The sequence below is a fragment of the Maniola jurtina genome, chromosome 14, assembly GCF_905333055.1.
Source record: "Maniola jurtina chromosome 14, ilManJurt1.1, whole genome shotgun sequence".
NCBI classification, from domain to species: domain Eukaryota; kingdom Metazoa; phylum Arthropoda; class Insecta; order Lepidoptera; family Nymphalidae; genus Maniola; species Maniola jurtina.
The window spans coordinates 215,646-359,824 of NC_060042.1; the positions used below are offsets into that span (position 1 = coordinate 215,646).

At 38.2% G+C, this 144,179-nt stretch overlaps 1 protein-coding gene and 2 long non-coding RNA genes across 3 annotated transcripts; 1 reads left to right on the forward strand and 2 right to left on the reverse strand.

The window, feature by feature from the left end:
- The first annotated feature begins 6,415 nt into the window (after positions 1 to 6,415).
- Positions 6,416 to 113,673, forward strand: LOC123871556 (allatostatin-A receptor). The gene is made up of 4 exons (XM_045915424.1): positions 6,416 to 7,026; positions 103,949 to 104,867; positions 108,558 to 108,713; positions 113,015 to 113,673. Exons 2-4 carry the CDS (start codon positions 104,046 to 104,048, stop codon positions 113,117 to 113,119), a joined length of 1,083 nt encoding a protein of 360 aa, XP_045771380.1. The 5' UTR covers positions 6,416 to 7,026; positions 103,949 to 104,045; the 3' UTR covers positions 113,120 to 113,673.
- LOC123871572 lies at positions 11,373 to 38,760 on the reverse strand. Its single transcript, XR_006797283.1, has 5 exons — positions 38,750 to 38,760; positions 33,558 to 33,564; positions 28,444 to 28,558; positions 27,946 to 27,950; positions 11,373 to 11,383 (listed from the first exon to the last, which is right to left on the reverse strand). It is a non-coding gene; the product is annotated as an uncharacterized LOC123871572 (long non-coding RNA).
- On the reverse strand, positions 67,380 to 71,306 carry LOC123871571. Its single transcript, XR_006797282.1, has 3 exons — positions 71,296 to 71,306; positions 68,153 to 68,158; positions 67,380 to 67,444 (listed from the first exon to the last, which is right to left on the reverse strand). It is a non-coding gene; the product is annotated as an uncharacterized LOC123871571 (long non-coding RNA).
- Positions 113,674 to 144,179: the final 30,506 nt, after the last annotated feature.

A 144,179-nucleotide genomic window follows, 5' to 3' on the forward strand; every position in this document is an offset into this window, starting at 1 on the left:
CTATTTTTTATATATAAAAAATAGCTAATGCCCGCGACTTCGTTTGCGTTGATTTAGGTTTTTAAAAATCCGTGGGAACTCTCTGATTTTCCGCACAAACCAACAAACAAACACACTTTGGCATTCATAATGGGTACCTAATTAATTGCTTTGAGTTTGATTTTATTAAAGAAGGATGGTTTATCTATAGATTTAATAATAAAATAGTCAACGAGTCATTTCAGTGGACGCCCGTCTTTAGCGTCGACATAAAAATCACACACACTTTAATATTGCATTGAAGGTGCTCGGGAAACTGTGAAAGGCATCCATAGTCTTTTTGTAGCAGGTATCGTGTGCGGTTGGAACTTGGAAGGCTGCTCCCATTTGTCACAGAATAATTAATTGTACCTAACAGGTACAGAAGGCTCACTCTGCAAAGGTTTTTTAATAAATATCACCTCTTGTTACGACACAATAATGTGCTATTCTGCTGCCTGAAATTTGATATCTCTGTCTATCTCTTATCGCTTTCTCATGTAAGAGATAAGAATTATAGAGGATTCTGGAGCATACTTCAAAGCCGAGTTTACATTACGAATTCAGTGGCATGAAATTACTTCCATGACATTAAAGTCATAAGCAGTTTCACGTGTAAACGTCTATACTCTATTGCATAAAGTTTCATATCAAGATTCTATCGCGTAAACCCTTATTTTTTTAATAAAAATAGTGAGCAAACGACTAGACAGGTTACCATGTTAAGTGATTACCGCCGCCCATAAGCATTAACAGCACCAGTGGAACTGCTAATGCATTGCCGGCCTTTCAGGAACTTGTTAATCTACCTGAATAGCCCCATGTTGTTTAGTAAAAACACCGCCGAATGGAGTTGGTTCTGTGGTTTGCATGTGCGTGGAAATAAGATGTGGCACAACGGATGGTCAATGTGCACCAGACACCCAGGTTAATGGTCAGGGTGAAATTTCTTATTTCATAATTCCCTCTCTAATATCACACTTCACACTAATATTATAAAAGGTGAAAGTTTGTGTGTGTGTGTATGTTTGTTAATTCCGCTTTTGTAATGTAAATTCCGCTTAACTTTGCTCAGACTTTACTAACAGTTAAAGCGAGATTAACTATTAAACTTTCACGGTTATTAGATACCTATTTCTTTTACGATAAGTTAGATAAAGTGCTAAGGTAATTAAATAAGGCTAGCTTAAAGTTTTATTGTAACACTAGCTGATGCCGCATCTTCGTTCGCGTAGCTATAGGTTTTTTGAAATCTCGTGTGAACTCTTTGATTTTCCGGAATAAGCTTATATGATTATCTATCCCCATCCTAAATTTCAGCCAAATCAGTAGTTTTTGCGTGAAAGAGTAACAAACATACACACATACATAAGACAAACTAAACAAAATAATCTTTCGCCTTTTTAGTGTGATGTCGTTTTACAGTGGCAATAGGAAATATGTACACACAATCTGTAAAAATTTCAAGTCTCTACCCATTACGGTTCATAAGGTACGGCCCACTGACAGACCGACAGACGGATAGACGGACAGCGCAGGCTAACTTAGGGAGGCGAATAGGGTTCCGTTGGTAGGCACCCTTTGAGTACGGAGCCCTGAAATACGAAGCTAATAATAACGCTTGTGTAAAAATCTGCGAGTACATAGATATTGTTGAAAAAAACAGGATATTCATATCTGCCGTATTTTCCCCCTCAGATATTGAAAATGTAATAATATTTTTTCATTTCCTGCCCGCAGTTTATTATTATGATTGTAAATGAAGTAATGAAGTCAACTGTGATTTGTCAGCTTGTGTCGCTTAATTTCCCGTTTTGGGTAATTTGGGGTTTTATTGGAGTTGGGAAAATTACAAAATGTTTTAACAGCAGTCGCGCGATTTTGTCCCTACCGTAAGCACTAGTATAACTAGGATATATCTGTATTCCATCTATATGTATAGATATGTTAACAAAACGGCCAAGTACGAGACTCCCACAAATTCAAATTCAATGATTTACACACACGAAGGATTCCGTACCCTAATGAAAGGCGTAACTAACACTTTTATGAAAAACACTACCAGTTAATAACGGACTGCGCCATCTAGTGATTTAGTAAATTCGTTCGTGAGCTCGTGACTAAATTTTTTTTTAAATGTGATATACTTAACCACATTTTTACCCTGGAAAATTAAAAAAAATCCCACAGGAATCTTAAAAACCTATCGGTTTATAATATTTAGCACAGAACTTGCATCCTGGAAGATGACAATGCTTCTTTTATTCCGGAAAATTAGAGTTCCTACGGGATTTTTACAAAACTTATATCCACGCAAACGAAGTCGCGGGCATCAGCTAGTTACGTATAAGAGGCAGTAGTAATTAAATAAGTCGGTAAGTAAGTAAAGTGAGAAGGATCCCGTAAAAGCAATCGTTAGTTATTCACATCGTACCTCCCAAACCCCCTCGTTAGCGCGAAAGCCCATTAAATCTATGGCTCCCAATAAAACTAAAAGAATGAAGGTTTTTCCAGTTAACGTTATTATTTAGGTGCAGATGCTTAAGTAATTAAAGAAATTGAGGTTTATTTAAGTATTTTTTTTTAAGTACCGGTCTTGTGCATGGCGGCTTGATTCTTGATAGCCTAGTGGTTAGGATGTTCACCTCCTTCCTATTCGGGAGGTCGAGGATTCGGGGCTTTGGGGTTTCGGGGGTTCATATGGATCATCATTATCATGATCAACCCTTCGCTGGCTCACCAACGAACACGGGTCTCCTCTCAGAATGAGAAGGGTTCGGCCATAGTCCACCAAGTTGGCCCAGTGCGGAATCGGCAGACTTCACACATCTTTGACAATATTATAAAGAACTCTTAGGCATGCAGTCACAAACTATTCATTATGCACTTAAAATATGTTATGTAAGTTTCACGAACATTAAAAAGCCAAGCCATACTTTTTTTTACCACGATGTATAGTTTGTAGAATCAGAGCTTGTAAGTAGAGTTATTTGTTATTTATTGTTATATAAATGTGATACAGGCAAGAGCACTTAAGAGCTACATACTTTGAACATGAGATAGGTTCCATGGGCAGCGCAAATCTAAGCTCAGCTAGGGGCTTGGCTCTACTAGAGATCTCATAAGTTTTTAACACCATTATGAATTTGTGAGTCTTGGCAACCAAATTTACATTTTTGGTGGGATCATAATATAATATATTCGTACACAATAGGTATATCAGGGTAGAAATTTGATGTCTTCCATAAACAAATACTATTTTGTAGCGCATACTTAATATTGTGAGTTGCGTGGCAGCAAGGCACTGTTTATCGATTGCAGATATTTGCGGTGAGTGTGGGTAGCCGGCATCATTGATTGCATTAACAATTCCACCCCGCGCACAGCGTATGTCCACCAATGTCTCCACTCTCCAGTGCATGAAACCTATATTTTTTGTGCGTCTTGCCAGTAACAACATCCCCTCCAATCATATCCAATGCCGAAAAGAAAGTCATATCACGAAGAACCGTGATAGTTTAGTGGATAAGACGCCGCCTCCTAACCATGCACTTCTGTTTCATTCACCACACAAGAATATTTTAATTGATTCTCAAGAAAAAGACGGGAAGTGCCTTCTTCTTGAGAATCATTTAAATTTACTTCACACAAAATAAATGAATTAAGATATGTAAGGTATTTATTATTAATAAAACTTATGTAGGTAAATAAGTCAACATCAACAACGGATAGACGTCCACGGCTGGACATAGGTCTCTCGTAGAGACTTGCACACGCCACGGTCTCCCGCCGCCGCCATCCAGCGGCTTCCTGCGGCTCGCCGATTTCCTTCGAGTTTCTTCTTTCCAGATAAAAAACGGGACTAAAACGTGGACATGATTAAAAAACAAAACAGAAAACACTCATTGAGCAATGGAGAGAACCACGCTCAGAATGTCTTTATTTGATCAAATTAGAAATGATGAGTCGTCGCTATAGTTAACAAATTATGAAGTTAAAATGGCAACCGGCGGAACATTTATTACCTCATGGAAACCATGGAAGTTGGGACCTAAAGATTTAAAATGGTGACCTCTCGCTATAATACGCAGAATCCTTGCCGAATTTTACACATAAATGTCATGTCTATATTCTAGATAGTGCACACGACTTCATCCGTGTGGATTAGATTTTTTAAAAGTACCTTGAGAACTCTTTGATTTTCCGGGATAAAAAGTAGTCTGTGTCCGTCCCCAGGATGCAAGCTATCTCTATGCCAAGCGTCAAAATCGGTTAAAGAGATGGGCCGAAAAAACTAGCACACAGACAGGCAGACACAGCCACACTTTCGCATTAATATTGGTATGGTTCTGGACTTTAGGCGTACACAAAATAAATGAATTTGAGGTATGTAAGGGAACCAATAAAACCTATGCATATAAGTCGTATAATATACAATTAAAGTTAATCAATGCTTAAGTTATTAGAAGCTTGCAGTTAAATAGCACGCACAAAGGCACTTACGTGCTAAATTAGCTTAAGCTTAGCTATACATGAGTCCAATTGATTCCATTTACGAGTGAAAACATGAGCTATTTCTTTATGTAGAAAAGTAAATTATACTTAACTATATTATGCTATATACGCATTGCACTAAAATTATGTAATAACATTGCTATAAATAATAATAATAAAATAAATAAATAACTTATACTTATTACTTACCTTAAACTTTTTATTTTTTTGCTTATTAATATAATTGTTATGGAATATTTTGAAATTTATAACCAGATTTAAGAAAAGCAATAAGTTCACTTTTCAGAATTTACAATCTTAATTGTTATATATTTTAATTGGGGCTGTGAAAGGGTGCTTGACTATTTATTTTATATTGCAACTGGACACTAAATATTAAAGGTAAATGAATCTACTAGTATAATCATCGTACCATGTCATCATCATCATAGTCAACCCATTGCTGGCCCACTAATGAGCACTGGTCTCCTCCCAGAATGAGGAGCGTTTAAGTCATAGTCCGCCACGCTGGCCCAGTGCGAATTGGCAGACTTCACACACCTTTGAGCATATTATGGAGAACTCTTAAACACGCAGGTTTTCTCAAGATGTTTTCCTTCACCATTGAAGCAAGTACCAGTGAACCATAATGTCTACCAATCCACACTTGGCCAGCGTGGTATGCTACGAAAACCCTTCTCACCCATTCTCTGTAGTGAGGTGAGGCGGCGATAGGTTGATCAAATTATTATGTAAGTACTAAAAAAATTTAAAGTATAGAACGCATATACTTAACTCTGAAAATTAAGATTTGCTTTTCCGGGATAGAACTCTCGAACTTCTGAAAGAAATTCGAACGCTTTAACCACTCGGCTACCGTACCTATGTACACACGAACGATGTATGTACGAGTAACAGACGAAACTAAGGATACAATATTTAGAAGAAGGCTAAAGAAATGGCTAGTACAAAAATGTTTCTACAGCGTGAAAGAATTTTTGAACGAATAGACCTCAATAACACGATATAGTTATAAAAAAATTATTGATACTTTTTTTTAAGATTGACTAATAATATAATTAATAGGACATAATTAGTTAGGAATTTCCATAACATTTTTTAATTTTTATTTTTATAAACGTGACATTTTATTTATATGTAATTACTTTGCAGCGCCCTGACGGGGCTACATGTTGTAATATTATAATTGTTTTTTTCTATTATGATGTAAAACATGAATGCAAACAAGTGTAAATTAAAAATTTTCAACACCCCCGACGAATCATTTTCAAATAAATAATTATGTATATCTAGGCAACGTCCATCTTGACAGCTTGACATTTGTCAATTGACACTTGAATATTATGAACCTAACGGTTATCTAACCTTCTTTTATACAAGAAAACTAGAAAAGAGCTGATAACTCTTAAACGGCTGAACCAATTTTTTTGGATTATAGCTAAGAACACTCCCGATCAAGCCACCTTTCAAACAAAAAAAACTAAATTAAAATCGGTTCATTCGTTTAGGCGCTACGATGCCACAGACAGATACACAGATACACAGATACACAGACACACAGATACACAGATACACAGACACACAGATACACAGATACACACGTCAAACTTATAACACCCCTCTTTTTGGGTCGGGGGTTAATAAATAAAGAATAAAGAATATGTAAGTATTACGCAAAATTTATTTTTATTCTTATTCCATAGAGTCTGATATCTACTAAAAGTACTAGACATTACTCTACATTTCTTTCTAATATTAGTGAAATTAGCCAGTTTCTTTCAAGTTTGTTTATGTTTATGTTCGCTTATCTCACATGTAGAGCATCACAGACCTCCATTAGTACATTATGGTAATCGTTCCGAGTTAGTAGCTTATCACTGCGATAGGTATGGACTACGCCAGATGGGAATGTATAGGACAGCCGGGCTCAGTCAATGCTCTGGTCCGGAATGGGATGGTCGCTTTTCCCTCCAACTTTATCCCGATTTGGCCGTACGGACGCGTGCCTCCGAAATCTGTACAGTAAATAAATCATAAAATAAATTAATTTATATTATTATTTTTACATAAACTTTTACAACTAAGTTTTTAACTTTCCGAATAAATTTTCTTTATTATTTATTATTTTATTTTACGAGTGTACTATTTTCTGTGTGTTATTGTGACTGCTAACCATTAATAAATTATGAGATAGATAGTAAATTAATTTTTTTGAAGATTAAAATAACAAAAAAAAAACAATTTTTTTTTAAATTTATTTGTTAGTTAAAAATAACAAAAAAATAACTTTGAAGTGATTAAGAACTTTATTCATTGGAACTAGTAGGTAAACTTAAAAAGTGACTTAAATACTGGATTTTTAAATATTTTCGTGCATTTTTTTTAAAATGACACTAACATGACGTGAATGTGAAAGAAAATTATTTGATATTCTTCGATATTGACTGATTAATATCTTTGTTGTAATGAAGATTCACTTTCAACGGATGTAATGTAAGTTCCTTTTTACTAATCGTTTTTTATTTATTAGTATATAATAAAAATTTATTAATTGAGCGTTTCGCCCTTGAACTTACCATAAATACTAAATAAACAAAGTTATAATTACAAAAGTTTGAAAAATACTTTTCACAACCTTTTATATTTTTTCCTTTGATGACAAACTTCTCAAGTGAGCGAGGTAACTGTAGCCACGGCCGACGCCTGCCTCAAGATTAGACCAGAGCCAATTTAGGAAATATATTGCCTCTGCAAATATCGAACTTGGAACTTTTGCGTGTGAACTCTTGACCAATTACTGTCGGAGACTCAAATGCTCTATAAAAATCCAAGCAAACAAAAACATATTTAAAAAAATCGAGATTGATATAAATAGGTACATTAGGTGTCTCTATCTCGACTTTTTGGAAAATTTCTTTCAGAAGCTTTGAGGAATCCATAATAATTCAATGTTCAGAAGAGTCAATTTTCGAAAAATGTTTTGAACAGCAAAGTTTGCTTGGAATTTCACTCTCTAACTAAAAATACCCGAGTACGGAACCCTGGGTGTGTGAGTCTGATTAGCACTTGGCCGGGTTTTTTTCCTTTGTTGCCTGTTATTTGCCAAAGGCACCATAATACTATAAACTTCATACTAGTCATTGATCGTTCCTCCCTGTGTTGGGGACTATGCGCAGATAAACTTTCAGCTTTTATAAAATAACTAAGGTCTGGCTTTTACAGGCTCCAAGTCTATAATATTATACATAAGTATACCAACCTGCTCTGGATGTAGAACATGTGGGATTGAAACTGCAACTGTCTGTGGAAATTCCTGCAAAGTTAAACCAATTTATTTGATTAACCAAGTTTGAATCTAATTGTTTGTATGAGTTGTGTCTGTTTCGTGTACAGTTTCCAAACATCACAAACTCTGGGTTGCTTATAAGCACAGACTAATGATATAAATAGACTGAGCCTTCACAAACAAACGGTTTATTTGTAATCGTTTATATGGTTCATGAAAATGATGCATGGAAGTTACCTGGTTTGTATTCAGCTACCCACAAGGTTTTGATGAAAGTAAGTGATAAAAGTGAGAGCCTCACAACAAAGTGAAATGAAAAAAAAGGCACTTAATTTTTTTATTTTAAATCAGGAACACTTGGCTCAATTTTTCACTCACGTTAATGTGTTTCTATGCTTCAATTCTATTCATATAACTCAGGTGTAAAATCTCTTAATAAAACATCGGTCGCGTTGCTATTGAATTTGCATCCGTCATGATGATGTCTTCTTCTTCTAGTCTAGTGTCATTTCCTCTCGGAGGTTGGCAATCATTAAGGATAACTGGATTTTGTTCACCGCTGCCCTAAACAGTGATCTTGTACTCATGTTGAGCCACTGACCAAGGTTCTTAAGCCAGGATGTTCGTCTACGGCCAGATCTGAGTTTACAGGCGTGACGATGTAAGTTTTCAAATTAATGAAATTACATTAAAGTAGCATTTTATACTTGTGACATCACGACCTGTCATAAAATGATACATATACGCTAACTCCAGTGGAAGTTTGTTTTCTTTCAAAGTAGCACAGAGTTTAGTTTCACTGGCTTTATCTATATATTATTTAAAACAGTCTATTCGTTTTCTCTAATCTGAGCGTCTGAGATACATTATGCAGGCCTTTCTATGGCGGTTATCTCGGCTGAGGGTGCCGTGAATTATTAATTGTAATTAATTAAAAGCTTTTGGAACTCGGCGTTCGGTGGAGCCTTAAGCGCCTTCGTTAGTTTGTTGAGGCTTGAACAAGCTATTAATCGTGACCTATAGTGGCACCAACAAAATAATAACGTCTGAGCGAAGTTAAAGTACCTACGTACGCTTAGTACCTAGGTCTTAAGACTAACGTCGTGTCTTATTAGCATCAGCTGAGACCGCAGTCAAGGGCTAACTTGTCGTCAAATAAAAGAAAATGGCTCAAAGTCAGAGGCAATGTGGCCATAAAATCGAATTCCGGCCATGATGATAGACGATTGACAGGCAGACATTGGCAGTTGACTGAGAGCGACAGTTTTTACGAGTCGGAGAGGCGAATATTGCCTATTCAGACGTAAAAATGTCGTTATTCAGGATCAGTGCATATAGAATTTGTTTTTAAAGAGTACTAACTTTATCCACAGCTCTGTTTGTACAAAAATCGTATTAAGGTTCCAACGTGATTCTCCATACCAATAAATTCGATTATTCTATTACTAGCTGATGCCCGCGACTTCGTTCGCGTGGATGTAGTTTTTTAAAAATCCCGTGGGAACTCTTCGATTTTCCGGGATAAAAAGTAGCCTATGTGCTAATCCAGAGCCATCTCCATTCTAAATTTCAGCCCAATCCGTCCAGTAGTTTTAGCGTGAAGGAGTAACAAACATACACACACACACACACACACACACACACACACACACACACACACACACACACACACACACACACACACACATACAAACTTTCGCCTTTATAATATTAGTGTGATTTGATGGTCTAGATCTAAAACTAAAGCAATTTTTATCTACAATAATTTATCTGTTCATTAACTGTGACGACATGTGGAATAATAATAGTGGTGAATAATAAATGATAGACTTACTTAGTAAAATTGTATTTATTTTGAAAGCATAGACAGATCGTTACGGCTATCTATACTCATATCACGTATTTAGTCTGACTAGTTTTGAACCCATTCTATACGTGCCTAAACACGTGAGTACAGCCGTAACAATTTATACTTACCTATAATGAAAATCACTCACAACAATAAATAATTTTGAAAGTTCTGACGGTTCTGACTCTTGAAATATCTCTATTATAGGCCAAATTCGAGGCGACTTCGTGCGCATATATCTTGTAAAAAAGTTGCAAAACTAACAGCTCTTAGGCTGAGATGTACTTTGCTAAGACACTGTTAAAACGAGACAGTGTTATACCGCAGCCATAAAGTCTCGATTTAACTGAAACATAAGTGTAAGCAAAGTCAAAGTGCGGTCTATAGATTTCAACCGCAGATCTTTCCATCGGCTTCTGGTAAAACACTCACTTTCTATCAGATCAGAAGACGCCAATAACAAATACCTTACTTTGCGCATGGATACAGTTTCAAACTATCAACGACCTGCTGTAATCATAAGTAAAGCTGACCTTTGAAAACTTTCTCAGTCATTTATTTAGTTTCAATCATTTTTCATACATTTGCCGGTCGTGATTGTTTTATAATGACTTTCTTATCGCACGGCATGGAGAATGAGAAATGGCCTGAAAGCCCCTGAAAGTGATTGAGTACGTTGTGATTTTATGAAACTGAGGCGGCGGAACATAGCGGAAATAGTATTTAGCGTCAATAGCCACACTAGCGAAATGTCGCTGGACACAGAGGCGCTACATTCCAAGAATTAGTGAGAAAACATTTTGTTGCGGCTTCTTATCGCAAAAGCGTTGCAAAAATAAAATGACAGATTTAGGCACAATCGTTTCGATATGACATATCCATACAAAACACCGTCACAAACGCCAAATAAACTTGATAAGTATATAAATTATACTTACAATAAATTTGATATATTTGCAATACTTGTATTGTAAATGTGTCAAAATGTCTTTATTCATCAAGCAAAATTGACGGTTAATAATTCGGGCATCTGTAACATTTAGGGCAGTGCCCGTCTTTGTGTGTACTTACTAATCTTCATGAATAGATAATTTCATACTTTTGTTTATTAAAGCTCGAATGTTAAGTATTAGTAACTTGTCAACATTTTACTGCAGGGTTAAAACTTATGGCTTTTAAGGTTTTAAGGTATCCTTATTTAAGGAACACAGTTGCTTTAAAGAATAGCACGAATCACGTAGAATCTAAGTAAAATTACGAGTATATTTTAAGGTACCAATCTCTGATCCAGTCTGTCGGACTGCCGTCTCATCTCCTATGAGAGTGAGGGAATGGAGACTGCTGCTGTTCGTAACGGCAATCAGTATGGGGGCGATCACAATAGATCGGCAGCGGTCAACGTGATATATTGTTTGGAAAAGCCCTGCACAGCTGCCAATCATCAAGAAGAAGAAGAAAAAGAAGAGGGAATAGAAAAGGCACTGTGTTAAAATATAGAGTGCGTAAAATTTGTCGAGTCTCCGTACCAAATAGAAAACTTTTTACTAAAATTTTAGAAACAAAAAGTCGCTCATGTGTGTTAAAACTTACAAGATAGTCGCTTGATTGCTTCTTCAGCCTTGATAGTTGATAGCATAATCAAATGAAGATCTATAAAGTATGAGAGCGCTGATTTACGGCCGCTTTGCCGTAAGTGTTCTACATAAAGTCAATTTCTGGAAAATTTTTGCAAGAAAGTAATTTATTCGTGCAATCATTTTACGTCTATACTCTATGGTTTCAATCGTACCTAGGTAAGTGACCACGACTCATGCAACTGAATCGAAATATCGACAACTTAAAATCATCGCATTAATCGTGGTAGGTATCCGTTATCAACAATCTCTCTCTATAGCCATTAGGTATTCGTCATTACTGAGGGTCGTGACCTCTTTCCATTAATGATGTAATGGTAGGCGTTCTCTTGGGATAATTATAATGCGGTGGGTTCCCAGATCCTTCCGCATACAACTCTCTAAGAGAACGAGATTTCGACTCTTAGGTTAATTGACAGTTATTCCTAGATGTTAGTGGTAGGTAATAACCGGAACCGACGGCTTAACGTGCTCTCCGAGGCACGGAGAAATCGAACAGGCTAAATTCGGACCTCTAAAATCGGTCCCCCATCCAGTTATCGACTTGGGTCGACGACAATCACAATCGATTGATATGTGATAAAATTAAAATCATTACTATCTTTGGTCTATTACGCCAAAGCTTTTACCAAAGAGTATGGCTTACGATACATGTCTTATGCGTGTTCTCACAATTGTCCAGTTTTATTTTTTTACCTATTTTTAGTAGGCATATAAGTTAGTTATAACTCAAAAGGAAATACTTTCCAGAGGGTTGCAGATTTACTCAAGAGTATAATACCTACTAAACATTAAGAGAAGGGTTGACTAAGCCACTTATCGCCCCCCCCCCCCCCTCCCCTTTTTAACCCCCAACATGAGTAATTTTCTGCCTCATATCCAATTCAATTGTTCGTGACTTGATATATTACATATTAAGGCATTCCGACACTCATCCAATCAGATTAGACCGAAGATATCCAACGCTCTTTTATCAGTGACAGATAGGTTATAGCGACAAAATCATAAATCATTAAATAGACGCTTTGGCTACTCTTTTTCGGATTCAGTAGTAAAACAAGGAACGTTGATTGTTTCATCAAGTTCGTCTGCTGTCTGTGAGTCACAGCCATTTTAAAAATAAACTATAACAGCTAAAAAGTCGAAAATCACAGTTATAGAAACTATTAACGCTCCACAAAGACATACAATTTTAGAAAACAAGTACCTAATGTAACAAGTGTAAATTAAAATTTATAACACTCCCGGCAAGTGAAGGTTACAGTAACGAGAAAAGAGCTGATAACTTTCAAACGGCTGAACCGATTTTCTTGGATTATAGCTAAGCACACTCTCGATTAAGCCACCTTTCAAATAAAACAAAACTAAATTAAAATCGGTTCATTAGTTTAGGAGCTACGATGCCACAGATTGATACACAGATAGGTACACATGTCAAACTTATAATACCCCTCTTTTTGGGTCGGGGGTTAAAAAGTTTCCAAAAATCCCCTGTTTGCACTGAATCTTTTTTAGCCCGCACATAAAACGCATAAAATCCGCAATCTGGTTTTTTTTTAATCTTAGTGTACATTGTGTTTTACACTCCCGCCATTGAAACAAATCTAATGACGTAGGCATTATAATTTATCAAAATCGGTTGACCCGTTGAATAGTTTTGAGTGGACATAGGAATGGGCATACATACATACATACCTACATACGAACAGGTCAACCACATAACCCTCGTTTTGGGCTCGCTGTAGTCGGGTAAAAAAAAGACTTTTAGGGCACCTCCTTATCATGAAAATACAATTTTTTTGACCTTTACATATTTGCAAAATTATTATTACCAATGCCCGCTCGATCTTTTGAGGAACATCTCTTTGGACTGAACACTTGATGCCTCAAAGTTGAAGATTAAAAGGGTTAAGTATCTGAGAAGGTTCAAAGGAAGTGTCAGCCTTTATTTACACTGTATTTATGAACTCCTCAAATAAAATGAATTTAACATAAGTTTGCAGCTAAAAGGAATATTCTACTCCAAACCAAAAATGGCTCACAAAACTTAAGCTTGGCAATTTATTCTGGTATTAAATTTCTTTAATACCAAAAAAACTAGAGTACTGCTGAGGTGTAAGACCACCAGATTTCAACATAAGGTTATTCAAGGGACGGATATCAATTAATTCCTGAAAAGCCGGTAATGTATGAGGTTCCTCTGGTGCTGCATATGTTTAGGTATGGGCAGTGGTTATCACATAATACAATATGTTACTCGCCTATTCGTTTGCTCGCTATTTGTAACATAAATAGGTATATTTCAACTGTCACCTTATTTAAAATTCCGAGACTCTCCGAGGCTCTGGGCCTAAGCCCAGAGCTTTTTTAACGGACGTTAAAAAACTCTCGTGTAAATGATGCCTTACCGTTGATAAATTCGCAGTCAAGCGTTAATTGCCATTGAATTTAAAAAATAGTCGTCATTTAAGGCAAAATGTATTTTTTGTCTCCCCGTCACTCTGAATTACTGAAGGACGAAAAATACCAAGAAGGGCCTAAAATAATGCTTAATACTAATGGTGCGGAAAAAGGAACTTTGCTGTTTTGACTACCGCTGTCTGAAATAATTTCGTTTTTCTAAGGGCTCCTTCATATTAAAAAAATGTGTACTTTACTTAATAAGTCTTATTCTCAACTCCTTATCAAATGTCAAAACTTGCTTTAAGAGCCTGTATGAAATATACATTTGACGTGTTTTTATGAACGGTATTTACAATATTATGGTACGATACCCCGACCGAAGTAAGCCCGCTTTCATTTTAGACATCATAATGAAATAACTTCATCTGCGTGGGTTTCGTTTTTTTCGAAACTTGTAGAAATCTTCTATTTTCCTGGGATACACATAATAGAAAATATTTTGTATTTGTTCCCATTGAAAATCCTTTATTTTCGAGGATAAAATGTATCCTTTATTTTCCAGGGATAGAAAAGGATAGTCCTTGGTCCTTCTGCTGTGTTAGTTTTGTACCTTTTGTTGAAATCCATTGAGCAAAATAACAAACAAACAGAAAACTTTACAATATTAAGCTTTTAATGTTAGCAGAAAGATGGAACTCTGAGAAGTAACATTGTTATGAATAAGCCCTAAGTTAGCGCAGATGGTCGGACAAGTCTTTTTCACGAAAGTTCAGTGTTTACGCGTATTTTCACTTAGAACAAAAAACCGCTCAGTGCGAGTCGGAATTGCACACGAAAGGTTCCGTACCATCATCGTACAAGATATAACACTATGTACTTTTTGAATTCGCATGACTACCATTTTTTATATTCGCCACTTGTTTTTTTACTATTTGTTGATATAGCGATGATAGAATTACATACCTACTTTGTAAAATTTTCAACTCTCTACCTATTAGGTAGGTACGGTTCATGAGATAGGTACAGGCTACAGCCCGCTGATGGATAGACAGACAGACCTGTGCACAGACAGCGGACGGAACGGGCGTACGGGACCCTAAAAATATGTTAACCAATGAAAAGCTGTTCTTGGAAACATGTATTATTGAGGGATATAATGTCGATGGTCGGTATAAATAGCCCAATGGCGTAGGCAGACTCTGTGTGAAGTGGAGCATACTAAAAGAAGCCTACGCAGTTATTAAAATTTAATCTTTAGTAAATATCTTTTGAAATTATTGTATAATTTCTCACCTACACGGATTCCTCCGGGTAGGTGGGGATTTTCTCTTCATTTAAATAAGCTCGCTGAAGACATATTGGAGACTAGCTGATGCCCGCAGCTTCGCCCGCGTGGATTTAGGGTCTGAAATCCCGTGGAAAAGTTGTCACAAAGTTCCTCTATCGATTAAAAAAAAAATTACGCAAATCGGTTCAGAAATCTCGGAGATTTCGGTGTACATAGGAAGAAAGACACAACTCCCTTTTTGAAAGTCGGTTAAAAAAGTAGCCTATGTTACTCCCTGATCAATCCTCTGTGAAAACCCCGTCAAAATCGGTCCAGCCGTTCCAAAGATTAGCCTTTTTTCCAGACAGACAGACAGACAAAATTTTAAAAACGTGTGATTCAGTGTTGGTATCGTTCAAATAACCATATGAGCTTAATATGAGGTAGTTATTTCGAAATTACAGACAGACACTCCAATTTTATTTATTAGTATAGATGTCTCTTAACAAGTTAGTTAAGTTGAAAGTTTTCATAGAATAGAATAGAATAGATTTTTATTCAAATAAACTTTTACAAGTGCTTTTGAATCGTCAAATAATTTACCACTGGTTCAGAATGCCGTTTAATAAAACGGAAACCTATTGAAAAATTTTCAAAGTAAGATAACTATACCAAGTGGGATATAGTGAAAGGGCTTTACCTGTACATTCTAAAAAAGATTTTTATTTATTTTTATGCATAACAGTTTTTGATTCGTCGTGCAATATGTCGAAAAGGTGCCCGAGTACGGAACCCTCGGTGACTCGCACTTGGCCGGTTTTTATCACATCGTCATTATTATAGTCGGCCAGTTTTTTGATGAAGCTTTTGGATAAAGATATGAAATATTACCAATAAAGTGATAAGTCCTACTTAATCACACTAATATTATAAAGGAGAAAGTTTGTATGTGTGTGTGTGCGTGTGTGTGTGTGTGTATGTTTGTTACTCTTTCACGCAAAAACTACTGGACGGATTGGGCTGAAATTTAGAATGGAGATAGATTATACCCTAGATTAGCACATAGGCTACTTTTTATCCCGGAAAATCAAACAGTTCCCACGGGAATTTAAAAAAACCTACATCCACGCGAACGAAGTCGCGGGTATCAGCTAGTATTATATAAACGCAATAGTTAGTAGGTATGTATGGGAGTTTGTTACTCTTTCACGCAAAAACTACTGGACGGGTTTGGCTGAAATTTGGAATGGACATAGATTATACCCTGGATTAACACATAGGCTACTTTCTATCCTGGAAAACCAATGAGTTCCCACGGGATTTTTAAAAACCTATACATATATCCACGGGAACGAAGTCGCGAGCATCAGCTAGTAGGTAATAATATGCATAATATTATGTTACTGTCATAAAAGCGAGTAATAACTATGTCGTTATCATTATGGACTCTGAGAATTGAGAAGTTAACGATAAAGATTTTTATGACGGAAATTCAAATGGAGCTTTGTCTTTTATTAATATGTAGAATTCGACTCTCTTACAAGAAACGGTTTTCCGGAATCTTATACCTAGTATTATTATTATAAATTCCGTAACAAGATCAAAAATCATGCAATCCAAAGGCAATCCATTGCTCTGTTGCAACGTGATTAGAGGAAAAACCTATAAAGCAATATACCACCCAACAAACACACTTTCGCATTTATATAAAAAAATTTCAAAAGAAAAATAAAACCGACTTCAAAAACCACAAACACTAAAAAGTAAAAAATAACTTTTATTTAGCTACACATGTAATGTACCTAGGTATGAAGTCGAGCGAGCATATTAAAACAAAATTAGAAATCCAAGAGTGAAGCTCGCCCGACTTCATACCTAGGTACATTACATGTGTAGCTAAATAAAAGTTATTTTTTACTTTTTAGTGTTTGTGGTTTTTGAAGTCGGTTTTATTTTTCTTTTGAAAATTTTTTATTTCACAATTTTTAGTGGCCCCACTGTACGATAATATGCTATGCCCAGTTAAAACCCTACTGTTTACTAAGCTATTGCACTGATCGCGAGCAATTTGCTCCTATCTATTGAGGAGTTCTGTTCTCCATCTCCGAAGATATTCATCAGATCTTCACCAAATTTATATGGGACCACCTGTACAGTATACCCTTTCAAACAAAAAAAAAATTTTCCAAATCGGTCCAGGGGTCTTTGAGTAATCGGGGAACATACATAAAAAATATAAAAAAAAATAAAAAAAAAAAAAAAAAGATTCCGACGAATTGAGAACCTCCTCCTTTTTTGGAAGTCGGTTAAAAATGGACAGGGATGTGCACGAAAAATATCTAAATAAGATGATTTTCAAATAAATTCAAAATATTTTTTATTTAATTAAACTTTTCCAAGCAATTTTGAATCGTCAAATGCGTCTACAATTGGTCGAAATGCCTTTCCTACGTTCAAGAAGCCAATAAAACCCCATGAAATCCTCATGATTGATGACGATTAGAATAGAATGGCATATTCCGCCTTCAAATACAGATTACAGCCAATATTTGAAGGCGATAATACTCTTTATGATAATAAGGCCTTCAGCGGCTGTAATAGGAAATCTTTAGGAAATAATATGTACTTAATAGACATATAGACGAGACTTTCAATGGCAGATGATGTTGCAAGGAATAACTTAGGCTATTCTTATTGCATTGGGTATACCTATAATGCTCTTAATAACTCGACAATAAGTTAAAATGGTATTTAATAAATTCGTTTGCTTCATTTCACGAAAAACTAACTTTCGAAAAAAAATCACATTCCGTGAAAAGCAACCTCCCGAATATCAGCGCTATTGATCTTGCTTATGATTCCTAAATGATTGTAAGTGCGAAAATTGAAATATATTATCACTTTCCGTGAAAAATCACCTGTGAAATCATTTTAAGACAAGTGTAAATTAAACATTTATAACACCCCCGACAAGTAAAGGTTACAGTAACTAGAAAAGAGTTGATAACTTTCAAACGGGTGAACCGATTTTCTTGGATTATAGCTAAAAATACTTTCGATCAAGCCATCTTTCAAACAAAAAAAACTAAATTAAAATCGGTTCATTAGTTTAGGAGCTACGATGCCACAGACAGATACACAGATACACACGTCAAACTTAGAACACCCCTCTTTTTGGGTCGAGGGTTAAAAAATAATAATTTTCCCGAAAGAGAATGATTTGAAAATTAGCAATCAATGCTAGAAACACCAACCTAAAAGTCGAAACTGTGTTCGTAATAGTCGAATTACGTTAATTGTGAAAATTATTGGACTACAAACTTTCGAATAAGCGAAAACCTTTTACAAAAATCAGTTCTGTTGTTAACAGGGCTCTCTCCGTCACTCGTTTCATACAATCGTAGTTCCAATTTCATTTGAATATTAAGCAACCAAAGTCCATGAAATTTTGCAGACATATTCTAGAAACTAATATCTATGTCTGTGGTTTTCCAGATTTCTGTTAAAATATTCGGTTTCAAAGTAACGCGGTCTTAAACATACAAATCTTTGAGCCCCTGTAATTTTAAAACTACATATTTTTAGAAAAATCTAAAACACCACAGACACAGATATTAGTTTCTTGAATATGTCTGCAAAATTTCATGGACTTTGGTTGCTAAATATTAAAATGAAATTGGAACTACGATTGTATGAAACGAGTGACGGAGGAGCCCTCTTAAATCCACTGAAGCGACGAGTAAATCACAGCCGCGGTGGAGTTGGGGGTTTTTCATCCCCACTGATTTGCTGCTGGGGCACAATCAAACTGTTACCCGAATAAAATATTCATAATATTCTGATGCGAAAGTTCGAAAAACATGTTAGTGCAGAATAAGGCCGGATTCAAACGGGCAGCTTGTATCAACGACTAGGTATATTCTATCCCCGGAAAGAAATTAGTATAACGCTCTCTCTGTTACGTAATTCCATACTAATGATAGAGACAAAAAATTCAGTGATGGTTAACCATTTTGAAACACCAACCAATCACAAACGAAATTATGTTTTGTACTTAATTGGATTTCGAATGCTTTTTGAAAACGTTTTATGACTCAAAATAGTTAAGGCCCATTGAGATTTTTGTCTTTATCATTGGTATGGGATTACGCAATAGAGAGAGCTATATTAACTTCTTTACGCGGATAGAGTATAGACCTCGTTATCTTATCGCAACCAGACGTCAAAACAGAAAAAAGGATGAGTGAGGAACAAGATGGCACCCTTATATTAAAAAAAAATTATGATGATGTAAAAATATGAAAATCAACTTATCATACTAGCTGATACCCGCGACTTCATTTAGGTGGTTTTTAAAAAACCTTGAGAACTCTTTGATTTTCCGGGATAAAAAATAGCCGTTTAATATTCACTGTTTGAAGCACATGAGTGCACATGATCTTTCTCTGTGGTTTTAGCAAGTGATCATGTAAGTCCAAATCGTAATAGGTGCATGCCCGGGATGGAATGGAACCTCTGATATCCCTATTAGGAGGCGGACGTCTCAATCTCTAGACTATCAGGGCTATTTATATATTATTATACTTAGTATGGATTATGGTTGGAATGGGTAAGAATAATAATGTAAAGATTTTACTTTGATTACTTTATTTATTTTGAAAACAATCACTTTAGGGAGCTTCCCAGCCGCCCACTCTTGAGATTAGTCCGGGATTTAGAAAGAAAAACAAGGAACCTCAGGAAAACAACTGTAATCCGAAGTAGCATAATATTATACAAATTGTTTTTCAAATTGTTTCATAATAATAAAATATTAACTCGAAGGGATTTTATGAACATCTTTTCTTACCTTAAAAATACTTGAACAACTGGATTAAGGAGATCGCATACGACCGGAATATAATATAAACTGCACGCAATTGAACAACGGACGGAAACAAGTTTCGGACGCGGCTGACGGACGCGGTTGACGGACGCGGCTGACGGACGCTACTGAAAGTAGTGACTTATTAGCAGCAAACTATCGGACGTAACCTTGAGTCATAACGGCCGAGAGAATATCATGCAAGCTGCATCCCAAACTGTGCAGCTACGCCTTACGGACGCGTCCCATAGTTAGTTTCACGGTTAAAGTCATTAAAATTTCTACGACACGCGTGATGTTTTTATTTAAAGACAAGCGCTTGGCTGCAATGAGACTTGCTGGCCAGTGATGATGCAGCCTAAGATGGGGCGCGCTTGCCTGATGCCTATTCACTCTTGACATGAAGATTTAATACCTTAAAACCTATATTTAAAAGTGAAGAGGATGGTTGATTTGACTTGGAACCTAGCGATTTGAATCAGAAACGCGGAAGCAAATCGCTTCGTACGTGTCCGTAGAATTTTGACCACGTACGGGTGCAGACCTTGACGATAAGTTGCGGTGCGGTAGAAGAAAAGTTTTTGGGCACACTCTCCGAAATATATTACATAGAATACCGATAAACAAGCAATTTTACGCCTGACTTTTTCTTGTTTGTTTTCTTTGACGTGATCTTGCTGATGGAATTAAAAAAATGTTGTTCACTTTTTTGCGCTCATAATGACCGTTGCTCTTCAGTCTAGTGGTATGCGATCACCATTATGAGAAAAATTGAAGCCAGTTTCAGGCTGAGGAAGTATTCAATTTGTGTTTAAACTTTAAATGCTAAAGGCTTGAGAATTAAATGGGATAATTTCATCAAAAGCTTTGGCTTAAGCTTTTTCTTTCGTTCGTGTATAAGCCGAGACTAAGCGAGCGCTATGCAGAATAATACGGGGATTAAACCTCCTTTTGCGGTACTCTGTAAAAGAATTTAAAAACTACGCGTCGAATTGAGAGCTTCCTCCTTTTTGGGTTCCGCGCTTCCGGCCGAGTGGAAAAACTGGACCATTCTCTATATTGTTTACTTATGCCTGTATCTCTCTAGCTAGTCTAGTCTAATCTAATGGACTAGGTACATACCTCATTAATTGTCATATTACTTTTATATGATTTATTAATTACGCTGTATACTACCTACTATAGATATCGAATAAGTATAATTATTTTAATTTTTGATTAAACACATTGGAGATAATACCTACCTAAGTATGTCAAAAATAAATTATTTCTTAGTAATTATTAAATCGAGGGTCTTCCAAAATTCGTAAAATCCACATTCGCTGTTTGCTAATCATTTTAAATTATCCACAATTAAACAAAAAAAAAAAGACGTTAAAAATCTCAAAATACGTTAATATTTATGACGTCACATGTATTTCATACAAGCTCCCATTTTGACGTTTGATAAAAATTTGCTGATTTTACTTGTAAACATCATCCCTATTTATAAATTTGTAAATAAAAAAAAACTATTACATTTTTCTGGTGTAAGTTTTTATTTCTGTCGGCATTTCCTTTTTTTTGGCTGCCAATTTTTTATTTATTTAGTATTAATGTTGGTACCAATACGTTCATAATTCATCAAGTCACCCATACCTACTCGGCAAAGCACTCAGCACGTGAACAGATGTCGATACGGATTACGTGCTCGATTGACACGCTAAGCACCCGCAATAATGGATTTTTCCATACTAATGGCATTGACTTCCCCCGATTTGCCCCCAACTTGCCCCCGACTTGCCGTCGACCGGGGCAAGCGGGCCGAGGAGGAAATTGCAATCAAAATGTCAGAGCGCGACATTTTTAGAGCTTTCATTGACACCTTATAACTTTTTAGAACAAGGCTAGGTAAGATGAGGCCTTTTATTTTTATATTACGTGTATAATAAAAGAGTTATAAATGTTGACCATTTTACCCAGAATAGGTGTAATATAGCTAAAAGTAATTTATGGTGCTGAAACGTGGACACTGACAAATGGCCTTGTTCACAAATTCAAAGTTGCTCAGCGAGCTATGGAGAGGGCTATGTTAGGAGTTTCCCTGAGGGATAAGATCCGAAATGAGGAGATCCGCAGGAGAACCAAGGTCACTGACATAGCCCAAACTATTAGCAAGCTGAAGTGGCAGTGGGCAGGCCATGCCTGTCGTAGAGGCGATGGCCGTTGGAGCCGGAAAGTCCTTGAGTGGAGACCGCGTTTAAGCAAACGTAGTGTGGGACGCCCTCCAGCACGATGGACCGACGATATAAAGCGGCTGGCGGGAAGTGGCTGGATGAGGAAGGCTGAGGACCGGGTGTGGTGGCGCTCTATAGGGAAGGCCTATGTCCAGCAGTGGACGTCCACAGGCTGATGATGATGATGATGATGATGATGAATTTATGGGAATGATGATAGCCTAGACAGTACCCACAGGTCTAGTGCCTAAGTAGGTAGTTGAGAAGTCCGCCTACTAGTCGAGGAATACGTGGTTCGATCCTGGGCACGCATCTCTGACTTTTCAGAGCTATGTGCATTTATGCAATCAAATATCCCTCACTAGCTTTAACTGTGAAGAAAAACATCGTGAGGAAACCTGCATGTTCCTAAAAATGTTCTCAAAGCCGCACTTGTCCAGCGTGGTGGAATATAGCCCACATTCACCAACCTATTGCAGCACCTCAGTGCCTCATCAGTGAGGTTGGTCATGATGAAGTAGGTACCTAATCGATGGACGTGCATCGACAACCAATTTTTCACCAGCAAAATCAGTTTACAGAATTATGCAAAAGTGTAATTGATAGCGCACAGTAAAAATTGCAGTTAGGTATAGCCGCGCTGCGGTGAACGAGTAGTTTTTTAAAATAAAAACATGTTTTGCAAACACGATTAGGCTATGTTTCATAATTCGAGCAATAATTTTATTATGCCTATGCACGCGTTCCGCCATCGATTAGGGTTTTAACCACGTCCTGTGTTCTGGGTCGTATGTGTATCAAGTGAATTCTATATGTCGTCAATCGAGATACTCGAGAGACGTCTACTGCTGGACATAAGTAGGTCTCCAATAGGAACCTCCACACGCCATGGTCTTGCACCATCGCCAGCCAGAGGCCCCTGCGACTCGTTTGATGTCTTCTGTCCAGCTAGAGAAGAATGGATAAGTAAGGTCTAACAAAGAAGAAGAAGCCACATCTTCACTCCGCTCCGCTTCAGTGAACATGCACCCGACCCGGGTTTTTTCAGCAAGAACATAATACTAAGTCGTATGAGTTACAATGAAACATACAATAGTAGGTACTTACCTACATACATAATCCTCTAATAAACATCTCTGAAATAAATCGATTGATAAGAGCTTATCAGTAATTTAGAAATAAGCCTGCGTAAATGACACATTTTAACACAAGGATTAAACGTAATAAAATAACGGCTTATCATAATGTCCATTAACGTTAACTTAATGACAAGGGTCAACGCGAATCTGTCGTGTGCGGCGGCCGGACTGACGCGTTAATTTTAGTTACTTAGGCTTATTAATTCAGTTAAAATGTGTTTAAAAGCAAGTGCTCACCATTATTATCTTAACACATACTCATCCCACACGCCCTCCCCTTCTCCTACCTCTCTATTCTTATTCAGCCACTTTAGGTACCTATATTTTATTGCGCACACATAATATTACAGAAAAACAATACATAGAAACTTAAAAAGCTATACAAAGGGTGCAAGGGCGGCCTTATTGCTAAATCAAACTCTTACAGGCAACCTTTGGTGAAAGGTTTTATTTAACTGACCAGATGGTGCAAGAACTGAGAAGTAAAATTAATAAGCTATAGTACTTAAATAAAAAATTGTATACCTTTCCAAAGGTAGTTCCCCAATACTCATTATCCGGTCAATTTCCCCGCATCGTATAATATTCCGCGCAGGCAGCGCCGCGTGAAATTGCTAGTGTCTAAAGTATCCCCACTGATCCCGAAACCGATGATCCATTATGGAGGCTATTTGCTGAACGACCTCGTTTTATATAGATCGGCTTTTTATGGAACTTTCGATCTGTTCAACTGTTACTCCATGACGGCAAGGAGGCACTGCCTATGCTGATATTCGGTGACATTTTGTATGAGATAGTTTTTTAGCACTTTCAATTTTCATTATTAGTACAGTCAGCAACAAATCTAGGTTTGCACCCGTCCATAGTCGCTTGTACTGGCGGGTGCAAACCTAGCTTTGTTGCTGACTGTACCTACCACTATGTTGGCAAGAAAGCATTTTTTATTAGGGTTCCATATTAAAACGAGCAATACTTATAGTTTCGCCATGTCCATCTGTCCGTCCGTCTGTGAGCCAGAGCCATTTTAAAATTAAACTAGGTACAGGATAATTGATAGAAACCACGGTTTCAGGAAATAATGATTATTATCAAAGTTTTTGTCAAATAGTATGGCTGTGAGGAAAAACATTGTGAGGGAATCTGCATGCCTGAGGGTTCTCCATAATGTTGTCAAAGGTTTGTGAAGTCTGCCAATCCGCATTTAGGCAGCGTGGTAGACTATGGCCAAACCCTCGTTATTCTGAGAGGAGAGCCGCGCTCACTAGGGCCAGCCTCAAAATATATCATAAATATCCACTTTCACGTGGATTATATCAGAGGAACCACTCATTTATTACTTAAGAGGGTTTTAGAGGGAAAGGCGAGTAAGGAGGGTCGAGGATGCTCTAACATGTAAGTAATAAAAATTTATTACCTACTTTTGATAAATATTATTTTTGTTTATTTTGTAATGGAAGTAAGATAAAATATGAATGTAATTCTAATGTATATTTCAGTAGTATTGTATGTAAGTAAATGACACCAGTTATTACGTAACTGGCGTTGGCACCTTGAAGGGTTTTGGGACTAAGAGCCAGCGCGTGCCAGACCTTCGTTATTTTATAAAAGCTAAAAATTTATCTGCGTATTGTCCCCAACACAGGGAGGAACGATCACTGACTACGAAAGATTCATGGTAGCTTTGGGAGATAACATGTAATGCCACGATACTAAGTGTCTGGCAATGACGAATGATGGCAATGAATGACGTGATTTCTAATAAGTACTATCCTAAAGAAAATATAAAAAAATCAACATAAGATTTGTTTACATCTTTAAACCTGTTTTAGTAGATAATATTTTGTGCTTGTACGTTAATGTCGCTTTTTCGTTTCGTCGAGTTTCAAATCACAACGGAACTAAAGAAACACTTCAAAAATATCATGTATTGTGACCCAAAAAGTTTTAAAATAATAATAACTCTGATCACAACCCTTAAGAAAGTTTGTGCACTGCCTCCAAATCAAATCCAATAAAATATGGCCCGAAAAAATATTGACCGCAATCGCATACAAGTCGAAAGGTCCAAACCGAATCCGATTTAAAGCTCTTCATCCGATTACAACATTTTTGTATATTTTTCCGTATATTTCGGACGTTTTATTGGATTTGAATGCGGAGAAGCATACATGTGATACGCGACGCATGGTTGGGTAATGAATACCTATTTATTTAAAAGAAAATTTTATAAAATTGAAGATGTAAAGCTCTAGCCTTTTCTTTTACTGTATAAACCATGCCTGCGTGGAATGGTTCCAAGAATACTGGCTGCATTTCTATTTCTCAAGTATACTTTTACAAGTTATTAGGGTTTTTAAATTTCTCTGGGAAGCGTTGACACATTGGCCCCGTGTCATATCAGGAACGGCTTAAAACGGCAAGCGTCGCAAGTATGCCTCTCTTATTATCAAGACTCACATTTTTGTTCCGTTTGCCGTGAAAGCTTTAGTGCAAAAAAAATTTACGAGACATTTCACCGCGATACCTCATCGGATGACAGAACTCATACTTTCATACAAGTACATTTCTAAAGGGGCAGTTTCACAGACCATAGAAATCAGAAATAAGGTCAACTCTCAAAAGTTGACACGCCTGCAAAACTAATGGTGGTCTCAATGAAACTGCAATCAAAAGAGAACTCTGCAACCACAAATTTAGAGTTCACTTTACCATTAGGTTCAGTTTTCCGTTAGTTTCAGTGGTGTATTCAGAGAGTTATAAATTTCATAAATAGGTAAAATCTGGTCGCTCTGAAAATCTAGATGATATTTTTGGAAACTTTTTTAGGGTTCTGTCAGCGATCCGAATCCGAAGGATGCCAACGGGACAATTACCTACTAAGCCTCCGTTCTCCGACTATCCGTCCGTCTGTCACCTGAGGCCATAGTAGAGAGAAATAAAAGCTTCCAAAAATATTGATATTATAATAACACAAATAAAGTTCGCACGATACGTCACTTAGTTTTCCGCACAGCTGGACCTGAGCTATTCTGCAAATTTATTGCGCGTTGAATAAGGCACTAAAACCAACGACATATCAAAATTATTACACAATTTTGTACTCTAATATCAAAGTGTTAGAGTTCAATTCGGTTTACGATTGGGTATTTCGCTAAATACCCTGGGCTATTAGTTTTATGGTCACGTTAACACTTTTGAAGCTTGACCCCTGGCTGAATGGCAAATTGCACTAAAAGTCAGAATGTTGAGGTAAACAGGGGATTTAGTTTGATATCTGTTTTAAACATAACGCTTTTATTATTTTACTGAATTTCGCTGGCGTGAATTTAGGTTTTAAAACAAGTAATTAATTAAAAGTTTTCAATAAAAAAATGCCCGACTGCGGTTTGCATTGCATCTTTTTCAGCCGCAGAATGGATAATTTTTATGATTGGTCACTCCAAGCTGTTTTCAAACATATGTATCTATAGATTGTGTACCTATACTTTTGTATTGCCTTTAAAGGCTCTTCATAGGAGAACCACAGTTTTACGATGTACTAGTAAAACTGTGATAGAACTAAGTCTCTGAGTTAAGCTGCCGACTTTGGAAACCTAAAAAGAGAAAGCTGATGGAAATTAAAAAAAAAGAAAAATATTTATTTCTGAAATTTAGAAAAAGCTAGTAGTCTACTAATAGGTATATGTACCTACATATTATACCTATTAGTAGACTACTACTTAATAGTCTTGCATCCCGAAAATGTCTCGTTTATTTACATTTCGGTAACGCGATGAACGTCGAACGAAAACTAATTCTATCAATCAAAGCCAGATTACTGAGTGACTCACTCCAAATTGCGTTACCGCGAGTTTCCATTATCAAATTATCGGACGCGGACTTTTTAAAATCGTTTAGCCAAAAGTACACGTCTCTACGTCTACATTAGCTTATATCCCGGAGACGGACATAGGCTATTTTTATTTCGGAAAATCAAAGAGTTCCCACGGGATTTCCAAATAGGTACCTATTCCAAATACCTCTTAACCGATTTGTATGTTTGGTACCGAAGTAGCTGGCGTCCCTGTAATTGATATAGGCAACTTTTTATCCCGGAAAATCAAACAGTTCCCACGGGATCTTTAAAAACCCAAATCCACGCGGACGAAGTCGCGGGCATTCTTTAGTTTGTTATAATTCTAAAGCAAAAAAATATGTGTAGCTAAGTACCAAATAAACCCGACGAAGTTAAGATTTCCATAAAGTTAACAGTAATCAACTTGTGTGATAAATGGAATATTTTGAGGCCGTCGTCGTTTTACGAGTTCTTTATAAACTTATGCTGCTTATAACGTAAATGCTGAAAAGTTTTATACCAGACCAAATGAGGCCCTTTCATTACATCTTATTTATCACTTTTTATTTAGCGAATGAAAATATAAACAAGTATATAATGAGATTACGTAAGAAGAGAATAAGTAGTAAAAAGTTTATATTCTGTATTAAAAACGAAGTGGGTACCTATTGAAGTGAGTATTTTTACCAGCACATAGAAACTTTTCTAGAAAAGTGTAAAATATAATACCTATACTACATCATAAAAAATACAATAATATCACAACATGAAGCCCCGTCAGGGCGTTGCAAACGCTTTACAACGGCATTGTCCAATACATTGGGTCAATGTGAACAGGAGTCTTTATATTTGACACCACGACTGCTCTTTATGCGCCGTCCGTAAAAAGGCCAATTTCCCTATTGAAATCGCGGCGGACATTGCCTTTTATGATTCTCAGCCAAGTCATTGAGATTTCTGAAGAAGCTGATCAGCTCTTGACCTATTTTGAGCCGCATTGGCCAAGTTATTTCTATTCATCTTTAGTTATCATGAGGTTTTATATTCGTAAAAATGATGAAGTGTTTGATGTTCATGGAAAATAGATTCTCAATATAGCCATTGATAGTTTTTAGGGCTCCGTAATCGAATTGGAACTGGGCGCCTTTGGAATCTTCGTAGCTTTAGTTTTAAGTGTGCGTAATTAATTATCACCAGTATATCCTCTTACAAAAGTTTGGGTGTCCAATGGGATCCTATTACTAAGCCTGCGCTGTCCGTTCGTCCATTTTATCACTTCAAAGTCAAAGTCAAAGTCAAAATCATTTATTCTAAGTAGGTACAATTATTGTACTCCTTTTGATGGTCGAAATTGTTAAACTTGTACGATATAGTGGTGATAATTAATTACGTTACTTAAAACTAAAGCTACGAGCACTCAAACTCGAAATCCTTAAATTTTGAATTAAGTCTCTATAATTCTAAAGGTGCGATTTATCAAGTAGCAGAGACAACGAAAGAATCTATCGCACAAACTATTTGGTACTACATACCTCATGTTTTGACACGTTATACAAATTAAAAATTTATAACACCCCCGACAAGTGAAGGTTACAGTAAATAGAAAAGAGCTGATAACTTTCAAACGGCTGAATTGATTTTTTTTGATTATAGCCAAGAACACTCTCGATCAAGCCTCTCAAACAAAAAAAGGTAAATTAAAATCGGTTCATTAGTTTAGGAGCTACGATGCCACAGATAGATACACCGATACACAGATACACAGACACACAGATACACACGTCAAACTTATAACACCCCTCTTTTTGGGTCGGGGGTTAACCTTTCAAACAAAAAAACTAAATTAAAATCGGATTATTAGTTTAGGAGCTACGATGCCACAGACAGATACACAGATACACACATCAAACTTATAACACCCCTCTTTTTGGTTCGGGGGTTAAGATTTATCAAACATGCTATATTAAATCCTGACTCGCGATTGTTCATTGAGTAGGTACGATAAAGCTATTCATCCAGCAAATGCGATACGATTGACTCGTTCAATGACGTGTGGAAGATTCATATTCTTACTGCTAGAGAACTTGGGATAATGTAGTGCCCGTCTATTCTTTTGTATGCGACATAATAGATTTACTTACATAGACATAATCTGCAGATATATTTTATGCAGACCGTCTGTTATATTGGGCTATATTTTTATTGATTGGAGCATTATTTATGTTGTAAAGTAGGTACCTACTTAGTAGGTACTAGAGTACCATATATGATGCCCGCGACTTCGTCCGCGTGTATTTAGGGTTTTTAAACATCCTGGGGGAACTCTTTCATTTGGATTATAATATCAACGCCCAGGTTAAAATCCCTAGCGGAGCTAATCAGAAATTCCAAGCGTGATTTCAAACTAACTCGTTTAAAATCATCACTACAAGATCTGAGCAGAGTCAGGAATTGACACAGCCGATCATCAAACCCACATCAAGATCTTACTGAGCTAAATGAACTTGTCTCGTCTCTAAACTTCCATTGTTCAGATTAGACTTCCTGTAAAACATCCCCCTGTATATTCTACTTATTTCATTTTCCTCCGTAACTAAAAATAACATAAAATTGTTCAACAAAAATTATACACGTGTAAGCAGAGAGTTGTTATGTATCTAGAGCGGCAATGTTCCGCAAAACAGACTCGCATTTTGTAGTTATTGTTATTGGCGTTTTGCCGTTCTTTTGTAAAAAGTGGCTTAACCCAAAAAGTTGTTATTGAGTTAGCCAAAAAACGGGGAATTCTCAAAATCGTAATAAAAATCTGAAATATTTTCAAAGAAATATACGATGTAAAGACCAAGGTTCTATTTATCTAATTTATTAATTCCACTACAGTTTCGTTATTTAATTAAACAGTGGTGCTATTTTGACGTAAAGGCAGGTCCAAACTTGCGCACATGCACGAACCGTGCATAGAACGCGTATCTTAACCAATATTATTATAACAGAGCGGTTCGCTAGCATGTTGGACAAGTCACGGCACCATGTTCGTGAGTGTTTGGGAGTGAGTAAAAACATGATATAATATGCTGTGTCGCGACATGCACGTGCGCACAGAGATAGATGCTCGATACGAGTTCTGTGCAAAGTTCGTAGTACCTACGCATGTGCAGGTGTGAATCCACTACAATGTGTAACCAGAACGCCAGCAAAAACGAAGACAGGCGATAGTACCTACCTACTGATGATTATTATTGATAAGGTATACAAAAAAAAGTAAATTTATTGTTTTAAATAATCCTGTATTTTTCAAAAGTTCACAATATGTTATCTATGCTAATATTATAAAGAGGAAACCTTTGTATTTTTGTATGTTTGTATTGAATAGGCTCAAAAACTACTGGACCGATTTCAAAATTTCTTTTACCATTACTTAGAGGGATTCTTCCAAATCCGTATAGGCTATATTTTATCCCGGAAAATAGAAAAAATAAATGTCCACCCGTGCGAACCCGGGGCGGGTCGCTAGTTGCAAATAAAACATCCAGCTAAAGGTCAACGAACGTTACGTAAATAGGTCACTCGGAGTCAATGCCATGTCATTGGTGGAGCATTGACCCGAGTTTTGCACGGGTTTTGCGGGTTCGAAAAATACTAAATCACTAAAGCTACTAGATAAGGCAAATGGTTATTGGCATTGGATTGTGTTGAGGTAGTAGGTTTTACAATATCTAACCCTAAGTTTTTTCTAGCGTTACACCTTGTATTATGGCGCTTGTTACTCCACGGTCTAACTCAATGAGTCTACGTAATAAAATGATTGCGTAAATATTTCGTATTTATGTAAATACACAATAGGATGAACACGAAGTTCAGAATAAGTACTCGGAAATTCACCAGTCTGAAATGTCGACGACGCTCTATAGTATAGAGTTAGAGTTATATTATAGTTATAGGAGAGAGTCTATACGGTTCTTTAGTCTCGTTTCCAAGTCGTCTTAACAAATGATAAAATTATTATCTTGAACAATGGCTACCTGTCTAGCAATTAAAAGAAAAATCGGCCAAGTGCGAGTCAGACTCGCGCACCGAGGAGGGTTCGTCTACACTCTACAGTCGTGTTTTTTGATAAATCAAAAACTATTATGCATAGAAATAAACAAAAATCTATTTAAGAATGTACAGGTTCATAATATTATGATACCCCAAATTGGTATGTTAATCTTACTTTGAAAATTCAAAAAACATTTTATTTTATTTTTGAAAACCTTATTGCACGCAACATATTATATACAGAAAAAATACATACAGAAACTATACTAGATGGTGCATAGGCGGCCTTATTACTATAGCAATCACTTACAGGTAACCTTTAGTGTATGGTTTGTTGTATCATTATTATATTTTGTTCAGGAACACATTTTTTTTGTTATGTTACCACAAATTCACAGTTTTCGGATTTTTCCTCTTACGTGTGCCATAAGATCTACCTACTTGTCAACTCAGAATACAGTGGAACCCTAAAAATATTCAAAAAATACGAATGTAGGAGTTACGAAGCATTAAATGAACATTCAAACAAACACTGCTTAAAATCATACACATTGTGTTCGGTAAAAGATAGTGCATATTCCATAGCATGCACCAATATTTGAACAGCTACACAATGTTTGAACAACTCTTTTATAACTCTGCCGTGCGAAAGACAGGCCAAATAAAACAGCGAAAATTCCCCGGAAAAATGTGAAGTTGCAAGAGTGCACCCAGTCCGTGTGCTTCCTCATTAACACGGCAATGTGTTCTCGCCTTTATGTTGTGTCAAAGCTCAAAGGTTATTAGGATGGGTCTACATCTGACATTTTCACCGATCAAATTACCTACGGCAGCAAATCAAAAAGTGTGAATACTGAATGAATGTGAATGTGGGTGAAAGTGTGAAGTGTGCGCGACAGTTTGAGATGGCAACCGGGGTGGGGACGCCCCGCACAGCTCCCGCGCTTGCCCGCTGCGGGTGAGCGCCACCAGACCAGGCCAGTGATTTAGAAATTATATAATTTCAAACCCTGCCGGGAATCGAACCCGTGACCTCCCACTAATAAGACCACAGTGCTTACCACTGCCCCAGGTCGTCAAAATTGTTTAACAACCCGAATCGCCGCGCCTGTTCCTTTTAAACATACTTCGGGAACCACTTTTTACACCGGAACTCCGGCACAGCAAAACATACAACAAACTTAGTTTATTTACCAACCAACCAATTAGCTTCTTCTGCTTGAGGTAGGATAAACTAACCCGTAGGCACTAGGCAGGTATAACTGATTATGTGCGACACAGCTTTCAACAAGTGTAAATTAAAAATTTATAACACCCCCGACAAGTGAAGGTTACAGTAACTAGAAAAGAGCTGATAACTTTCAAACGGCTGAACCGATTTTCTTGGATTATAGCTAAGAACACTCTCGATCAAGCCACCTTTCAAATAAAAAAAAAACTTAATTAAAATCGGTTCATTAGTTTAGGAGCTACGATGCCACAGACAGATACACAGATACACACCTCAAACATATAACACCCCTCTTTTTGGGTCGGGGGTTAAAAATAAAAGTTTTTCTTTCTTTCTTTCTATAAAACCTTTCTAGGTATAATATTACCGGCACTGCACTTTCTCGGACGAGAATACTGGATTATTATCTTATATGTTCTTGCACTTCCTTTTATGCATCTTAGCGTGTTATGAATTTATGTTCTAAAAAGCCTTGCGTTGTAAACCGGCGCTTAACAGCTGCTTAATGGATTTTTAACAGCTTATGGTGATAGATGAGCAGGAGCTTACGGCTCACTCGATTGTAAGTGGTAATCTTCGCTGAAAGCTCACAAAGTAATTACTTTGAAAGAAAGTTGGCAGAAGTTTTATATGATCTACAACAATGTACAACATTAATTTTACACTATCATAAAAAATCTGCTAAAATTTAAAAAAATTGAAAATCCTAAAATATCTATTAAAAATAGCAATAATTACGACCACTACTAAACTAAACCAGAAGCAATTTACAAATTATAAATTTCAAATTTGCTCCTGCCAGGAATTGAGTCCGGGACCTCCCACAGCGATCACCAATGCATCAGAGAGGTAAACAAATAAAATCATTATTTCTAATCTATTCTCCAGTCTTTTCTCTTTAAAATATTAGTAAGAGAGGAATTGTGCATTTTATTTTTATTCTTCTGTGGTATGGAAACTCAGCAATTGAATAGAAAAAATAGAAATATAAACAGAAAAAATATTTTTATTATGATATATTCCGCACAAACAAGTCCTTTACAAAGGACAGTGAAAGAATAACATTCCGCAAACATGCAAAAAATATACGCATTGTAAAGAGCTTCCTTTTATAAACTGTTGGTTTTATTTTTTACTTTACAAAAAACCAGCCAAGTTTGATTCAGATTGGTGCACCGAGGGTTCCGTAGGTACTTGAAAGGATACTTTGTTTGCTTTAGTTAGTTTATCGCCTCGATAACCAAATTCCTTTTGTTTGCAACAAGGTATCTACTGTTTTATGACATAAATGAACGTTTTTGTTTGTGCGTGCGTTTGTTGCTTAACACCTACCAAACACACGGCAAATATTACCTATCACCTTAGAATAACCACCCGAATTATCCCTTGCTTTAATGGTGAAGGAAAACATCGTTGGGAAGCGTGCTCAGAGCTCTGCATAATATTCTCAAAGGTGTGTGAAGTCCACTAATCCGTACTTGGTCAGCGTACTGGATTATAGCCTAAGCCCTTCACATGCTGAGAGGAGACCCGTTCTCAGTATAAGCTGGTGATGATAACTGCGCTCCCAAAAACGAACTAAAAAGTAAAAAAATCAAAGATAATAGTGTCCATACAACCGCCATATTGAAATTAAAACATAAATGTATACCTAACTAGTGTCAGTCGGGATGATTTTTTGTCCGCAATTACACCTGTAAGTTTTTCTCACGTAACTTACGTAATTAATTGACGGCTTTATAAGAGTGCTTGTATTAGTTTTGTCGTAAGTTAGATCATGCAAGCTACTTGTGAAAAAAAAAAACTTACAGGTTTATCCGAGGTCCAACGATACCCCATAATATATCAAAAATTCACAACGTCAAAGTACGTACTTTATAACCAATTACAATGTAAAGGATTATTAAAATGGTAAGAAAGCTTGGGAACAGCTTTGCTTTTTGTGAAGAGTAATAATAAAAAAGAATACACAGCTGAGTTTGTTGTGGGCTCTTGTCAGACCTGGCTCGTAGCTTAGTTTTAAGTTAACGTAATAAATTATCACCATTACATCATTATCTTCAAATCCAACAATTTAACAATCAAAAAGTATAGCTGCAATGATACCTACTTTGAGTAAGTTATTTGACTTTGAAAGACAATTTTAGTACACAACACACGGAACCATAAAACAAGGTGTAGGTAGAAAATATGTCGCCACATCCAACGGTTTCAAAGAGGAACATTTTCATATTTTCTGCGTTAATTCAATGAAAACGCCTCTCATGTCTTTTGAGTTCGCACGTGAAAATGCTAATGGGTGCGACGAATATTTTATAATCATAACGAGAAAAGGGCAGCCGGGTTATTCGATGTTACGTAGGTAAATTATCAGCTATAAACATTTGCACTACTAGTGACTAGAGGAACCCAATCGCTGGCGACTGTCCAGGAGTTTTTCCATCCCTTGAATATCCTTCATCATTATTCCATTGTAGCGACCCACAAAAAGCCAAAAAATTAAGCAAATAGCGCACTGTACAATTATGATATTTTAACTAATAGGTAGGTACCTAGTTTCTTTACACGCATAACCTAATTTTTATTTATTTTTTATTTATATTTATTAAACTTATAGAATATACCTACAGGGCATTTTTGTTACATTCAGTGCCACAAAAACAATAGTCGGTTTTACATACTAGGGAAAGAAAAAAAAAATTCTGCTCCTTTTTGGGAATACATATTCCCATATACGAAAAAGTCCCCTGAAAAATAAAATTAAATTGAATTTCTAATTCAATATTTGGTTTTGGGTCAACGGTCTACCTGCACCAAATGCCAAAATTTCAGGTTTGTAACTCATTTAGTCTACGAGCTTGAGACCTGTGACACGCGGACATACAGACAGACAGCAGAGTGACATTAATAAGGCTCCGTTTTTACTCATCGGGTACGAACTTTAAAAAAGGAGTTGCGACGTCCAGGTTGAGAAACGATGGTAAGTATACGGTATCAATAGCGCGTTCGCACTTTACAACTTTCTCCGTCCGATGTCGGTTTTGTTGACTGCGACAAAGGAACTGTCCCCTACATGAGACATCCACACTATTGTTTTGTAACGATCGCGAGCTGTCATGGACTATACGAGAAAGTTACGAAAATATCACTGGTAACTAACTACTAGAGCTACAGCTGAGTATATGCTCTGGCCCGCACAGGGTTTGAAGTCAGGGTAGGCATAAAATTAGACAGGCATATATTATTATCAGGCAGCGCATAACGAAAACTGAGCATTGAGCTATTTCAACTAGAGCAAGCAGTGCTTTTGTGCCTGTATGACCTGCACGCCACTAGACATGTGGTCTGTGGAGGTCCGCCTCTTATCCTGGGGAGCGGGGTTTCGCTCCTCCAAATTTCGGAATTATATGTGTTTTAAGCAAATTAATATCACTTGCTTTATTACGGCGAAGGAAAAAAATCGTGAGGATATCTGCATACTTGAGAGTTCTCCACAGTGTTTTCAAAAGTTTGTGAAACTGCCAATCCGCACCGGGCCAGTATGGCAGACTATGGCCTAAGCCCTTTTTTATTCTGATAGAAGACCCGTGATCAGTAGTGGGCCGTGTAGTGAACATGATGATGATGATATTATGCTCAAATATGCACTACTAGCTGATGTCCACGACTTCATTCGCTTGGATATAGGATTTTTAAAAATCCCGTGGGAACTCTTTGATTTTCCGGGATAAAAAATATTTTTTGTGTTAATCCAGTATGAATAAATGAATGAATATACTTACTTACGCCACAAAATTAGTACAGAAAAGTAGCACAACAAAACACAAATACAAAGCACAACAAAATATAGGCAGGTAGGTCGTACAATTTGGCGGCCTTGTCAACCAGTATATAAAATCTATCTCCATTCCAAATTTCAGCCGAATGCGCTTAGTAATTTTTGCGTGAAAGAGTAACAAACATACATACACACACACAAACTTTCGCCTTTAGAATATTAGTGTAATATGATGAAAGCTTTTAAATAATTTTACCTCGAACAAAAGCATTATCTTCTTTACCTTCGGAAAGAAATCTAATTAGCTTTGCAAACTTTGCCTTTGTTGTGTAAGCCCTCCGCGTAATATCACGCTACAAAGAGATTCTTCTAGAGGACTTTAAAGAATTAACAGGGCTCTCTCCGTCACTCGTTTCCACTCGTTTCATACAATCGTAGTTCCAATTTCATTTGAATGTTAAGCAACCAAAGTCCATGAAATTTTGCAGACATATTCTAGAAACTAATATCTGTGTCTGTGGTGTTTTAGATTTTTCTAAAAATATGTAGTTTTAAAATTACAGGGGCTCAAAGATTTGTATGAAAATTTTAAGACTGCGTAACTTTGAAACCGAATATTTTAACAGAAATCTGGAAAACCACAGACATAGATATTAGTTTCTAGAATATATGTGCAAAATTTCATGGACTTTGGTTGCTTAATATTCAAATGAAATTGGAACTACGATTGTATGAAACGAGTGGAAACGAGTGACGGAGAGAGCCCTCTTAAGATCACCTTCAAACAATTTAATGCCATTAAACTCATTAATTTCAATATAGTTAAAGCAATAAGCGATGTGATTAGAAGAAGAAATACGCAAGCAAAGTATCGGACCAATTGGTCCTTAAAATAATGATAATATTATGAAGTTTCCAATGAGTTGTAATCTCATCTTGGACGAATATTCTATGTACATTTTTAGGGTTCCATACCCGAATTGAAGCGTGAAATTTTCCTCTAGCGCCATTCTTCTAAAATAATATATTACTATTTGGCTTGATAACAAAATAATATAAACTGAAATATGTTTTATGTCACACTGAAACATGAGTATTCCCTAGAAGCGATGCCATTATGGTATTATATTACGGTTTTGTGTGATACAGTCAACAACAAAACTAGGTTTGCACCCGTCCATAGTTGCTTGTACTGGCGGGTGCAAACCAAGTTTTGTCGCTGACTGTACGATAGTATTACCACAATATACTTGTATTGAGTAGGTTCATGAAGAAGAATTATTTATTACTTATACTTATTCTTTGATGTACAATATGTATTCGGTACTTATTGTGCTCGGTGTTATATCAAAATAAAAATATAGGTATAGGACTTTTGGAATAACATTCTTTTAGAAACTTCTCTTCTTTTCTGATTATAATATAGGCACTAACTCTACATCAAAGATTACTTATTTAAACATCAATTTTGGAGACTTTGGAGAAATTAAATTAGCTAAAATCATTGATATGGAGTTAGTAGGCAGGTAAAATATTTTTAGGGTTCCGTACCTCAAAAGGAAAAACGGAACTCTTCACTTTGTTGTCTGTCTGTCTGTCTCTCCGTCCGTCCGTCGTGTCTGTCAAGAAACCTATAGGGTACTACCTGTTGACCTAGAATCATGTTTGGCAGGTAGGTAGGTCTTATAGCACAAGTACAAGAATAAATCTGAAAACAGTGAATTTATGGTCACATCGTTAAAAAAATTTAAAATATGTTTCAATTTTCAAAGTAAGACAAGTAAGATAACTATACCAAGTGGGGTATCATATGAAAGGGCTTTACCTGTACATTCTAAAACAGATTTTTATTTATTTTTATGCACAACAGTTTTTGGTTTATCGTGCAAAATGTTGGAAAAAATACCCGAGTACGGAACTCTCAGAGTAGAGAACTGACTCGTTTTGAAAAATCATATTTTTAATCAAATTATTTTGTTATTTTGGGCAAAAAGTATGCAAATGAAAGCCTTTTCATTTCCTATTCACACAAAAAATTCAAATGAGTAAGCACAGTAGTAAAATATGACGTGGGCTGTTCCCTGTATTTTCATTTTTACGATTATTTTTCATTTTGTACCGCCCCCAATTTGTCACCACTGATTTATGCAAACCAATTCCCGTTCCCACCTTCGCTGCCATAATCCTTATTTAAAGCAATTTTTTTGTTTTTTTTAGAGTTCCTTAAAGTAACATCCACACACCTTTGAAATTTAAAATTGCCATACTTCTTCCAAGCCCACTGGGATTTTAAACTTCATCGTCACTTGACACGTGAGAACATAATATCATCAAAAAAAATATTTGATAACAAAAAGTCACTAAACAAGAATAGGAGAAGAAAAAATGGGCTATCCACACTAGTTATATTAAAAATACTAAAGTATGTCTGTCTGTCTTTGTGTCTGCCACCTTTTGACAGCCCACCTAAATTTTGTACAGAGGCTACTTTTTGTTCCTGAAAATCAAAAAGTTTCTACGACTAAATTGAAATGACTAAATAATTTCTAAATTTACATGGACGAAGTCGCGGGCATCATCTACTCATAATAATAAAAAAAAATTTAAAAAAAAATTCTACGTCCCAAGTCGTCGGCATACGTCCCAGCTCGTAGCTAGAGCGCTGAATCTTGAAACTTCATATTTTGCACGAAGGTTTTATCGAAATAGAAGGTCCCATTAAGCAAGGATTTTCCGTGTACAGGATCCAAGTAGATTCCAATGCAGGTTATTTTCAGTTACATTGGTTTATGTGGTGGCTAATTACTTTGTTTTGATAGAATTTAGTGAAATTAAACCGAGAATAAAACAATTGTTTGTTAAACAGACGGGAAATGGAGCCGCCGGTATGATGGAGTTTAATTGTTCCATTCTGCGGCTAAATAAACTGCGTTTATGTGTTATTGAAACTGACTGTTCATTGCGCAACGCACTTGCTATTGGAAATGATAACCTTTGGCTGCCGAAGTGATTGGCATGCCCTAATCGCCTAAGTGTATTGCTCTATTTATCCTCTCTATAAGAAATATACCTACTTATTCAAGTTCCGATCTTTAAACCTACTACAGCGCAAGCACAATCAGTAAGTCATGGCTTTCTTGCAATTTTAGGGTTCCGTACCTCAAAAGGAAAAACGGACCCCTTATAGGATCACTTTGTTGTCTGTCTGCCCGTCTGTCCGATCTATCCGTCTGTTGTGTCCGTCATGAAAACCTGTAGGGTACTTCCCATTGACCTAGAATCAATGAACTTGGCAGGTAGGTAGGTCTTATAGCACAAGTAAAGGAAAAATCCGAAAACCGTAAATTTGTGGTTACATCACAAAAAAAAATTTAAATGTGTTCATGAACAAATACATAATTAGTACTTATTTTCAATTTTCAAATTAAGAAACTATAACAAGTGGGGAACACTGAAAACTCAAAAGTGCACACCCAGAATCAAACCCTGGAACTCTTGAATAGGAGGCTGAGGCATAAGACCTACATGTTACAACGTAGACAACTAAAATAATCTTTCCGAAGTCGAGTACAAAGAACAGAAAAAAAGTAAAAAGCGCTTTTCACTTTTGAAACTAATTAGCTGGGCAATTTCCAGCAACTAGATAGCAAGTACTTTGAAGTGTTAAGAGGATTATTTTTCAATACTGCACTTTCTACTGCAGTTTAATAGCTGACGATAAAGAAGTTCCTTTCTCGAAAGGTCGCGTCTGACCCCAGTTTCTGGAACCGATCCTGTGCGAGTCTGACTAGCAACTAACCGGTTTTTAGGGTTCCGTACCTAAAAAGGAAAAACTCAACCCTTATAAGATCACTTTGTTGTCTGTCTGTCTGTCTGTCTTTCTGTCTGACTGTCTGTCTGTCTGTCAAGAAACCTATAGGGTACTTCCCGTTGTCCTAGAATCATGAAATTTGGCAGGTAGGTAGGTCTTATAGCACAAATACAGAAATAAATCTGAAAACCGCGAATTTGTGGTTACATCATTAAAAAAAAAAAATTAAAATGTGTTTCAATTTTCAAAGTAAGATAACTTTACCAAGTGGGGTATCATATGAAAAGGCTTTACCTGTACATTCTGAAACAGATTTTTATTTATTTTGATACATAATAGTTTTTGATTTATCGTGGAAAATGTTGGAAAAAATACCCGAGTACGGAACCCTCAGTGCACGAGTCTGACTCGCACTTGGCTGGTTTTTTATTTAGCATTTTGTGTGTTTCAGTTCAGTGTTTTATTTTGCAGACACTAGACAGAGAACGCTGAAGCTAATTTATAATTTAAGATTTTCTTCGTATTCTGTTCTAGACAACTGCCACCTTAAAACTTGACTTAGATAATAAATAAAAGATAAAGTATAATTTAATATAATAATTTTATTGAACTTTTGTTAACACAAAAAAATCGGTCAAGTATGACTCGGACTCGCACATGAAGGGTTCCGTACTGTTTTACAAGAATTAAACCTTTTTAATTTTCTTTTAATTTTCATGGCGGCCATTTTGATTTTTTTATTATTTGTTGGTTTAGCGGCAATTTTTTACGGTTCACGAGATACAGCCCGCTGACAAACAAGCGGACGCGACGGACGGACGGACAGCGGAGGCTTATATTTTGTCCATAGGCTTCTGTTGGCACTTTATGGGAACTCTAAAAAAAGTCTGTGAGTCCACCACATTATTATTCCGAGAAAACCTTTTTGTGATTAATCGAGAAGGCCTATTATCCTAGCAATAAAGAATACGATGCTGAGAAAAAGAGATAGAAAGATTAAATTTTGGTGTCGTGAGCATGAGTTATTTATATACAAAATAATTCCAAGTAAGATATACTTGGGATTATTTTGTATACTTTAAGGTGAAAACAGATTATTGGACGCGGCTAACGGACACGGCTGACCCGCCGCCGCAACTTATAGCTATCAGAATAATAAAATGTTCGCTGAACTCTGAAGACAATCAGACGTACGTAGCGGACGTCACCTCGAGCCGTCCTTGAGTGCTCGGACGTCCGATTTTGGTCCGCTGGATGTCCTTGTCCGTCGAAAACGGATTCTGATGAGTCCGTAAACCGCGTCCCAAACGACTGCACACCTACGAGTCTGTCTCGGCTACAGCGGCTTACGGACACGTCCGATAGTTTGTGTCCACCTTTAGGTTGTAATAAATGATTATGCAAGGCGGCGTTACTTTGCGGAAGCCCGGGATGGCCGGGATAAACTGTGTGCAATCATTCGCGAGACAAGATAATTTAAAACGAACATTCCTTATTCTAAGCTAAGGTTTCTTTGTAAGAACAACAATTTTTTCTTAACCTCTATCTTGCTAAATTATTTTCTAGAAGAAAACTATGGGATTCATAAAATAGCTCAAGGTCACTCAACGGCCGATAGAACTATGCTTGGAGTCTCTCTACGTGATCAAATCATATAGAAGGAGATTCGTAAGAGAACCAGAGTAACAGACATATTATCTCAGCGAGTTGTGAAGCTGAAGTGACAATGGATACGGCATCCAATTCGAAAAACCTACAGACGTTGGGGTCTCAAGGTGCTGGAATAGCGACCTCCTACCGGAAAGCGTTGAGTTGGAAGACCCCCGGCTGAACAGACGACGACGCAAGGCCCTGCAGATGTTCACCGCCCGCACTGTCAACGTAGTCCAGGCATGCGAAACTAATGATGTCCTGTTCTAACAAGGATTTGCCTACGAAGCGATTTGCTTCCTCGTTTCTAATCCGAACCGCTAGGATATGGGACGCTCTTCCGTCATCCGTTTTCCCTTCCACTTTTAATATGAGTAGTTCAAGTCAAGAGTGAATAGGCAACTTCTAAGCAAACGCGCTCCATCTTAGGCTGCATCATCACTTGCTAGCAGGTCTGATTGCAGCCAAGCACTAGTCTATAAATAAAAGGATGGCCTTGTCAAGTGTTAAGAAGCGGTTTCCGCGCTGAAAACAAAGATAGTATAGCTCTGAGTCCCTGGATATCTAATCATGTGGCGATGCTGTTGAAATGCATACAAAGCTATAAAAGCACACCATTACATATCTACAACATAAGGTACGTGTAAACGTAAATAAACACGGTTAGCTCGAATTGCTATTGTGTTGATAGGTTTACTTAACTAAATTTGTGGTTTGGGAAGTTTCCAAACTTCTGTTTACTCGGAAGCCATTTAATATGAATTAGTTCTAGTTCAATATACGCTGTGAAGTCAATACAACAATCAAATCATATTACTACTAGTCATAAAGTAAATAGAGGAGGAGCCCGTGAAGGCCAGACCTTCGCTATTTCATAAAAGTTGAAAGTGCATATGCGCATTGGCTCCAATACAGGGACGACGATTAGCGACTATGAAGTTTGGATCATCGTTTCTTTGGGAGATAACAGATAACAAAGGTGAATAAATAATTTTTAATAACTCTTTGACCTCAAGATAAAAATAAACATGTCGTTGATAAGTAAATTCTACATTGGAAAAAAATTGATATCTAGTTTAAAAAATGTGCGTAAATGTTGAAGGGTTTCTTTCATTAAGAATAAGAGATCGTAAGATATCTCTCGTGTACGCAGTATTCTAACAATGGCCGAGAAAATAATGCTTCTACAGACATCGTGATTATAATGCGAACATCTATTGTGTTCGAGGAACTCTACACAAGAGTGATTTCTTATAACTTCTTAATAGAAAATACCATACAAAATCCGTACAAAAATACATACTCCTTTAATATTTTAGGACTAGCTACGATTCAAAAGCACTTGTAAAAGTTTACTTGAATAAAAATCTATTCTATTCTATTCTATTTTAGTAATGCCGTTCATACCTACTTTGCAATACCTCTTTTTAAAAATAGGAGTGTTTTGTTTTCAGGATTTGCGTAATGTATGTGAGTTCTTTTATTCCACCACTAGATGATGCCCGCGACTTCGTTCGCGTGGATTTAGGTTCTTCAAAATCCCGTGGGAACTCTTTTGCTTTTCCGGGATAAAAAGTTGCCTGTATTAATTTCCGAGACGCAAGCTACCCTGTACCAAGTTTCATATTAAAAATCAACTAAACGGATGGGCCCTTATCAATCCCGTGGGATATCTTTGATTTTCCAGGATAAAAAGTAGCCTATGTCCTTCCCCGGGATGTAACTTAACTCTGTGGCTTTTATCAAAATTGTGAAAAGCTAGCAGACAGACAAATATACAGACTGGCACTCTATAATATTATAGTATGGTTAAGTTTTAGGTAAATGTCTGAACAGATTGGATATTGGGGTTGAAGAAATAAAACAAAATTCAAAGCCTCTCAATGCTACGTCTGTGAAGTCAATCACGTTCGGAAAGCAGATTTCACTGAAAAGACTTAGCAAGATACTGGGTAGTTATACTCTTTTCATAATATGTTACAATATTGTGAATGTGATAACTAACCTATCTAATGGGCGCTACTTGTTTCTGCAATTCTTCATCGATTCATCAATGGCATAATTACCCCAACCTTATTGTATGGTTAAAGTGCAATATAGTTACATTTATCACAAAATGAATAGCTGTTTGCACCTCAGGTGATGAACAAGATTAATTAGGAGGAGGGGAAAGGGGGGCGATGGAACGCGTCCATCGCAACGGATTGATTAAACCCACCCAGAACAAATTTCACGGTGTATTGGGGTGTAATTGGAATTTGTTTAAACATGAACGCACTGTGAATGTTAGCATTCGTTCTGCGAGCCCTAGCCTAGAGCACATTATTGCTGAATTGCTAATTTCCGAATTGACGCCAATAATAAATTGTTGATCAGGGCGATATCGATAAAACGGCACATTTCGACCCATCAGTTTTCTAATCATGAAATTAGGCCTTATTGGGAGGTAGGTCTTATAGCACAAGTAAAGGAAAAACCGTAAAGTGCAGTTACATCTCAGAAAAAAAATATTAAAATATGTTTCAATTTTCAAAGTAAGATAACTACCTATACCAAGTGGGGAATCATAATATGAAAGAGCTTTACCTGTATATTCCAAAACAGATTTTTATTTATTTTTATGCATAATAGTTTTTGATTTATCGTGCAAAATATCGGGAAAAATACCCGAGTACGGAACCCTCATTGCGAGAGTCTAACTCGCACTTGGCCGGTTTTTTTATGGTATGTAATCATCAGCACTATCACCTGTATTCATTTTTGCTAGCGTTCTTTTTACATCCTGTGTAATGTTAGTTAGATGAGTTCCCATACTGCATTAAATACGCACATAATTTACAACTTCATATTATGTTAAACACGAGCGACCTTTAGGTAGGTACATGAACTCACTCAAGTCTTGGTGGCTCCAAGATGTTTCAGTTAAACTCAATTTGCGCCCATAACAAAGTTCTGTTTCAACATTACCTAACTAACCGTGTTAGAGCCATAGTTAGACGACGTTTAAAGCTGAGTTTACATCGCCATTGCTAAGCGATAAGCGATATAAATAAATTCTATTATTATTGAGGCCAAGTTAAAAGTCATAATCACACTAATATTATAAAGGAGAAAGTTTGTATGTGTGTGTGTGTGTGTGTGTTTGTATGTTTGTTACTCCTTCACGCAAAAACTACTGGACGGATTGGGCTGAAATTTAGAATTGAGATAGATTATACCCTTGATTAGCACATAGGCTACTTTTTATCCCGGAAATCAAAGAGTTCCCACGGGAATTTTAAAAACCTACATCCACGCGAACGAAGTCGCGGGTATCAGCTAGTCTCCCAATATAATCAGGTCGATTCCAGAAAAGCGGCATAAATCATTATATCATAGGAAAAACTGACTGACTGATCTATCATCTAGTTTGGCATGCAGATAGCTATTATGACGTAGACATCCGCTAAGAATGGGTTTTTGAAAATTCAACCGCTAAGGAGGTAAAATAGGGATTTGAATTTTGTGTAGTCCACGCAGACGAACTTGTGGGCTAAGCTCGTCATTCATACAATTGAGGAGCTATTACATTAATAAGCTATATTTAGAAACAAATTAACAAAATCGCGTGATAATAAAGAACCTTCCTTATTGGGCCCCTTATTTATCCGGGGCTCATATTTTTCCCGGGCAAGTCCCCGTCCAATAAAAGTTCGATCTTGTTTACTCCGCCTCGTAAGTCCCAGCTGAAATGGGACGTTATATGCCTTCTGAGAAATTTATAAGTGCATCGTATGTGCCAGCTAAAATCCTTCCTTATGCAAGATTTATTAGCTACTTAGGTCGCTCATATAAAACATTTATCCAGGCCAATTAACTAATTCCTTCCTAGAACTTCTCCTTTCAGCAAAGGTTGCCTGGTAGAGATTGCTCCAAATTTCCAAAAAAAGAGATTGCTTCTTACTGTGTTGTTATCCTTTACATGTGTTTTTGTGTGCAATAAAGTGTTTCAATCTATCTATCTAATTGTATCCAATTCGTATGGGTCCAGCCTGCTGGACTGTTAGAGCTTGAGCTCCGGTGGTTTTGGTCTAACTCCGGAGCTTCGAAAGCTTTCAGATACATTTGTAAAACCGGAATAATCGTGTACATAACCGGAGTTTCGATTGACATATTTTTAGAAAAAAGTAGAACTTTTTCTGCGGTAACATAATATACACTAAAGTCTTAATAAATTATACATACTTATGAAATAGGTTCAACAGATGGAAAACATAATCGAGAAAGAAAAATCTTACTAATTAATTTTACCAGGTCGTAAAATGAAGTTACCTTTTCATTTATCTGATTTGTCGTATTATTTAATCACATAATTTTTTTCAATAAAGCTTCGAAACTCCGGAACTCCGGACCTGGGACAGGGAGAGTCAAAATCTGAATCCGGAGCTGAAATTATACCGATTTTCAAGCCTTAGTCACAATCCGGTTAGAAGACATTATTGTTAGGTAGATTTCCACGAAGTTCGGAATGATTTCCATTCGATGACGTCACAACAAGGATCAGATCGAGGGTAGAATTCAGTGTAGGTATGAAGACAAATTCGGGTCACAGAGCCTGATTACCATCGCAAAAGATATGTAAATGAAGTCCAAGTGATTTGAATATTAGAATAACAGACGGGGCATTACAATTGAGTTTATCTATTCTACTGTAACTAAAAGGTACTCGGATTTTATTTAGATTAGGTACTTGATGTATGCTTTATGTACTTGAGTAACTAGAACCAACCTTGGTGAACCAGTTAACGCTGTGGTCAACGCTGAAGAGGGTTCGATATACATATAATTTCTAGTTTGTCTCTGGTCTGGTCTGGTTGGAGGCTTCGGCCATGGTTAGTTACCATCGTACCGGCAAAGTCGTACCACCAAGCAATAATTTAGCGTTCCGGTGCAAAGGGGTACCTACGGGGTTATTAAAACTGCCACCCAACTAAGCCCACTTCCATCTGAGACTGCATCATCACTTACCACCAGGTGAGGGTCAAGGGCTTACTTGTGTCTGAATAAAATAAAAAACTTTCGACCAAATGCTAACATAATTATAATGAATTATTAATTTTTAAAGTTCCAAAAAGGAACAAATATAAAAGTTGCAAGCCAAATAAAAAGTTCCAAAAGTTGCAAAGTTTTGCACATAAGCCGTTAACACATCTCCACTCTCCGCTCCGCGCCGCTTCAGTGGATTGAACCCTAAAGTCATCAAAAATACCTTTTTAACCGACTTCCAAAAAAGGAGGAGGTTCTCAATTCGTCGGGATCTTTTTTTTTTTTTTTTTTTATTTTTTTTTTATATTTTTTATGTATGTTCCCCGATTACTCAAAGACCCCTGGACCGATTTGGAAATTTTTTTTTTGTTTGAAAGGGTATACTGTGCAGGTGGTCCCATATAAATTTGGTGAAGATCTGATGAATATCTTCGGAGATGGAGAACAGAACTCCTCAATGGATAGGAGCAAATTGCTCGCGATCAGTGTAATCGCTTAGTAAACAGTAGGGTTTTAACTGGGCACAGCATATTATACTCGTAGTACAGTAGGGCCACTGAAAATTGTGAAATAAAAAATTTTCAAAAGAAAAATAAAACCGACTTCAAAAACGACAAACACTAAAAAGTAAAAAATAACTTTTGTTTAGCTACACGTGTAATGCACCTAGGTATGAAGTCGGGCGAGATTCACTCTTGGATTTCTAATTTTGTTTTAATATGCTCGCTCGACTTCATACCTAGGTGCATTACACGTGTAGCTAAACAAAAGTTATTTTTTACTTTTTAGTGTTTGTCGTTTTTGAAGTCGGTTTTATTTTTGGCGATTTACATCCAACCAACTATTAGACGCATTCAAGACTTAATTTCGGGCTACGAGTACGATTTATGTAAAACAGACTCGAATTAATTTGTAATTTCGACCTCTCAAACGAGGATTACGTTGCTAAATTAAATTTCTTCGCCAATGTAATTACAATATATTACGCGTAAATAAAGAAGAGTGGCAAGATTTTTATGGTTCCGTTTTTCCTTTTGAGGTCAAAAGGAAAAATTGTAATTTCTAATTACCTACGAGAAAGTCCTTGTACTTGAATCGGAGCAACGGATTGGCGTGATTTTTGCATGGGTATAGCTATTGTCCTGGAGAGTGGCATACGTTTCTTTTTATCCCGAAGAATCAAAGAATTTCTATGGCATTTTTAAAAACCTCGATCCAGGCGGATGAAGTCGCGGGCATTAGCTAGTTAGCTAGTTGTAAATAGAACAGTGTTTGTTCGTTGGTTTGTCCTTCAATCATGCCGCAACAGAGCAACGGATCGACATAATTTTCTGCATTAAACCTATAAGACCAGTTATAAAGCACATAGGCTAGGGACTTTTGTCTAGAGAACTCAAAAACTTCCCACGGGATTCTCCAAACCTAAATCCACACGAATGAAGTTACGGATATCGTCTGGATTTAAGTAAATAAGGATTATGTACATCATTAGGAATCTCCAGGGGCCATGAAATTGTAACGCTCAAGTCTTTATAATAGCCAAGTATTCTTATTCTTCATTAAGAATATCCCTTAGCAACTAAGCTTCTCTGTAATTAACGTATTTCACAGTAAAGTAGTCTGTCCGTCTGTTTGCTCTTTACGCGTTTAATTGGGAGCCTCTTGAAAATTTCTCCGTTTTCATAATTTGCTTTTAGGGCACCATTTGTAAAGTTGCTATTGTTTTGACAATTTTATTCATCTCTTCAAAAGCTTTTACTCAAACTTTAACAGGGCTCTCTCCGTCACTCGTTTCATACAATCGTAGTTCCAATTTCATTTGAATATTAAGCAACCAAAGTCCATGAAATTTTGCAGACATATTCTAGAAACTAATATCTGTGTCTGTGGTGTTTTAGATTTTTCTAAAAATATCTAGTTTTAAAATTACAGGGGCTCAAAGATTTGTATGGAAATTTTTGAGACCGCGTAACATTGAAACCGAATATTTTAACAGAAATCTGGAAAACCACAGACGTAGATATTAGTTTTCAGAATATGTCTGCAAAATTTCATGGACTTTGGTTGCTTAATATTCAAATGAAATTGGAACTACGATTGTATGAAACGAGTGACGGAGAGAGCCCTCTTAAATACTAAATCCTTAATCAAATAAACTTTTAAAATTTGTAATTTCTTATAATAGTGTTTTTACCTACACTTCAAGGGCATTTCTAAATATCTTTTATAAAGGGATGGCGATGGCCAGCAGAGACGCAGGTTTGAATCCTGCTGGTCCCGTAATTTTGATATGTAGGTACTAACAGGTTAAAATTATACTACGAGTGTTACAAGTTTTTGAAAACATGGAAAAACTTTTATTAAAGATTATATTTTTGGCTTTGATAAAAATTGTTATTAAATTATTAAAAACAACTTAAATACAAAATCCATCCAGCCATCATTTTCTCGGTAGGTAAATACTTACTTACTATAGTGAACTACCCTCTTATGCTTGATTCGGGCCTCTAAAATAGAATAAATTAAATTTTTTTATTTAAATAAACTTTTACAAGTGCTTTTGAATCGTCATAGTAATTGACCACTGCTGGTTCATAATGCCATTTCTACCGAGAAGAACCAGCAAGAAACTCAGCAGTTGCTCTCATCAAATAACTGTCGCTCCTACTTCTTTTTAACCGACTTCCAAAAAAGGAGGAGGTTCTCAATTCGTCGGGATCTTTTTTTTTTTTTTTTTTTTATTTTTTTTTATTTTTTTTATGTATGTTCCCCGATTACTCAAAGGCCCCTGGACCGATTTGGAAAATTTTTTTTTTGTTTGAAAGGGTATACTGTGCAGGTGGTCCCATATAAATTTGGTGAAGATCTGATGAATATCTTCGGAGATGGAGAACAGAACTCCTCAATGGATAGGAGCAAATTGCTCGCGATCAGTGTAATAGCTTAGTAAACAGTAGGGTTTTAACTGGGCATAGCATATTATAGTACAGTGGGGCCACTAAAAATTGTGAAATAAAAAATTTTCAAAAGAAAAATAAAACCGACTTCAAAAACCAAAAACACTAAAAAGTAGAAAATAATTTTTGTTTAGCTACACATGTAATGTACCTAGGTATGAAGTCGGGCGAGCTTCACTCTTGGATTTCTAATTTTGTTTTAATATGCTCGCTCGACTTCATACCTAGGTACATTACATGTGTAGCTAAACAAAAATTATTTTCTACTTTTTAGTGTTTTTGGTTTTTGAAGTCGGTTTTATTTTTCTTTTGAAAATTTTTTTGTAATTTAGTGTCACCACCTTAACTCTTCATAAATTACAAAATAATTAAAACGTCTTCGCAGTCAGCATAAACGTTAAACGTGAAACTTTTAATCATTTCATTTAAATTCATGAAAATAGCTTTTCTTTAATAACTTTTTGTTTTTAAGTAATGAATTATCTTACGTCTTCTTTAAGTACAATATTTCCCTTTTATTCACCCTTTTTTACCTGTTTGTTATTCTTCTCATAATTTAGACGCAATTAACGTCGCCCGCCTTTTTTCTTTTATTTTAATTTTTAATCTTTTATCATAAAAAAATTCGTAGATTGCCAATGTATTTGTAGATGACAATTGATTATTATTATTATCACTACATCATTGCTTGACAATCAGAAAGTGAATAATTAAGTACCCAATTTGAATAAATGATTTTGACTTTGATTCATGATACCCGCGACTTCGTCCGCGTAGGTTTTTAGAAATCCTGTGAAAAGTGAAAACTTTTTGAAATAATCTTTGACATACCTAGCAGATCTACTAAGTATGCAAGTATGTCATTTTTTTCATAGATTTAAGCCCAGGGGACACGAAAAATTAAAGAATTCCCACGGGATTAAAAAAATTCTAGTTAGATGTATATTAATCCTTAAATAGGGATAAATAGGTACCTACCTACTTGTCAACGGGAATTTGATGATATGAGATTTGAGTTTGTTTGATTCAAGGGACATCTTCTTTCTTTCACCTCTCTGGGCTGGTTTCCGCACTTAAACGTTGCCCCTCCCCGCCGAAGTCTTCATTCCAGCATCCAAGCTCGCTCCAGAAACCGAGTAGACCGCCCAGGTTGCCGAGGCCTCAAGGGACATCATTGAAATCTACTAAGTTTCATTTCTGCGATTTAACTTAAAGCGCTGATCCTTCAAGTTAGTAAGTGCACAATGGGGAAAGTTCGGGCTAAGTTTAAACTTCCAACTTACATAATGGATTTTCTTCCAGTGTAGACGCTTTGGTTAAATTGCACTTTTTGACAATAGCCACCAGTCTAAGTGAACATTCAACTGTTATGGATATTTCCAGCGGCTTTGAAAAAAATAACAGAAAATTAATACAGTTTTCTGATAAAACTAAAAATCTGTATCAAATAAATTTTATATAAAAACTGTACCTAATTGGAGCAGTTTTTGGATTTTTTTTCTATCAAAGAAATTGTATTTCATGGTATTTCTGTTTCATGATGACTAAGACTAGGATCCAAAACGCACATAATATTATTGAAACATTCAAAATTCAAAATATTTTTATTCAACAAAACTTTTACAAGTAGGTACTTTTGAATCGTCAAAATATGCATCTACCACTGGTTCGGAATGCCTTTCCTCCCGAGAAGAACCAGCAAGAAACTCGACTATTTCGTAGTGTACAAAATCTAATGGTAGAATCAAGGTTTAAATTAAGCCATGCTTACTTATCGCACGGGCGCAACCGAAGCCGGAGTGTTCTCGTTAGGAGCTAATTAACGGAATTAACGAGAGGGGGTGTCGGCTGATAAAATCAATACTTTACCCGATAATTATCCTTTCACGGGCTGCCTTACAATGTGCGAGAGATGAGAGCGAAACCTACTAACGGCCAAAACCAATTACCAATCTATCTGTAATCTGTCGATATGCTACTAAAGCGGAATTTACATTACGGAATTACTTTCATGCATGAGATAAATGTCACGCAACTAATTTCAATACGCACGAAATTAGACGTTTACACGTGAAATTGCTTATGAAATTAATGCCATGAAACTAATTTCATGCCACTAAATTCATAATGTAAACTCAGCTTAAGTAACATTCATTATAATCAACCCTTCGTCAGCTTACTATTGAGCACAGGTTTCTTTTCAGAATTAGACGGGTTTAGGCCATAGTCTGTCACGCTGACCAATTGCGGATGGGCAGACTTCACTCATCTTATAGAGCATTATAGAGAACCCTCAGGCACATGTTTCCTCACGACAGTTTCCTCCAAGTGATGTTACCTAAACCGAACCCCCCGAAAAAATAGACTTTATACTTTGACGTAAGACTTTTTACACCTATAATACCTGTTATCTCCCAAAGCCACCATGATCCAAACTTCATAGTCACTGATCGTCCTTCCCTGTGTTGGGGACAATACACAGAGAAATTTTCAGCTTTTATAAAATAACGAAGGTCTGGCACGCGTTGGCTCTCTCTCTAGTAAGTTTCTGTTGCCATCTTGAAAGACGCCACGTCTTGGTTTTGCTCTAACGCCTAAGCAAGTAAAGCCTATATTAAGCTCATTCGTCGTTATCTTATAGGTAGCTATCGAATTGACTTCACTCTACTTCGTCTGTTTGCGCTGACCCTTACTCTTAAGGTACTTTAACAGCTCCATTGTACCTTTCTCGGTACACACTTAAAAAATAACAATAGGTACATCAAACCTGAGGGTCTCCGTATTCAAAGAAAAGTACTTACGCCTTTCTTATTTCAATTTATATTATCTTTTGATGTTGGGAAACTTGACCGTTGAGTCAAAGCGCAAAAGCGTAAAGTCCCTCAAAGCACCTTGCTTGAAGATTCTTCAAATCCGTGTGCTAATGGAGCTACTTGAAGAAGCTTATTAGGACGAGTACACACTGAGAAATTACCGCGCGATTTCAACGTTTGGTTGGCATGCGGCTACACTAGGCCACGGTTTGCTTGGTACCAGTGCCGAAATTCGAGATAATATTTTGAAAGTTCACTCAAGCGACTGTTAATGTCATCTAGTAGCGACATTTTGCACTTATCAAAAATTTGAAGTCTTTCTATTCCACTGCCTCAAGGCCGACGTCGAATTCAGGGGCGGCCTCAGCCCATTTTTAGAAAAGGGCTGAAATTAATAATCCAGGTAGCAAGAACCTGTACGAGGACACGCCCGGGCACGGAGGCTCGGCCTCGAGGCTCGTGCCCCGATACACTTTAGTTTGTCGAGAAGAAACCACAACAATTCTTCTATCAGGCAAGTGACTGCTCTTTAGCGATGCACAAATCGCAAAACAATAAGCAGCCCCGTGCGGTTTTCATCCGTGCGGTCGTTCCGCCTTGTATAAACTAGCCCTTAGAGTTGTGAAGCGGAAAGTCGGGATCGTATTGTGGAAACGTTTTTCCCAAGTTTTCTCCAGCGATGCACAAAACTCGAAACAATGCAATTCCTCTGAGAGCTATTAATTACAGACGAGCGAGTAATCTCTTTGTCCTAACTCTTTAACCTTTAGTATTTAATCGTTTTCTTCTTTTTAATATTTTTTTACTGAAGTTTTGCGAGCCATTCTTATAATTTTATACTACTCGTATTAATAAGCACCGAAATATACCTACTAAAATTTTTACATACGAACAGACATAGCAAAACCATACTTACTCCTTGTTCTAAAACTCTAGGAAACCAATCATTTTCTCAGCATTGGCTATTGAGTATTGATCCATAAAACTGTATTAGGCACACACTCAATATAATATTTGGTTTAGCTGAAGGAATCAATTGAATACGTGCCCGGAATGATTGGCAGTACTTCAATAGAGGGAATGATGAGATCAAAGCGCCGGAAATCAGGAAGCTGTGGCGCATCTTGAAGGGTAATAAAAACGATATCACATTTCACACTATAATACCTATCTATTATAAAAGCGAAAGATTGTATGTGTGTGTGTGAGTGTGTGTTTGTTGTTTGTTTGTGTGTGTGTGTGTGTGTGTGTGTGTGTGTGTGTGTGTGTATGTAACTCTTTCATGCAAAATCTAGCGAACAGATTTGGTTGAAACTTTGAATGGAGATAGATTGTACCCTGGATTAACATATGGGCTACTTTTATCCCAGAAAATCAAAGAGTTCCCACGGGATTTTTAAAAACCTATATCCACGCGAATGAAATAGGTAAGTATATGCAAAATAATAGCACGGAACCCTAACAACTTTAGTGAGTAAACCTTTTTTTAGGTTCAAAACAATACGTTTTCATCAAGATTTTCCACCTGGTGCTTTCTAAATCGCCGCATCTGTTCAATCAGAGGCAAGTTGGCGAGCAATCTATCTCGGACAGCCTTTGATGAGGACGAATCGGAGGGTATTAGTATTGTTCAGCACCAAATCGCATACCGCACCGTAATCTTGAGATCCGGGATACAATTACGAGTTCCCAAATAATCCGGGGAGCTATCTCTAAACTTAGACCACTTATTTTTGTAGAGCTAGGGCTGCGGTCTGCGGTTAAAGGACGCGAACGTGCGTTTGCCGCGGTTTTTAGGGTTCCGTACCTCAAAGGAAAAACGGAACCCTTATAGGATCACTTTGTTGTCTGTCTGTCTCTCTGTCTGTCCGTCGTGTCTGTCAAGAAACCTATAGGGTACTTCCCGTTGACCTAGAATCATGAAATTTGGCAGGTAGGTAGGTCGTAGTGGGCCGGAAATGGATTGATCATGATGATGTTGAAGATAAAGATAGGTATTTATACAGGGTGTAACCAGAACGCTAGCTAAAACCTAGCGTTATTATTATACTACCTTAACACAATCCAATGCCAATAACCATTTGCCTCATCTTGTATAGTTTCAGTGATTTAGTATTTTTCAAACCCGCTTTGTATAGCGTGCAAAACTCGAGTCAATGCCCCACCTACGATGCGGCATTGACCCTGTGTCCATGGCCAGTGGACCATGGACCAGAGTGGCCCATTTACGGAACATTCGTTGATCTAGCGTCAGTCTGATGTTTTATTTGCAATATATTGAGAACTTTAAAAAATAAAGGATTTTTAAAAAGAAATTACGTATTTTCTGTGGTGCTTTATAAGTAATACTAATCAGTACTCTCACATGTCTTCCTCATTGGTAGCGTTTTGGTTACACCATGTATATTGTCGAACAGACAACACCCTATAGTAATACACCCCAATATCATTAGCATGTGACTGACGCAACCTTGAAGTTTTTACTTACAATTACTTCAGTAATAAAGTTCTCATAAACCTTCACCTTTTTCAAATTTTCACCACCTACAATTTACAATCACCTTTATGGTACCACGAAGGAGAATAAGGTAGGATTAAGATGAGTAAGTCTAGTAATGATACTAACTCCCTTCCGCTTCCGACAATCGGACCGTGGGGATTAGTAGGTACATTTTGGTTTCATCCCTCTAACATACGAATGTATCTACGTACCTATTGTACTAATATTTTGATACGTCTTTTTTGTGTTTTTGAAATAACATTCAACATGGCTTCCATGTAGGTAAAGATCTAACTTTTTAGAAATCTTTATACTGATTAGTATAACTATAAAGCATTAGGTACGTTTTCACAATAGTTCCAAGCTTACTGTATTTTCGCTTCTTGATTGTTCGGTTTGATATCTGTGGGAAAGTTGCCATCCAAACGCACCTGTATCGTTTACTAAAACGACCAATCTGGTTAATCAACCCGCTAGGAGGTGCCACACGAGCGTGTGATGAGTATACCTACCATTAAATTCTGAGGATTCTTATTTGAGGATTCTCGCCACACGCATGCTGATATTAGAATCTGTAATTTATTTGGAAGTTGCCGTGTGTAGGTATATGCGCACAAAGTTGCGGCTTCTGCGTAATGGGTCTTAAATCGACTTAAAGGGCCAATACATATTTTTTTTTTTTACTGTTTAGAGGTCAGGGATTTTCAAAAATTTTAATTAATTTTTTTTGGTACATCTATTCTACAATTTCTCGGAAAGTTACGGACATTATCTAACACCTTGTATACAGGCTGTAACCAGAACGCTATCAAAAATGAAAACCGTGGATAGTACTGATGACAAAGATACCATAAAAAATACTACGAAAAAAAACACCCTGTATTTTTAAAAGTTCACAATATTGTAAGGTTATTTTTAAAAATTGATTTGAGTTGTCAAAAATAATATAAAATTATTAATTTATCTAATGCAGGTAGTTTGATAAAATCGATATTTCGCTCATTCGATGTCATACAATCTGTTACTAGGAGGCCGACAAGATTGAACTTGCATAAATACGGGTGTTTTGAAGGTTTTAGTTCAGTCTCCTTCTGAGATTCGGAGCGATATCGCATATTTTCGGTATTTGGGTTGTGAACTGGATAATTAGATGTTGTGATAGCAATCACGCTCTAATTAAATTATTTATTTTGGCATTAGTTTGTTTAGATTAAAACTCTCGGATAACCTTGCACATTAAACTTGTGTTTTTTTTGTGTTGGTTTTGGAGAGGACATTCCAATAATTCGATAAAAATATTTAAATAATACCTGCTTTTCTGAGTGACGCCAATAATTCAGAAGCGGGACGTGTCTCACGTTGTCTTAATTTCGCTTTGGTATCTTTTTCGAACCAACCCACATTTGATAAATTTTTTTAATGAGTTCGGTGGTTTTGGTAATTTGGTGATTAAAATATTAAGTTTTTTTTTAGAATTTAGTCTTTTGTAAAGTGGAAAGTAATTTGCAATAAGTGGTTCAGATTTCGTATACATCGAATGAGAAGTTAGTCGTTTGGATTTACTGTTGATTTGATATTAAAACTGAGAGTTCGGCAGTTCAAGGGTAGGTTTTAATGATTTGACGGAGGGCAGGATAGCCCATGATTTGGATTTGACTTAGGGCAAGGAAGCCCGCGACTGACATGACATGATTAATTAGAAACACGAGGACGTGTTAAATTCAGGACGGCCGAACTGTAAGGTTATTTTTAAAAATTGATTTGAGTTGTCAAAAATAATATAAAATTATTAATTTATCTAATGCAGGTAGTTTGATAAAATCGATATTTCGCTCATTCGATGTCATACAATCTGTTACTAGGAGGCCGACAAGATTGAACTTGCATAAATACGGGTGTTTTGAAGGTTTTAGTTCAGTCTCCTTCTGAGATTCGGAGCGATATCGCATATTTTCGGTATTTGGGTTGTGAACTGGATAATTAGATGTTGTGATAGCAATCACGCTCTAATTAAATTATTTATTTTGGCATTAGTTTGTTTAGATTAAAACTCTCGGATAACCTTGCACATTAAACTTGTGTTTTTTTTGTGTTGGTTTTGGAGAGGACATTCCAATAATTCGATAAAAATATTTAAATAATACCTGCTTTTCTGAGTGACGCCAATAATATATTGCAAATAAAACATCTAAGTGACCCTAGAAGTCAACGAACGTTCCGTAAATAGGTTACTCGAAGTGAGTGCCGTGTCGTAGGTTGGGCACCAACCCGAATTTTGCACGCTATGTCACGCTATACGATGCGGGTTTGAAAAATACTAAATCACTAAAAGTACAAGATAGGGCAAATGATTATTATTGGCATTGGATAAGGTAGTAAGTATAACAATAACGCTAAGGTTTTGCTAACGTTCTGGTTACTCTCTGTATAACGATCGCATCGGTCTACGTTTCATCACATACATACGAGTTTATGCAGCTTCATATTCCATTGAATGTCGAGTGCGCATCGGAACCCCCCCCCCCCCCCCCCCACACCATCCATTCTAGATTAAATTCCTCTTCCGATGGAGGATTCGGAGAATTCATTGCACTAGAAATCGTAAGAGATTGAGATGTTGTGACTGCGGTGTCATATTTTTAAAAGTTTTCACTGAATCGAATAGAAAAGATATAAACTAGCTGACGCCCGCTGCTTCGTCCGCGTGGATTTAAGTTTTTCGAAATCACGTGGGAACTCTTTGATTTTCCGGGATAAAAAGTAGTCTATGTCTATCCAGGATATTATCTATCTCCATTCTGAATTTCAGCCAAATCCGTCTAATGGTTTTTGCGTGAAGGAGTAACAAACATACACACACATGCACATACACACATACACAAACTTTCGCCTTTAGTGTGATTAGTGTAATAATAAAATAAAATCAAATGAAGCCCGGACTTCTTGAAAAAAATAATGTTTGTTTGCCTGTCTATTCGTTACCGCATCTTTCATCCGATTGAGTTGAAACTTTGTACAATTGTTGTCGGCATTCGCGTGAAGGTTTCTAACACCATCACAGTATAAAAGCTGGTTCGCTTTTAAAATTTCCTAAGCCATCCTTGAGAAATGAATTAATAATTCGATAGATGATGATGAACGAATAGAAAAGTAATTAGAGCGCTAGAGTATATTATTGTTAAATTAATTCTATCCATTAAATCCTAACAAAATATTGTATCACCCTATAAACTTAATTAAGTAATTGAGACTGAATACCTACTTTGATTTAATAATTCGCTATTTAATTTCATTAATTTACCATTTATTCTTTTAATTTCGTTTAATACCTTTTTTTTTTTTTTTTTTTTTTTGTTGACGGGGGGGAAATCTTCACAAGATACCCGACCTCTTTGAGGAGAGATCGGGTTATGTGGGATTTGTACCCACTAAAACCCCCTCGATGGCCATCCTCAGCGCATATTAAGAGGCTCCGGGAACTCTTACGAACGTGCGCCGGTGCCTCCCCTGCGCGACGCCCAGTGGGCTCATCCTGAAAGATGCACTCCCCTGGCCTCGTGCACTTTGCATGTAGCCACGACAGCTTGCGCCACAGCAAGCGGTCGTCCTTCCAGGGTCGCCAGCCAGAGCTCCGCTCCAGCCACTAGCGGCCCGGTCCCAGCGCCTGGGACTACTGAATGGGACGATCAGGGCGTTGATCAGCGCCGCCCTGATGTCTCCGCCTCCGAGAAGGATCGGCTCGCTCGCGGTCCCGCTCTGCGGCCTCCTTCTTACACATTACTACTTCACAGAAGGAGACCACTGCCCTCCATGCTTCACTGTCCTCCAGCATTGCCGCTATGACAGCAGGTGGTGACAGGTCTCTCCCAACGTAGCTGACCAGGATGCGCCGCTCAGGTTCCCAGGCAGGGCACTCTTCGAGCGTGTGCTGAGCGGAGTCCCGGACCTCCCCACAGTGATGACACCGCGGTGTCTCCTCGCGACCGATCCGACACAGGTACTCGCCGAAACAACCATGTCCGGTAAGTACCTGTGTCAGTCTAAATGTTAAGCTGCCATGTTTTCTCCCCAGCCAGGCTTCGAAGTTTGGTAAAATAGCCCCGACAACGCGTTGACGTGCGTTCCTATCCTCTTCCAAGCGTATACGCCAATTTACTAAGGCTTGTCGGTGCGCTTGCCGTCGCAGGGTACCAGTGTCCGGCCCGTCTGCAGTCCTCTGTAAGACTGCGCGGGTCTGGGTGTACACCCTCGCATTCATGTCCGCCAGTATATCCAGAGGTGGAAAGCGAGCCAGTAGAGTAGCCGCCTCAAAGGATATGGTGCGGTATCCACGCGCAACCCTTATAGCCATCTTTCGCTGTACGCTATTAAGTTTCGCTCTGAGACGCTTTACACCAGAAAGCCTATGCGACCATACCGGCGCCCCATAGAGAGCTATCGATCGGACGACCTCAGCGTAAAGTCGGCGAACTCCTTCTTGTGGTCCCCCGAGATTAGGCAGCAGACCATGCATTGCTCCAGCTACTTTCTGAATTTTGGAGACTAAGCGCTCGAAATGTTCCTCAAATCCCCATCGGCCGTCCAAGGTAAGACCCAGATATTTGAGGTATTGCCCTACCTGGACATCTACGTCACCCACTCGAATCGATGAGCTGGGTGGTTCCAGTCGCCTAGGAAGCCCATGGAACCATAGTGCCTCTGTTTTATGAGGCGCTATCTTTAGTCCAAGCTCGTGGATTTTGGCCACTACGCAGGCCACGCCTACCTCTGCGAGCCTTGATGTCTCCTCGAATGTGTTGCCTTCAGCTAACACCATAGTGTCATCGGCGTAGCAGACTAGGGTGATACCAGAGGGGACAGTGACACGAAGAACTGCGTCGTAGGCCAGGTTCCACAGAAGTGGTCCTAATACGGAACCCTGTGGAACACCACAGTTTACTTCTCTCCTGTGCATGCAACCATTCCGCCCTGTGTAAGTGATTGATCTGTCGCTTAGGTACGCCCCAACTATGTTGCGCAGGTATACGGGAATGTTATGGTGAGTTAGCGCATTCCTTATAGTAGCCCAAGGAAGTGAGTTGAAGGCATTGACAATATCTAAGCTCACCGCTAATGCCACCCCACCCCTGCTAAGGGCCCGTTCCGAAGAGGCGCGTACGCAAAGGATCGCATCGACTGTTGATCGGCCCTGCCGGAAACCAAACTGACTTTCGGACAAGTCGGGGCCCACATGTGATAGATGATCGCTGAGACGGGCAGCTATAATCCGCTCGAACAGCTTACCTGCTTCGTCCAAGAGACATATGGGTCGGTAAGCTGATGGGGACTCCATGGGTCTACCTTCCTTTTTAAGGAGAACTAGCCGCGCTTCCTTCCACCCGGATGGGAATATGCCTGATTGAAGACAACTGTTGAATAGGTGTCTCAACCTGTATTCTAAAACCTCCAAAGCTAACACCCAGGCGCGGCCTGGTATGCCATCTGGCCCAGGTGCGGTATTACAAGTTGCGAGACGCCTAACCGCTCGCTTTAGTTCCTCTTCCGAGACATCTAGTTCATCTGACCAGGCTTCTTGCGGTGCCGCGATGGTGGAGGGGCTGTTTTGGGATCTAGGAAAAAGAACATCGACTATTCGCTCTACCAAATTTGGCTCAAGAGTTTCGGTCAGTGGAGGGACCCATGGTCTGAGTTTGCCCAGTACCATTTTGTATGGGCGTCCCCATGGGTCCCTATCCAGCCCTTCGAGCAGCTCTCTCCAGCTCCGCGCTTTAGCGTTTGCAATTGCGATCTGGAGCAGTTTTGTAGCTTCCCGGTAAGTGGAGTAGGCAGTTGCGATTGCTTCAGCTGTAGATCTCCGTCTTCTTCTGGCCCTAGTATATTGGCGTCTGGACCTTAGACATGTTCTGCGCAGTTGTGCAATGTCTTCGGACCACCAATAAACCGCCCGATTTTTGGCCTGCCGACATCTTGGCATCGATGTATTGCATATCCGTGTCATAGTTTCCCGAAACCAGGACGCCTCCTCTTCCGGATCGGATAAGACACCATGAATTCGTTCTGGCCAGGCTTCGACGCAGGCAGCTGCAACTAATAAATCGCGGTCTAGCTTTTTAAGGGCCCAACGTTGCGATTGGCTGCTATTTTGTTGCTCGATGATGCCAGAAGTTCCCGCTGAGACTACAAAAACTATGTGTCGGTGATCTGACAGTGTGACCACTTCTTCTGCAACCCGCCATCCTGACACCATACGTGATGCAGGAGGGGTCGCCCATGTAAGATCCACGATCGACTCCCCCTGCCACCGCACACAAGTGCTTGTCGAGCCCTGATTTAAAAGACGAAGGTCAAGTTCCGCCGCCCACTCTTGGATGATATCACCCCTTCGATCATCACGCTTGTCCCCCCAGACCCTTGAGTGCGCGTTGAAGTCACCCAGTACTATCAAAGGGCGGGGCAAGCATCTGCGGATACAGGCAGCCAACTCGTCTAGGTATGCTTCATAGACGGTAATACCGGAGTTGGGAGAAATGTAGCAGCCCAGCACTGCCAGGGGACCCCATTCTACAGCGACGTAACCTGATCCTCTCTCCAGAATGGAACAAGGCGGATCGCTTTGCCTTCCCGCCCAGTATATCGCGACGGCGTCCCCAACGCTACCAAACCAGCGAGGATGGTTGGGGACTTTGTAGGGCTCAGCCACCACAGCTAAGGCAACAGACCACTCAGCCAGACTTTGCAACAACAAGTCCTGTGCAGCCCGGCAGTGGTTCAAGTTGCCCTGAAGGACCCTTAGCTGCGCGTATTTTGCGCTTTTTTAACCTTCTCTGCTGGCTCATTGGCCAGCTGATCAATTTCACTTGGTCTATGAGACACGAAAGGTTCTTTGAGTCTCCCTTTAGTTCTCGCCTTCTTAGGGGGGTTACATTTATCGCCCCCTAATCTATGGTCTGCTGGCCGACCAAGATCCGCACATACTGGGCATTTTGGCACTTTCGATTTACATTCGCGGGCCTTGTGTCCCGATTCCCCGCAACTATAGCAACACAGGCTTCTGTCCACGGTGTTCGAGCATTGCTTCCGGACATGCCCAAATTCTAGGCAACGAAAGCATTGTAACTGCCTAGGTGCCAAGACTCGCACTCTTGCACTGACCCATCCTATCCGCAGATGCTTTTCTATAGCAAGTTTGCGAACAACCGTCAGTGGGCATCGGACCCAGACTGTACCCAACCTGGAGGCGCTATACTGAATCTCACCCACCTTCACTTGCTCTTCAGGGCATTCTCCAGCCTCAGCTATAGCCACTGCAACGTCCTGTTTTGCGATGGATTCATCCAGGTCCATTACCCTTATCTCTCCCGTTTTGACTGGCCGTGCAATTCTAACACCCATGTCGGCGAGAGCCGTCCTAAGTTGTTCTGCTAGAGCGTCAGCCTTTTTGGCACTGTCGGGTCCGGGAATTTCAAGAACAAGACCCCCTGTAATAGCCTTTTTTTGACGTACCTGCAATATTCCGCACTCCGCTAAACTTACCCGCTGCTTGGCAGTTGCCATAGCAGTAGCGTAGTTGACTGTAGCACCTTCAGTCAGAGTGATAGTGACCGCCGCGGTTTTAGGGACAGGAGGTGTCTTTGCTGTCTTCTTCGCCTGCCCTGAAGCAGTAGCTGAACCTGCTGTGGCACCTGTGTCTTTCTTCGAAGCGGACGTTCTTGTTTTTCGCCCCACAACTTTAGCCCAAGTGGCAGTAGCTAGTTGCTCTGGCTCCAAACATCCTGGTGCGTCCAAAGTTGCCTCCGACCGAGTGTCGCTAACCAGTTGTGGTCTTTGAGTATCTTCCTTTTGCTTTTTCTTCGATCTCTTGCTTGTCTTACCTTTTGACTGTACCATCCCCGTTGTTTTTTCTAGCTTTTGTCCCAAAATTGATCTAGCGTCTTGTTGAGGCATAATTTCTGCTCTAAACTCTGCCAGTTTTTCATCCATTAGAGCAGAAATACGTTGCACTAGTGGATCTTTGTCCTTCCTTGATTTCCCAGTTTGTTGGGCCCATCCTTCTGCCCCCGTGCCCCTTTGGCGGAGACAATTTACCTCCACTGTCAAACTTGTCAATTCAGCTTTAAGGCTGGCAAGTTCTGAGCGGAGCTCCCCATTTTCTTTCCTTAGCTTCTCCACGTCTAAGTTGGAGCTTCTTTGTGCCAGCTCTGATGCCGCCGCCATCGCAGAGCGAGCAGCCAGACGAATGTTTTGTGCATGAGCACCCCTCAAGTTGCGAGAACTATCTGCAACTTTTTCAATAGTTGAGATAGACTCAAAGATACGAGTCATTATGTCAACAGACGTGCAGTCCTTCAGCTCGTTCTGAATGCTCTCGACAGTAGGCAGATCTTTTTTTGTCTTCATACTTGGCGTAGCCTCATAGGGGTCAGGTGCATGATCATCCTCCACCGCAGTTTTCTTTGCCTTTCCCGGCTTACACAAGTAAGGCTGTCGCCTTTTTCGCGTTCCTGAAGCAGTTGATGCGGTCGACGCGAGTGAGCAGTCAGAAACGTCCGCTTCGCTCTCTTTTTCCGAGGGACGCGCAAAAACGCACGGTCGTTCAGTTTCCTTCCCTAAGGGACGCGCAAAAAAGCACGTCTCTGCCTTTCCGCGCAGGCCTTCTAAACTTCTCGTGTTATTTTCATTGGCTCCTAGTGAGCCTTTTCTTTCACGTCCTTCAGTTGGTTGCACCATTTTCCATGTGTTTGTGTCAGTCTGTTGGTCTTCTATAGATGTTGTTTCTTTTGCTAGTATAGTGCTCATATCAGTGTCCTGGCTAGTGTTCTGGGTTGGTGGTGACCTCTGAACGGCTCCCCCCCGGGTGAAAGGATTTATCTTGTCGTTCTCTATAGAACAATTCTCTTCGGCTGCAGTATTCACACCACGATATGGTGAGGCTACTGCTGCTGTTGTAGGTGTGTGTGTAGGTTTGTATGTGTGCGTTTGAGTATATTTGACGCTAGGCGAACCGTTGCCCCCCCCAGAATACGAGGGGCGGCCTGAAGCCCTGATTATGGTCGGTTGCGACGGCATATCCAAAGCTCCAGGGAGGGATTCTCCAGCACTGCTTGCAGCGCTGGTACCCTCCTGGGGTAGTTTCTTTTTTTGATCCGCTTTATTCACGTTTTGCACTTTTCCTTTTAATCCCTCCTCCCCTCCAAGAGTGCTCAGTTGAGGGTTACTAAAAACTGCCTGATTTTCGGCGTTTTGATCTACTCTCCAGTCATTTTTGGGACTATTTAGGTCCCAAGGCTCGCTGCAGCCTCATTCAGCCGGTTTCCCAGCTGAGGATGTGGTTATCCCGCCACTGCTCGGTCGCCAGAGCCTCGTCTGTTGTCCAGCAGGGAGCACCACGGCAACCAGTTGGTTGTCGCCGCCGTTAGGCGCGTGCAGGTGAGGTTGACGTTTGGATCGGTTAAGATGTTGGTTACCGTTCATCCCTTGCCCCCCAAATATTCGTTTAATACCTACCTTTTTGCTTAAATTAACAAATTCAGTTTCTAAACTTTTCACTTAGCAGTCGAACGTTTTAATTTAGAAAAGGTGCTAAAACTTTAAACAAACTAGATATTTTCTTCAAAACGATCACTGTTTCAAAATGTGTTCTTACTGACTTAGCCAGGGAACTTTGTTAAATAAGTTGTCTCGATTTATTATTCTGTATAACTTAAACTTATTTCTAGTTTATATGTCATAGATTTCACTTCATAATTATAAAGTAATTCTACTAATACTTACAAATATGAAAGTGTGGATGTTTGGATGTTTGTTACTCAATAACGCAATAACGGCTGAACGGATTTGGATGAAATTTGGCATGGAGATAGATTATACATACCTATACCCTGGATTAAGACACGGATACTTTTTATCCCGAAAAATCAATGGTTTTCCACGGGATTTAAAAAAAACCTATATCCACGCGGACGAAGTCGCAGGCAGCAGCTAGTAAATAATAAAAAAATAGGTTTCTTTATTAGTTTTTCCAAAATTATAATAACCGTAAGTAGAGCAACATACATAATATTATAGTATTATAGACAGGTCGAGATGGGGATGGGGATTCGGTCCGCCCGCTCATTCGATTGCCATCTCGACCTGTCGCGAACTATAGCTGGTGTAGGCACGCAATGCCCTTGTTTTGCCATAAGAATCTTTTTTAATAGAGTGTCCAAGATAATAATATTGCACTTGTATGTTTTTGTCAAACAGTTAGCTCTATTGTTTGCTACATAGAGGTACATAACACATTAACATAATATTCGGAACCCAACAGTTTAGTTAGATACTTTCTTGAAATAGCATAGGACATCAAAATTCACAACTTTAGTTCTAATTTGGAAAATTTTGAAATGAAACTTAGAAATAGAACAATTGGAACTTAAACAACACTGGCAAACTAACATAGCAAAAGTTTATTCATGAATTCAGTAGGTGTGAAATATACTACATATTTGAACTATAAATGTACGGAACGGAACTATTTAGTGGGTCGCAGAAAATACAGATGAAATTTAATGAAACGAAACCAATTATTTGGTTAACAAAGGCTCGTCCAGCTCTTCGGTTGGAGCCGTCGAATGCGCAGTAGGTTTTAACACTTCAAAAGAATTTGTATTGAATTAATCCATTTTGATTAATCTCTTTAGCTCTGGAACAGTTTCCGATCTTCATAAGGCTTATTGGTATTTTTTTAATTCTTCGTATAAAGCGGGATAAAATGACAAAGAACTCGTGTTAAGTAGGTTTTTTATGTTTTAACAAAAGGAAATCTATAGCGTTTCTAAAAAGACACTGGCTTACTTATATTATACTTATATTATAAAGAGGTAAAGTAAGTTTGTTTGTAGGAAGCAATCTCTGGAACTACTGAACCGATTTTAGAAATTCTTTCACCAGTAGAAAGGAACTCTTGAGTGACAGGCTATATTTTATTTTCAAAAAAATTAGAGTTCCCTACGAAAATTGTAATTAACTAATAAGCTACCCGTGCAAAGCCGGAGCGGGTCACTAGTTTGATATAATTTGAAGTTTTTTTATTCAGATACAAGTTAGCCCTTGGTGCTAAATGATGATGCAGTCTAACATGGAAGCGGGCTAACCTGGAAGGGGTATGGCAGTCTTCATTAGACCCATACTCCTTTGGTTTCTACATGCCATCGTGCCGGAACGCTAAATCGTTTGGCGGTTCGGCCAGATCACCCACCAGACCAGACCAGACCAAAAATTATAAAATTCTAAACCCCTGCCGGGAATCGTACCCGGGACCTCCCACTAATAAGACCAGAGCGCTTACCACTGCGCTAGGGAGGTTGTCGTGAAGTTTAAGATAAATTGAGTATGCAATAAAGGTTCGTCCGTGGAATCATTCCACCTGCACGGCTCAAGTATTCCAGTGTCCCGGGCGCCCCCGGGCCTTGATTGTGCCTGGCTATGCCTCGTTTGCCGTTCTCTATTGAATCTAGATTAAATTCCTTCAAAGCTCAGCGTTTTAGAGAATTCATTCACTTCGAAATCTTTACAAGATAGAGGCGTGTACGGACTTCGAAATCATAGAAAATCGTCTTTAGCACTTGTAAAAGTCTATTTGAATAAAAATCTATTTTATTTTATTTTATTTTACTTTTTGTACCTACAAGTTGGATTATTCTAAAGCAAAGATATAAAACTCCATATAGGTAAGCAAAACTCTACAATGGAGATCCACAGGCAAAACTGTTCTCAGAGGGCGCCACGTCAAGAGGTCCGGCCAATGTCAATGTCAAAATCAACATTTTTAGGGTTCCATACCTCAAAAGGAAAAACGGAACCCTTATCACTTTGTTGTAGGTTTGTCGGTCTGTCTGTCTGTCCGTCTGTCCGTCTGTCTGTCTGTCGCGTATGTCATGTCTCTCAAGAAAATCTAGAGGGACTTGCCTAGAATCATGAAAGGTAGGTCTTAAATAGCTCAAGTAAAGCAAAAAATCTGAAAACCGTGATTTGTGGTTACAGTACAAAAAAAAATTAAAATCATTATACTTATTAGTATTTTCAATTTTCAAAGTGAGATAAGTATATTAAGTGGGGTATCATTTATGAAAGGGCTTTACCTGTACATTCTAAAACAGATTTTTATTTATTTTTATATGCATAAGAAATAGTTTTTAAATACCCGAGTACGGAACCCTCGATGTGCGAGTCTGACTAGCACTTGGCCGGTTTTATTATTTTGTTTTAGTAGACTCTAGCAAGAAAATCAATTAATTATTCGTTAATTATTATCATTGGTAGTAGCTTTACCGAGTTTCATAAATTCCTTTTTCGAGTTATTCTCGTCCATTCTCCGAAACCAATAATAATTATTACATTCGGTGTCCACTAATTTCGCTGTACAGAGGGATATTGCAAGCAATCGGCGTGGAATTGTCGAAGCCGTGTAATTATGTTGGGTTGACTTAGCACGTTCAATAGCCCCTGTATTATACCTGCTACATTTATGTAGCCTATTAGAGCTAAACCCCAGGACCGCCAGAGTTACCTATTTACTTTTAACCGACTTCCAAAAAAAGGGAAAGGTTCTCTATTCGACTATATGTATTTTTCCTCGTTTTTTTGAGTCGGTGCCAATGAGGTGCCAACTACCAATGTGGAGTCACAAGCAATATGAAGAGTAGACGGCTTGTGCGGTTAATTGGCACCGGCTCCATAAAATGTTAACATTCACTCTTGTATAATATATAATATTATGTTCGGTAACAAATTAAATTATATTTTATACTTTTTAGTGTTTGTGGTTATTGAAGTCGATTTAGTGCCGACACGAAGGCCAATTGTAAGTAGTTAGGTATCTAGGTAAAAAATAACTACTAACTTTTCTTAAAGCCTGGGTACCGATTTTTTGTATGTTTTACAGAATATTGTTAATAAATTAATATTCAATATTTAAAGCTCTTATAAAAATAACATACTAATTTTCCTCGTAATTTTTACTGTTACTCAGGAAAATACATAAAAATCAGCACTCAGACTTTAAGAAAAGTGTGTAATGTTTTTAGTAGCTCAAGCAGCTGATATCTTTAAATTCGCCCTTGGCTCAAGCTAGCAAATAGCGTTGCTAAAACTACTCTATCCCATTCATTTTGTGTCTCAGAAAATTAGTAACGTCTGGCGCTACTGGAATCTTGGTCCATAGATAAGATTTTAGATTCATGGATAGGGCATAATATATTATTCTTCCTTCACAAACCATAACTCAGTCCGTAAGTAGATACCAAATAACTTAAGAGTCCATACAAAACTTTTAGGACCTACATTATACTGTTGCATTTACGATTCTGCACAGCTTTTATTGTGCGAGATATATCCAAGTTTCTAGATATATTACGATAGGATAAACTTGATTTATCCTTTTCAGATACACATATCTTATCACACTTGACATAAAGGCTATAATTGAACGCATCGCGGAACTATGTTTCAGACAAGAACTTAGTTACGTTTTCAAACAACGCCAATGTAGTTTATCACTTTAAAGGAAGGGGTATAGTGGTAATGAAGTACTTTTGTTGAACAAACATTGTCTTGAGAGTTCTTACGAAATGGTGTTGGTTAGTATACGCTCTTAAAATGGGAGTTTTTCTTCTTTCGAATGTTTTTGTTACTGCAGATATTTTTCCGACTAGGGATTGTCTTAAGTTTTGTAGTTTTTTTTTGGTAATAAATTTTAGCGTTTAAACAGATGGACCGATTCGAAAGATCGACAGATAGACAACAAAGTTATCTTATAAGTTAACGTACCTACCTCAAAAGGAAAAATTCCTTTTGATGTACGTTCGGAACCCTAAAAACAAGTCATAATAAAAAAAATAAAAAAGACGACTGTCCGTCGAGCGCGTGTAGTGCGAGTAGTACTCGCGCGTAAAGTGCGAGTTAGACTCACGCACTGACAGACAACAAAGTGATCTTATAAGGGTTCCGTTTTTCCTTTTGAGGTACGGAACCCTAAAAATGTCGAACCCGGGACCTCAGACTGATAAGATCACAGCGCTTACCTCTTCGCCAGGGAGGTCATCAAATGATGCTTCTAATCTAACGTCATCAAATGACGAGTCTGTTTACTCAATTCACATCAAGGCGGAGATCATTAATGTGTGAAATTCAACGATACAGAATCCCCCCCTTCGCGGAAATTGCTCTGAAACGCAAAAGTTCGTATTAACTTACAATTTCGCGTCAAATGACTTCGCTCCCTTGATATTTTCCTTCTGTGTGCTTAGTATAAGTTTCTACATCTCACCAACGTTTGGAGAGTTCGAATGTCGAAACATGAAAGACCACCGATTTTAATTATTAAATCATTAATAATTTTAATTATTTATTTATTGCTGTTATTTTATTTTTTGTTCTTTCTGTGTTTCTGTTATTTTTTCTGTTGTTTTTGTTATTTTATTGTTTGTTGTTTAAAAATAGGGTAAAATGTGAAAAATAAATAAATGAGAGTATTAATTATTATTTAATATATTATGTGTACTAGCTGATGCCCGCGACTTCGTTCACGTAGATATAGCCTTTTTTGAAATCCCGTGGGAACTCTTTTATATTCCGGAGTAAAAATAGCCTATGTGTTAAATTAGGGTATAGGGTAGGGTAGAGTATCATTTCTTTCAGTCAAATTCGTTCAGTAGTTTTTGCGTCATAATATTTGCGTGATTGCGTTTATAATACTATGTGTCGTTACGCGTAGGAAGCAATTCGGTTTCATTCATTCAGTATGGCAAAAGAGAGACACGATACAAGGCATCACATTACTCCACTCCAATTTAAAACCACTACGTGAACAGACGACCATCATCAAAACCGTGGTGTCTGAAAGTCCCTACAAGAGACCTATGTCCATCAGTGGATGTCTATCGGTTGATAATGATGATGATGATGAATTTAATGTGTCTCCTAACATACTTAAATATTACGAAACCGATATTATATTATTTACTGGATATTTTCTGGTCTTACACAATGCTTCCGGCTGAAACTCAAGCTGTAGATGTATGTAGAATGTATTTGAACTTAGAAAAGAACAGAATGAATACACATTTTTTTTTACCATTGACGCGTTTCGATTCTTAAATTCTATAAACGCTAGTAAGAGGTAAAATCTCATACTAAGCACACTGTATCTGTTCCCGGACTTTATTGAGCAGATTATAAGCGATATAAACAAGTGTAATATTTCAGGAGTTGTCGAACTTTCAGGGATTTTGACAAGCTTTCCGGCTTTTGCTCGCAAACGATCTCTGTATAACGACCTCCATGTCCTCCAGTGGTGAGTGCTGTGGTCTTACGCGGGAGGTTCCGGGTTCGATTCCATGAAAAAGGAATTTTTCATTTCTAAATTGTCACTGGTCTGGCTGGTCGTAGCCATACCGGCAAAGCCGTGCTGCCAAGCGATTTTGCGTTCCGTTACGATGCCGTGTAGAAACCGATGAGGGGTAACTAAACTGTCTACTTACTTCTTCCGCGGCAGTGATAGCCTAGTGGTTAATAAGTCGGTCTACTATTCGAGTGATCAAGGATTTGATCCCGGGCACGCACCTTTAACTTTTCAGGGTTATTTATGTTTTTAATCACTACTCATATTATAAATTCAGTGTGTTTGTTTGTTGTTTTAATGGTTTGTTCTTCAATCACCTCGCGACAGAGCAAAGGATCGGCGTGATTTTGTGCATGGGTGTAGTTAAAGACCTGAGAGAGTGACCTAGGCTACTTTTTTTCCCGGAAAATCAAACAGTTCCCATGGGATTTTTAGGGTTCCTTACCTCAAAAGAAAAAACGGAACCCTTATAGGATCACTTTGTTAAAAACATCAATCCACGTGGACGCAGTAGTGGGCTAGTAATGAAATAATATCACGTCTTGTTTTAACGGTGAAGGAAAACATCGCATGGTGAGGAAACTTGCATGCTCGAGAGTTCTCCATAATGTTTCATCATAATGATTTCTTCCAAATTAGCCCGCTTCCATCTCAGACTGCATCATCACTTACCAGATGGCATTCAGTCAAGGGCTACTTTGTTATCAAATAAAAACTTGAAAGACAATTCTGGGAACAGATTCAATCAAACTATTAGAAGCACTACGATTGTTAAACGGAGCTTTATTGTGAAACTTGTAGTTGTGAAACTGCAAACAATGTTAGAAGTTATTTATCACACAGAAGTTGATACAGTTGTTGAATGGCCTTTGATGAAACGCGGGCAACTGTTGATGTTGTAAGTACCTACTATAACTAGGGGAACTGTTTGTTGTTTGTAAAAGGGTTAAAATAGACGTATTTTATAATTTCTGGAAAAACTCCCGCTGAATATTACGCAGAAAATACTTGTACCTATATAATGGTACATAACGTGCCTGCGTGCAAAATATAGGAAAGGGAACGCTAAAAATATGATTTGTACGAAATTTTAACTTTAATGACCTAATCATCAGACATGATATTATATGTTCCGAATATGCATTCGTAGATCTCTAGGTTATGTATAAGTACCCTTTATTCGTAGAATGTGCGTGCAATAATGCGCCAGTCTCATTTATCCCGGCTTCCTTCATTAACTCCGTTAATTAGCCCCTAGCGACGCTTTGCCCCACTCTGAAGCCCCGCTGTGACAATCATTACGCTACAGCTTTAGTAGGTTTCACTGAAGCGCGATTTATGATATTAGGAAAGCATCACTTGTCACAGCGACAGGAGTTATATTATATGCAGCCCTACATCTAAACTCTTTCAACTCAAAAAGTCGAAAACTAAAACCCGACTGCGATCGTCTTAGTAAACGCTGAAATATTAGAGTAAAATTGTTTTCTGTCGCTTGGTATATTTTAATGTTGTTGTATATTTACACTCGTGAACTCAGAATTGACTTCCCACTCGTGTCAATAGCAAAAAAAAAGTTGGAGACCCCCACTTTTTTGATGTAGCATCCGTTAGGTCATTTTTTTCGTATAAAATATAGCATATAAAAATAAAAATAGAAATTCTTTATTGCATAATGTGTGTTACAAAAGATGTTGGTAATTATTACAAAGTTCAACACATTAGCCATAGTGGCGTACAAATAATGTGGTAGTTGATTTGGATAATAAAGTTTTGAAAAAATAAGCAAACATATAATGAAAATATCCGAATAAGAAATGAAAAAGTCAGTCATGAACATGGATCAATGTCCTGAACGCATCTATACTAATATTATAAATGCGAAAGTGTGTCCGTCTGTCTATCTGTCTGTCTGTCTGTCTGCTACGTTTTCACGGCCCAATCGCTGAACCGATTTTAATGAAATTTGGTACAGACTTAGGATACATCCCGAGAAGGACATAGGCTACTTTTTATCCCGGAATATCAAAGAGTTCCTACAGGATTAAAAAAAACGAAAGCCGCGCGGGCGAAGCCGCGGGCATCCTTTAGTAAATGAATAAAATGGTGTAAAGATGTCAATCAAATCAAAACTGTTTCTTATTTAAGAAATATTTTTCTAAAGAATAGAAATTTTGTGTATGTCTGTGTCACCCAGACCTCTACAACGAATCAATTGACACTTTATTCATTAAAATCAGCCTAGTAGTTTAGGCGCTACGGTGGAACACACATATATGAATCTGGATACAAACACACATACATACATAGACTGCTAAATTCATGACCCCTCTTTTTGCTCTCGGCTTTGCCGCAGTCGGGCAAAAACATCTTTTTCACTAAGAAAAACCCAGCCAAGTGCGAGTAGGGCTCGCGCACCGAGGTTTCCGTACTCGGGTATTTTTTTCGACATTTTGCACGATAAATCAAAAACTATTATGCATAAAAATAAATAAAAATCTGTTTTAGAATCTAAAGGTAAAACCTTTTCATATGATACCCCACTTGGTATAGTTATCTTTTTTTTCTGTTGTTTTAGCTGCAATCAGTCGACAGACTATAAGCAGGTTTGCTCTGTTGTCCTTACTTTGAAAATTTAAACACATTTTAATTTTTTTAAGTGATGTAACCACAAATTCACGGTTTTCGAGAGGTTGGTAGTTTGATACTGGTTACGCAAATCCAGGTCAGGCTAATTTTATTAGGTACTTTTTACGTAGACGCACCAGCGGCACCACGTAGGTGTCTCATATCTTGAGCAAATATTATAATTAGTCGCAGTATGTAGGGCGAAATAGTTTACGCCGGACCGTGTCTATTAAATTACCTTTTATGACGTTTTTACTACCTTTTATAGCATCAAACGTTAGGGACTTTCTTTTCTATAGTATCCATATATTTTTATTAACTCTTTGGTTTTATAGCCAAACAAAAAAAAATAAGTATAACATTTATTTGCAGAAGCAGACTCAAAAGTCTGGCATTAGCCTAAATCATCATCATCATCCATAGCTAATGAGGCCGTGGTCCGCCCCGCTGGCTAACTGCGGACTGGCAGACTTCACACACCATTGAGGAAATTATATAACACTCTCAGGCAAACAGGTTTCCTCACAAGTTTTCTTTCATCATTAATAGCAAGTGATATTTAATTGCATAAAACACACATATCTCCAAAAAATTAGAGTTGCGTGAACGGGATCGAACCTCCGAGCTCTCGAATTGAATGCGGACGTCTTTAACATTAGCCTATCACAGCTAGTATCAATATCAACTTACTTTCCTGTGCGTGATCATCATTCCAACACGGACCCCAACATAGATCACCAATAAGAAAGGATTTACAGCAGGATAAAAATTCAATAAATATATTAATTGATATTGACTTTGCCTTGAATGGAATAAACATTCAAAACATAATATGAAGTGAATATTAATATTCCATACACGCAAATGGCTCTCTCACCGCTGCTTGTTAAATCTGTATTTTCGAATATTCAGTTCCCAATTTTCGTTGCATCGGCCAGTAAGCACGAACTCGATTATAGCATGGCGCCATAAAGAGGGTGGTGTCCTAACACCCTCCATTAAGGGCGAAAGGATATTGAAAAGCTTTTAAAAGCACTCGACCTACTGATTGTCGCGTTAATTTACTTAAATCTTCAGTTTACTAATCTTTCCTTGCTTCGTAACACTTAAGTTTTCTAATTAATTTTATTATTATTGGTACTTTTTAGAGGGTTCTTTAACTTACTATACTTACTATACTTAGAAATATACTTTTTATACCAAAAAAAGTCCAAACTCGCTTGCTGACTCATCAAACTCAGCCCAAACCCTTATACCTAGAACGCTGAAAGTTCGCCTAGACGTTTCCTTTAAAATGTACATGTAGTGCACAAAGCGTAGTTAATAAAGAGGATATCTATTTTCGCTTAGCGAAGTCGCGAGGTGGTGTTTAGACAATGATGGTGAATGATCGGTGCGACAACTTTTTCTTGCGATTTTTTCTTCGTCAAAACGTTGCAAAACTGCGAAAAGTTATGTGCTGCACTGATTATGCCGGCGCTACTAAATAAGTAAGAAGAATGTCAAGCAGTAGGTAGGTACTTAATTACGACATGGCCTCATAAATAGGGCGCAGTTCTATCACCTTCTATAAGAGTGAAGGGGCTACATTCAAATCCCACTTGACCTACTGAGCTTTTTGTTAATTTCCTTTTTAATGAGACTACCTGTTGAGTAAATTAATCTTAAATCAGCAAGTCTTAAAATGAACTAAGTAAAAATGTTCGTTTATTAATAAATATAATAGCAATCCCTTTTTAACGTTGTTGTACTCTCACGGGATAAAGCGCGCGTAGCATAGTACAACACAAAAAAAGCTGTGTTGGATGATCCGTATTTGACCAGCGTGGTAGAGTATGACCTATATCTTTCTCATTTTGAGAGAAAACTCACGCTTACTAGTGGGGCTGTAACGGGTTGTGATAATAATACTACTTATTACTCGATGAATAGCTAGGAAATTCTTAATATGTAAAATGATACAAGCTAGTCTCCAACTATTATGTGTTTAACTAGCTTATGCCCATGACTCCGTCCGCGTGGACTAAACAAATTTCAAACTCCTATTTTGCCCCTTTATGTCCCGAATTCTCAAAAATCCTTACTTAGTAGTCCACGTCATATAGCTATTTGCAATCTGCATGCCGAATTTAAGCCTGATTTTTTTTTTAATTTATTATCAAAACAAAATACATACAAATAAAAGCTTAAACTAAAAACACCGAAAAAACCACAGAGGTTTGTCCTCGGTGCCTAGCTGCAACGAAGGTACCTATTAACTAATTGCTTAAAGAAATAATCTACAGTAGGTATATAACGCGAAGAATCACGTAAGTATGTAACATATTGTAATCGTGAGTAGGATCCATCCAATAGTTTGAGCTATGGGTTGATAGATCAGTCGATCAGTCAGTTAGTCAGTCAGTCACCTTTTCCTTTTATATATTTAGATAAAAAGGGGTCCCGATCCATAGCTATGAGGAACGACGCAGAGATAGAGAGTGAAATATGAATAGTGATATATGTTAGTGTCACTGTGGAGTGATGCAAAGCTCTGCTAATGATATAAATCACGCAGTCAGTCAAGCGCAAAGCTGAAGTGTAATGATTGTCACAGCGGGGCTTCAAAGCGGGGCAAAGTGTCACTAGGGGCTAATTAACGGAGTTAATAAAGGCCGTCGGGGATTAATGAAACTGGCGCATTATTACACTCAAATTCTACGAACAAAACGTATGAACCCAGAGATCTGGGAAAGTCCTAAATATAGCAGAGAAAATTATGTGATGAACGATGCAAGTTGGAATTTCGAATAGAGCCTGTTAAAATTTCGTACAGTTATAGAAAGTTACCTTTTGAACATGAAAAACATGTACCTACCTATTTTAAATTCATTATGAGGTCGCTTAGACAGTTTTGAAAAACAGCTACCGTTTGAGAAATAACAACCGCCGACGTTTTTAGCAACGAACGTGGCTACAGAACCCTGCCTTACGCGCCTTTTAGCACGCATTTGATCATATTTTACTTGGCATCTTATTGTTAGATAATGTCCCAATTCTCTTGTACACAATCTCTAAACTGAACTAAATTGACAGAACAGCTCTAAAGTATAGATCTAGTGCTATCTTTTTCCGAAGGAAGCAATAAAATCTGTCCATTCCCCAAAATTCTCAACCTCTGTCAATCTCTCTGTTTGTTGATAAGTTATTTAGCAAAAGGTTTACCTAAAAAAGGCTTAGGTACTTACAGACAATGTTGCTAAGGTAACTCATCGACCTACTTACCGCTAATAATTCATGTATGTACAAATGAATGAATGAAATGAATGAAAAGAACGGAATGGATTAATGTACATATGTATATCTAAATGAATTAATGAATGTATAAAAAAGTTAAATGTTTATACGTCCTTGAGCTGATAGGATTGGTTTTATTGTAATTTTGGCCCTTACTGTGAAGAGTTATTGTGTCACAGATTACAGAATTACCCACAATGTAGTTTTAATATCAGATTCAAGTATTATAGTGCTTCGAATTGGATTGTTTAATTTCCAGTAACGATGTGTACAATTCCATTGAACGAATGAGTTTTAATCAAAATTGTATTAATCAAATTCTTTTGTGAAGTTATAGCCGATTGTGAATTCGGCTGTTAAAATTGGAAAGTCCTAGAAATCCATTGTTGAATAAATTATTGAATTTGTTACGTTTCAATTTATTTCCTTTTTTTGTATTTTTGCTGAAAATCGTTCGCTAGATTAAACTTGCCGTGCATTTAAAGCTGATGTGAACGGAAATACAATTAGCTATACTTAATACTATAAATGGAGAAGTATTTTGTTTGATGGTTTGTCCTTCAATCACACCACAACGGAGCATCGGATCAAATATACCATATATTGCATAGGTATACCAGTTAAATACTTGGAGGAAAAAGAACATAGGATACTTTTTATCTCAAAAATTACACGGGATAAAATTCACTTCATTCTCATGGGTCTCTTAGAAAATCTAAATCCACGCGAACTAAGTTGCGGGCATCGCCTAGTCATCACTACCCATACCCATATTATAATGTAAAAGTGTGTATGTTTGTTGGTTTGCTGGTTTACCTATTGGTTTGTCGGTATCAGCCTAACTTTTTGCATAGGTTAAAGACGTGACATAGTGTTAATTTTTATCTCGGAAAATCAAAATCAATCATAATTATTATGTTTTTATTTTCATAATTTTAATATGTTTGACTAAGCTTAAAGCATGTTTATCATTTGTATATGTTTTTTTTAAAGGATTCCTTCGGATTTTTGAAAATCCTGAATCCACGCGGATTTAATCGCGGGCATTATAATATATCAGAGTAAATACGTATAGATAGGTACTTATAATAATAATTAGCACTAAATAAAGTCAAGTTCCTAACGTTTTGCAAAATTAATGCCTCAATCATCGCCAAATTATTAATTAATGGCCATTAAAAGGTGCGACGCTCTGCGATGTTAATAATTACTCGTCAATTTCTGCGCAAATTGCTTCTAACTACCTACTTCCAAATAATTACAACCCCTGCTTGGACGAGAGCCGTTTCCCCGAAATTTGGCACCGCGACCCACGGGACCTAATGATTTAAAACTTTGACGTTGAGCTAAAGGCAACAAAAAACCGACTAAGTGCGAGTCAGACTCGCGCACCGAGGGTTCCGTACTCGGGAAGTTTTTCCAACATTTTGCACGATAAATCAAAAACTATTATGCATAAAAATAAACCAAAATCTGTTTTAGAATGTACAGGTACCTCTCATAATATGATACCCCACTTGGTGTAGTTAATTTGAAAATAAAAACATATTTTAATATATTTTTTGTTATAATAGTTACAAATTCATGAATTTCAGATTTTTTCCTTTACTTGTACTAAGACCTACGGCCTACCTATCAAATTTCGTGATTCTAGGTCATCGGGAAGTACCCTATAGGTTTTCTTGACAGACACGACGGACGATCGGACTGACATACAGTCAGATAGACAGACAGACAACAAAGTAATCCTATAAGGGTTCCGTTTTCCTTTTGAGGTACGGAACCCTAAAAAGCACGTATTTTTTAGCGGCGGCAAATAATTCTGGTGCTTGACTGCGTGGACTTAGACAAGAACATCGCGTTTATTCGTAGACGATGTTTTTTGCGCCACAACGCGACACGAATATTCGCCCGCTAATGAAGCTTTTAATGAATGAATTATACACGACAAGTCTATAGCCTTTCGGTAAACTTTAAAGCCAACCTCTCGTCAACTTTGGTAAACGTATCGGAATAGGTCCCTGAATATTAATCAAGGCCCAGAAATTATTAATTTGAAATCGATAACGATACCGATATTAAATTACGAACCGCTCAGAATATTGAATTATTCAAAAGGAATACCAGATATTATTTATCAACATTTGGAATAGATTGATTTGGTAAATAAATTAATATTGAGTTGATAATACTCTAATAGGTACTGTTTTGACTGAAGCTTAAGGGTCGGGGCGAAATCTAATAAGTAATTGTGTAAGCGCTTTATTATGACGACCTCTCTCGTGCATTGGTGGGTGGGTTTTATAAGTGGGAGGTACCAGGTTTTGTTCCTGGTAGCTAAGCAATTTTTTGATTTCTTAATTGTCTCCGGCCTGGTCTGGTTGGAGGCTACGGCCGTGGCTAGCTACCACCCTACCGGCAAAGACGTGCCCCCAAGTGATTTCGTGTCCCGATACAATTCCGCGTAGAAACTAATTCATTTTTCCTTTTGAGTTACGGAACCCTAAAAAAAGCGCAAACCAACCGAAAACTACCGAAGAAATTTACAAAAAATGCTTGATGAAAACTTTCTTACTTTTTCTTTCGCTAAAATGCCAGAATACCTACCTACTTTCCAAACCGAGGTTATTCAAACCGTATGAAAAAGATGTCTATTGACAGCAAAACGCCTCGCAAACTGAATAGGTTTTCATGCAAAATAGATCGGAAAAAAATCTTTTTACACTACGCTGCCTCGCTATAATATTTTGCAGGCTTCCTCTCAGTCGATTTGATGCAAAGAAGTTTTTAGGTTTAAAAAATCGGTCACACGAGGATTTCCCGTACCTTCGTACAAGATAGTAACACTAGATAGTAGATAGAAATAACACTATGTAAGTTTACTTACTTTTTTTTAAATAATTTGAATGGCAGCCACTTTGAAATGCACCATCTTGGTTTTTATTATTTATTGTTATAGCGGAGATAGAAAAGCCCACTCTGTGAAAATTTCAACTCTAACTGTTACGGTTCATGAGACAGGTGACAGACAGACGGACGAACAGCGGAGGCTATAGGATACAGTTGCCACTCTTTGAGCACGGAACCCTAAAAAACTATTTTGCTGTGTTCGGACTAGAACTAGAGCCATGAGAACATGATTTTAGGTAACAAGTTATCCACGGTTGTATTTTACATAAATAATGAACAAACGAATAAGCACACAAACATAATATGAATGTAATGTATGTAGTTGAACTTATTATTACAATTTTGAAACTATACAAGCAAATTCCCTCCAATATTTTTTTAATTTTGTACAATTTTATATACTAAAGCTAAAAACCAATTTATACTATGGGCTTGGCTTTTAAGGTCACATAATACATATAATATTATATTTTTCTTTTAACGGCTCTCAAGGACAAGATCAGGGTTAGCCCTGAGGCATTTTACCGAAATTGGTTCAAAGTAGGCATAAACTGTGAGAGAAATAGGTAATTCCCTGATGGACTGTTCACCGCAGATATATATAGGTAATAGGTATATTTGCCTGTAGGTACTTATATAATATTATACCTAAGAACATTAGAGCAAGAGTTACTTAGAAAATTAAAAATACTTACTATACATATATTTTGTTTGAACACAATTTTTTTGTGAAGTAACCACAAATTCACGGTTTTCGGATTTTTCTCTTTACTTGTGCTATAAGACCTACCTACCTGCCTTTCATGATTCTAAGTCAACGGGAAGTGCCTACCCAATTTTTCTTGACAGCCAGGACAGACGGACAGACGGATAGACAGACAGACGGATAGACAACAAAGTGATCTTATAAGGGTTCCTATTTTACGTATTTACCTAATTTTACGTAAACAAAGCCGCGAGATTTTTCTAGACTTTAATCAAAGACCTTGTTAAAACTTTCATTTGCAATTTAATTCAATTTCAATTTCCCTCTCCGATAATAATAATTGATTAAGTATCCTTTTGTTTAACTTGTGCAAATGATTATATTAAAATGAATCGTAGGGCGATACAATTAGAGTTAATTATCGTGTGATGCCACGTTTGATTGGTTGATAACAGGCCTAATTGTGATGGAGTAAAGTCATGCAAATCAAATAATAAAAGTGGGGTTCCTCTTGGGGAAAGTTACTAGCGAATTTTTATTTGTAGACTAGACAATTTTTTTTAATTTAAGTAGTAAAAAAGGCACATTTTATAAGTGGGGGCGTGGGTTATATTTTCCGGATACAAGCTTATATCGCTTTGCCAAATTTCATTTAAATCGGTTCTGTGATTGAACCGTTCAGAGGTTTTAGTAATAGGGTCCCGTTGGCATCTTTCGGGTACAGAACCCCATCAGGGAAAAATTTATAATTAATTGAGATAACTTTCAAACGGCTGAACCGGTTTTCTTGAATGATGGCTAAAAACACTCTCGATTAAGCCGCCTTTAAAACAAAACAAAAACAAAACTAAATTAAAATCGGTTCATCAGCTTAGGAGCTACGATGCCACAGACAGACACACAGATACATAGATACACACGTCAAACTTATAACACCCCTCTTTTTGGGTCGGGGGTTAATTAATATGGATAAAAAGTTGCAATGAGTAACAGTGTGACTCGTTGGGAGAACATTATCGAAAAATGCCCAACGAGTCACACTGTTACTCGTTTTGGTGTGACTTGTTGGGAACCCATCAAAAGTACGGTGGGATGAAATAAGAGTATAAAAAAATAAAACCTCATTCATCTTAATTTCGTATTATTCCTGAAACAGATGCGGAACGATGGAAGTTTCCAGACTAATTAGCTCGAAGTACTCTTGTAGCGGACCCGCTTGCAACCATTTTGATATTATTATAAAATACTCGTATATTATTTATTTTAATGAACACTTTTGAAGTGGTTCTCGAAAAAGGTGGATTTCGTAGAAATTATGTAAATACCTACGCTACTCTAGTTATCTTATATTTCTCGTATTTTCATTGTATTATCATGTCTAGCCTAGTGGTCAACACGTCGGCCTTAATAATAATAGATACTTAATGATAATAAAAAAAGAATACCCGGCTGAGTTTGTTGTGGGCTCTTCTCAGACTTGGGCGCGTTTGGAACACTCGTAGCTTTAGTTAATTAATTATCACCACCATATCGTACTTTAATTTCGACCATCAAAAGGAGTACAATTGTACCTACTTTGAATAAATGATTTTGACTTTGACTTTGCCTTCTTATCGAGAGGACCGATGTTCGATCCCGGGCATGCACGACTAACTTTTCGGGGTACTTACCTACTTTTGCTTTAACGGTGAGAGAAAACATAGTGAGGAAACCTCTAAATCAAAACCAAAACCTGTCACAGTGCGATTCGGGCCTCGCTCTATTTAGGGTTCTGTCTTGGTTCCGTACAGAATTATGAACGTTATATTTTAGGTGTATGAAATATTTCTTTTGCGTTTTAGAAACAAACCTTTTTCATTCTGAGAGGAGAGTCGTGCTCACTAGTAGTGATAATTATTTATTGAGGTCCATTTCGATTTATTTCTTTAATTTTTAGATTCTGAAATTTCCGGAAATCTGGCAAATCACTGATATTTGTGTCTAAAACGTGACCACAAAAATTTCATTGAGTTTGACTTGATATATGTCTCTATTTTAAGGTTTGATATTTTATATTATTTAAATGAGAATCAACTTACCTTTGTATGAGAGAGATGAGAGGCGCTCTGTTAATTTTATATTATTCTTAAAATAAATACGGAACGATGGATATTTCTGGACTAATTAACTTTAAGTGCTTTTGTATCGGATCCGCTTGTAACTATAATATTATTTTACTATATTTAAACATTTTCGAAGAGGCTCTCGAAAATAGGTGGATTTCACAGAAATTATGTATACAATGCTACTGATTATATATTTATAGTTTTTGTATTGATTATTGTTTACTTTGCAGTTTGGTTGTACTTTCCAGTAAGTATAATTATGAAGTTCTGGGTTCGATTCTGGCGGGGCACAATTTTCCCGCACATATTATTGTGGCTAATCTCTGTCAAGATTGGCTTCAGTGGCTGACATTCGGTCGGGATATTATTGTTATGTAGGTATCATGTATCTACCTATATTAAAATATTATTCTCTTTGAATCAATAGGTGGTTAAGTATATACTAGCTATAGAACGCGAGAGGTCCCGGCGCTGACCTGCTGCGGGTGAGCGCATTGCCATCTCAACGTGTCAGGTACTATACCTGTCATTCTCTTCCTCGATGGATATTCCTAAAATTCGAAAACTGCAAGCGTTACGGCAGTCTTTTCAAAATTTCAAACCTTTTGTCATGACACGTAAAAAAAAAGAAAATATTACCTACCGGTGCTTTTTACTCTGTACTTCAGTTTTAAAAATGTAACGGTCTATTTTATTCAAAACGTCATCACCAGAGAGTCGGGCTGTTGGTTTCACTGCGAGCCACGACATTGCCGCACAAGCGACCTTGAAAGCGTACTTACATGTATGGGGTTTTGCAGCGCACATGAAGCGGTTCACCGCTGCCCTAAACCTTGTACTCATATTGAACCACTGGCGAAGGTTCGTTCGTCTACGGCCAGGTCTACCTGCCCTGTATTATAAGCTGTAGCAGGTCATATTTTGAGTTGCGCATTACATGGCCCAGATATTCGAGCTTTCTCCTTTGCAGGCAAAAAATGATTTCTCATTTCTTGATTCTAATGCTGCGTGGCGTCGCTTGCCGCTTGTGCCGCAAAGTTGTGGCCTGCGGTTAGGTTTAGGTTGTATTCGCAAAACGCCTCGCGGAATTGTCGGCTGGTTTACGTCTTTTTTATCGGCTACAAACATTTCACGGGCCGGTTTAAGAATTCAAAAGGCATCGGTACTAAAGCCAGTCGACATTTTGAGATTATACCTGAGTTAATGCAGACAATCGCTTATTTTGTCCGAAACAGATTTTTGTAGAAAAATCTTTTCTAGTAAGTATGCGTAACAAAATGAGAACTCGCCATTTTAACTAATGGCCAATGAGTTCTCATTGTGTACGGACTATACCGTTGTGATTTGTAACTTTATGAAACGAAAAAACGACACTAAAAAAAATCCGACGAATTGAGAACCTCTTCCTTTTTTTGAAGTCGGTTAAAAAGAGACAAACACATAGACATCAGACATCTATAGGAGTTAGCCTTTAGAGATTATATTATACAGTTTGTAGGGTTCCGTATCTGAAAAGGAAAAAGGAACCCTTATTGTAGGATCACTTCGTTGTCTGTCTGTCCGTCTGAAGAAAAAGAAATTGTGAAAATCAGTTCAGATTTGACGGAGTTATGGAGTGAAATCGATAAAAAAAAGTGTCCCGAAGAATCCTTATAATTTATGTTCGAGATAAAAACCGTATTTGTTAACCCGGAGTATCAACTACGACTGTACCAAATTTTAGATAAGTCCGTCCAGTAGTTTTCGCGTGACGTGCCCACAGACAGACAAACAGACAAAAATTCCAAAAAAAAATGTTTTTGGATCTATACTACCGATAACAGTGTTTCCTTCGATTAAAATTTACAAATTAAGTACATATATTTAATGTACAGAAATCGTCCAGTTACAATTTTAGTATAGATTGATGACCGCGACTTCGTCCGCGTGGATTTAGGTTTTAACAATTCTCGTGAGAACTCTTTGATTTTCCGGGTTCAAAAGTAGCCTATTTCACTTTCACGGTTTTTAAGTATATATCTATGCAAAAAATCTAGCCGATCAATTGACCCATTGCGACGTGATTGAAGAACAAACCTACAAACAAACACTTGGTTAATGAAATTATAAAGAAATGTTCTGCGGCAACAGTTTTAGTAGTCGCACTTGGGTTTTTGAGCTTTTATATTGGTTCTTTTGTTTGAGTACAAAACTTTATCTTAATATCGGGTATTTTCAAGTTTTATGAGTTCAAAGCAAACTTTCAATAACTGTATTAATATTATATTATACGAGTACAATTTAAAGTCTTTATTCAAAGTTAGGTAATAAATCTATTACCGATTCGGAAACTTGGTTTATGAAGCACAGTCTGTAGATACCTATACTTATTGCAAAACTATTATTTCAGTACCCACCGTGACATTTTCTGAAAACACCATGTGGGGGTCTCCGTTATAGGGATGATCATCATTATCATCGCCGACACACTACTGAGCACGGGTCTCCACTCAGAATGAGAATTACTTTGCCTTAGTCTACCACGCTAGCCAAATGCGGATTCACACACTTTTGGGAATATTAACTATGGAGAACTCATAGGCATGTTTTCCTTCACCGTTAAAAAAAAATGAAAAGTATTTTAATTGCTTAAAACGCACACAACTCCGAAAGTAAGAAGTGCACAGCCGGGATCGAACCACGGACCCCTGACTTCTTAACCACTAGGATATCACCGCTTCACCCTGCCTAAGTCGAGTAAAAAGTCTAGAAGCAGAATGCACACTTCAATTTCATTTAGTTCATTAAGTTAAAGTGGTAATAATAGTTTCACTATTTCCAAACTCCGTCAAAGTTAGCCAGTTATTACAAGTTTCAAGCCAGAAAATTCTCTACAATTTTCCACTATCATTTCCAATTGAAACCAAATTGAAAGTTCCAGAAAAATGTTGATGTAATATTATACGTTATTAGTATTGGATGTTATTCCCATTTTATTTTCTTTATTAAACGAAAATAGTCTTTGATGAAAATAATGTTAGTTCATTCTAAGAAATATAATATCTTCATATTACGTTTTGTAGGATTCCGTACCCTAAGGGTGCCAACACAACGGTACCCTATCACCACAGCTATTACTAAGCTTCCGCTGGCTGTATGTCTGTCAGCGTGCTGTTTCTTTTGAACCGTAATAGGTAGGTAGGTAGAGAGTTGAAATTTTCACAGAGTGTGTTCTAGCCGCTATAATAAAAATCTCAAAATGGCAGCTACGCGAATTAAAAAGTACGTTATATTATTTTGTACGGAATTTTTGGTACGGAACTCTTCGTGTGCGAGTCCGTCTCGCACTTGACCGATTTCTTTTCTGTTTTATTCAGCTACGAAATATGTTTTTATCATTCATTCGACATTCGTCCTTTTCTCTCTGATTCTTATTTAATTTTAATATTGTTTATTTAAGTTTAAATAATAGACCCAAAGATGGATTCTAATTTCATCTGGAATGGCAGAACAAAAAATAAATTATATGTATAATAAGCCCTTATAAAGCCCTTATAAATATCCGCCCATGGCGAAACGCGATTTCGGCTGGCCACACAATTCGTGATGTCACGAATCATTTTCCGAATACCGATATTGGAGTCGGACCATAACTGAATTGTTCTCAATAACAAGTGCGAGTTAGACTCGCGCACTGAGGGTCCCGTACTCGGGTATTTTTTTCGACATTTTGCACGATAAATCAAAAACTATTAATGCATGAAAATAAATAAAACTGTGTTTTAGAATACACAGGTAAAGCCCTTTCATATGAAACATCATTTGCTTTAGTTATCTTCCTTTGAAAATTGAAAATACCTACTAGTTACATATTTTGATCATGAACACATTTTATTAATTTTTTTAACGGTTTTCGGATTTTTCTTTACGTGTGCTAAAAAACCTACCTACCTGCCTTTCATGCTTCCAGGCCAGTGGAAAATATCCTTTAGGTTTTCTTGACAGACACGACGGATGGACAGATCGACAGACGGACAGACAGACAACAAAGGAAATAATGGTTCCGTTTTCCTTTGGAGGTACGGAACACTAAAAATATCAGTTTTATAGAGTTCGGCAGGAACATGTATCGCAAAAGTTCCTCAAAAATTCAAATGTATTCCGATCCGGTTCCCCGTTTCTACTCTTTGAATTTCAATATGTAAATGTTGTGAAAACAAAGTTTCGCTATCCCAGTGATTTAGCGCCAGGCGGCGGCAAAGTTGCAATCCTTGTTCACAATAATGTTTATACGGTTATTTTATGTTTTGTAAATCATCTTATATTCCTATTCGCTTTGAAAATACTTTAAGCTATATTAAACACACGGTTAAGTCACTTTTGGCTACTTTCAACCATGTTAAGTACATTAGGTACAACTGTAACACGAAATTTCGTGTTCTAAAAAGGGAAGAACTATATAATATGAGTGTTTGAAAACTGCTAGGTAACAAGTTCTATACTATCTAAAACCCGATTGTTACTTTTAAAAGTATTTCGCGGTATAACAGTCCACAGATATACAATTACAAGTGTAAATTAAAAATTTATAACACCCCCGACAAGTGAAGGTTACAGTGACTAGAAAAGAGCTGACAACTTTCAAACTGCTTAACCGATTTTCTTGGATTATAGCTAAGAACACTCTCGATCAAGCCACCTTTCAAACAAAACAAACTAAATTAAAATCGGTTCATTAGTTTAGGAGTTACGATGCCACAGACAGATACACACGTCAAACTTATAACACCCCTCTTTTTGGGTCGGGGGTTAAAAAGACTTGTCTTGACTGACCGACTGATCTGTCAACGCACAGTCTAAACCGCTACGGTTAATCCCTTCAGGCCCAAAATGTAATCTCTTGAATTTTTTACGGTAGGTTTATTTTATGACAAAGGCGCTCACTAAGAAAAGAATTTTGGAAATTCCACCTTTAGAGGGATAAATTTTAAAGGTTTGGAGTTTTCTTTAAAATGAAGAAATACCTGTTACAGGGTGTTTGAAATTCTATTATCAAGGGGGTTAAATTAAGGTAATGAAAGTGTGCATGAAAGTAAAAGAAAGTTATATCTATGAAAATTGTAATTTGGGTTATCGGTCAAAAACAGACAGACAGACAACAAAGTGATCCTATAAGGGTTCCGATTTTCCTTGTGAGGTACGGAACTCTAAAAAGTTTATGAGTTTCAAGTTCTTTTTCTAGATCTTTTTCTAGATCTTAAGTTTCTAGATCTTTTTCTTTAACCACTTAGATGAAGTCGCGGAAAAAGGTTAGTTACATTATTGTGAAAGAGATCTATCATAATATTGTTGTTGATAAGGCGACGTGGTATTATATCACTCAGTAAGCGTCCCAAAGTCGATATATTATCATACGAAGCTGTAATTCATATAACGACGCCATACTTCACGACGTTTGGAATGGTTTTTACTACACGACTAGGAGACGACAGCGATTCGATTTAGACAAAACCAGACTGGTAATCTTTTCAGCCGTCAATGACAGCCTAGTGGTCAAAACGTCCGCCTCTTGTTCGGGAGGTCAGGGATTAATTAAATTATCATTTGTTTTAGCGGTGAAAGAAAACAACGCGAAGAAACCTCCTTCATCATAATAAGGTGCTATTTTAGGACTTACTGGCTTAATGCCCACAACTTCATTCGTGTGCACCTAGGTTTTCGAAAATCTCGTGGGAATTTTTTGATTTTTCGGGATAAAAAGTAGCTTCTAATCTATATCAATTCCAAAAAGCTAAATCCGTCCGGTAGTTTTTTTCACGAAAGTGTAACAAACACACATACAAACATACAATCTTTCGCCTTTATAATAATGTGAAGTGTGATAGTGTGATGAGCGTTCTTGTTTGTGCGTGCGTTTGTTGCGTAATAACTATGAAACATACGGCAAATATCACTTGATTTGGTGACTGCACGGTGAAGGAAAGCATCGTGAGGAATCTGCATGCCTGAGAGTTCTCCATAATTCAAAGGTGTGTAAATGCCAATCCGCACTTTGGACTATGCCAAACCCTTTTGCCATTCTGGGAGGATTCTCGTATTCCAGTGAACCAGCGATTTTGATTCTACGATATATCGTCGAACTCGTATACGAGTCTTACATTAAGGTGTGAAGAAGCTTTTTAGGTACGTCAAATTAAATTAATATGATACCTGCGTCTCGGAGATACGCTGCGTACAGACTGACATTACCATTTGCCATTATTCCGAGCTTCGCGCTCAAAATTATTTATGGGCGTTTTATTAGAAATGGTTTTTAATATCACGGCTAAGGCAGGATGGAAGATTAAACTCTTGAATAATATACGTACCTAAACGATGAAATATTATGAAGATTAGGTGCTTCCAGAAAAGAGTTATGAATCATTTTTTTTTTTTGTATTGTGTCATATTATGCACCCGACATATTAGAGGGAGAGCCAGCGCGTGCTAGACCTTCGTTATTTTATAAAAGCTGAAAGTTTATCTGCGTATTGTCCCCAACAAAGGGAGGTATCAGCGACTATGAAGTTTGTATCATGGGGGCTTTGAGAGATAACAAGTAACAAAGGTGTAAAAATCGTACGTCAAAATAAAAAGCGTGAATTTTTTATGTTTTGTTCGAAATAGTATTCGAAATCACGTTATGCATTGCCAGACACTTGGTGTCGTCCCAACCCTTTTCCAGATGCCCTTAAACTTTAACAATTCAATTTTTAAAGGCACCTGGCAGCGAGTTTATACTTTGACATAAGTTACACCTTTTTTGCTTGTTATCTCCCTAAGACACCATGATCCAAAAAAGTTGCTTTTACTAACCCGTATGTTTACGCATCGCTGTTTACGCATCAACACACGTCGTTTGTTGGATGAGTCGCTGATTTGGGCGCGAAGTATTTTAATTAAAACTAAAACAAAGTTCACTTATCGTTATGATGAGAGCGGTTTACGCCCACTGCGCCACCGCTATAGTTATACTTTGTTTTATATCTAACATCTTATTTTATGTATTATCTCTACAATAAAGCCACAAATATTAAATCTTATAAGCTACTAGCTGACGCCCGCGACTTCATCCGCGTGGATTTAGGTTTTTCGAAATCCCGTCGGAACTATTTGCTTTTCCGGGATAAAAAGTAGCCTATGTGCTAATCCAGGATATTATCTATCTCGATTCTGAATTTCATTCAAATCCGTCTAGTGGTTTTTGCGTGAAGGAGTAACTAACATACACACACACACACATACACACAAACTTTCGCCTTTATAATATTATAGTGTGAAATGTGATAGTGTGAAGTGTGATAGTGTGATGTGATTAAACTTCGTCATAAAGCTTGCGTTCGCTGAAATTCGCTTTTCTTGTGTATTCAGGTTCTTTTCCCGGGGAAACCTATGTTTATTCAATCTTCATTTTCCAAAAAACACTCTTTGATGTTTTTGTCCTATCTATCAATTATAAAACGTTAAAATATCTCTGGAACAATCAATCAACGGTACGCAAGTGTAAATACAAAATTGGAGTGTTAAAGCCATTGAGCAAATAATGCTAAAAGCTTGGCCTGAAATGCTTTTACCATCAAATTCCACCACCTAGCGACTGGGGCTGTTTGTGTTTCCTTAACGTCAATATAAAATTGGACCCATCGATGTATATTGATGGTTGGACCACTGCGTAAAGCTGAACAAATATAGTTTTCGTTGTAGCAGGTTTGGTTTCTGGCTATTAAAGTACGATTTTTACATGAAATGAAATGAAATGAATTTGAAACGAAATGAAATTAATTTATATCATACTAGCTGATGCCCGCGACTTCGTTCGCGTGGATGTAGTTTTTTAAAAATCCCGTGGGAACTCTTTGATTTTCCGGTATAAAAAGTAGCCTATGTGCTAATCCAGAGTATAATCTATCTCCGTTCTAAATTTCAGCCCAATCCGTCCAGTAGTTTTAGCGTGAAGGAGTAACAAACATACACACACACACACACACACACACACACACACATACAAACTTTCGCCTTTATAATATTAGTGTGATTGGGCATCGTGTGCTACTTATAAGTCAACACTCTACCACCGGTTCGGAATACAGATTCTACTGACAAGAGCCTTTTATGTTGTTTGAAGAAATAGTTAATAACTCTACAGACAAACTGTGAAAACAGTTTTGTAGGTAATAATATAGCTTGTAAGTTTAATTATAATAGTTACTAAGAAATAAAAAATAAGTCGTCGGAACACATTCCTCTGACGCACTTACCGCCAAAACTATTGGCGATTCTAAGTTATTTATACAACCGTATGTTTTCAAAACATTTGCCTCAAATTCGTACACTCATTACTCTTGTCCCGGATTAGTTGCTATTTTAGTTCCAAAGTGTTTTAGTTCTATATTTATTTTAGAGTGTTAAGACGCTTTCGGAATAGATGGAATAAATTAGGCATTTCAAAATATTTACGAAGAAACTTGAAACCACAGGCAATGCCCGTAAACGATATGATGGTAAAAAGTCGTGATAGCCTAGTGGTCAGTCCGCCTCATAATCGAGAGTTGGGGGTTCGATCCAGGCACGCACCTCTAACTTGTCGGAGTTAGGTGCGTTTAAGCAATTAAATATCACTTGCTTTAACGGTGAAGGAAAACATCGAACATGAAAACTGCATGCTAGAAGCCTCGATAGCTCAACGGTTGAGAAGTGGATTGAATTCCGAAAGGTCTGCGGTTCAAACCCCACCCCTTGCACTATAATTGTCGTACCCACTCCTGGTACAAGCGGATTCCGTGCTTGGCCTCCGCCCCGTGCGGACGTCTTTCCATGCGCTACGCATACCACCGCTCAGTTTCGAACTCCCTCGCGCGTGTTCGCCTCAGTGCCCTGCAAGTGATTTGGATTGCCATCGGATTTGTTCCTGCGTTGTGTTTAGTGAAGTGTAGTTCTAGGGTCCAGGTTCCGTGAGTACACTAGTCTAAGCGCAACTTAGGTCCACACCCCTGTCACCCAAGGACAGGGACCCAACTAGGGCCTCACATTAGGTACTCACCTCCCTGCCTTGGCAGGGGGGACCTAATTATAGCTACCGGGCCCACCATGGGCCCCATTAACCCCGACCAACCCACTCCCGGGCCCCATCAGGGCCTGGAAATGCCCCAAACAATGCTAAAAGACTTGGACATGACTGCCTTAATTGCCGACTTAATAAAAGTCAACCCCAACTACCTTAATAAATTTAAGGTAAACCAGACGCGGAAGCCTTTGCGCTTCAGCCAACCCCCAGCTTCTCCTCCTCCGGCTATGGCTATGGAGGATGAAGAACCGCCGACCCCTAACTACGATAAGGAGCCTCTCTCCAAGACCCCTGCCGGGCCTTCAGCCCCCAAAACTCTCCCGATAGTTACCAAGGAGCCTCACTCCGAGACCTCACCAGCCTCATCAGAAACGGAGGAATTCTTCACCACCGTACAATCCAAGGCCCAGAAGCGAAAGCTAAAGGCCTCAAAATCCCATGCAAACCCACCCAAAAAGGTAGGCATCGCAGCCACAGACGCTGAGTCCCATCCCTCCACCTCTCAGGCGACCCCCGAGGAAGAGTCGGAAGACTCTCCCATGGAGGACCCGCCAAGGGAGAAAGTCCCTCCTCTCTTCATTAGAGAGAAGCTCAGCTGGCAGCGCATACTGCCTTTAATAGACCAGCAGGGCATCTCCTTCACGAGTGCCCGCTCGACCGCCATAGGCATTAAAGTCCAATGTCCAACGTCAGGCGACCATCGCCTGCTGACAAAGACTCTCCGACAGGAGAATGTAGGTTTTCATACCTACGCTCTTCCCGACGAACGCGTGCTGCGCGTAGTCATCCGCGGCCTTCCCAAAGAGCTCAACACTGAGCTCATTAAGGCAGACCTCCTTTCCCAGGAGCTGCCAGTCCTAGAGGTTCACAGGATGTACCATCCCAGAACCAAAGTCCCCTACGAGATGGTGCTCGTTACCCTAGAACTTACCCCCGCGGGTAAGAGAATCAACAACATTACTTCGGTATGTCGCCTCACCGGCCTAAGAATTGAACCCCCCCATAACCGCGGCAGATTGGGCCAATGCCACCGCTGCCAATTATACGGCCATTCCGCAAGAAATTGCTTCGCCCACCCTAGGTGCGTAAAGTGCCTAGGGGACCACGGCACCTCCGACTGCCCTAGGACGCAACCGACCGAGGAGCCCCCAAGCTGTGTTCTTTGTAAGGCCCAAGGACATACCGCGAACTATCGTGGATGCCCTAAAGCTCCCAAAGAACCCAAGCGAAGGGTCAAACCGGCCGGCCGCAAACCCGCCGCAGCCCCCCAACCGACCCAAAAATTCGTCCCCGCACCGGCTCCGGCCACAAACGCGTGGGATAAACCTCTTCCCAGGGCTAATCCCCCTGCGCCCAAACCCACCCAGGCTCCTCCAGCCAAGCCCGCCCAGCCAGCCCCGGCCAAGGCTCCCGCGCCCTCGCCTAAGCCCAAAACCCTAACGGAGCAATCCCTCCAGACGTCCGCAGTAATAAACGCTGCGGATAATCTCAGTTTAATTCAAACTGTCCTCGCCACTATTGACATAGTGGAGATGGAAGTTTTTGCTCGGACCTTCAAGAAAGATCCCGTCTCAGCACTCACCCAGCATCTGGGTCTCCTCCTCTCCATAAAAAACCTCAACTCAACCGTTAATGGGTAGTACGACCACAGGTAGATTAAAACCCCACTCCCTATCTGTCGCGTTTTACAACGCAAACGGCCTTATCGACCAAATGGACGAAGTCCGCGACTTTGTATGTGCACACCAAACAGACATCCTCCTAGTTCAAGAGACCTTCTTGAAACCTAGCAGAAATAACCCTAAAATTGCCAATTTTAACTTAATTAGAAATGACAGGGCCACTGCTAAGGGTGGCACTGCCATATACTACAGAAGGGCCCTTCATTGCACTCCTCTCGATCCTCCACAACTAACCAATATGGAAGCTTCTATATGTCAGGTGAGTATGACCGGCCATCCGTCGATCATACTAGCATCAATCTATCTCTCTCCTTTGAAAGACCTTCTAGAAAGCGACATCCGCGCACTCCTCTCATTAGGAGACTCCGTCATCTTGGCTGGAGACTTTAATGCCAAACATCAAAGTTGGAATTGCCGCTCCCCGAATACACGAGGACGACAACTCGAAAGACTGACTCATAGGCCCGATCTTAACTTCATAGTTATAGCCCCTGACACACCGACTCGTTACCCAATGACCGACATTGCAACAGACAGACCGGACATACTCGATATAGCCCTTCTGAAGAACATCGCCCTTCAGGTGAGTCCCTTAGAGGTTCTATCCGAGCTATGTTCAGACCACCGTCCCGTCCTAATGCGGCTAGGACCCCCGCCCACCGCGGCCCCCCCGACAAAAACAGTCATTGATTTCAAGAAGCTCGCCGAGCAACTTAATTCTATAGACTCAGTGCACATATCCCAAATTCCTGACACCATAGATAACTTAGATGAAGCGCATGCAGCCTCACTGCACCTTACCAACCACATCCGCGATGCTCTCAGCGCCTGCTCCCGACAGATGCCGAACGGTTTCACCCGTCGACAGCTGCCGGACGACGCTAGAGAGCTTATCACAATCAAAAACGCTAGACGTAGAGCCCATGACGCATGTCCAAACGCCGACAACCGGAGAGAACTCTGGAAAGCCCAGAGGGAGGTTAAGGCTCGCCTTGCCGAACTCCGTGACGAACAATGGGACAGGAGGCTGAGTGAACTAACGCCTTCGCATGTAGCCTACTACAGCCTGGCGAGAGCTCTCAAAGCCGACCCTGTCTCGGCCACTCCTCCACTTTTACGTCCCAACCAACCTCCCGCTTTTGAAGATGTCGATAAGGCCGAATGCTTGGCCGACAGCCTAGAATCCCAATGCTCCCCGAGCACCATCTCTATAGACAAAGCCCAAATAGAACTAGTTGATAGCAAACTAGAAACTATCTTCTCTTCCGCCCCAGAAGGCGACCCCATCCCCCCGACGACTAGCGACGAAGTTCGTCAAATTATCAAGGAATTACACGCCAAAAAAGCTCCAGGTCCCGATTCTATTAATAACAAAACCCTTAAGCTACTCCCCGATATACTAATCAACCTCCTGGTTGTCATTTTTAACACCCTCATGGCGGGTTGCTCCTTCCCCGATAGGTGGAAAGAAGCCACCGTCATAGGTATCCCCAAGCCAGGCAAACCTAGGAACCTCCCTACAAGTTACCGACCCATCAGCTTACTCAACACCCTTGGCAAAGTGTATGAGAAAGTCATACTCAGCCGACTTAAGTCCGTGGTAGAGGAGAAAAACCTCCTAAACGACGAGCAATTCGGATTCCGATCCAGACACTCGTGCGTCCACCAAGTGCACCGCCTCACGGAGCACATCCTTCACAACTTCAATCGATTCAGTGTGAATGGTGTCCCTACGGGAGCCCTCTTCTTTGACGTAGCCAAAGCTTTCGACAAGGTGTGGCACGCCGGCTTAATATATAAGCTATACCATCTAGGCGTGCCCGAAAGACTCGTACACTTACTACGAGAATTTCTCACCAATCGAACTTTCCGCTACCGACTGGACGGGACTCTTTCCTCCCCAAGGCCTATCCGAGCAGGTGTCCCTCAGGGCTCCGCGCTCTCACCCCTCTTGTACGCGCTGTACACCAGCGACATTCCCAGATCCCCCGATGTCCACATAGCTCAGTTCGCGGACGATACCGCTCTATTCAGCTCTCATGTAAAACTCCAAATTGTTAAAGCTCGACTCCAAAAGGCGGTCAGTGGCCTAGGCCACTGGTTCCGCCTCTGGAGAATAGAGGTTAACCCGGAGAAAAGCGCAGCAGTGCTCTTTCAAAAGGCAAAAAGAAAATCACTTGACACACTCCGACGGACCGAATTAACCCTTTACGACCGCCCCATTCCCTGGCAAACTAATACCAAGTATTTGGGTGTAACCTTCGATAATAAGATGAGCTTCAAGGCGCACATACGTAGAGTCCGTAAAAGGGCATCGTATGTTATGAGTCGTCTTTATCCCATGATTTGCGCTAAGAGCAAAATGTCACTCCGACATAAAGTCACGCTATATAAGACGTGCATCCGGCCAATAATGTCATATGCCTGCATCGCATTTGCACATTTGCCACCCTCCTCCCTCAAACCCCTCCAAGTCCTACAAAACAAATTCATGCGCATGGCCACAGGCTCCCCGTGGTACGTGCGTAATGTAGACCTCCATAGAGACCTCCAGCTCCCGACCATAGCCTATTACTTCAAACAACTTTCCAAAAATTATTTTGAGAAAGCCACCAAACACCCCAACCCCCTGGTAGTTGGGGCATCAACTTATACCCCCGACCGTAACGACCCTCCCGACAAAAGACGCCCAAAGCACGTCCTTAACGATCCCGACGACCAAATTATGACGGACAATGCTCCCTTTCTTGTAGGGCTACACGATTCAAACAATTTACAGCGTCTTCGCCGGCGAAGACGAGGTCCCCGATTTCTTACGTCACCCGGACGTGGACTCACGCCACGGCCTCGGGGACGTGTGGACTAGCTAGTCCGACCAATCCACCCATCCCAACGTCAGCCTAAGCCGTGGTCCGAGCCTCACAGGAGGCGCCCTTAGGAGGACGTTGCCTCCGACCTCTACATCTATTTTCTTCGAGCCCTAGGGCTCATCCCAGGCGGAGCTTCGCGCTTGCCACCCCCCCCCGGTGACGCTGTAGCGGCCAGTAGGGCCTACGCAGCATAGTCAATCCGAAACAACACAAAAAATGGTACAAGCTTTAAAGTGTGCGAGGTCACAATTCAAGCACCTTGAAATCCCCACGTCTATCGGTTTTTTAACCCCCGACCCAAAAAGACGGGTGTTATAAGTTTGTGTATCTGTGTATCTATCTGTGGCATCGTACCTCCTAAACAAATGAACCGATTTTAATTTAGTTTTTTTTTGTTTGAAAGGTGGGCTTGATCGAGAGTGTTCTAAGCTATAATTGAAGAAAATCGGTTCAGCCGTTTGAAAGTTATCAGCTCTTTTTTAGTTTTCTTATAGAGGTTTTTGTATCGTTTAAATTTTGAGTTATCTTGAACTAAGTAAGTGCCATTGCCACTTCAATTTTGCAACCCGTTGAGCTATGTTGGAACTCTCGTTTTTGACCACTAAGAGAAACTCCATCTCCTAGACTACTCATAACTAACTAGATTACTCATACTAAAGAGGATTTAAAAAATATATAAGAATAGAACGATATTAGGTACTTATTCTCTTAGTATTTTTTTTAAGCAGTAAAAATACACAAATCTCCGTATAACTGTCGAAGCGAATTGTTTATTTTTCATTAGAAAGTGTTCAGAATCTCGGAAAGCGGCTCTGAGTTACTATAAACATTTCAAAATTAGATTCTCGCAAAAAATCATCGCTGTAATGCTTTATTTTTCTTTTGAAAAACATTTGAAAGGTTATTACCCCTTCAAAAAGATAAAATGGGCACTTTATTGTGTTTTACGAAATAGCTGCGCCTAAGGCTTATAAACCATGTAAACTTCTATACCCGTAATTTCTGTTGGTGGTTCTTATTGAAATAAAATAAAATCAACAAAAACAAAACCCCCAGCACTACTACTTACTCTTAAAAAACTTAAATTCACGTGCACGAAATCGCGGATATCATCTATTTGGTACAGAGACATAGTTTGCATCCTGGAGGAACCTCAAAAGGAAAAACCGGCCTAGTGCGAGTCAGACTCGCGCACTGAGGGTTCCATACTCGGGTATTTTTTCCAACGTTTTGCAATAACCGAGTACGTGCAAAATGTCGGGAAAAAATTCCCGAGTACGAAACCCTCAGTGCGATCGCACGTGGCCGCTTTTTATCCCGGAAAACCAAACAGTTTCCACGGGATTTTTAAAATCCAAACCCATGGCGATGAAGACTCGAATAATTATCATCTAATTGGCTGCATGTTGAAAAGGAAATTATTATTTTTCTTCACAGTTATTGCACGGACGATTTATTTCTATTATTTATTTATTTACAATCGTTTGCTACATTCAACTAAAAATTAGGATCAAGATCAATAGCACTGATATTATCAAGAAAAGTGAATTTTCACACTTATATTTTTGTATGTTGAGAATGAAAACTCGTTTTCTGTAAAACGTAACAAACTGCTATTTACTACATTGATTTAACTAGATGTATTGCTTTTCTAACACACAGTGATGTAAGTGTTCTCAATCGTGCGCTCTTTGACTCGGGTCGATGACCGTGCGCGTGCGTTGAAACAATCTAGCGTAAGTGAGATTTTTCTTCGTGATTTTTCACAGGCTACTTCAAGTACTTAATGTACAAGTGTTACAACTTATGTAATATGAAAATGATTTTCATGAGATTTTTCACATGCTACCTACCTGTGAAATGGTCCAATGAAATGGGCCGAATGCTTGTCACGTAACCTTCCGCAAACAGCGTTCTGATTATATGCCATATCCAATAAAAAGTATCAATATTGCTTCGCTTCGGAACTTTTATATTAATCCATTTTGTTTGGTTTGCTATCGAATGTGACCAGTATGTAAAAAATTAATTACTTATTCAAATAAATGGAGTAAAAAGCTGCAAACCGTATAAAATGATATTCAGGCAAACAAGATTCGGCGTTTCCACGCTAATTTTAAATTTACAGCTATGAATTTTTATCTCTTTAGCTGTGTTAATCTATACTAACAAATATCTATTATATACAGGAAATATTTGCTTGTTTGTGATCAATAAACTCTGAATTTACTGATCTAATCTAATAATTATTATTTTACCATTAGAAAGCTACTTTCTTAAAAGTAACATAGGCTATAAATTACATAAAATATGTACCTACCGCTAACTAAGTTGCGGGCAAAAGCTAAATGCGTGTCTTTCTGTCTGTCTGTTACTTCTGATTTGCACAGCTTAGCAAGAACTTGACATTTTGTCACACAATCAAAGAGTTCTCATGGGATTTTTATGAACCTAAATCCTTTGATGTCCCCACCACATTAACGGCCAACGGCGCGATGTTTAACGGCGTTTTCCGTTAAACGTAGATAGTATAGCCACGATCAACATATAACGGAATTTACAATGCCGTTTGGCGTTCGACGATTTTAAGCTCAATTCAATTGGCATTAGACATGATTAACACGTTGATTATCGCAACAATTATGGCGTTGTTGGGCATAAATATAATCATAACTTTTTTAATGCCTAAGTCCAGAGGAGCATCACGGGCATTAGCTAGTCCATACTTATATAATATTATAAATGAGAAAGTGTGTCTGTTTGTCTGTCTGCTACCATTTCACGGCCCAACAGTTTAACCGATTCTGACGAAAGGTATAGGGTTAGTGTATATCCCGGGGACCGACATAGGCTACTTTTTATCCCGGAAAATCAAAGAGTTCCCACGGGATCTTTTAAACCTAAATCCACGCGGACGAAGTCGCGGGCATCCTCTAGTTTTGAATAATTCAAAAACTCTCTACGAGCCGTACCTAAACGCATTATGTTGCTAATCTTATGTAAGGTTATTTTTAAAAAGTTGATTTGAGTTGTCAAAAATAATATAAAATTATTAATTTAGCTGATGAAGGTAGTTTGGTAAAATCGATATTTGGCTCATTCGATGTCATACAATCTGTTACTAGGAGGCCAACAAGATTGAACTTGCATAAATACGGGTGTTTTGAAGGTTTTAGTTCAGTCTCCTTCTGAGATTCGGAGCGATATCGCATATTTTCGGTATTTAGATCGTGAACTGAATAATTAGATGTTGTGATAGCAATCACGCTCTAATTAAATTATTTATTTTGGCATTAGTTTGTTTAGATTAAAACTCTCGGATAACCTTGCACATTAAACTTGTGTTTTTTTGTGTTGGTTTTGGAGAGGACATTCCAATAATTCGATAAAAATATTTAAATAATAGCTGCGTTTCTGAGTGACGCCAATAATTCAGAAGCGGGACGTGTCTCACGTTGTCTTAATTTCGCTTTGGTATCTTTTTGTAAACAACCCACATTTGATTAAAATTTTTATTGAGTTTGATTTGGTGATTAAAATTTTTAGTTTTTTTTTAATAATTTAGTCTTTTGTGAATTGGAAAGTAATTTGCAATGAGTGGTTCAGATTTTGTATACATCGAATGAGAAGTTAGTCGTTTGGATTTATTGTTGACTTGATATTAAAACTGAGAGTTTGGCAGTTCAGGGGTAGGTTTTAATGATTTGACGGAGGGCAGGATAGCCCATGATTTGGATTTGACTTAGGGCAAGGAAGCCCGCGACTGACATGACAAGATTATTTAGAAACACGAGGGCGTGTTAAATTCAGGACGGCCGAACTGTAAGGTTATTTTTAAAAAGTTGATTTGAGTTGTCAAAAATAATATAAAATTATTAATTTAGCTGATGAAGGTAGTTTGGTAAAATCGATATTTGGCTCATTCGATGTCATACAATCTGTTACTAGGAGGCTAACAAGATTGAACTTGCATAAATACGGGTGTTTTGAAGGTTTTAGTTCAGTCTCCTTCTGAGATTCGGAGCGATATCGCATATTTTCGGTATTTAGATCGTGAACTGAATAATTAGATGTTGTGATAGCAATCACGCTCTAATTAAATTATTTATTTTGGCATTAGTTTGTTTAGATTAAAACTCTCGGATAACCTTGCACATTAAACTTGTGTTTTTTTGTGTTGGTTTTGGAGGGGACATTCCAATAATTCGATAAAAATATTTAAATAATAGCTGCGTTTCTGAGTGACGCCAATAATTATATCTACCATAAATAATATTATAACGTTGAAACCTTTGTTAAGGTTAACTTTGACCAAAGCTGTAAGTATTTGCTATTTACACAAAGGTTTATTTATAAAACCTAAAATATGAAAGGAATTACGGGGCATTATTTGTAAGCATCTTGAGACCCCTTTTATTTTCAGAACATCAAACAAACCTCTAGAGATTTCTAGTTATTTCGTGATTTGGTACTTTACATAAAATATATACCTACCTACTTTTAAGAGGATAGTCTAGTTATTAATTTTTCCAAATTTTTTTCATATTCCAGTAGGCATTTTATTCTTGAAATATTGTTTTAATTAATTAGACAATTTTGATCGCATTAGATTCAGTAGGTATACCTTAATCTAGGCTCTTACGTTTTATTTTGTTAGTATTTTACTTTAGCTACATTAAAAAAAAATTCAAGAAAGATTTTAGGTTAAAAGTATGGATATTTAGACGCTTGTAACTTTTAACATAGGCAATATTTTTTTTTAAATTAAAACGTACGAGCATAGTTTTTCATTATAATAATAACATGTATCTACAACATTTAAAAATTATGAAAAATGGACTACATTTACAGTGAGAAAAACGTTATCGATTTTTGTATGAAAATGTAATGCCGTATGGAAACGGACACTGACAGCCTCGTCCACAAATTGAAAGTCGCTCAGGGTGCTATGGGGCGAGCTATGTTGGGTATCACTTTCGTGGATAAAATCTGGAACGAAGAAATTCGCAGAACAAAAAAAAAAGAAAAGAAGCAAACGACAAGTGGACCAAAAAGTGGCAATGAGTAGGTCATGTGTATCGCAGAACCGACGGTAGATGGAGCACACGTGTTCTGGAGTGGACTGTGGAGTCCACGTATACAAGGCTAGTATAGGTCAACCCGCTGGACCGATGATATAAAGAAGGCGTCTCGGGAAGGGAATAGACCGTGTTTGGTGTCACACTCTTGAAAAGACCTATGTGCAGCAGTACACTCATACAGGCTGATGGATTGGAAAACTTATGCTAAAGTAAAAAAAGCTGAGTTTCAGTTGTTTTCAAAAAGATAGATATTTTGTAATTCGACCCGTTAGTTCAAATATCATACCACAAAGCTTCATGTCAATGATGTCACAGAGTTGCCGTAGTGAGGATCGGATGACGTAATTAGGGGAACAAAGAGTGCCAGCACAAACACCCCTTGTGATGCGAACACAATAAGCCAAACAGACTTGCCAAACGTTACCTAATTTTAAACGTGTTTTAAACGAATGAACTACGTCACGTAAATTACGTAGGATTTTTTTTGCTTTGCGTATTGTTTTTGACAGAACATGCCGTGGTCATCATGATATCGTCTGAATTGAAATAATAACGGAATTGAATTAACAGGGCTCTCTCCGAAACTTACTCCATACGATCGTAGCCCCAATTTCATTTGAATATTAAGCAACCAAAGTCCATGAAATTTTGCAGACATATTCTAGAAACTAGTGGTGTTTTAGGTTTTTCTAAAAATATGTAGTTTTAAAATTACAGGGGCTCAAAGATTTGTATGTCAATTTTTAAAACCACGTAACTTTGAAACCGAATATTTTAACGGAAATCTAGTAAACCACAGGCATAGATATTAGTTCCCGGAACGTTTCTGCAAAATTCCATTGAGTATGATTGGTTAGTATTCCAATGAGAGATGAACTACGTTTGTATGGAGTGAATGACGGAGAGACCCCTCTTAAATAGATAGGTAATTATATTTCATATTTAAGTTCATTACAGCTTTCTAGGTCCAACCAAGCGTTTGAACTGGGCTTTGATCAGTTAAATAGGAGTATTTTTTTTAGATGATCATGTTTAATTTCCGCCTCGACTGCTATTTCCATCATGCCGCACTTGCAGCACCAATAACTATTTAATTTAAATAATATCATAAGATATTTTATTTTAAAAGCCTCACTTAACAAGTATAAATTAAAAAATTTCAACACCCCCGACAAATCATTTTCAAATAAATAATTATGTATATCTAGGCAACGTCCATCTTGACAGCTTGACATTTGTCAATTGACACTTGAATATTATGAACCTAAGGGTTATCTAACCTTCTTTTCTACAAGAATACTAGAAAATAGCTGATAACTTTTAAACGGCTGAACCGATTTTCTTGGATTATAGCTAAGAACACTCTCGATCAAACCACCTTTCAAACAAAAAAAGTAAATTAAAATCGGTTCATTCGTTTAGGCACTACGATGCCACAGTCAGATACACAGATACACATATACATAGATACACAGATACACAGACACACAGATACACACGTCAAACTTATAACACCCCTCTTTTTGAGTCGGGGGTAAAAAAGACATCAGAATAGTAAGTCGACTTGTTATTTCTTACTGGTTGGGATTATTATAGCAAAGTAAGCATTGGTTTCACGCGTCATAATGGATATTCCAGAATGATTAATATTCTAATGACCTCAGTTATCATATTCAAGTTCATGATATTAATATATTCAAGCAAAAACCATTGTCGTAGCGCATTTCACCCCGTGTGCGTCCTCGTCTGCGTCCGTCGGCGTGATTATGTATTCGAGGCAAGCACCCTGATCTTACCCTCTCTCCTGTTTGTCCTGGTTTCACTCTTTGTTCCCTTAATTACGTCATCCAGACCGCGTTAAGTGCGATTATTAGGAATTTCATTGTGTATTGGATAGAATCAGGCGTTACTTTGCGGAAGTTCATGTTTAGCAAGAAACAGTTAAAAATTATTTTGCTATAATCCGCCAACAGAATAAATCTGTATGGTCAAACATGCAGTTACAATGCTGTATTGTAAAGTCGAAATCTCCTGAGGATGCTCCGGTGTCGGGGCGAAACGTGCGTCGAGAGTAGTGGAAAAGTCTTGTGTGGTGTTGCATGTGAATGGTGGTGGCAGTGCTTGCTTGGGAACTTGGCTTTATTGCTTGGTTGGGGAGGTAAGCGGTGCTTAGCTTGTAACTGCATGTTTGACCATACAGATTTATTCTGTTGGCGGATTATAGCAAAATAATTTTTAACTGTTTCTTGCTATTTCATTGTGTGTTAGGAATTGGTTTATATAAGCTTGTGCTTATGTTAATATTCCTAGTTGACGAAGAGATGGAAATCATTGTCGAAAAGATTCGGTCACATACGATAGTATAACGTTATCCATGCTAATATCATAAACAGAAAGTGTGTTTTCTATCTGTTTCTTTTTTTATAATAACTATAGCATTGTTTCATATGTCTTCATAGATATTTGAGAACAGTTTCTTTTCTTCTGATCTCTATTTCAAGTTATATCATATTCGAGACGCGTGCGGGCTATTTGTTTTGGTTCCACTCTTTGTCCCCGTAATTACGTCATCCAGACAACGTTACATGCGAATATAAGGAATTATATTGTGTGTTAGAAATTGGTTTACAAAAGCTTATGCTTATATTAATTACTTATTTATGAATATTATTATGACGCAGAGAATGGAAATATGATGTCAAACATATTCGGTAACTTATATTAAGTTATTCATGCTCAATCCATTCTAATATTTTTAATATTATAAACTGAAAGTGTGTTTTTCTGTCTGTTATTTTTCAGATAGTAACTATATTTTTAACATTGTTCCACGTGTCTTCTTAGATATTTGAGAACAATTTATTTTCTTATCATCTCAATTTCAAGTTCATGATATTAATATATTCACATATATTATACTCCACCCAGTCGTTGTCACGGGTTATAATATATTCGCGATGCGTGCGGGCTGTTTGTTCTGGTTTCATTCTTTGTTCCCGTAATTACGTCATCCACATCTCGTTACGTACGAATATACGGAATTTTATAGCGCCTTCAGAACTTGATTTAAATTTGAAATATGTGAATAACTTGACGTAAAACCTCATTTTTTGAACTTGAAACCTTTCAGAACATTATGAAGAACTCTCAAGTATATAAGTTTCCTCGCGATGTTCTCCTTTATGACAACGCCATGTTAAATTTTTTCAAAAAGAAATGTATTTAGCCAGTGTCACTTGAGATGATGTGAGGATTCTAACGATACCTCATACATTTAAATGAACAAAGAAACTGATGTAGGTACATACATACAAACATACATGAACCCTGAAAATTTTACACTCCTTTTGTCCGCAGTCGTGTAAAAATAAAATAACGTTATTTTTTATTGTTACAGGTGATCCAATGCTTATGGAAGACATCAATTTAATAAATGCAAGAGAAGCTAAGTACACAAGAAAGCACACAAGTAACATGATCCACTGAAATTCAAAATGGAGTCGACGGAAGAAATCTACAACATATGTCTAAACCTAACCAGCGAAGAATCCAGCCTAGTAGGATGCAACTATAGCATAGAATTCAAAAATGACGATCTACTCGAGAAGGTCGTATCAAGGGTTGTGCCAATTTTCTTCGGATTTATAGGAATAGTTGGATTAGTTGGCAACGCGTTAGTGGTATTAGTCGTCGCTGCCAACCCTGGGATGAGATCCACCACAAATCTACTAATAATAAACTTAGCGGTTGCCGATTTGCTCTTTGTAATTTTCTGTGTCCCGTTTACTGCTACAGATTATGTCATGCCTAGATGGCCGTTCGGGGATCTGTGGTGTAAAGTTGTGCAATACTTCATTGTAGTGACTGCCCATGCTTCAGTGTACACCCTCGTTTTGATGTCTTTAGACAGGTTCATGGCAGTTGTCCACCCTATCGCTTCCATGTCAATAAGAACAGAGAAGAATGCGTTGCTAGCGATAGCATGTATATGGGTGGTGGTCTTAACTACAGCTATTCCTGTAGGCATATGTCACGGGGAGCGGGAGTACTTCTACTTCCATAGAAACCACTCTTCCTGCGTGTTTCTGGAGGACCAAGGTTATAGCAAACTGGGTTTCCAAATGTCCTTCTTCTTATCTTCTTACGTGATACCACTGGCGTTGATAAGCGTGCTGTACATGTGTATGCTGTCAAGGTTATGGAAGAGTGCTCCAGGAGGGAGGGTGTCTGCGGAGAGCAGAAGAGGAAAGAAGAAAGTCACCAGGATGGTGGTCGTGGTTGTCGTCGTATTCGCCGTTTGCTGGTGTCCTATACAGGTAATTATACTTTATTTTGACTTTTTACAGACACAGAATTCAAAATTGTTATCTTTTTTATAATAATTCATGTCTAGTTTGATCGACTATGCAGACTAAAGCTATTACTATAAGTTATAACACACAGTTTGAGACTGCTACTTTTAAAATCTGCATCAAAAGAATGAAGAGTAGTCCATTAGCTAGCCATTGACATAGTTTTCCATTCAAAGCTGACAAATTATCGTGGAGGCTGAAAAGCGACCAGCTGTCTTTTCGTACCGAAATATCAAAGTACCTAAATCCACGCAGATTGTCGCGGGCATTATATCTACCTGTAGATATATGCACCCTGGAGAGTGGGGACGGACATGGGCTATTCCGGGCTCTTTGATTTTCCGGGATAGAATCCCGGAAAATCAAAGAAAAAGAAAGTTTCCATCAAAATCTAAATTCAAACACATACCCAGTACCTATACAGTCAAAATCATTAAAAACTCGCGGGCACGAAATGAGGCGAATTAAAACAAAAACGACAGTTGTTCTAAAATTTTGTTTACTACCTAAATTCACATTAAGTACATGAATTACAAAATTACACACTTTACCATTACAAATTAGGTACAATATTACAGGCGCGGCCACAAGTATTACAAGCAAAATATTACAAGCAAACCCTTTGATAAACACTGAACTTTCGAGAAACCGCCACTCGCGTTGTATCCGAGAATTATTTTAATCAAAGAAACTGTAATTTCGCTGTAATAGAGTTTAAGTAACTTCCGCTGCTCCAAACTAAATTAGAGGAGTAGTTAAATTGATTAATTTTGAGGTCTTCTCCCACTGCATATACCTAGGAACTGTTCTACCCGTACCTAACTTCAAGCGGCTTGAGAGAATGACAGATAAACTTCTAACTTCAAAATGCTTCACTACTGGATGTAGACTGCATGGATGTACGAAGCTAGAGCGAAGTGATCCTTCTTATCTTTGGTAGACACAGAATTATAAATATTTATAATCTTTGTATTTGTCTGAGGTTTCGGCCATGGCAAAGCCGTGCTGCCAAACGATTTAGCATTCAGTACAATGCCGTGTAGAAACCAAACAAGTGTGGGTTTAATGAAAACTAATAAACCCCTTCCAGGTTAGCCCGCTTCTATCTTAGATTATCATCTTTAGCTTATTACCATCACTTACCACCAGGTGAGATTGTAGTCAAGGGCTAACTTGTATCTGAGTAAAAGAAATAAATAGAACTGCAATAATCACTTCAGATGCCCCGCTTGCTCGTTTGCTCACTATTTTTATACGGTTGTAAAAGTTAAAGCTACGAAAACAGTGGAGTGAGTCCTACGATAAATTCATAAGTAATTATTAATCAAATGAAAAGGGTCTAATGTAATGAATTTGAGTTTATTAAAGCGGAGAGTTATAGAAACGTGCAGTCAATAAATAAAAGGGAATTAACGACTCCGAAACTAGGGCAGTGCGTGCCTGGTACTGTGGTACAAGTCAAAAGAGTTAGACCGCACGCTCTGGGACGCCATGGTGTTGTGCTACTTATTTGGCCAGGTAATTAGCCAGAAGAAACCACGGCCACGTAGCCAGGGACGTGGCCAAGCCAGTGTGTTGGGCTCTTTTCAGTCCTGGGCGCGTTTGGAACCCTCATAGTTTTAAGTTTACGTAATTAATCATCACCATTATAATATTATTATCTTACGAATCTAACAATTCTGACCATCAAAAGAAGTACAATAGTAACTACTTTGAATAAATGTATTGACTTTTGAGGTGTCGTAAGTAGTCGTAACGCGTAAACGTCGCTTCGGTTTCCTATTCAGGGGGCCGAGGCGTCGATTCCCAGCATCTCTAACTTTTTTTCTATCACTTGTTTTATCGGTAAAGGAAAGCATCATGAGGAAACTTGTATGCCTGAGAGCTCTACGTATTGTGACGTGGACTATTTATTGGTCAATACTTTCTCATTCTAAGAGGAGACCCTTGCTCAGTAGTGAGCCGGCGATGGGTTGATGGTGATGACGAACAAGGAACTCGTCCGAAGAATATGAAATAAAATATAACAAGCAACAATATTCCAATATAACTTGATTCCTGAAACCCCTATTCTTATGCACTTGTACCACACTCACATTTGCATTGGTATAATGAAAGAAATATTATGCTAGCAAGGCATATAATTTAGCTTCGAAACATAGTGTGGTGGCTCATGGGGGTTGAAAGAGAATTTCTATACAAATTCCATAGTACCCAAATTAGTATGCATGAAAAAAAAAATTCACGTATTCGTAAATATCCGTTATTAGTTATTACGCATTCTTTTTGCCCTCAATGTTTTTTTTTGGGCTCTGTACCTCAAAAGGAAAACCGGAACCCTTATAGAATCATTTTGTTTTCTGTCTGTCTGTCCGTCCGTCGTGTCTGTCAAGAAAACCTATAGGGTACTTCCCGTTGCCCTAGAATCATGATATTTATAGCAGGTAGGTAGGTCTTATAGCACAAGTAAAGGAATAAATCCGAAAACTAAATTTCTGGTCACATCATTAAAAAAAAATTGAAAAGTGTTTCAATTTTTAAAGTAAGAAAACTATATCAAGTGGGGTATCATATAAAATGGCATTATTTGTGCATTCTAAAACAGATTTTTATTTCTTTTTAAGCATAATAGTTTTTGATTTATCGTGCAAAATGTCAGGAAAAATACCCTAGTACCGAACCCTCAGTGCGCGAGTCTGACTCGCACTTGGCCGGTTTTTTTTTTCAATGTATGGAAGAAGGCGCTAGAAATACATTCTCTGTGAACTACCTACTCTACCTAATACGATTCATGAAATAAAGCCCGCTGACAGACTGACAGACGACGGACAGCCCAGACTTAGAGACAGGGTTCCGTGATACTTGACACCCTTCGGGACGGGACCTTAAAAACTGTTAATTGTTACTGTTAACTGTTAATGTTGTTTACTAAATTGTTACTGTTAACTGTTAATGTTGTTTACTAATTGTTACTGTTAACTGTTAATGTTGTTTACCTAATTGTTACTATTAAGTACTTGTTACTGTTAACTGTTACTGTTAATTGTTACTGTTAATTGTTACTGTTAACTGTTAGTGTTACGATTTTCGATGAGAATCAACGTTTGGATGTTGTTCAAAGTCACACTTAACCTACAGCTAAGAATGAAAGATTGAACTTTATAACCTGAAAGATAAGACACGTTTTTTGACCGTTTTTTTTGCGTGCTTTGAAAATCCCGTTAAATCATCGTTCTGCTGTTAGCATATCTGATGATAAAAATTATTGAATGGAAAATTTTAAAAGGAGGAAAAAATAATAGCAGAAACTGAATGACGGACATTGCAGCTACTAACAGCTGGGTCGAGAAAACTGTCATTTAGTGGGGTTCCTTCATTATTACCTTTTCTTCATCAAAAGAGATTATGCATAGGTCACGCTATATTCTATGTGTCGATTATTTATTGCTGAGAGTCCTTACCACTTCTTTTTTAAGATTCCATTCCACACTGGAAGATTTGTGTGTTGGTGTGTGTTGCTTGCTTTTCCTGATTTCTTAGTAGTGGAAGGGCGAGTGGTACTGCACGTCATATGCATATCATGGGATTCCACAAAGTGACATCTGCTTCTATTCAACAAGAATATTACAGTAATTCATGTTTTCCTTGTTCCAGATAATTCTACTAGTGAAGGCGTTACAAGCGTACAACATAACTTACTTCACGGTGACAGCGCAGATAGTGTCACACGTGCTCGCGTACATGAACAGCTGCGTCAACCCCGTGCTCTACGCGTTCCTGTCCGAGAACTTCAGGATCGCCTTCAGAAAGGTGAGACCGACCAGTCGTTGTAAATATACAGCATGACTTACTCCGCGGAGACAGCGCAGATAGTGTCACACGTGCTCGCGTACATGAACAGCTGCGTCAACCCCGTGCTCTACGCGTTCCTGTCCGAGAACTTCAGGATCGCCTTCAGAAAGGTGAGACCGACCAGTCGTTGTAAATATACAGCATGACTTACTCCGCGGAGACAGCGCAGATAGTGTCACACGTGCTCGCGTACATGAACAGCTGCGTCAACCCCGTACTCTACACGTTCCTGTCTGAGAACTTCAGGATCACCTTCAGGAAGGGAGGCCGACCAGTCGTAATTATACAGCATGACTTACTCCGCGGAGACAGCGCAGATACTGTCACCCGTGCTCGCGTACATCTTGGATTGATCATGATGAAGAAGAATCAAAGCATCTCGAAATTAATTAGAAAATGAAACATATCTACAAAACTTCCCTTGTTGACTCGAAAATACCCGAAGCTATTTTCCAATTCAGTCCATATCTGGCGGACAAACAAGAAAGCCCCGTCCTTGTTTCATTCACAAAATACATTCTCGTTTTTTTCCAATTTCCTTGTAATTCTTGTAGCTTACCCCGAGGAATACTTTCAATTACTCTTCCCCCCTTCGCCCCGGGGGATGGTGGGGGAGTGTGATAAATTGTTAATTAGCAGACCAACTCCTCTGATACCGCATGGAACTCTAATTTTCTAATAATAAAACTTTACGATTTGATTACTTTTCTGCTACCGAGTATGCGTAGCTTTAAGCTATGGCCACACTTGCGCCCACAGAATATGTAGTGATCCAGCGTGGCCACACGAGTAGATATCCTGGCTTTACTTAGAATGGGGTCGGATCGATCAGAAACAGCCTCTAAGCAAGTTCGTTCGTCTGTTAATATTAGAGCAGACGAGCTTCTTATAGGCTGTTTCTAAGTAAGGCACATTAAGCTCGCTTCAGATTGCTTTTCAAGTGTGTAGGCAAGTGTAAATACCGTAACTAAATTGGAGACGAATCGTGGGACGTAAATAGTAAATAATATGCCCTCAAGGTAACTCGTTTCTTAGAAGAATTGAACATAATCTAGGGATGGACATTATTGATTATATGGGCATAGGTATGTATACCTTTAAATCATTTGAAGGTGGTTGTCACGTGATTTTTCATAGTATGCTACCTTTGAAATACTGGATAAGTGCCTTTCCTATTGTCATTCACTTAGTAGAGCCGTATCTAGAAAAATCTGAGAACCAACTGCAATATTATATCTCGAAGGTCTATCATTATAATATGATTAGTGATTAGTGGAAAGAGGTGACGATCCAGAAATATGAGAAATACGACGTCAAAAGCCGTGCCTCTCAACCGTGATATGAAAGCTAAAGTAATCAAAAGTACAATTAGGATTCATGCACTGAAATTATTTCCAACTAACTGTCAACTCTAATTCAAATGAGCTATATTGTTCGCCGGCCACCCTGTGCCAAGTTTCATCATAATTTGACAAAGCCATGCCACAGAACGCAATTAAAGCGAAAATTGTTCCATAAATGCTTCAATGAGAACAATAGATAAAGCAGGTAATTTATAAAAGTAGTAGGTAATATAGACATTGAGTAGTTAGGGTGTATAAAGAAACTCATATACCTATAGGTACATATATGAACCCTGAAAAAATTATACCTTCCTGTACTCCTGTTTATAGGTAATCGTGTAAAAGCAGCCAAGTCATTTTCCGACAAAAAATGTCGATCCGTTCCAGCGAGGTTAAAAGAACAGAACAACAAACAAATATACTTTAGCGTTTAGTTGTGATTGGGTTCTTTTTATGCCTGGGGCATCCATGAGGATTTTCCTGCAGATGAAAATATATAAAAAATAGACTTTATACTTTGATGTAAGACTAGCTGACGCCCGCGACTTCGTCCGCGTGGATTTAGATTTTTCGAAATCCCGTGGGAACTCTTTGGTTTTCCGGGATAAAAAGTAGCCTATCTGCTAATCCAGGATATTATCTATCTCCATTCCGAGTTTCAGCCAAATCCGTCCAGTAGTTTTTGCGTGAAGGAGTAACAAACATACACACACACACACACACACAAACACACACACATACAAACTTTCGCCTTTATAATATTAGTGTGATTATTTACACCTTTATTACCTGTTATCTCCCAAAGCCACCATGATACCACCATGTTCATAGTCGCTGATCGTTCCTCCCTGTGTTGGGGACAAAACGCAGAGAAGCTTTCAGCTTTTATAAAATAACGAAGTTCTGGCACGCTCTGGCTCTCTCTTTATCTACCTAGGCTTGTCCAACATTTGCACGTCATACTGTCATATACTTTATACTTACTCCTTGCTAGAGACTTGTCGAAAACGTTACAACACAAAGAAAATAATGATACCAGATACAACCTTTCAAATTAATTTATCTACTTACAATAACTTGTTCCGCGTTTCAATTCTGCGAAACAGTTCCCTAAAAAACAGATTCCATGACGTAAAAGTAGGTTTTCGACAAAGAAAACAATGGATTAACGAATGAATATTATTTATGATGTGGGCATATTATAAAAAAGTTCAAAGAAAATATATCGTCGACAGATCAAACATGCGGGCGGATTTATTTACGTGAACTAATGATGGATTTCGACTCCGTCCGGTTTATGGGTTTTATGTATATTTGTCTAAGCGCACAAAGATATGAGGCTACCGCCCTAGCTGTGTTTTGACATTGCTATAGTCAGTCCTACACCATTCCAGACAAAAATTTAAAAATATGCTTATTAAAACGTACATAACTCCAAAAGTTAGAGGTGTGTGTCCGGAATCGAACCCCCGACCTCCCAATTTTTTTTTCTGTTCAGATACAAGTTAGCCCTTGACTGCAATCTCATCTTGGTAAGTGATGATGCAGTCTAAGATGGATGCGGGCTTACATGGAAGGGGTATTCAAATTCACATTCAAAATATTTTAATTCAATTAAACTTTTACAAGTGCTTTTGAATCGTCAAAATACTCTACCACTGGTTCGGAATTCCATTCCTACTGAGAAGAGCAGCAAGTCTACCAGCAAGAAACTCGGCGGTTGCTTTTTTCAAGTTTTCAATTTACAATAATATGCCAGTGGCATGGTATGGCAGTGTTTATTAAGCTCACATCCCTTTGGTTTCTACACGGCATCGTACCGGAACGCTAAATCACTTAGCGGCACGGCTTTGCCTGTAGGGTGGTAACTAGCCACGGCGGAAGCCTCCAACCAGTCCAGAAATTTAGAAATTATAAAATTCCAAACCCCTGCCGGGAATCGAACCCGCTACCTCCCACTAATAAGACCACAGCTCTTACCACTAGGCCAGGGAGGTGGTCTAAGAGGTAACTTGTAATGAATGTGGGTTAATCTATCAAAATACTATTTTCAATACAGCTCTTTGACGAGTACCATTGTCAATTAAACTTCGTTTTGACGAGGGATGAAGGCAGGCCCTTCTTAGCCCCTTTTGCGACCCTCAAATATGTTTGATAGGTTTCATAAACGCGGGTTACCTGTGATACCTTTTGACGTGTCAGGGTTTGGCAACAGTTGGTAAATTACTTACGCTACATAAACGGAAAGGTTGGATGGTTTTATTCAAAAGGCTTGGGGTAAAAGCGCACTATGAATTTCGACTAAGAACACCGCCATACCTATTTGAAATCTACTTGTGATGTCAAACTTGTGAAAATTCATTGAACTGTTAATTAGAGATAGTTTTTTTTTTGTTCTACTTTTTTACGTAATTATTATATTTTACTGGTTTTTAGGGTTAGGTAGTACCTCAAAAGAAAAAAACGGAACCCTTACCTACAGGATCACTTTGTTGTCTGTCTGTCTACCTGTCTGTCGTGTCTATCAAAAAAACCTATGGCGTACTTCCGTTGACCTAGAATCATGAAATTGGGCAGCTAGGTAGATCTTATAGCGCAAGTAAAGAAAAAATCCGAAAACCGCTACATCTCCAAACAAAAATTAAAATGTGTTCATGAACAAACAGTATTTTCAATTTTCAAAATAAGATGTGGGGCATCTTATACGAAAGAGCTTTTGTACATTCTAAAACAATTTTTTATTATTTTATGCATAATAGTTTTTGATTTATCGTGCAAAAATACCCGAGAACGGAACCCCCGATGCGCGAGTCTGACTCGCACTTTCTCCCGGTTTTTTTTTCTAAGTATTGTTATACATGTAAGTATGTATACTGTTATACATTATATTTCTCAAATATACTCTTTATTTCCCAGGTAATGTATTGCCCGCCACCCTACAACGATGGCATGTCCGGTCGACCTCAGCCTACGAAAACGACACGCACGGGCAACGGTAACTCTTGCCACGACATCGTCTGAGAATCGATGCGCAGTCGTACGCACATCGCACCAGAGCAAGCCACTATTGTATAAGTGTATAATCCATGCGTGCGGCTCGAAATCACTTGTATATTGTGTGATTCTAGACATTATTTGGACTTTTTAACCGTGACATAAATTTTATCTAGTAAATAAAAGAAATAATGTTTATATATGACACTTTTAATGTTTAGAAATACAGTGTATAATTCAGTTTATTTGTTTTTTGAATAATTACTTGTTTTAACTATTGTGATAATGGTTTAAATGCAATAGTTGTAGAAAAATAGGAAATCTGCTTTTTTATTTGATCACCTACTTACACAAATCAATTATAATCTGTATATAAGTATACTTCATAGCTATTTTTTCTTTAATCTTAGATAAATGAAATTTGTGAATCTGTTACAGAGTAGAGTTGTAGAAAATTACGTGTAAACAATCATAGTGTATAATAGATGTTTATATGTAGAAAGAATATTTAGATCTATATCTTTATTTTAAAAATGCAGTAAAACTGTTAAGTATTACAAAACTTAACAAAAGTACAATTTTTAAGAAGAATAACTTCCTAATTTTATTATGATATAAGCAACTAAAAATGTGATTGTAATTATAAAATAAAATGTAATGTATAGTTAAATGGAATGTATAATTGTTTTTAGTCTCACATATTCCCATATTTATTGAGCCCAAATATGGAAATGTGTGAAAATATTAATATTGTATATAAAAAAGTACATGAAATTATTTCTGTGTGACTACGACATATACGGGTTAGTATACTGTATTTTAGTATGAAATATAGCATCGAACTAATAAATAAATAAATATTTATATTAAGTTATTAAAAGCGTCGCTTTATGTAGGGAAATTGTAGATTTTATAAAAAAAATTAGAATACTAATGTAGGCGTAGAAGTTCTTTATTTCGTAGAAGAATAAATAAATGGACACTTGTTTATAATTAATTGTATTTGGCATAAAATGCTAATTAAAATTTAAACTAATAATAATTGTCAGCGATGGAGAATGCAGATCATATTCTGAATTAATAAAACCGGTCAAGTGAGTACCATCGTCTAAGATTTTTTTTAATTTGCATGGCGGCCAGTTTGAAATTTTTATTATTTATTGGTATAGCAGGAACAGAAATACTTAGACACTCTGTATTTCAACTCTCTACCTACTATTACGGTTCATGAGATACAGCCCGCTAACGACGAATGAAAGGACAGACGAACGGTCAACAGAGACGTAATAGGGTCTAGTTGGCATCCTTCGTGTGCGGAACCCTAAAAATGTGTACCCATACTTGAATTTTTTATTTGTCTTGAATGAGGTAAAGGAGAAAAATAAAGTTTTTGAAAGTATTAACAACAAATGTCTATTGTTTATAAATTAATACGGTAAAACAAACCCATGAATGTAATATCTGCAAACTTGTAAATCTAATTACTTATATTATTTGTTATAAAATAGGATAAATTATTTAATAACAAAATATTGTTTACGCTTAATGTACTATAAAATTGGAAGTAAATGTTTTAAATAAAAATTGGTTTTATCATCAATCCTCCGTCCATCAAGCGGGATCTACATACTACTTCAGCCGATTCCGTTAATCAAGAGTGATCAATGATTGACAGAGCAGATATTTAGAGTCGTGATAGCCTAGTGGTTATAACGTCCGTCTTCTAGTCGGGGGTCGGGGATTCAATCCTGGGCATACACCTCTGACTTTTCGGAGTTATAAATTGTCACTTGCTTTACTTGTGAAGGAAAACATCGTGAGGAAATGCATACCTCCATAATAGTATCTCAAAGGTGTGTGAAGTATGCTGATCCGCACTTCGCCAGCGTGGCGGACTATGACTTTTCATTCTGAGACTACTCTATACACTGAGAGAAGTTAGTATAGGGCTCTCCCTGTTACGTCATACCATAGAAATGACGAAGACAAGATTGGTTGACCACTCAAATTGGTTCAAATTGGTTGGATTACGTAACAGACAAAGCCTTATTCTAACTTCTGACCGTGATAGAGTATGGGTATGTATAAAGATCAGGCGGCTTTAAAACACCTGCAACTTTTTAACTCCTGGTTGCTACCGAGAATGTCTTGACGAGAAATCCCAGTAGCTTATCTGGCCCGGGCCGGGACTCAAACCCGGGACCTCAAGATGAACAGCCGAATAAGCTAGCCGATAGACCAACGGGGCAGGTAAAATAGCACATAACATTAAGGCTTATAACACATTACAAAATGGGTTGGTGCTCCCTTATCGCAAAGTTGCAGGCAGCGTTAGGCTGTACGCAGTTTGACTAGGTAGGTAACTACTATCGCCAGAACCTCAAGCCTGTCCAGCAAAAGTAAAGTCTAAAGAAACGTTTGCAAAATTTTGTGACTTTTTAAAGCTTTTTCTGAGACCCATAACAAATGTTTTTTGTATATTTAATCTTGAATGAATATATAAAAGAACTAGTGTAAATTAAAAATGTATAACACATATACATATAATAGATTTCATGGTTTTGCTTTCATTTAATTTATCAAGTTCCTTAGAGAGATTTCCTTCTTATAATTGATCCTACCGATCGATGCATTAAAAGTACAGGTTGTATTTTTTACAGATTTTAGTAGGTTCGATTCCCAGGTGTGGTAAGTGACTTTTCAAAAATCTATAAATGCAATTTTTATGCAAAAACTCTTATGCATAAAAATAAATAAAAATCTATTTTAGGATGTACAGGTAAAGGCCTTTCATGTGATACCCCACTTGGTAAAGTTATCTTACTTTGAAAATATAAACATATTTTTTTTTTAAATGATGTAACTACAAATTTACGGTTATCGGATTTACTTGTGCTACAAGACCTACCTACCTGCCTAATTTCATGATTCTAGGTCAACGGGAAGTACCTATCCTCTAGGTTTTCTTGACAGACACGACAGACGGACAGACAGACAGGCTGATAGACAGACAACAAAGTTATCCTATAAGGGTTCCGTTTTTCCTTTTGAGGAACGGAACCCTCAAAAACTACTCAAATTATCTCCCTGTGGCCCCGCTTGCTCTGTCTAGACTTCTCTGTCGCCCGACTGTATGAAGTATCCTTTACTTGTACCTACTTATAGGTAGGTAAGTAGGTACAAACGACGCAACGTTTCTTGCCTGTTATTTATTGCCAACATTTCTCATTCCCGCAACGTGGCTGCATTTTACTTTCTTGTCACCTGAACCGAGTAGAAAATTGTATTTACTTTTTTATCGGCTTGAGACTTTCGAAGAATATACAATTTTCCTTAATCAAATACATATTTTATCTTATATCACGTAGGGGTTCTAGATTAGTTAAGTGTTTAGACTGATGCTCTACCATTTTGGAATAGAGATTCTACTGAGAAGAGCCGTAATCGTCGTCAATATTTTAAAATGCAAGAACTACTAAAATAAGTAGAATAAGGTACTATCGATTTAATGAAGCTTAAGTGAGTACGCTATCATCAAACCGCTCCAGCGCAGGTGACTTTACTCAGTCTAATGATAGCCACCGAGTTCATATTTGACGTTTATTTTTAATCCATTGAAGTTTTCTAGCAATAATATTAATCCATAGCTCAAAATTTAAATAACCCCCGACACAAAAACGTCTATTAGAAAACTAGAAAAGAGCTGACAACTTTCAAACGGCTGAACCAATTTTCTTCGATTAGCTAAGAACACTCCTCCACCTTTCAAACAAAAAAAAAAAAAAAAAATCGGTTCATTCGTTTAGGAGCTACAATGCCACAGACAGATACATAGATACACATGTCAAACTTATAACACCCCTCTTTTTGGGTCGGGGGTAAAAATTATTTTTATATCACTCAATGAAGTAGCAACCATCAATGTCAATTAGCGAATCTACCGCCAGGACTGACTTTTATGCATTTCTACTTACCTATACTTATACAGAACAAGTCGTAACTGTTGTATGTCGACCTAGATAGTAACGTAGCTTAGTCTATCTAGATTATTTTGATATAACTAATTAGCCCTGTTCAAATAACAATAACGAAATTCGAGTCTTTGCGGAGTCTTCAGATGTCTTAGTATAAGATTTTACCCAAACGTTACCCACGTTTTCTCACCCACGTTAGTTGACAGAATTCGATAATCAAAACACTTTGGTGCTAAATTGTAAGTCACGCAAATCGGTTCGACAATCTTGAAGGAAACGGCGTAGTTCATATCAAAATTATTGGTGACCTATGTATACATTTACGCGTATACCTTCATACATAAGAAATATCACTAAGTGTAGTAGTAAGTAATGTAAGGTTATTTTTAAAAAGTTGATTTGAGTTGTCAAAAATAATATAAAATTATTAATTTACCTAATGCAGGTAGTTTGATAAAATCGATATTTGGCTCATTCGATGTCATACAATCTGTTGCTAGGAGGCCAACAAGATTGAACTTGCATAAATACGGGTGTTTCGAAGGTTTTAGTTTAGTCTCCTTCTGAGATTCGGAGCGATATCGCATATTTTCGGTATTTGGGTTGTGAACTGGATAATTAGATGTTGTGATAGCAATCACGCTCTAATTAAATTATTTATTTTGGCATTAGTTTGTTTAGATTAAAACTCTCGGATAACCTTGCACATTAAACTTGTGTTTTTTTTTGTGTTGGTTTTGGAGAGGACATTCCAATAATTCGATAAAAATATTTAAATAATACCTGCTTTTCTGAGTGACGCCAATATTTCAGAAGCGGGACGTGTCTCACGTTGTCTTAATTTCGCTTTGGTATCTCTTTGTAAACAACCCACATTTGATTAAAATTTTTATTGAGTTTGATTTGGTGATTAAAATTTTTAGTTTTTTTTTTAATAATTTAGTCTTTTGTGAATTGGAAAGTAATTTGCAATGAGTGGTTCAGATTTTGTATACATCGAATGAGAAGTTAGTCGTTTGGATTTATTGTTGACTTGATATTAAAACTGAGAGTTCGGCAGTTCAGGGGTAGGTTTTAATGATTTGACGGAGGGCAGGATAGCCCATGATTTGGATTTGACTTAGGGCAAGGAAGCCCGCGACTGACATGACAAGATTATTTAGAAACACGAGGGCGTGTTAAATTCAGGACGGCCGAACTGTAAGGTTATTTTTAAAAAGTTGATTTGAGTTGTCAAAAATAATATAAAATTATTAATTTACCTAATGCAGGTAGTTTGATAAAATCGATATTTGGCTCATTCGATGTCATACAATCTGTTGCTAGGAGGCCAACAAGATTGAACTTGCATAAATACGGGTATTTCGAAGGTTTTAGTTTAGTCTCCTTCTGAGATTCGGAGCGATATCGCATATTTTCGGTATTTGGGTTGTGAACTGGATAATTAGATGTTGTGATAGCAATCACGCTCTAATTAAATTATTTATTTTGGCATTAGTTTGTTTAGATTAAAACTCTCGGATAACCTTGCACATTAAACTTGTGTTTTTTTTGTGTTGGTTTTGGAGAGGACATTCCAATAATTCGATAAAAATATTTAAATAATACCTGCTTTTCTGAGTGACGCCAATAGTAATATATAATATACTAAAACTCTTTTTTTACGCTGGTGAAAAAACGGATCGAATAGAATATAATCTTCTTTCTTGAAGGCTAAAAATGAGACTAACATGCCTAGTTTTAAAGCCCAAGTTCGTCCATACAGCGATCCAAGTGGAAACGTTGTGAAATTAAAATCGGTGTTAACTTTAAAACAAGGATTCTGTGGTCCATTTTACTTTGACGTTACTTGACGTTCTGTTTCGATCTCGAATTCTATCAACGTTGGGTGAGATGTAAACTCTCATACTAAGCTCACAGAGAAAGCGTGGGTGAAATTCATGTTCAGGTGTTCTTGTGATTATTATTACTGCGAATAATTATACTTAAATACGTGGCACAAGATGTTTCATATCAAATTAACCGTCTAACTTTGTGAAGTTATTACTTACTTGAAATTTGAATACAAGGGTAGGTAGTAGGTAGGTACGACGAATTTAATAATTATTTTGATAGTAGATGATGACTGCGACTTCAATCCGGTCGATTTGAGCTTTTGAAAATCCCGCAGGAACTATATTCTCTGGGAGCAAGATATCTTTGTACCGAACTTCGTCAAAATCCGTTAAACAGATGGGGCATGAAAAGCTAATAGACAGACAGACAGATAAACAGACCCGTACACTTTCGCATTAATAATATTAGTGTAAGAAAGCGGGGAAAAAGTTCCACGTTGTCGACGGGTCGGGATTCAGCCGAAGCAATTCAAACAGCAACGTTGCGTGAAGACAATGAATTTATTCTAGGTTTTACGGAGTAGAGTCCCTAACCTAGGTCCCACGCAGTGGAAGCAAAGGTCGGAAGCACCACTAGGCGACGAGAGTCGTGTCCCTTACGAACGTCCCACGAAGTGGAAGCGGACGTCGGAAGCGCGACTTTTACACGGGGTTAAGAGAGTCGTGTCCCATACAATTCGTCCCACGCAGTGGAAGCGAAAGTCGGAAGCGCGGCTACAAGGTGACCTCGTGTGTCGAGTGATCCGTACTAGTGAATCCATTGATTGAATCGATTTTTGATTTTCGATTTTTGATTTTCGATTGATGATTTTCGATTGATGATTTTCGATTGATGATTTTCGATAGATGAACATTGGCTATGGGTGGGTCTTATTGTAGGGTTGGAAAATCTCCCTAGCGTCGTTTACTTTTTTGCCAACCTATAGTCAGCGCCATCTAGTTCCAACTTGGCAAGTTACAGGGAGTGATGCGATCTATATTTCCACACCCTGTGATTAGCGCCAGCTGGTGTGGCTGTTGTGTTACATTAGTAGTTTATAGATGGATTTAAACCACTAAATATTATTACTAACACCTAAAACATCTATCGCGTTAATGTGGTTTTCAGTATCATAATAATAACAAAGCACAATAAACTTTATAAGCAAAAAACCGGCCAAGTGCGAGTCAGACTCGCGCACTGAGGGTTCCGTACTCGGGTATTTTTTCCGATATTTTGCACGATAAATCAAAAACTTATATGCATAAAAATAAATACAAAATCTGTTTTCGAATAAGCAGATAAATCTTTTTCATATGATATCCCACTTGGTATACTTGAAAATTGAAACACATTTTTTTCTGTGATGTAACCACAATTTACGGTTTTCGGATTTATCTTTACTTGTGCTATAAGACCTACCTACCTGCCAAACATGATTCTAGGTCAACGGAAAGTACCCTATAAGTTTTCTTGACAGACACGACGGACGGACGGATGGACAGACAGACAGACAGACAACAAAGCGATCCTATAATGGTTCCGTTTTTTCTTTTGAGGTATGGAACCCTAAGAATATAAAAAAGGCTAATTTAAAATTTTCTTTGAAATTCAAACAGTTTTATCTAAAAGTTTGTGCATTCTAGGAGTAGCGAGTTCAATAAAATCGGAGAGTTGAAGCGAAAACAGGTGTTTAAACTCGAGAGGTCCTTAACATTCTCTCTTTGTTGAACACAATGAAAGGTCTCTACCATTCAATTCAAAAATAACTTCACTTTTCTTGAAAGCAAATAGACATCTTCGTCTTCTATCAAGTTTTATTATTTCTTTCAGAATTTAATAATTTTACTGAAGGAATAAGCAAGCTGAAGTGGCAGTGGGCAGGCCATTGTATGTCTGAGGATTTATTGGTATTTTTATCTTGGTACTTATTTGTGTAGATGTACTTGACGAAACTAAAATACATGTAAAAGTTTAATTGGATAAAAATATTTTGATTTTTTTTAGGGTTCCGTACCTCAAAAGGAAAAATGGAGCACTTATAGGATCACTTTGTTATCTGTCTGTTTGTCGGTCTGTCTGTCTGTAAAGAAACCTATAGTGTACTTCCCGTTGTCCTAGAATCATGAAATTTGGTAGGTGGGTAGATCTTATAGCACAAGTACAGGAAACCCGCGAATTTGTGTTTACACCATTTAAAAAACAAATTAAAATGTGTTTTAATTTTCAAAATAAGATAACTATACCAAGTGGGATATCATATGAAAAGGGGTACCTATGCATCCTAAAAGAGATTTTTATTTATTTTTATGTATTATAGTTTTTGATTTATTGTGCAAAATGTTGGAAAAAATACCCGAGTGCGGAACCCTCAGTTCGCGAGTCTGACTCGCACTTGGCCGGTTTTTTAATTTTGTGCTACTGGCAAAACCGTGACGCCAAACGATTTAACTTTCCAGTACCATTTTATAAATCTAGTACCATGGGACCTATTCCACGTATTTATGCACCTTACTCACAACCTGCACGGGGAAGCTGGAAGAAATCTCTGTTTAGAGATAAGCATTTCCTTTGTACATAGCTTAATTTATCTTAACTTTGTAACTACAATTTTGGTACATGAAAAATAAATATAAATATATAAATATACGATGCCATGTGGTAAGCGATAAGAGGAATGGTGAAGATTTAAAAATAGTTTTAGATAAACGCGACGCGAGTAGGTATTTTCAAAAATGCTAACTGTTTCACGCCGCTTCGCTGCCTTCTTCGTATCGTGCGATAGAGAGAGTTGCAAGCCCAGTAGGCGTATTTTGCCTGCTACATTTTATTCTTGAAAATATTGTTTCGGGGGAAAACGTTTTTACTCCCCCAAACGTTTACAAAATCAGGCAATTTTGGTCTTATTAGATTCAGTACACTTTCTAGGCTCTTATGTTTAATTTTTTTTTTAGTATTTAATTTAGTTAAATTTGAAAAAATAAGAATACTTAAGAAAGTTTTTGAATCAAAAATATGAATATTTAGACGCTAGTAACTTTTAACTTAAGCAATATTTCTTTAAAATTCAAACGTACGAGCATAGTCCTTCATTATATCTATAACATTTCTAAAACATATGAAAATGGGAGAAAACTGTAATCGTTTTTCGAATGAAAATTTCCAACTAGACGATCCTCTTAATAAATAAAAGGTCCTTCAAACAACTCCGTTTGTAGTCACAACACAGAGTACAATTACTTGTTCTGTACAAATGAATTAGTTGCAGTAGTTGCAACTCGACATGGCAACTAGGCAACTGGAATGCAGCTGGAATGGAATCAACACAACTTTAAATTGCTAGCGACTGGCTGTAAAATTAAGGTTGGTAGAGATGTGCTGGATAATGTTATTAACCCCCGACCCAAAAAGAGGGGTGTTATAAGTTTGACGTGTGTATCTGTGTATCTGTGTATCTGTCTGTGGCATCGTAGCGCCTAAACGAATGAACCGATTTTAATTTACTTTTTTTGTTTGAAAGGTGGCTCGATCGAGAGTGTTCTTAGCTATAATCCAAAAAAATTGGTTCAGCCGTTTAAGAGTTATCAGCACTTTTCTAGTTTTCTTGTAGAAAAGAAGGTTAGATAACCGTTAGGTTCTTAATATTATGTCAATTGACAAATTTATGTCAAGATGTCAAGATGCCTTCACTTGTCGGAGGTGTTATAAATTTTTAATTTACACTTGTTTTGAGCTAAAATTTTGTAATTTTTAGGGATGGAACCTAAACTACCTCAAAAGAAAAAACCGACCAAGTGCGAGTCAGACTCGCGCAACGAGGGTTCCGTACTCGGGTCTTTCTTGTACGATGTTACGGAACCCTTCGTACTTGATCAGTTTTTTGTTCAACATATAAATTTTCATAGCCACTTCGTTGTTTTAGAATGTTTCATAAATAGCAGCGTCATGAATAAATCATAGTAAATCGCTGATGTATCGGACGACGCGCGCTGGCGTGGGAGGGGATATTCGGGGGTAATGGCTCTACCCGTTGAATATTCCCGTCCATAGAGACCGCGATCCTTTGAAGTTTCCCTTATACATCTTAAACAAGTAGGTATTAACGGGAACATCCCAAGGTCCCAAGAAAACTTGCCGCAGACTTCACTCATATGGAATCTCTAAGAAGACTTATGTAGTTTAGTATGATAAGTTTCAACTTTTTCTCCCAATTAGTTTACACGACTTTTTGCAATAGACTTCTTGCGTGTTTTTAACCCCCGATGCAAAAAGAGAGGTGTTATAAGTTGAACGTGTGTATTTGTCTGTGGCATTGTAGCTCCTAAGCTAATGAACCGATTTTGATTTAGTTTTTTTTGTTTGAAAGGTGGCTTGATCGAGAGTGTTCTTAGTTATAATCCAAGAAAATCGGTTCAGCCGTTTATCAAAGTTATCAGCTCTTTTCTAGTTACTGTAACCTTGACTTGTCGGGGGTGTTATAAATTTTTAATTTACACTTGTTCGTTAAAATGAATAAACTTAAATATCGTGCTATCTTAAAATTCTTCGTTTTTAATTCATCCGAAGTTGACAAAAAGGTACGGGAACTCTTCTCATTCTATATCAACCCTTTAAAAAGTGGGCAGTAAAATTCTTTGCCGCACCATTGAAAAAGTGTTTACCCATTCTAACGATATAAAGAACCGGTGAAATCTCGAAACCCCTAAATGCTTAAAGGTAAGTAAGGCAGTAAACTCTAAATCCATATTTAGTGAGCCTATTTACGCATTTCAACGAGAAGCTACTTATCTATTTACTTACTTTTCAAAACTTGGGAAAACTAAAATAGGTATATACTTTCCGAAAACTATTGAAAACTGTAAGTAGCTCCCAAAAGATGTTTCACAGTTGCAACTCTTTAATCGAATGGCTTCAGTTATAGAGTTCAAATGGTTGTTCGACTGTGTCCATTATCTTGGTAAAGCGTCGTAACGTCTCGTATTCCGCGCACGCCGCGGGTGTATTGGAAACAGATAAACACGTGCGATACGATACCACCTCTAACACTTGTAAACGACTCCGTTTCCAAGTTAAGTACGTTTCAAATGGATGTAGGTGTGAATCGGGGAAAAGATGGAAATAGGAAAGTGACATTGAAATAAACTGCACTTGCCGGTATCAAAGACTGCTGCATATTTTTACCCGACACGTACCTATCTATGACAAAGCCAAAAGGAAGGGTTTTTTATTTATTTTTATCAGTAGTTATCATTACACTAAAATATGTATTATAAAGGCGAAAGTTTGTAAATGTGTATCTGTGTGTGTGTGTTTGTGTGTAGGTATGTATGTTTGTAACTCTTTCATGTAAAAATTACTGGACGGATTTGTCCGGGAATAGAGATAGATTATACCATGGAAATTACCCGACTACGGCAAAGCCGAAAGGAAGGGTTATTCACCGTAGAATCCATGCTTCCCATGGGATTTTTTAAACATACTTATTATACCTATTCACGCGAATGAGCTCGTGGATATCATTCAGTAGTAGTGGAATAATTAGTAAAAGGAAAAGATGAAAAGTGGACAGGGAAGCACTTATCCCTGTAAGAGATCTCTACCAGTGACTCTTGGCATTGAGAGAGGTTGTAGAGAAAGAAGAATATTAAGGTAGATACAAATTGAATTCCAACCCGTGGACACAGCTAGGGCCCAACAAAATAAAGGTTAGGTACTTTGAGTTGCTATCAAGAAGACGTACCTCAGCTCCATTCTACCGGTGTGAGTTGGGCCTAAGAATAGGATTGTTATCCAAACGATGTAGGTAATTATTTATTTTATTCTAATAAACGTTAGCCCCTGACTGCGATCCCATCTGGTGGTAAGTGATGATGCAGTCTAAGATGGAAGCGGGCTAACTTGGAGGGGTATGACAGTTTTACTAAACATAGTAGGTACCGCTTATCAGTTTCTACATGGCATCGTACCGGAACGCTAAATCGCTTGGCGGTATGGCTTTGCCCGTAGGGTGGTAACTAGCCACGGCAGAAGCCTCCCACCATACCAGACTAGAGAAAATTAAGAAATTATAACCGGCAACCGAACCCGCGACCTCCCACTGATAAGACCACAGCGCTCACCACTGCGCCAAGGAGGTCAAAACGTCATGATGGCGGTTCAAGGGGGGCCATAACCTTCGGCAAGACACACAACCCAGGTGAGCTGCGCACCACCGCCTTTTTGCCAAAAAAAATAAGGGTTACATTGAGTTGCTAACCAAAAGATCTCAGACCTCAGCTCCACTCCGCCAGTGTGAGTCGCGCCTAAGAATAGGATCGTTTTCCAAACTAATTTAAATATTTCTCCCCTTAATCTTTACGTGGCATCCCGAAGCTGGAATTGAAAGCCATTATTCGAAAGACGTCCTAAACGCATTTCTCTGCTGCAACAGTTTAATGCAAATTGCACTCATGCACATTGCATTGCTGCAATCTAAATATCGTTTGCTCGGTCGGGAACCAGCGAGTTATTGATACCATAGAGTATCAGACCTCGTACATAAATTAGGCGTAAAACATCAAACCCACCACCTACTTTCATGCCACTACTTTGTAGTGGCATGAAATTACCTTACGATCTACTTTTTTTGGTTAACACTGCCTAACTATTTCAGCGTCTAAATTATTCAGAGTGATATCAATTATAAATTTAGATAATACCAGCTGCAGGACTCACGTGTTTAGTGAAAGTAAGCCCCTCTGACTCCTCCTTTTTCTGACAGACTAATCACGTGAGTCCAGACGGTTTTTGTTTATACTGCTTAGTGATTAAGCGCCCCACAAAAAGGACTTGCCAAAAGTAGTTAAAGTGATGATAGTTCTTACTGCAAAAAATCGTATTAAAATCAGCTCAGTACGTTTTCAGGAGAATCATCAAATTCGTGGATTCGTGAAAAAAGAACCAAAAATAAAACTGTGGACCAGTCAAATAGAGTTTATTTTGGGAGACATTGCTGCTCTATAACATGACAACTCTAACGCTATCTATGAAATGCATGCCCGCCTAATGACCTGCTATTACTTTTTACAGGTTCCTCTGTCGTTTACCTGGCTGTCTACTGTCTAGCTACAAATGTCTAGATTATTCTCACGTGAATTTCGTTTAATAAATCTAAGGTCTGACGTATCCTACGGAGTGGAGTGAAACGAAAGGCTCAGTGTCCTTTCCGAGCAAACTTGCTTATGCCCGCGACTTCGTCCTCGTGTACTACACAATGTTCAAAGCCCTATTTAAACCCCTTAGGGTAATTTTTATAATCTTTTCTTAGCCTTAGTCAACATCCAGTGATTTGAGCTGCGCGTTTCAGTCAAGTTAGTTAGCTTTTTATCCGACTACGGCAAAGCCGAAAGGAAGTATTACGATTTTAGGTCTATGAAGGTATGTCTTTATATGTAAGGTATGTATATCTTTTCTATATATTTAACATTAAACCCTCTAAATTAAATTGCCTGTTACGGAAAAAAAACACGGAGTACTTAAGTAGGGTATGTATCTTCTACCTACAAAAATGTAAAGATTTTACTTAAAACTGTCGTGAAACTTCGAAACTGAGTAGGTTTACAGAAATCTTGGAAACCATAGGCACAGATGAACTGTCTATTTTCATTGAGTTTGGTATAATTAGTAGGGATATTAAAATGAAAATCAAACTGTGTTTCCATGGAAAGCACTGGGGAGTGCGCTAGGGAAACTTCTCTTAATTAGGTGGATGCATAAACGCCGACACAGAAAAGTGGAGCCGAATCTTTTTGATAACAACTTAAACTCAACCTTATCTACTTTAAAATAAAGTTGACATTGGTATAGTGAAAAAAAGAATAGAGGAGACTCAAAGGGCGCGCCGCCCATTGCACTTAAACGCCCCAGCAGTCGTCACAAAGAGGATGCGATATCGGACGTAAGCGCCATTGCGTAAAAAGGCCGCACCGGAAACCGGTGACGCTTATACGCCACATCCGCTTGCTAAGTGCTTTTACACCCCCTATCTACCAACATTATACTTGTAACCTTATTCAAATATAACCAACCTCACTCCAGTAAATAAGATAATATTATTTGTATTGTGAAGAGGTGATAGCCTAGGGGTTAATACTGCCGCCTTCTGGTCGAGGGATCCACGGCTCAATCCCGGAAACGTACCTCCTGTCATCATCAGCATCAAAGCACTACAGCCATGCGTGGGCCTTGACTTGGTCAAGCAAACTCCACCATCAACGCCAGTCAGGCGCAGCTTAACCTTAACTCTTTCTTGGTACAGAACGTCCATTCTCATTTTAGAGGAAGCTTCGTGTGCCTAAGGCAATAAGAAGGCACTTGCAAACGCGTCGTCTACTGGTTTTCTTTAACAATTAATATTCATTGTTAAGCGTTCCTAAAATATTCCTTAACGGTAAACTGAATAAATGTCCGTAAAGCAACGTAAATCTCCTAGAACAATAGCGAGCACCTGGTCGCGTGAAATGAACACTCAATCACTGAAATAATAGTTGTTCTGACTTCCGGAGCCCAAGCTGCGAAAGGAAATTAGATTTCTTCATTGTTGCGGTATATTTTATAACCTAATACTCGAAGTCAAATAAAGAAAACCGGCCAAGTGCGAGTCAGACTCTCACACCGAGGGTTCTGTATTCAGTATTTTTTTCGACATTTCGCACGACAAATCAAAACTATTATGCATAAAAATAAATAAAAATCTGTTTTTGAATGTAACAGGTAAGGACCTTTCGTATGGTTTGGTATGATTCTAGATCAACGGGAAGTAGCCTATAGATTTTCTCGACAGACACGACAGACGGACGAAGTGATCCTATAACGGATATAATTTATCTTCTGAGGTACGGAACTCTAAAAACCGGTCAAATATGAGTCGGACTCGCACACGAAGAGTTCCGTGTTACAAGAAATAACACTTTTTATTTTAAAGGCGGTCATTTTGAAATTTTCATTATTTGTTTTTAAAGCGGCAATAGAAATACACACTGAATATTTCAGCTGTCTACCTATTACGGTTCATGAGATACAGCCCGCCAACAGACAGACGGCAGCGGAGAGTTAGTAATAGGCTCCTGTTGGTACCCTTTGAGTACGGAACCCTAAAAACACAAAAGCCGAAAGGCAGTCTTTGAATAATTGAATGTTTTGCCAGAATAGATAGTCAAACATTTGAACCTTTCTCTTTGTTTTGGGGAAAGCTTACGAATCACAATTGCTTCAAAGTGAAGATTTCCGTTTAACCCCATCCGGCGCACAACAATTTAGTAGTTTACTGTAATCCCATGACAGTAACATTGTAGCCGAGGGTAACTCTGCGTAGGGATGCGGCAGGCCCTAACAACGGGATTTGAGAGAATAATGCCAACACAAATCAGTTTGTCAAATCCATTGCCGATTTTGTTAACCTCTCTATTTCAACACGACCCAGCTGTTGATTTCATCACTATCATCATCATCAGAGATTGTCAGAGACATAAGTCTCTTGTAGGGACTTCCACACGCCACGGTATTGCGCCGCCTGAATCCAGCGGCTTCAGCTGACTCGTTTGATTTCGTCTGTCCACCTATTGGCGAGTCTAGCATTGTTGATTTATTATGTCACTGTAAAGGTGCCCACGCACTTGAACTAAACTGCAGCTGAACTGCGCGTCGCGTCAGCGCCCCGCACGATATTCTCTCCAGCCGCGCCGCGCGGCAGTGACGTACCTACGCGCGTCGCAGTTCAGCTGCAGTTCAAGTGCGTGGGCACCTTAATTCTAACAGCACTTCATTTAAGCAACAAAATATCACTTGCTTTTTAAGGGTGAAGGAAAAAATCGTGAGGAAACCTTCAAACCTAATAATTTTTCACAATGTTCAGGTGTGTGAAGCCTGTCAACGCACTTGGCCAGCGTGGTGGATTATCGCCTCTATCATTCTGAGAGTAGACCTGTGGTCAGTAGTGCACCGACAACGGGTCAATCATGATGAAGCAGTATCAAGATTCGGATTCTATAATTGCAAGTGGAATAAAATCGAGCATTCGCCAAATTGAATTTACTATGACGTCATATTCAATTGTATGTAGGCACGTGAAAACGAAATATTGAAAATTATATACGATTTATAAATTACGCAATGTATTGAGAGCAATCTAAAGAACCCAGAAAGATTGAATAATCCATAATCAAAGCTAAACTGCGTACGAAAGGGAATTCCAAAATCGGTTTTTCGGAAATTACGATCGCAGACAATGGCTTTATACTCTTTTTTCGCACTTGCGGAAATCGTTCGGATTTTATCAGACTAAAGGTCATCGCTCACCGTCGTAATAGCCGCAAGACGCGCAAGAGAACCGTATAAAGGCATAGTAGAGATCAGGTAATGGATCAGCCTCCACTAATAACATCAGCATTTCTCTTGTGCGCCTAATGCAGCTGAATTTTGCTGTGGAGTCACATTTCCATACATCTCTGAACCTTTCCTCAAAATCGGTCAAGCGGATGCTGTCGCCAAAAGGTAACATAAAAGACAGACTGACACACTTTTACATTTATAATATTAGTATGGATATGAGTTAAGAAATTCAGAAATTATAAGTTTTCAAAGCATTCTTGTTGGAAACAAACCAAGGAACTCCATACCATTCACCATACCTATCATACCATACCATACCATATCATACCATACCATAGTGTTCACCACTGCGCCAGGGAGATCGTTAAAGCCTGTTACGCCTCTTGCGCCTCTTACGGCTCTTACGGCTCGTCTCGTAGTATGCCATCACCTTAAGGTGTAAGGGTTGTGCATACACAATGGGATTAGGGAGGTGCTGAGCACCTTTTCTGGGACTAGTGATGTATTAACTGTGGTTGAATAGGATAAGGGAAGATCGCAATGAGTATAAATAGTGTTCTTGTGACCACTCTGGCGCACTGGTAAGTTGTATCATCTTATAAGTGGGATTGGGAGGCCAGAATTCTATTCTGGACAGGGGAGATTTCAAAATTTGCAATTTTTTAATTCTTGTCTGGTCACTGTTAGGAGGCTTCGGCCATGGGTAGTAACTACTCTACCGGCAAAAATGTCACGCTGAGAGATTTATCATTACGGTCTTATAATATCATCGAGTAAAAGAACTTCTGCGATAAAAATTTAAGTTATTCTAGCTAAATTAATGGACATTTTCGTAAGGTCTAACACCACGTAATGACGTAGGTTCGTAAGTCAAAATTAGCGACCGTTCAAGAGAGTGAAAAAACTTGCTGTTTCCAGAGGTTTGGGTTGGCTTTTTGAGGTTCCGTACCGCAAGGGTGCCAACGGGACCCTAAATTACTAAACCTCCACTGTCCGTCCATCCGTTCGTCTGTCTGTCAGTGGGCTGTGTACAGGTATATTTGTACAGGTATTTTATGTACATATATTTAATGTACGACTGATGTTGCTGGATATATAGTAGCGCCGTGTTCTCTACCAGGGTAGTAATAAAAACAAAAGAAATGAACACTAAAAAATATATATATTATAATTCACTATTTAAAGTTACAATTCTTGTAGACTACCACACAATACAACGGGCTAGAGGCAACTAACGAATTACGCTACGTCGTGGCACGCGTAGCCTCTAAAGTGATTACTCGCTGGTGCCTCTACATCACACCACCCCAAATTTTTATCTTAATAAAAATTAACTAAATACGAATTTCCGCAACCTTAATTTTATTTCACAATATTCGTTCTTCATTTTTCGACAACCCTAGCAATGTTTCCGATCCGCTTACCCAACAAATCATAATTTAAACACGTCACCCAGTTAAAGTGTTCCTTTGATTCGATGCATGGTACATCTCTTAACACATTATACTTGAGATGAGGTCACTAGAACTTGAGCGGGTGGCGACGGGGTCGCTGTGGCAAGTCCACTTACAATTGTTGCTATTCCCACGCCATCCAGCCTTCGTTGCACTCAACGCTTCGAATGTTGGTTACATTACATTTTACATTTACACACTATCCAATAAATTATAACAATCGTCAACCACTCTAACACTCTCAATAATAAGGTTTAGTTATGACTTCTAATAAAAAATAATACATGAATAAAATAAAAAATAATATATGCGGATCGGGGCCATTTTACAATACTTATTTCGTAATACTTATTGTTTAATTGCTAGTTGATACTCAAATTATTCTACTGATACCTAACGGGCGTTTTGCTGACTCTCCCACTCCGAGTAGTACGGATTGTATGAGTCGGCAAAACGTCATCGTCGCTAAATCTACATTTTTTCTTACATGTCGTTTTATCCGGCGTCTGTCGTGGATTTTTGATATCCAGGACAAAAGCCGGTTTCAACCTGTCAATAGAAATAAGGGCCTGTCTATTGGGTAACTGTACTAAGTATGCTTTTTCCAACCGCTTTATGACGTCATAGGGACCGTCATACGGTGGTTGTAGACACTTACGCATTACATCGTTTCTAACAAAAACTTTTTTACAGTCTTTTAAGGCAGGGTGCACAAAAATAGTCCGAGAGTCTCTGTGTGTCTCGGGTTTCGGTCTTAAATTACTAATTACCTGTTTCAACTGCTTTAGGTACTCCTCACCGTCCGTTATCTTACTATCCGATGGTTCGAAAAATTCTCCAGGGAGCCTCAGAGTTCGCCCAAAGGTTAATTCCGCGGCACTTACCCCTGTGTCACTGCGTGGTGCTGCACGTAGTCCCATCATAATGGTGTGCATTTCTTCAACCCACGATCTATTGTCCTTTAATCTCGCCATTAAGGCGGCCTTAAAACTACGATGCCATCGTTCGATCATGCCATTACTTTGTGGATGGTACGGTGTCGTCCTAAACTTATGAACCCCTAAATATTTCATTAACTGTCTAAAGAGACTGCTTTCAAATTGCTTTCCTTGATCTGAACTCAAATTAATAAAACACCCATGTCTAGTAATCCATCCTTCATACACGAGTTTGGCTACTGTCTTCGCACAAATATCTTTAATTGGAAATGCTTCCGGCCAACCCGTTTCTCTATCTATCATTGTAAGACAATACCTGTAGCCTTCCTCTGAAATAGTGAATGGACCTGTAATGTCAATGTGTAAATGACACATTCTATCTACTTTTGCAAATTGCCCTAAAGGTGACATAGTGTGTCTGTGAACCTTTGCTTTTTGACACTCTATGCACGACCTAGCCCAAATACCTATATCTTTATTCATCCCAGGCCAAAAATAATTATTAGTTACCATTTTCCTTGTTGTTCTAATGCCAGGATGGCTGATGTTATGTATTGCTTCGTATGCGATACGCCTAAACTGTTTTGGTAAGTAAGGTCTAGCCTTATCGCCTCGCAAGTTACAAACAATCGGTTTATTTACACTCGGCAAGTCAATTTTTATTAGTCTCGTATTACCGTTTTTTGTTCTTAGCAATTCTGTGAGCTCTTTGTCGTTCGCTTGCGCAATAGCCACTTCTGTGAAGTCAAGTACAGACGGGCACGAAATTGTTTCAACGCGCGATAACGCGTCCGCGGGCGCGTTCTCTTCGCCTTTTGTATAGCGTATATCCGTCGTGAACTCACTAATAAATAATAACTGACGGGTCCTTCGCGGCGTTTCTTTACTACTACTTAGCTTTTTAAACGCAAACGTTAACGGCTTATGATCTGTATACAAAACGAGATCTCTACCTTCGAACATGTTCCTAAAATATTGCACTGACAAATAAAGCGAAAGTAACTCCCTGTCGTAGGTACTGTACTTTTGTTGCGTGTCAGTCAATTTTTTCGAAAAATAACCTAACGGAACCCATTCGTTATTTACTCTTTGTTGCAATGTGCCTCCAACACAACTATTTGACGCGTCTGCCATTATAGCAAGCACTTGACCTGTTATCGGATACGCTAACAAAGCAGCGTTCTGTAAATTCAACTTGCATTGTTCGAAAGCTTGAACAGCACTTTCTGTCCACACTATACTACTTTTGTCACGTTTCTTTGCTCCGTGAAGATACTTATTTAATTCAGCTTGATATTCGGCTGCCTGACGCAAATGACTTCTATAGAAATTTACCATACCTAGAAATCTACGAAGTTCCTCTACCGTTTTCGGTCTGGGAAAGTCTACAATGGCTTGGACCTTGCTTGGTAACGGCCTTAAGCCACTGGCTGACACCTCATGACCCAAAAACTCAACTTTATCTTGTGAAAAGGCACACTTTGCTAAATTAATAGTTAACCCAACTTGTTGTAGTCTTTCAAAAACGGCCTCTAAATGTTTTTCGTGGAGCGAACTATTTTCGCTAGCTATTATTAAATCGTCTAAGTATGAAAAAACAAATTCTGCTTTATAATTCGCACAATCCGGGTTATTTTGTTGAAAATTTGCCTCTAAATTCTGTAAAACATAATTATTCATGAAACGTTGAAACGTTTGTGCTGCGTTTCTTAAACCGAAAGACATACATGGCCATTCAAACAAACCAAAAGGTGTAATGATAGCTGTTTTCTCCACGTCATCCTCTGCTATCGGAATAAAATGATACGCTCGGTTAATATCAATCCTGCTAAATACTTTCTTATCGGCTAAAATAAACGTAAAATCCTTTATGTGAGGAATTGGGTATCTATCAGGCTTCGTAATTGCATTCAGCGCTCTATAGTCTCCACACGGCCTTATATTACCATCTTTTTTAGGTACAACGTGTAGAGGACTCGCCCACGCACTCTTTGACGGGCGGCAAATACCCATTTCCTGCATAAGGCGAAATTCTTCTCTTACCTTTTTAAATCGGTCCGGCGGCAGCGGCCTTGGGCGCGCATGCACCGGAGGTCCTGAAGTCTCGATGTGGTGTCTTACGCTGTGACGTGGTGGTTCTTTGAACGTCGCTGGCATTGTCAATTCTGGGAACCTACTTAGGAGAGAATAACATGGATGCGATTCGGCTATAGTAAAAATAGATGAATGCTCCGAGTTTACTATAGTGGAAATTACATACATGTTAGTCTCTTGATCTAACAATCGTCTGTTTCTTAAGTCTACTAACAAATTATACTTAGCTAAAAAATCCGCTCCTAAAATGGGTTGTTTAACGTCGGCTATTACAAAAGTCCACTTAAACGCACGACGCAATCTTAAATTTAACACTAGAGTCTTTGTTCCGAAAGTTTGTATTTCACTACCATTCGCGGCATAAAGTTTGTATTTATTATTCATTGCACTGTCACACACTGATTTATAACTTTTAGGCAACACTGAAATGTTCGCACCTGTGTCTATTAAATAGCGTATGCCATTGTCCTTATCCGTAATACATAAACGGTGGTTCCCTAAATCGACGCAGGTACCCACCGGTTCCACCTGCATCTTCACTAGTTTTCCTGCTTCGTATTCCAGGTGCACGGCTGTTCGCAGCGATTAGCTCTCTGCCTGTATCTAAAATGATGCACGCAGAGCCAGTCCGGGCTATCCGGGGTACGTCTGGACCTGTTGTCGTCTCGTCCTCTGGAACGCGAACGACCACGGAACCCTCCGCGACCTCGCCTGCCTCGCCAACTGTGTCTGGACCTGTCCAGCTGGTCCAACCTCGCATGGATCCTGGCTATTTCAGCTGCCATTGACGAAGTTCCGGGTACCGCCTCCTTAACTGCCACTTCTGCTATCGGTTGGGACTTCATAGTTTCCATTACTTTGTCAGCAATCACGGCTAGTCTGTCTAGATCTTTGGCTTCTGTCGCAGCCAGAACGCCTCGTGCTGCTGCTGGTAGCAGATTCTGCCATAATACGCTTAGGGTCTCATTACTAATTTTACCCCTGGCCAGATCCTGCATCTTTCGGAGGAGGTGGCTGGGTTTCTGATCACCCAGTTCCATCTCCCCGATGAGCTTCTGTATTTGACGGTTCTCCGACTCTTCATATATGTTCAGCAACCTTTCTTTAAGTACCTCGTACTTACGCACCTCCGGAGGATTGATCAGGATGTCCGTCACCTGTTGAATGACATCCTTACCCAGCTTGGATACCACTATATTGTACTTGGATGCGTCTCCTTGTTTTTGTGGTGCCAGTATTGCCTCCAGCTGGATAAACCAGACCCTAGGTTGGTCGGTCCAAAACTCCGGGATCTTCGACGTGAGAGATATCGACGCTAGATACGTGTCTTCATCCTTCACTACTGTTGTAGGTTGCGCCATTTTTACAGTTTATTAGTTTTTCACTTCCTTACACGTGTTAACTTGAGTTGCCCTAGCTTACGTTACGTTACTATTTTAATAAAATTAACACGCGCTACCCTGGTAGTTCAAAGTCTGAGTCACCAATGTACAGGTATATTTGTACAGGTATTTTATGTACATATATTTAATGTACGACTGATGTTGCTGGATATATAGTAGCGCCGTGTTCTCTACCAGGGTAGTAATAAAAACAAAAGAAATGAACACTAAAAAATATATATATTATAATTCACTATTTAAAGTTACAATTCTTGTAGACTACCACACAATACAACGGGCTAGAGGCAACTAACGAATTACGCTACGTCGTGGCACGCGTAGCCTCTAAAGTGATTACTCGCTGGTGCCTCTACAGGCTGTAACTCGCAAAACCTAATAGGTAGAGAGTTCAAATTTTCAAAGAAGGTGTACATATTTTTAATTTCTATTGTCGCCTTAATAAAAATTTCAAAATGGCTGCCATGAAAAGTTCAAAAAATTAAAGTGTTATTTCTAGCAAGATGGTATGGAACCCTTCACACTTGACTCACACTTGACCGATTTTTTTATCCGGGTTTCTGTTAGACGTTTTCTTGACACAGAGTTTTTAATTATTTAATGAATGTACCACTTTGAATAGATATAGCATACAATACATACAGATCAGTCTGTGTAATTGACTATTCAGTAATAGACGCTGGGCGTTAATTACACTACAATCCCTATTTACTATCAGTCACTAACTAATAGCCATTGAAGCCGACCGATGTCTTCTAGATGCTAATTAGCAGCTAACCAAACACTGTTTATCATATTGAAATCGATTATTGTAATCCCTATCCTAAATAATCTTACTAGACTCTAATGTACCCTAAGTACGTAATAAAATAGTAACGATACGAGGGCGGCACTGAAAATTTCGGGAATCAAGGAAGTGACACAACATTACTATTTAAAAATGTATTTATTGCTTTTCGAAGTATTCTCCGCGAAATTTGACACATTTTTCCATACGATGGAACCAATCATTGAAGCAACCATTCCATTCGGAAGTTGGGGTCTCCAAAATGGCCGTTTTGTAGGTGACCACAGCTTCTTCAGGTAATGAAAATCTCTGACCACGCAATGTATTCTTTATTTTAGGGAAAGTACAGAAATCATTAAGGCTTAGGTCGGGGCTGTACGGCGTATGGTCTGATAATTCTATGTTTTCTTGCTCTAAAAACTCTTTTGTTCTGTGCGCGGTGTGAGAACTCGCATTGTCGTGATGGAGGATGATGCGGCGGTTGCAGTTCTCTTTACGGAGTTCAGAAACGACCTGTGGCAAACAAATGCTAGCATACCATTCTGCATTAACCGTTCTTTGTCCCTCAAGAGGAATAGTCGCAACATGGCCGGTTTTGGAGACAAACGTGGCCACCATTTTTTTTGCAACACTTCGTGAACGAACAATTTTTGTTGGCTTTAACTCATTTTCGAACACCCAGACTCGTGACTGGTTTTTTGTTTCGGGTTCGTACGCGTATATCCAGGATTCGTCACCTGATACGATGTTGTATACAGCATTTGAGGATCCTGCGTGGAATCTTTCGAGAGTTCTGACGCACCAAGTAACGCGAGCCGCTTTTTGCTCTTCACAGAGCAAATGCGGTATCCATCGGGAAAACAACTTTTTTACACCTAATTGTTCATGCAAGATTATTTGTGTTTGACTCATGCCAATGTCTAAAGTTGCCTGAATTTCGCGGTATGTCACATGTCGATCTTCTTCAATCAGCTTACGCACAGCATCAACGTTTTCTTGGGTGACTGCAGTTTTTGGACGACCTTGACGGGGATCATCATTGAGCTTGACACGTCCACGTTGAAATTCAGCAAACCAGCGATAACATGTGGTTTTAGATGGGGCTTCATCACCAAATGCAGAAATCATGCGGTCAACACACTGCTTTTGTGTTAAACCACTTCGAAAGTCATAATAAATCATCGCTCTTGAATTTTCTCGAGTCAATTCCATTTTCTCAACGACTAAACAAGTTCGACAAGACCTTGTGAAAAGACCGAGAATCTTTTTTTAAATAAATAAATGGTATTCGATTTTTAAAACCAAGGAGTTTCCAATTAAAAAGATTTTAATATGACAGGGACAGTGAAAATATTCCATTCCCGATACTTTTAGTGCAGCCTATGTATTATAAGATTAATAGAGAGAGAGCCAGCGCGTACCAGACCATCGTTATTTTATAAAAGCTGAAAGTTTCTCTGCGTATTGTCCCCAACACAGGGAGGAACGATTAGCGACTATGAAGTTTGGATCATGGTGGCTTAGGGAGATAACAGGTAATTTTTTTTTTTTTTTTTTCCTTACCATAAAGCTCCATTATATAATGGTAGCTTTATTCCTACTACAATCTAGCCTATGGGCTAATAAGTAATTTTATTCTAGCTTAAACTTCTACTTATGAATAATTTCTAAATCTAATTTCAGTCCAATAACTGTCCTTAGTTTATTCTAATATGCTTACAGTCCACTATGTTATTGTGACCTAGATAAAAATAAAGTAGCACAAACACTATTACACAATCACTGCATTTATGCACTTTTTAACACTAGTTCGAACGGCTTGGTTCGTTTGAGTCTTCTTTTTATGTCCAAGTTATCTAGAAGCTTCACAGCCTCGAAATTAACATGATGGTGAAGTCGATGTTGGTGAGCCTCTGCGAACTTTTGAATTACTTTGTATACGAACTCTATCTTAAGGTCCCTGTGGAGATCGTGATTTCTTACATACCAGGGTGCATTTGTTATTTCCCTGAGTACTTTGTTCTGGAATCTTTGTATTACTTGTACATTGGTCGATTTAGTACACCCCCAGAGTTGTATACCATACGTCCATACAGGCATCAGGATTTGCTTGTATAGCATAAGTTTATTATCTATTGAGAGTGTTGAGTGCCTTCCAAGCAGCCAATACATTTTTTTATAACGTAGTTCCAGCTCCTCGCGTTTCTTTTTAACATGAGCTTTCCATCGAAGCTTTGCATCTAGCGTCATACCTAAGTACTTTGCTGTATTTACATATGGAATAAGTTGCCGATTAAGATAAATCGGGTAATATTTCGGTCGCTTATTCGTAAAATCTATATGCATTGATTTCGATTCGTTAAGCTTAATTCGCCACTTTATAGTCCATTCGTTAACTTTATTTATGGCAACTTGAACTTTTTCCACTGCTTCTTCGTGACTTTCACCAGTTCCTATAATCGCAGTGTCATCAGCGAATGTTGCAATGGTATTATTTTCTAGTGCTGGAATATCACAGGTGTATAATAAGTACAGGACCGGACCTAAGACACTTCCTTGTGGTACCCCAGCTTTAATTTCCTTGAGTTCAGAATACGCATCTTCTTGACGAACTCTAAACCATCTGTTTGTAATGTATGATTCAAGGATATCTGCGAATGACTTTGGTAGCATATTTCTGAGTTTATAGATAAGCCCTTCGTGCCACACTTTATCAAAAGCTTGCGCTACGTCTAAGAAAACTGTAGAACACACTTTCTTATTTTCTAATGATTTCTCTATTATATCAGTAATTCTGTGGACTTGATCTATCGTTGAGTGCTTTTCTCGGAATCCAAACTGATGATCTGGTATTAATTTTCTATCTTCTAGTACGGGTTTTAGTCTCTTAAGTAACAATTTTTCAAACAACTTTGAAATAACTGGTAGTAAAGAGATTGGTCTATATGATGTTGTTTCATGGGGTGGTTTCCCCGGTTTGGCAATCATAATGACTTCAGCAACTTTCCATAACTCAGGTACATGTCTCAGTCTGAATGATGCATTTATGAGATTGGTAAGTTTCACTAAAGCTTTCCGAGGAAGGTTTTTTAAGATTTCTCCAGTAATGAGATCGTATCCTGGAGATTTTTTTTTGCTTAAATTGAACTTTATTTCTTCAGATACTTCTTTTGGTGTCACAAGTCTGATATTTTGCAGATCATCTAGTCTTTCTTCAATCTCACTAAGATCAAGTGGATGGCCCTCATTTGGTTGGAATATATTTTCCAGATGCTGAGCGAATCTATTAGCTTTTTGAATGTTATTGATAGCCCATTTTCCATTTGAATCTTTAAGTGGTGGTATATGTGTGATGGGTCTTTTTAGATTTCCCGTTACTTTCCAAAGAGAATAGTCAGTTTCTCGATCATTGGTCAAGCTTCGTAGGTAATCATTTAACTTATTTTCGTTATGACTTTTGATTGCTTTTTTGATTGTTTTCGCGAGTTTGTTAAGTGTTGTTTTGTCTTGTGGCGATCTCGAAGCATGCCATTTTTTTCTTTGCTTTCTCTTTATTCTAATGAGATGGATAATCTCCGTAGGATAGGTGGTACCCTTACTCCATTTTTTAATGAATGGCGTATTGTCCCAGGCTGATTTTTGTATGTCTGTAATAAATTTGGCTACTTCCACATTGAGCTGGTCTGGGCATTTTAAAGGAACCTTTAGGTTTATAATATTGGCTAACTCTATTTTAAAGCTCTCCCAGTCTGTATTGTTATTCACTAGAGTGAGCTTGGTTTCCCTGAATGTAATGTTATGTTTATCCAATATTAACAATATTGGCGAATGGTCCGAATTCATGTCATATTTTCCTTCAATATTTAGGTACCTTGGTGAGATATTCTTAGATATAAAGAAATCTATCAGATCTGGGATTTTTTGAGGATCAGTAGGCCAATAGGTCGGCATACCAGTACTGATCACGTCGCATCTCAGGTCTTTAATCGCATTCAACAATTCTTTTCCTTTTGTTGTTGTTAGTCTAGAGCCCCAGAAAATATTTTTGGCGTTAAAATCGCCACCAATTATAAATCTGTGTCCATATTGTCCCAAGAATCTTATGTATTCACATTTTTTTAGAGAATGCCGTGGTGGGCAGTATATGGCTACTATTGTAATTGGGTATCGTTCTGTTTTGATATTTACTGCCACTGCTTGGATTTCTAACTCCTCGTGTTTACTTTCTTCGTAGTGGGAAATATTCTCTTTTATTATAACAGCACTACCTCCTCTGGCTGAATTATTGGGATGTAGGGCATGGTATACTTTATATCCTTTAAATTTGATATAGGATTCTTTTGTAAAATGTGTTTCGGAGATCAGACATATGTCTGATCTCCGTAATGAATGTATATTTTCAGTATCTAGGACTACTTGTAGCTCATGTTGATGTTGGAATAGTCCATTAGAATTCCATGCCAATATTTTTAGTTCCTTTCCCATTATTTGGTTTTAAAGGGAGCTTTGTTATTGCTTTTTTCAAGATTTCGCAGGCGTTCATCAAATGATGACATAAGTTTTAGGATCTCATCTAGTTTATTTGAGGTAGAATCGCTCGTGTTGCTGCTACTGGACATTTTATTTGATGCTACTTGTGCATATGTTACCTTCTTATTAGGAATTTCTTTGTTGATTTCGGCAAGTCGGTTCTTGATGACTGGAGTTTGTTTTGCTTTATCACTTGTTGCTTGAGTGTTTTGAGAAGATGGATTTTTGTATCTCTTGTTCCTAATGGATTGCATCTCCTTGGCTACAATGCAGCCTCTATAATTAGCTGGATGAGCTTCCCCACAGTGGATACATTTAGGTTTCTGCTCAGCTGGTTTTTTGCATTCAACACTCAGATGTTTTCCAGTGCATTTGACACATCTTGGCTCTCTAGAACAGTATTTCTGGGTGTGCCCATACGTTTGACATCTTTTACATTGTGGTATGAGCTTTGATGATCTCAGTGGATGTATTTCCACTTTGCATCCAAGAATCGAAGTGATTCCATAAATTTTGTTGATGTCTTCTCCATTTTTAAAGCTAAGCAAGAACATGTTTAGTGGTTCCTTATTTTTCCACCTTAGCTTGTTGACGGCATTTTCAACCTTAAACCCCTTATTCTGTAGGTCTTCGATTATTCTTTCTGGCTTGCAAGTAAAATGCAGCTTTTTGGCCATGACTTTAATGGGCCTTTCTTGCTTGTTTTCATAAGAATGCCACAGGAAATTCCCTGCAGTCAATATCTTAGTGATTGACCGATATGTATCTTCGTTGTTGGCATTTATTTTAACATTGTTGCCATTTAACATTTTGATTCGAAAAGAGTCTCCAGATGGACCTTCTGTTAATAAGTCATAAAATGACTGATAGTTTGTTACGTCGTCTACTATTATTGGCGGGGGTGGTGGAACTTTCTTTGTCCTTTCTTGAGAGGAATCATCATGCTGATTGATAGATGTGGACTGTGCAGGTGAGGTGTTCAATTTTCTTTTCTTCCTGCTTTTAGCTCTAATCCATTCTGTCTCTCTGGCTAGCTCTTCCTCATCCGTCTGGTATTCCGTAGGTTGCGGTGAGTTTTCCTTGGTAGTGTTATTCTGGCTGGTATCCATTGGATTTTGATTTGACAGAAATTTTATCAGATTTTGGAGTTCCAATATTTGCTTTTGCATAGAAGTAATCATGAGTTGAAGTTTCTCATTTTCCGCCTTTTTTTCGGAGAATGCTTTAAAAAGCATATGCTCCGTTTCCGTGATTAATTTAATTTCTGTACCCATAGTTGCAGTATAAAGGTAGTATAGCTGCGATTTAATATTAAATTATTTTATAATAACCCTGACGCGGTCGAAACGCGGAACTGGGTCATTATGTTGAACGCAGTCGACCCGCGCGCGGCGGTCGAAGACGCGGCGTCAGCAGATTACGCTGCTAGTATTGCGTTTAGGACACGGTTGTTTTCGACGAAAACTAAACACTGACTGTATATATAACAGGTAATAAAGTAAAATATGAAGTCTATTTTTTTATATTTTTTTCAGAATAGTATTTAAAATCACGTCATGCATTGCCAGATATTTGGTATCGTCCCAACCTCTTGTCAGATGCCCTTGAAGTTTAAGAGTTTAAGGGTGTCTGGCAGGGGGTTGGCAAAACTTAACGTAACTAACTAGGCATGATCTATCCATTAAAGTTAAAAAAATTGAGTTATGAGGTTTTTCCTAGCATGTGTTGATATTATTATACCCACTAACAAGGAGAAGTTAGGCTTTATGCAAATGAACTCTGAATAACCCCTGCATTTTTATATTATAAAAATAAATACCTACCTTCTAGTAAATATTTTTGTAAGAAAACTGATGGTCCTCACCTTTGTAACGTAAAACTAAATTACCGATCTAAAAAAGGTCTATTACCTAATATAGATAATATTATTACGATAAAAATAATTGAACAAAATTCAATCTAGAGCGTCGGTTATCGGTTGCCTACTAAATAATATTTGCTAGAGAGCCGAGACCTTTCATAACTTTGCTAGTTTCATAAACTTGCTACAGCATGCATTATGCATGACTTGTAGGTTCGAACTTTGAAGTGATAGAAGACGGCAACGTAACTCGGTTTCCAAAAGTTTTTAGGGTTCTGTACCTCAAAACGAAAAAGGAACCCTTATATAGGATTACTTCGTTGTCTGCTTGTCCGTTAGAACATATGTCGTGTCTGTCCTATCTATAAGGTACTTCCCGTTGACCTAGAATCACGTAATTTCGCAGGTACCTAGTTAGATCTTATAGCACAAGTAAACGAAAAAATCCTAAATCCATAATTTGTGATTACATCACATTGTTTACATGTTCATGAACAAATAAGTATTTTCACTTTTCAAAGTAAGACCAAGTAGGGTATCATATGAAAAGGCTTTACTGTACATTCTAAAACAGATTTTTATCTATTTTTATGCTTATTGGTTTCTGATGGATCGTGCAAAATATCGCAAAAAATAGCCGAGTACGGAACCCTCGGTGCGCGAGTCTGATTCGCACTAAGCCGGTTTTTTTAAATAAATTAAACATGTATGATTTGTACTTTGTACGGTTATGAGGAGAATTTTATAAAGCGCATATATCTTTTGAAAATAGATTTTGAACGTATATTATCGGGCTTATTTTTAAGATCCTCTTGAAAAAGAGAGGGGTCTCTCTGTCACTCGCTCCATACAAACGTAGTTCCAATTTCATTTGAATATTAAGCAACCAAAGTCCATGAAGTTTTGCAGACATATTCTAGAAACTAATATAAGCAACCAAATTGCTTAATATTCAAATGAAATTGGAACTACGATTGTATGGAGTAAGTGACGGAGAAAGCCCTGTTAACGACTAAGCTATCACCTTTAGGCCGATTCACACCAATTGCGTACACGTGACACGTGCGTAGTGACGTACGTAAACACCTAACACACCGGGTTACGCAAGCGGTGCGCCATGTTTCATACAGTTCTAAATTTCTAATACATCAGATGATGTATGGACATTACAAAGCAATGGTACGCGCTACGTCTACGCTTACGTAACGCTTACACAGCCTGTGTGAACGACTTATAAATTGTTCATGTGTCATAATAAGAGTGTAGGTACCTATTTAGGTATGAACTTCGGTCTCAGATAAAAACCAAAAACAATACATTTAATCTGTAAAATAAATGAGATTTATGTTCAGAACTGGTGTCACAAATCACGCGCGGGTTCGAACCCGACACTTTCCAGCCCATCGCCTCCAAGGCTGTGCCATTACGTTACCGCGACATTAAGTATTAACGTTCATCCCTGCCTGGGTTTTGTGGGGGACGAACCAAGGATGATTTAGGTCATTTAGGCCTCCTAGGATATGAGTAGATAACCCCGAAATAGATAGGTACTTTGGCATTGTTGTTATTATTATCACAATGTTACAATCTTTATCGTTATGATTGGCTAAAAAAACTTGTGTGGCTTACTCGTTTCTCCGCGAATAGAATAGAACGGAATAGATTGGAATAGAATAACCTACTTACTACTTATATTTTTAAACTAACTTTTTAAACTTTTTCGACGGCCTCCCTGGCGCAATGGTCTTATTAGTGTGAGGCCCCGGGTTCGATTCCTGGCAGGGGTTTGGAATGTAATTATTTCTA

Coding starts and splice junctions, on each gene's coding strand:
- LOC123871556 (XM_045915424.1), top strand. CDS start 104,046: ATGGAGTCGACGGAAGAAATCTACAACATATGTCTAAACCTAACCAGC. Junction 104,868..108,557: donor TTTGCTGGTGTCCTATACAG/GTAATTATACTT, acceptor TCCTTGTTCCAG/ATAATTCTACTAGTGAAGGC. Junction 108,714..113,014: donor TCAGGATCGCCTTCAGAAAG/GTGAGACCGACC, acceptor TTTATTTCCCAG/GTAATGTATTGCCCGCCACC.